General features: G+C 43.3%; 1 protein-coding gene across 6 annotated transcripts; it reads right to left on the bottom strand.

Moving 5' to 3' along the window:
* Window positions 1-4,353: 4,353 nt before the first annotated feature.
* Window positions 4,354-118,496, bottom strand: TIAM1 (TIAM Rac1 associated GEF 1). 6 transcript variants are annotated; one of them, XM_010722814.3, is made up of 27 exons: window positions 118,385-118,495; window positions 90,916-91,094; window positions 85,145-86,124; window positions 71,055-71,502; window positions 68,609-68,781; window positions 64,562-64,786; window positions 62,976-63,161; window positions 60,302-60,448; window positions 58,337-58,411; window positions 57,126-57,296; window positions 51,290-51,394; window positions 47,946-48,027; window positions 42,860-42,946; window positions 39,127-39,351; window positions 28,629-28,732; window positions 20,040-20,219; window positions 19,543-19,611; window positions 19,128-19,253; window positions 16,900-17,008; window positions 14,688-14,867; window positions 14,445-14,563; window positions 12,553-12,661; window positions 11,353-11,411; window positions 10,541-10,643; window positions 9,698-9,785; window positions 8,697-8,869; window positions 4,354-6,743 (listed from the first exon to the last, which is right to left on the bottom strand). In XM_010722814.3, the coding sequence occupies exons 3-27, from the start codon at window positions 86,111-86,113 to the stop codon at window positions 6,271-6,273; spliced, it is 4,785 nt and encodes a 1,594-aa protein (XP_010721116.1). In that variant the 5' UTR covers window positions 86,114-86,124; window positions 90,916-91,094; window positions 118,385-118,495; the 3' UTR covers window positions 4,354-6,270. The 6 variants fall into 6 exon arrangements, with proteins under 6 accessions (XP_010721116.1, XP_010721121.1, XP_010721127.1 ...); XM_010722819.3 differs by having other exon boundaries at window positions 91,037-91,094; XM_010722825.3 differs by lacking the exon at window positions 90,916-91,094 and having other exon boundaries at window positions 20,040-20,144; window positions 118,385-118,496.
* Between the last annotated feature and the right edge of the window lie 5,760 nt (window positions 118,497-124,256).

Raw genomic sequence — 124,256 nt, 5'->3', positions numbered from 1 at the left:
AATGCACCCCAGAATGCCATTGGCCTTTTTGGCCACGAGGGCACACTGCTGGCTCATGGCCAACCTGTCGTCCACCAGGACGCCCAGGTCCCTCTCTGCAGAGCTCCTCTCCAGCAGCTCATCCCCCAGCCTGTATTGGTGCATGCAATTATTCCTCCCTACATGCAAGACCCTACACTTGCTTTTGTTGAACCTCATCCGGTTTCTTACTGCCCAGCTCTCCAGCCTGTCCAGGTCTCGCTGAATGGCAGCACAGCCTTCAGGCATGTCAGCCAATCCTCCCAACTTCGTATCATCAGCAAACTTGCCGAGGGTGGCCACTATCCCCTCATCAAGGTCATTGATGAAGATGTTGAACAAGACTGGACCCAGCACAGACCCCTGGGGGGCACCACTTGTTACTGGTCTCCAGCCAGACTCTGCACCACCAACGACGAGCCTCTGCGCTCTGCCAGTCAGCCAGTTCTCAACCCACCTCACTGTCCACTCATCTATCCCACACTTCCTCAGCTTTGTTATAAGGATGTCGTGGGAGACAGTATCAAATGCCTTTCTAAAATCAAGGTAGATTACATCTACCGCTCTTCCCCCATCCACCCAGCATGTGACAGCATCATAGAAGGCCACCTAGTTGGCCAAGCACGACCTCCCCTTGGTGAACCCATGCTGACTACTCCTGATAACCTCCTTTTCTCCCAGTTGTCTGGACATGGTATCCAGCACAAGCTGTTCCATCACCTTTCCAGGGACAGAGGTGAGGCTGAGAGGCCTATAATTACCCGGATCTTCCTTCTTGCCCTTTTTGAAGACCGGAGTGACATTGGCTATCCTCCAGTCTTCAGGGACCTCCCCTGTTATCTAATAAAAAATAGTAGTTAAAGGGAGAATTTCTCATTTCAGGTATTTTGCTTCACCTGGGAGAAGACAGAATGGCAGAGAATGTGTTTTGTACCCAGAGAGAGAGTTTAGATAAAAGAAAGTCTAGTGATGTTTCTGCAGAAAGGCTCCAAGGATTAATGGCAATCAGCCACTGCTGCCATGTATTGTGTCCAGTGCACTTTGGGTGCCCCAGGAAATGCATCTACATCAGCACCAAGCAGTCCTCACTGGGTTGAGAGGACCAAGATATAGTGACTCATGGCCTCCATTGTTGGCTCTCCCTCTCCCAGTAAATCTGCATTCCTGCCACTTCTTATGGAAGGCTGTTACCAAGTTTTATCTCCTGGGAATTTGTCTACTTGTTCCATCACAATATTGTCACATTTTGATACAAAATTGAAGATACTTTTTTCCATTTATTCCTGTTCTGAAAAGAAAACAATACAAACCTTTCCAGTTTGACTGGGAGTGGTGCAGAGGGGTCTGGACCATAGGACAGTGTTGGTGGGAAGGGCCCTCGGTAGGGTCTCCAGCCCCGTGACCAGACAAGGTTCTGAAGGCTTTCTCCACAACATCCTTCCAAACTCCCAAAGGGCCCTGCCCAGGCTCTACGAACAATTTGTTCTCATTTCAGGAGCACTGAGGCATTCCCCCAAGGTTACGTGCAGCCAGTACCACCTGTAATGTCAGCGCGCAGGGGTGAACAGCTGCAGAAACCATGGTTTTATTTTGAAGGTCAAATGGAAAATACTTCATTGGTTAAATTTATTCCCTGGCTCATCATCATTCCTTCCATGTTATGAAATTGATTAGAAACAGAACTGAGAGGAGAATGCAAGCTGGATACTTCAGTATTAGAGGATTCCCAGGTGTACCTGCTGGACACACAATTCCATGCACTCCAGGCAGTCAGTGTGACTTTTCTCACCTCTTCATCACTCTGCCACAAGAAACGATTACTTACTACATCTAATTACTTCTTCACATTAATGAAAAGGAAGTACCATCCAGCTTTGCCTCCCACAAGCAGTTCACAAGCTTGCTCCATGACCTTGTGTACTCCTCCACCTGCCTTCATTTGTCAAACTTAAACTAGGAACAATTTACCCAGGCCCCAAGGCTACTATAAGATCTCATTATTGCAAAGAGCTCCTCTAGCCCATGCCCATGTATAACACAGTATTATGTATTATTAACAGCATGTAGCCATAGTAAGACAGAAACAGAGGAAGTAATTTTTCAAATGTTTTCTTTTCCCTCTTCTTCCCCTCCCAGAACAATGCAGAGCCACAGCAGGCTTCCAAAGTTCTGGGCTGGATTCGTTCAGCAACACCGGCACACGGACAGTTCTCAATCTACATGCATGACAGCTCTTCTAATTGGAAAGATTACAAAAGTCTACTGCTCAACTGAGTTTCTCAGCAACTGTTAAGAATAAAATTAAAGGGAAAGGAAAACCAGCTGCAGAGAACCAGAAGACATCCACAGTGGGAATTGGAGCTGTGGGATAGGCAGCACTCCTATCCCCATTTAATTTGGCCATATTAAAACTAACACAGTACAGAGGCAACAACCACAGAAACAAAATACTGCCTGTGCCATTCTGAAGCAGGTGCAAGAAGAGCAGGTCTGCTAGAGAGGACAACAAATAATCTGACTGGTGAAAAGAGTTAAGAAAAGCACTTCCCAAACCTCAGTGTTAAGGGATGCCTGTGCTTTTCCCATGGATGACTGCTGCTGCTCTTCTACTGCAGGCAAAACCTGGGGGCTGTGCAAGACTTCACGAAACAGCAGCAGTAAAAACTTGTTTTCTAATAAACCAGCTCCCTACTCTCCACAGCTCACCTTCTAAGGCCAGTCTGCCAGAATCTGCACACAAAAGCAAACTGCTTATGCTTGAGGAGTTCTAGTTCCACTCTCCTATGAAGAGAGATCTCATTGCAGCCTTCCAGTACTTGAGGAGAGCTTATAGAAAGGAGGGAGACTGGCTTTTTACATGGTTTGATAGTGACTGGGCAAAGGGGGATGATTTTACACTTAAAAGAGGAAAAATGTAAATCCTCAGAGGGCAGTGAGGCACTGGCAGATGTTGCCCAGCTGTTCTGTGATCCGATGATTCTATGACTCTATGATTCTACGACTCTATGATTCTACAACAATAACAAATGGTGGGAGCCTGGGTATCACCCGTGGGCCAGGGAAGCTCCTGTCAGTCTGCTGAGAACAGCAGCTCTCTATCCACAGTGGATCCTCACACCTGGATTCAAACTCGGCACCCAAAGGGTCTGGCTTTTGCCAAATAACTGGCCACACCTAAACTGAAGGGCTCTTCTAATACAAAGAGAATTTTGCTGCTCCCCTTGCCTCTCTTGTTGAAATATATACTTACGTTTCTTGTGATCATCACTGAAAAAGAAACCAATCTAGCTGATTGTGGATATAGTAAGGAAAATGGCAATTGTCACTTCTGCAAAATATGAAGTGAGTCCTACCCACATAAAGTCTGCGCAGTTCAGGCTTTCCCAAGCTATAGTGGTTGGCAGGTGAGAATACAAGAACTATTTCAAAGCATTGCACCTTCCACCTACCAAATCTTTTATGTAAGACCTCATACAAGATAAATTAACTACATAATGTTAATTCCCAAAGTGAGGCATGATACAAGGCTCTTTGTATCTGAAAGCTGAAAGCAGAATCATAAAACAACCTGAACTGGAATGGACCCACGGGGATCATCGAGTCCATCTCTTGGGTCCACACAGGAATATCCAGAAACTAAACGATGGAGAAAATACACGTATGTAAACAGAGGCAAACACCTGAACACATCTGAAAAAAGGTTATGGCAGTTGAAATGAAATTTCATACTTGTTCACATTCATTCTCAGGTGAATTTACGAAGAAGCACTAGAAGTTTTTGCTCTAAGGTTTTGTTGGAAATTGATGCAGTTTCACAGACTTGGGGGAAAGAGTTGTTAGTTGCAGACTCAAATACACTACTTTACTGTGTTGTAATTAGTCACAGTGGGCAAGTATTTGCATCCAGAATTTGGTGTTCCAGTCTGGTTTTCCATTTTCTAAAAGGCAAGGCTCCAGACTTGGATCTTCTATTGGGGAAAAAAAAGAAAAACCATCAACAAGCTTGCCCTGGCCTTTCACTCACAGGCAAACTGAAGTTCAGCACCCGTGGTCAAAGAGCAGTTCTTTACTCTACAGCCCAGATTCTATTGAAATGCAGAGATGAGGGCTCTGCTGAGAGCTGCAGCTGGAGGAACCCATTCCAAAGGGACATCTGCACAAGACCCAGAGCATTCAGCATTAGAGGTGGACACCTGACAAATAAAGAGACTCCACAGGCTTCAAAGGCAAGGAGTGGATCCCACAGCTTCAGCTTCTGTAGGACTTGCTTCCTACTTGCTTTCACTGAGAAGGGCACCAGTCTTGGAGAATATGTACACATACCACTATTTCGACTGTTTTTTTTCCAGTATTTTATTTCTGACAGGCATTTACAACGTTCCATTCATAGAACTAAAAACATAAAAATAGACCTTCTTTCAGCTTATAAAAGAAATATATAAGAACCTTTGACATAGACATGTCATGACATTATGTACAAGAACAACGGTACCTTCCCAGTACCAGCCTTCCAGTATTCCAGAACTGACTGTATTCCACTGGGTACAACATAGGACAGCTAAAACTCTGCTTTTCTAGTATGCTGGGACACAACTGATGGGTAGATGATATAAAACAATGATGTGATCATACAAAGGGTATAGAAACCTTTCTAAAGCTTTTATGAAAAGAAATGAGAAGATAGCAAAAGGTTAAGAGAGAAAACTTTCATAAGAACAAGTATAGTGCACCAGAAACCAGAAAGGGGTGGAGGAGAGGGGGATATGCTAAGTGGGACACAAAGACAGTGATGGATTTTGGGGGGAATAATTTTCGTTATGTTTTAAAATATAGTCAGAGTGGATTTTATAAAATATAATCCTAAAGTTATTATAAAATTTCAGGTTTTCAAAGTACCTACTGATGTGTCAAACACCAATAGATACCAAAAAAAAAGAAAACTTCATATAATCTTCCTTTTTTTCTTTTTTTTCCTCATAGGTGAAACTGAAATGGGAAAAGCTATATAAATTCTTAAAAAAAAAGTGCTATTTGTGTTTTGCATTTGGAAGTCTACTTAAAAACCATTTTAGTCACATTTTACCCTGTCTCAGATGCTTAAATAACAGATTTAAAATGTTGAAGAGGTTTAGAACTTGCTCATACTCTATTGCGATGGATAAGCTTTCAAAAAGGAATTAAAATACACTAGTTTCACCCACAGTAGGAGAATGGATGAGGTCAGTTTTTTTGGCCATGAATTCCCTGTCCCCTAAGCCCAAACTGTGTCAGAGAAAGCAGACCAAATGAATCCACAATGCTGCTGCCCCAGTGGCAGCAAGGTTGCACCACGGATCAGTTTGCTCCGCTATAATTCAGTAATGTCATTTTATTCTTTTTATTATCTAACTAAACTCCAGCCTCAAACATATACAATAATCCTTTTCTTGAAGAAAGTTATATCTAAATAAGAGTTTCCAGTTCATATTTTAATATAAAACCCACCATTCCTAACCCTCTGCAAAAATCTAGCCTTGTATCCTAGACATGGAGCTAAGCTAACACTGTAAAATTCTTATCCCTTTGTGCCCCTGCATCAGGTAAAATACAAAAAAATATTTCTTCAAGTGTTAAATTTGGATCTCTTAAGAGAGTTTGGCATCTTTACAACATTATGCAAAACTAGAGCTTCCAACATTGACATTAAATTAGACCAGCCACAGACCAAGAGGACTTAACACAACATAAATCCCAAACCTTTCCTCACACATTCCTAAAATACATGTATATTCTCTTACATTTAAAGAGGGAAAAGTAATAAGAATACTGCAACTGTACATGTTAAAAAGGCAGTTTCCTCATTCAGGAGATGAACCTACTGTTGACATTTTACGGCTATAAAACCCTTTGTTCGTTGTGCTATTGTATAAGCTAGTTTGCTGTACGTAGGTTAAGACATCCAGAGTAATTTGTATTCCAGTGATTATATTTTCCCCATACTTAATTTCAGCCCCTGATTATGTTAGAATAAATAAAATAGTGTGAAAGCCCTTGGTAACGTAAGACAGGACCTTAAGGTTATTCCGTTCCAAGTTTTGAGCGTTTTACAGTTGCCTAAAGTGTGGCCGCATGGCTTCAGACCAATTCAGCTGCCATAATGGTGTGTGCAAGTGTGCAATCTATGGGGACTGGTCCTCGGCGGTGCGCCGAGAGCGGGAGGGAGAGCGGGCAGGATGGGGAGACCTACGCATCTGGGCAGGGAAGGGGACCGGTTTAGAGCTCTGTGTTCAGTTTCCTGCTCGGGACAAAGTCTTCACGCCTGACCCAGATGACCTCCTCGCCGTGGCCCTCTACGTCACCGTTGATGCCGGTCAAGGCCGCCTGCTTCTTCAGCTGGGTCATCCTGGAGGCGTGCGTGTCCATGGCCGGGCGCGAGCGGTCTCCGCGGCACGTGATGGAGGCTGCCTGCAGCCGCTCCCGAAGGTCTCGGTCGGCCACGGCACCCCTCATGGCCTCACAGTACTCATCGTCATCGCTGAGGATGTCCGTTTCCTTGATGTCCTCCTGCTCCTCATACTGAGCAAGGTCAAACTGTTCCTCTACCCAGCGGTCAGTGTCCCCACCGTGCGTGGGCTGCTGGGGCTCTTTTTCGGGGCTGCTTGTGAAGACGGCATCTGAGTCAATGGTAAACCTGTTTCGGGCCAGCCGCCGCCTCCTCCTCCCAAGAGACTTGCTTGGGGCTGACACTGTGCACACACAAAGATAAAACCCCAGAGGCTTTTTACACACGGTACAATTCTCTCTAGAAAGTTAGTCTTCCAAGGGCCCTTTATTTAACACCGCTAGGCACAAACCAGGCAGACTCCCAAGAATGACCTAGTCATTCCGCATCCTCCCTGTGGGCTTCACTCAGCTCCTCGGCACAAGTCTCTCTCCAGCTGAAAAAGGGGTTTCTGCTACTCAGATCCATGGCTGGGATAATGGCCCACAATTACTGTTCCTCCTAAGTGGTAGGCAGCCAGCCAGCACAAATGCATCTGTTCAGCTCAGCTTCTTGCAAGAAGCACCCTGCCATCAGTACACAGCAAAACCCAGCTAGCCTTACACCTCAATGCGGGAAATTGCTTTGTCTCGGGTTAGAGCAACATTACAGGTTTCCAAACAGCTACCTCAGTACTGAAGGTGCTGGAATTGTTGCTTTACTTATGGCATGTTTTCTATCCAAGCTAGCCTTTTCTCCACTTTCTCCCTGCTAGGGAAGGGGGAAGAAAAAAAACAACAAAAACAACCTTTTCAGAAGTTCCTGACTCAGTATCAGCTGGTCTACTAGCTTTTGCAAAAGGCCCAATTAGCAAATTCACGTCTTCAGTATTGGAACATCATCCTAAGAGGCTTGTGAGACAAAAAAGCAGGGGATGAATCCTGCAGCTGGAGGACCTGCAGTATCCCAGTACTTTATATGCATACACTCAGTTCCGCTGCAAGCAGGTGAACTGTGAGGTTATAGTTTGTCCTTCTTCACTCAGCAACACCTTAGCGCGTGCAGAATATATTCATTAAACTCTAGCAGCCTGGGGAGCATGGGCCACATTTTAATATCCCTGAGCCTCAAAACATGCACAAAGGATAACAGCTAAGCTGTTGCAGATTTTAATTATGGTGAAAGATCTGGACTTCGAAAGATTTTCATCGCAGCAGAATTCATCATGCAAATGCACTGACAAGCCAAAATAAAATAACGTTTGGCATCTACACATCAGCCCCACAGGCTGACTGAAGGAGCACTGTTAAAACCATTGCAATTTGGCCTTCTCTCGAATCTTCTTGCTTATGATTCTAAGCGCCTGCGAAGCAGATGGCTAACATCACTTCAAGTGAGAAGCCACGCTGCTAAAAATGCTATTGGTCTGGCCTGCTCTTTACAGAAGAGGAACAGAAAGCCTGATTGTCTACACTGCTGGATCTAATGAGCAGAAAAAAAATAAAATAAAATAAAAAACAGACCAGAACAAAACATGTAGCGGTGCCATGTATTTTTCAGTTGGAAGCAAGTGTTTCATCCCTCCATCATCTAGTGTTCTGAAAATGAAAACCTGCTTTTCCCTGGGATTTTCTCACTGCTTTTGCCTGAAGTTAACTGAAAAGGAAAATCCACGGTTTAGGACAGACCATTACAATAAGAATATCAAGTGTATGCCTCTCAAAGTGCGAGAAGTAGAAGCACGTGCCTTTAGCCGTAAAGCTGAAAAGGCTAAAATGGAGGGAGTAACAAGTTTTCTCTTCAAACCACACAGATCTTTCTTGTGCATTTTATTTTAAAAGTGCTTGGGTTAGCTCAAAAATTCTGTACGTGCTTTTGTTTAAAAAAATATGCAGTGGGCTTCTACTTTCTTCAGTTGAGACCCATTTCCAGATTAAAGTGCACAGCCAATTGGTATCAACAGGAATCCCTTTTTCTCCCTTCCATGCCAGGAGGAGTGCTCTGAAGCTGAGCCTCGAGTGCAAAGCAAGGTAAATAGAGGCAATTTAAGGCTCTAGAAGAGGTGAAGCATGGAAAAACAGCAGGTTGTTTTGTTTTGTTTTTTTTTTTACATACACAAGAGAGAATGCAAACGGTAATGTGCAAGTATCAGACACGACCACAACCTACAACGGTGCTGGGGTTACTGGGATCTTGAAAGTCTGTAGCCCTACAGTACCTGCCCTGTTCATGGCTGGCCTTGCACCTTTTAGAGCACACAATCTTTTTCCACCAAAAGGAACATATTGCTGGGATGAGGGCAAACTTTCGGTTTTGAGAAGCTGCCTTCTGTGCTTATCCCGCAGAATCGAATGCACTGCCTTCAGAAAGTCCTTCCTGTGTTCTGGTGAACTGAAAAAGAGGAGAGAATACAAGAGGCAGAGTTACCTCTTGCAAACTGCCAAAAGCTCACTGTAAATGAGATAATTAATGACCAGTACTGTAATTTAAAACCACAAACTGACTGGCATACATTTATTCCCAAGAAGACTCCGTTTAAAAATAGTATTTTCACAGCAAAGCCAAATCTGTAATTATTGCAACAGATGTCAAAGAAAACAAATACGCTGTTTATTAACAAATCATGTTGCCATGCACCCCTTTTCTTCCAAAACCACCACACACTTTGCTTTGTCTGATAAACATCAAGCTGACCTGTGGTGACTAATTAAATCTCAGTTTGTAGCCTGTGATCACACACCAAGAAGTCCTGCAGATCTGTACTGCCTAGTAGTGGGACCTGGCTTGATATTGGCTCTGTTGGACCCTGGAAGGTTTACAAGTTCTCGTTTGAAGTCTAAAACACAGTAGGGCAACCACCACAATAAACACAGACAAAATTAATCTAAGGAAAGACTAATGCCCTAAGGACAGTAGTTGGAAGTTGTTGGCATGAAAGGTACCAGCTGAACAAGACACATTAGCAGCTACCTGGCATAAAGATCCAGAAGTTTAATTGGATGTAAATTTGTGACAGGAAAAGTGTAATAAGGACATTCTTTTAAAAGCATGAGGTTGATCAAATATATGCCTTTATCCTAGGTAGAGTTTCATAAAGGTTCTAACACGCTCTCCCTAATTTTCCCCCCAGGCAGTTCCCAGACTGTCTTAGATGAATGATACAGGCAAACTGGGATCCAGGGATGCAGCTGCCATTGGAAGATTTGGAAATACACTTACCTACAGCAAAGGTGAAACGTTCTTTCTGGCCTGCCTTCAGACTCAGATTTAACGTGGACAATCTCACATACAGAATTGGTCTCTGCATCTAAAGCAAAAGCAAACAGCGCTTCATAAAACAGGCTCTCATGCTTAACCTCAGTTAGAATATTTATTCTGTAACCCTGAAAAATTGTTAAAGGTTGCGTGGGACAACAAATCATGTGTTGAAAATAATATTAATTCATGGATGAAAAGCGGTAGTGGGCAAGTGGCTAATGAAACAACACATAAATTGGCCAAAATCTAGTAAGGCTTCATATGCACTCAGTACTATAAAAGTAACAGAAAAAAAATGGCTTTTCAGGTATTCCATATATTCCAGTATTGCCATATCTTAGAGGTGTAACTTCTGCAGACAGCTAAATACATGTTCCTTCCACTTTTACTTATGTACTGGGAGAATATATTAAAAAAATCTCAAAGTCTTAAATAATGACCTTCACTGCCATTTGTCATCTGCTACAACAAACATTCACTAGCTCCACTGTTTCATAGCTGCAAGATTTCCTTCAAGTCTCTAGAAGAGGAACAAAATGAACCAGAGCCAGGAGCAAGTTTGTTCAGGTTTTCTAAAACCTTGACTGCCTTCAGAAAAAAAAAACGACAAGGTGAAAATACAGAATTGGAGCTTTTGCCCCTTTGTTTCTCTCTAGGGTTGTTACTGCTGTTGTAAGTGTGGATTCCATTTTCAGGTCCCCAGAGCTGCACACACATGTACTAAGGACAAACACTGGTTAGTTACTGAATGTTCCCAAAACAAAGATTAAAAGGATTACCAAATTTTTGCAGCTGGAACATTACCTGCACTTGCCAATGCTCGAACCTGCAGTGCTTCCAAAGGTATCATGTGACGAAAGCGGAATGGATCCCAGTCTTCATAAATTGAAGCTCTATGTGATCCTCCCTGGGAGAATTTCAAAACACCATTAAGAAATTGGGATATTCAGATATCACAGTTGTCATTGCTATGCGCTGAAAATGTCCAGCTAAAGACTTGTTGCAGTTCTTTTTTTCCCTACATCATCTCAGTAACTAGCAACGTTGAAGTGCCTATCTATGAAAGTCTTGTTAAGTTCTGAGCCAAAGCAACCATTAGACCAATGAACTCATGTCAATTCCTTCAAAAATCATTTAAGACTAATCCTACACTCACACTTCCCATTGCACATACGCTCATGAACGTGCACTGATCTTGCTTTAGTCACTCCAAAGTCATTCTGTGTCCAGTCAACTTAGAAGACAAGCATTTCAAATCACACTTTTGGTTTATGCTGTATATGGGAAGCAAAGTGTTTCCTATAATATTATAAAATATATTCCCTGTTGCATTAAGCCACGTGTTCACTGTGAAACATAGCTTTAAATTCTAATTTTGACTCCAGAAGGATCTGCTGATACGTAGTGCTGGCACACCTTATTTGCCAAGAGCAGCTAGCACTTGCTCAGTGGCATTTAAAATGTGCAGAAACTAACAGCCAGGACTGAAGCAAAGGCATTGTGTTTCAGTAAGAAAGTTGACAGACAGCTCTCATATTTGATTCATATACACTGACTGAAGAGCCAAACACAAGAGAAATGTACGCAGCGGCACAGAAATGGTCCACACAACTTACAAGTTTCTTCTTCTGTTTGGAACCATCCTTGTACACAAGGACCACAGCAGTTTTGAACACTGGAGAAGAAAGTTAAAAAAAACAAAAGCCATGTAGTAAATAAGGTTGGGAAAAGGTTTCCTATATGCCCAAGCACACAGACATTTCAGCTCTTCAGACAGCCCTTAACTGAGTCAAGGAGGAATGAGCCATCCTACCAAAAAGCCCAAGCTCAACAGCTTTTAGCACACTATTACTACACGGGCACTTAATTTTGGACATTTTATTCCATCAGTTTAAAGCTACTGGGAGTACTTCAAGTTGCTGCACATTCCCAGCAGCTTTCACGAGGCTACTCAGCTTCAAGGTTTCCCAGTTTACAGCAATGCAGTCAATTTTTATATGCTCTTCAGAGCAAAGATGAAAGATTCCCCATTCATAAGCTGTTTGGTATAAAACAAAAATAAAATCAAAATCAATGGTTTTCTAACCTGCATAGCTTTCTGAAAACAGCAACATAAAAACCCACTGCTTATGAAGAAGTTCAGGAACAAATAAAATCTAACAAGTAATGCTTAGCTTGACTTAACTTTGCAAGTAACAAGCAGATGATTTGCCAATATAAGTGCTCCAGTAACACTGCAATGTATCATGCTTCAGTGCAGTGCAAAGACCTTGAAATCTATGCCAACAGCATCTTCAACTTCTCATCTGGCCACCCAAGAAACAGTACTTGGGAGAAAGACAGACTAATCTGAAGTAACTCTCTGGGAGTTCTGGCTGAGCTTTAAGTACTCTCTAAAGTTTAGATGCTCAAAACATTTTTGGCATGAGGCATGAAGAAAAAAGGCAAAGCCTCATCAAGCCTTAGCCCTATCCAACAGGATGCGAAGCAGTTACATAGCATATATCAGACTATCAAAATATATTTTTCAGATGCAAATTCCTTTCTGCATAGTTCTCAATATGTTGCCTGGAATATGGGTTTAAAAATCTCTTGCACTATTACAGCAATCACCTCCCATTTTTATTTTTTTTTACCTAGATTTAGATGAACACAGAACAGAATTTGACCATTACAGCAGAGAGACAAGTACAGCTTTAAGATCCAGCCAGTGTTACAGAAGACAATGCTCAACTACCTTCAACAAATATCTGGTAAGGAACATGAACATGATACAGTTTCTCACACATCTGAAATGAAACTACTAGGATACAAACCAAATGCTGCCAGCTCAGGTTCCTTCTTCCATTTCCCTAGTGAAGCAGGAGGATTAAGCCATATCACTGTGTTATGCAAGAGCAAATCCCCCATGGAAAGGTCTGCAACCTGCCAATCACAAACACATGCACAAAGAAACAGTGTATTTCAGTCCAAAGTTTTCTTTCTTGAACTTCAGTTCAAGAAAACTTTCCTCGACTTAATTCTAAAAAAAAACAAACAAAACACAAGTACATTTTTGGAATAAGTTATTTAACCAGATGACTGCAAGTGTGTGCAAACAGACTGACAGATGGCAGTAGATGTGTGTAAATCTTTAATTGGAGGGCATAAATAAGAAATCAGACCCAGCCTGGCTCTCAAAATTTTATAGGCGGTCAGGGCTGACAAAATGAGAAAAACAAATACTTTCCCTTGTGTTTTTGTCTGCTCCTTTGCCATCATTCCTCTCATCAGCTTTGTGATATTTTGTTTGAACATCTAGGAATACTCCCTCACATACTCACACACATGCAGTTTGGGGTAAAGTTCAAAGATAGCACCAGATGAAGTAATTGCAGCAACCACCCACCCAAATTTGCCATGGCTTGTGATTTCCCCCAAAAGTTCACGATGGAAATGGACTAATAATGGAGTTCTTAACAACTGCTGGGATATGCATACTAATGCCATTGCAGCAACCAGATCTTTTTCTTTGACTTCTCCCAAAGTGATAATTGAAGGGCAACCTCCAGTCTGGGGGCCATCTTACACCATTCCTCCATCCTTCTCTTTCTCTCAAAAGTTTGGCTTTTGCAAAAGGATATCACAGATAAAATGAGCGAAACAACCAGAGCTCTCCCTGATAACAAGAGCAACACTAAGATATGTTTGTCGTCTCCTCTCCCAAATTAACACCAAGCCACAGCTGTTCCATCAACAGAAGTCCTGACCCATTCTCCCAACTCCTCTTTGCCAGGATCACCACAGCTTTGCCAAGGGCACCTGGTCTCTTCTCTCTCCCACCACTTGCTTCTCCCCACTGCTGTTACATAAGTGGCTCACCCAAAACTTTCCCAGGGCCATTCAATCCCACACCACCTGTATCCTGTATTTGCACAGCAGCTCTTAAGCTTGATCTTCATCCCAGTGGGTGGCAAAACCCTACTACCATTACTTTGTACGGTCATGTCTCTCTTGCATTCATCCATACCGCAGCTCACACTAGCTCTTAGGCACTCAGCTTCAGCATATCTCCACCTTTTCCTCAAATCTCTCCTGACCTTGCCCATTACTTCACACTACTCTCCTTCAAGGCACTGTTGGAATGCAGGCCTACATTCTACTCAGTAAATGAGCAATCCAGGTCTCAGACTGAAACTTCAACACATCTTCCACAGCTTTCTGCATCCAAGACTGACCACATTCAACCTTCAAATGTTTCAGTAAGCACTCTGCAAGATCTGGACTGAAGTTCAGGACTCTCATATATCAAGCCCACTAACACACTTTCTGAATCAGAAATAGTAGTTTCTCACATACTGGAGCTCATTTTGATCTCTTTGAAGTGATTAAAGTCATAATTATAAATTTGCCTCAGGACATCCATCTACTCAGACTGGTGGGATGACATTGTGTTGAGAGAGAAGAGCCAAGATATGGACATTAAAAAGTTGAACTGGGATTTTGAACCAAACACAACCTTCAAAGTGAATTAATGCACTTCTTTACATTGGTTCTACTCACTGAACTGTATACAGAGAAACAGTTTTTTAATTGGACTGGGATCCTCTTTGCACAGGAACTACTTCAATGACACAGAAGGAAAGGTGAACTATTTGGTACAAATTAACATTCACGCTACAGGCACCAAAAAACAGCTTATTTATTTTCTTTAAATATTGTCTGTTACCTCTTTTTTCTCTCCTGTTTGTTCTGCTATGAGTTGGTCAAACACTGCCCCATATTCTTCGTGGATTTTTTGCATTTCATTAATATGGCTGGCAACTTTGTTCATTGTTTTTATGGCCACTATAGAAGAGAGAGAAAATGGGAAAGAGATGAAAAATATTTTTAAACCTTTGAAAGGAAGGGCGGGAGAAGGGCTCCAGACCAGAAGTTAAACAGAGAAGAGGAATGCAGGTTAGCTCCATACCATCGAGGTGATAATGTTCTTCACTGTCTACATCAGTCAGAGCAAAGAGCTCCTTCAGCAGGAGAGGGTATTTCAATATCCTCTGAATGGGTTTGATGAGGTAAGACTCCAGCGTGGAAGAGTGCTGCCGTCTGGGATTCTGAGCATCCAGAAATGCCTTGAAAGCTGTATCTGTCTTGGCTAAAAGATTAAAATGAAGCAATTGGATAAATCAAAAATCGTAACAGCTGTCCCAAGAAAGTGACTTTTTGAGCATTGAATTCATTTATCTGCAGTCACTTTGCCAGAGATCAGCTATTTATGAGTTAATATCAAGTAATACCCACTGTACCAAGACTGGGTACACTACCCGGGGTGATTTCACTATACACCTCATTTCTGGCCCTGCCATTTGAGAGCAGCATAACCCCTCTTAATCACTTTTTTCCTTTACAGACAGGCTCAAATCAGAAATCTGTAAGAAATCACAGTAATCATCTGGTCTAACAGTCAAGCCCACAATATTGGCAAGTATGGTTATTTTCTCACATCATTATACCTTAAGGTGCATAAACAGACAATAACAAATAAATCAAAAACTAATATGGAGGCAGGAAGCAGTAAATTTATATACCACATTTTGAGAGTGCAAGCAGATTGGGTACCTGACTGCTATCATCTTTTCTACCTTATTGCTACCAAATGTATAAAAATACCATTTGACTGCTCCTTCTTCTACTAGGACATAAAAACAGAGTGAAATTTTTAGACATACAAGTTATTCAGTGCAGAAATAATCCCCACAAATGCTTTTATGAGAGCTGCGATCCCCGCTGAGGTTGGGTGTTTTGTTGGTTGGTTGACTGTAGTTTGGTTTTATTTTTCCTTCCTCCCTCAGACAGTCACCTGATTTCAATAAACAACTTCAGTTTCAAATCCAAAAGCCACTTGCACCTCAGCTGAGGACACTACTTTACACTTGAAATACGCTCCCAAGCTTTTTAAGAGATTTACCTCTGGAATCAAATCTGAAGTTCTGTTTGTGTCATAATTCAAACACAACCATTTTTCATTCATAAATATAGTCAGTAATGAAAAAATGACAAAACAAAACAACCAGAACTACCTACTCTTTGCTCTTAGCATTAAGGTCAAGCAGATTGCAAAAGAAAGCATGGCTGTGACTAGCAACAAACCGTTTATTCATGCATTCCACTGAGCTGCCAACTATTCTTTACAGCATGGCAAATGAGACTTTACAAGAAGAAATGAAAAATGAAACCTGCATAACAGAAACAAACCAAACAAACAGTCCACATAAGTTTTGTATTGACAGACATCCAGGTGTTCTTTAAAAACAAGAACTTCCCTTTTAATGGCATTGCTCCTACAACTGGAGCCATCTATTTATTTAACATTTCATCCAGAAATTAATTGCATGAAGCACTGCTAACTCTAAGAGATTAACACTTTCATGGGACAAAAACATCCCTCTAAGTCAAGGAGGCCCATGATCACCTGTATGCCAGACCATAGTTCATTTATCTCTACCTCAGGAAGCCAAACTCTGGTAGGAATTTATACATGGAAACCTCTCAGGCAAATTGGATCAAAAACAAGAGGAGGAAGAGAGGGTAGAGAAAGCACAGCTAAATTAAAATATTTAGACAGCTTCCATAAAACAGTCTCACAGGCTGATCTTTTCCTAGCAGCTGTCATCATTCAACCACATTTGCTGGAGCTTTAATGGAATTGTTATGAGCATGGATTCACTGCACACGCTCTAAAAGGAACCAGAGGTCATCACCAGTTCCGGTTCCAAAGTACACAGTGATCCATTAGTACAAGCCCAGTGATGGGAGACTTTTTACTCTCTGTATGACTGAGGGGGAATTTGACGTGTTGGAGAAGTGGAGGAAAAACTGCATATGAGGTTAACTGCCTCTTGTAATGAGCTACTTGGGTATGATTACATCAGTGGTGGTCTACAAATCCACAGCACAGAGCTCTCTGGAAGTCTGTCAAGCCAGACAGGCTGACTTCCCTATCACTGTAAGAACTCACAGAGAGCAACCATACACACATGTCCCCAACTCTCCATCACAAATCTCTGAGCGGTCTGGTGTGCAGTAGCCACATTTCATCCCCCACACAGCCATCTGTGACAGCCCAGACCAGTGCATCACTGCCACATCTCTCTCTCTGGTCTGTCTGTCCAACACACAGCTCCTACCTTTCACCAGTACTTTTGGGACTTTCGTGTGGCTGGCACAGAAGGCACTGTACAGCTTGAAACGGTCGGCGTAGTAAAGGAAGGATCCACCCAAGGAAAACAGCACTTTCTAAGATTAAAAAAGAAAAGCATGTGAAGACCAGTTAGTTATTTTCCCTTCTTGAAAGTCATCTGAAGTCAAGCTAGCAAGAAAGTAGGAGGCTTTCACAGAGAATTGTGTGAAAGCATTGCTTTTCTAAAACTGCCTTAAGTATCAATTCTGGTTCCCAACTAGGAGCCTCCACCAGCAGAGAAAGGTCAGAGCAACAATACAGAGATGTCTTGCAAGGTTGATGGGAGGAGTGAGTAAGGGGTTTTCCTCCCTGACCCTACAATGGGGTGGAAGCACAGAGGAAGAAAAGGAACGCAGGAGTAGGATGGAGGGTTTTCATTTAGCTGTCAGATGACAGATACTACATTTTTAGAGTTTTTCACACCACGTAACAGAAAATAGGACCAGCCTTGGTGCCGGAATCCAGCCTGGATACAGGCTACATGGTTAACATCATTAGTTGTGTTCCCAGTCAGGCTGATCTGTAGACACCACTGACTAAAGAGGAACTAGCTTCACAGCTCCAGAGATATATTTAAATGCTTAAAATGTTCTTTGTGGCCAGACACCATAGGAGGGACTGGGTGTGTCCAAATTCACAATGGATCAGACACTAAGGAACTGCAAGCAGGACTAGTATCCCTCTGCACAAAAAAAGCAAGGCCTCTACTCTGCTGAAAATTAGTTTGTGTCATGGTTCAAATATAATACAGATCTTTATGTCACAGTCAAGCCTTTGCTCCACCACCCACCAAGGAACAACAGCATGGGGTGAAAAGAGATGAGACAACATCTAGGCAGTTTGCCTACAGTCAGCAGAAGGAAGCAAACTGCAGAACTGAAACCAAGTCCAGACATCACATTTTGCAACTGCCTTCAGACCATACCTATAGGACAGAAGCGAAAAATAAATCTGATGTACATTTTACGTAGAAAGGTAGAAATAATCTTACTCAGAACAGAATTCTCTCCATGAGAAAGACTCTTCCTAATTTCTCACCTCTACCTAAAAAGAATGATCACTACTTTTTTTTTTTTTTTAGTGGGAAAGCTGTGCATTTGCATTCTCCATTAAAGGCACATTTTCTACAAAGCAAAAGTTAGGATAGCAGCATTCATGATTGATGCTGATTTTTAATGAATACCTGACAGCAAGAAGCACAGAAACAGACACAAAGACAATTTTTTTCAGCAGTTTTTCCACGTCTGTAACTTGGTCAAAGTGCAATCCCAATGGATTTATTATTATTCATCACAACATTCTGTCCTCTACCAAGGTGAGCTGTCTAAACATGAAAAAGTTCCCCAAAGACAAAACTGTTTGAGCTGCTTGCCAGAAATCTAATACATCACGTACTACAGAAGACACAAAACTACTTCTGCATTTTCCTTTTCTTTTTTCATTTTTTAATGAAATATATATGTCTCTAGTTTACACTTCTAACTTTCATGCACAAATGTCAATACTTGGAAGCAGTTGCTGTATAGTTCTGCTATGCTCAAAAAGCCTAACTGCAGAACTCAATTTATATTCTGTACCATAGCCCCAGTGGGCTTCTGAATTGCTATATTAGACCTGTCAGAACAAAGATCTTATGTAATATTCCATTTCTAGTTTTTCTTTACAGCTTGAGTCAAGAAATCTGACAGGAGAACAAGAATAGTATCTCTAAACACATGGTGTTACATACTTCTACTGCTCTGTACAGCTAAATGTAACACGAAGCAAAATAATAGCAGGATGGTCTTCCAGCAGCCTCAGTATTAGCTAGCAACCAATCTATGCATAAGTAGATGCTGGTTTTCACAAAAAGAGTGACAGTAAGTAAAACAAATACAATAAAGAGTGTTAGAGGACAACTTCCAAGATATAGTTTATCATTTATTATAACATTAAATTGTGAGCCTACTCTGAATGTAGATAGAATCATAGAATCACAGAATGGCCTGGGTTGAAAAGGACCACGATGATCATCCAGGTCCAACCCACCAGACCAAGCTGCCCAGAGCCACATCCAGCCTGGCCTTGAATGCCTCCAGGGATGGGGCATCCACAGCCTCCTTGGGCAACCTGTTCCACTGCATCACCAGCCTCTGAGTAAAAAACTTCCTCCTAAATAATAGATAATGAGTTTACCTTAAATTGCTCAACTTTTTCAAGCTTTTCCAGGTCTGGAACCAGCCTTACTCCATCTTCAAGAGTTTTCAGGAACTCCACCTGAAATGCTACCATTTCAGTCAGATTCCCAAAGAGAACATCCAGCTAAAAAGAGGAAAAAAAGCAGCATGCTGAAAATACCACCTTTAAGATCAGTTCACAACTAAATCATGTCTTCTAGAACTTCAGCAATTTTCAGTCCAGTCATATAACCAGAGTGTCCATAAAGGTACAATATCCATTATTGTACCTTTACACTCTGCTCAGTGAGCTATTTTAAAAGAAATGGAATTCAAAATTTCTATCAGAGCTCACTGAAACAAGCAAATTTAGGGGTGTGGAGGGGTGCATTATGTAAGCCATCTAACATAAAGATAAGCACTAGTTAACATACCTCATCTGGTGTGAGGAACGTTTCTTTTTGTAGAGGCTTCAGGTATCTCTCCATTAGACAGTTTAGGTCCTAAAAATTCAGAAAAAGATTCCCATGTTGGTTCCTTGAACTCTCTGAATGTTTATTGAAGAGGCTAAGATCACAGTTTTGCTCGTGTATGGATTTTTCCTCCCCACACATAAGACGAGTCAGATTTCACTGAATCTATGACTGCGTAAGAGGAGACACACAGGTTTTCTAAGAAAATCAATACAAGATTTCACAGACCACCGTTCCTCTGCATTTCTGTCAAGTAAAGAAATTTCAAAATTACCGAATATCAATTTTGAATGCCTACTTACTTCAGAGGGTTGTTTAAATTACTATTCTAGTGACAGATTGTAGAATCCAATAGGAGATACATGCACAAAATAGGACTTGAAGTAGAGAAGTGGCTAACAAGGCTTTCCAGAAGGAGAAACATTAGCGGACTGAAACAACATATCAAAATTCCCTACTTTGACGTAGGTGCGCTCTGTTTCGAGAAGTTCGCAGATGACCTTTCGCAGTTTATCTGCATCTGTGAGTTGTCTCATGGTGGCCAGCTGGGGTCCTGTGAATTCCTGAGGATGAGCACTTGAGTCAGAAGGGTTCATTTCATGAAGACTGCGACAGAAAGCAGCGACCTGCTCTGTACTCTTTGAAAACAAGAAAGAGGAAAGGCCAGTGGTAATAACTGAGCAGGAGTTACAGGAACAAAGGAGTTGAGAACCTCTGCAGTTATGAAGCTGCAGTCACCAAAGTCCAGACGTATACACATTATTTCATATATGTATCTACCCATTCTTTCAGTGCCTAAGGGTGAAAGAAAAAGAGTTGCATAATTCAAGTTAGCTGAAGCATTGTCTGATAACCTTCCCGGTTTCAAATCAACATGAAATTTAACAGGCTTGTCTAGCATTTAAGACTGAAACAAACAAAAGGGCCTGAGAAGTGAGAACTAAAAATGATAGTGCCATCAAAACACCCAAGCCCTTTGCAAGTTCCCTAATCTAGTTTGCAATAGTCCTGTAAAAGGCTGTGTCAGTACAGCCAAAGAGACAACATGGCGACAGAAACCCTTTGAGTTGTTTTACAGGGGAGGAAAGCCACCTGGGTAATCAAAGCCTCAGGTTTCAAAGCTTTCTGGAAAGTAACTGAGTTTTTGTTCTGAGTCTGAAAACACAACTTGCAGGGTATATTTCCTCCTTATGCATTAGGTTTTTCAGAGCTGCTACATCTCACTGGTTTCTTTAATGTTTAATTATGTCTCTCTATAAAGAGAATTATCCTCCCTTCACCTCCTCTCCTTAGATCACCTGCTTGCATCTTTAATTTCACTGCAAAGTTTGGAGCAGGTACAGTCTCATGTGTCAATGACGACAGTCCCAGGCTTCTAGGATTGCCAGCACAGCAGCATGCCCTATCTCCTTCCATCCCCGAGACCTGGTGAGAGCTCGGGCGGGAAAAGAGCTTCTTTACTTGATCACACCTCTCTAACCTTCTGTGTTTAATCCTGCCACCGTATCTTAAACCAGATTTAGAGACTTCCCAGCATTACCTCTATATCCCTCCAGTCCACAGTGAAACAACTTACACCAAATTATCCTGTTCAAACAGAAAACATGCAGGGAAAGGGGAGAGTAAAAGAAAGAAAAAAAAAAAGCACACCACCATGTCACAGTTTGGAGACAGATCCCTACCCACTGGGAGATCACTCCCACTAGCCAGTACCAACAGCAGCATCAGGAGCCTGAGCTACCTGAACCACCCCACAGCTTTGTGGTGATTCGGTGCCAAAAAATCTCTGCATTTGTTAAGCTGCATCACTTGCTCACACATCACTGTTTTCCTATCTGTTCACTTGTTAGACTAGAAGGCCATGAAGCTCAAGAGGAATATTAATCATTTTAGTGGCAAGAAAGGGATATCCTTCCATAGAATAATAGATTAGAATCATTAGGGCTGGAAAAGACCTCTAAGATCACCCAGTCCAACCACCAGCCCACCCCCACCACGCCCACTGCCCACGTCCCTCAGTGCCACATCCACACGGCTCCTGAACACCTCCAGGGACGGTGACTGCACCACCTCCCTGGGCAGCCTGTGCCACTGCATCACTGCTCTTGCTGAGAAGAAATTCTTCCTAATATCCAGTCATCAAACACCTGCTTTCCCTGAAGGTGTCCTATGGCTGTAAATGCTAAATGTCCCACTGCAAGGCATCTCAGTAAAGATACTTGTTATGCAAAGGATAATTTTCGTCAGGACAAAATTGTTAGCAGTTAACTAATGGTAGCTGACTGCCTATACAAAAATGCCTCTTGGACATGGATGTTCACAGGGAAAATATTCATCTTTAGCATGAGATTTAAGCTCAGATCAGGCAGAAAGGAAAAGCATGGCTAGAAAAACTAGTGAGTCAAGTCTAACTAATTTAGCTTCTGGTAACAGAACATGTCAGTGAGTGTCAGATTTATTAGTCAATGTAATTCCATTTATTTCTCTCTATGCTTGCCAGACTCGTAAGTACAAAGCAAACCCAAACCTTTAGGTTAAGTTTGCAATACGTTTCAATACACATGCTCTTGATCTCAACAGCTTCAAATCTAAAAAGTGCAGTAGGTTAAAGCCTGGCTTCAGTGGCAGTGCGAAGAAACAACTGCCAAGTTACCTGCTCTGCTGGAAAGGGACAAAGGACTGACAGTTAACAGTGGTGAATGAAAGCCTGCAGAGACCCAAAATAGGCTGGGTTTTCCTCAGAAATTCTTGAAAAAATAATTTGAGGAAGTCACACCCAGTGGCATTTTATTTTAAGAATCAAGTGTGCAACTAAAAATAGTTACAGTATATAGAATATGGTATAAAAGCAAACTCCACAAAACCCCAAGTGTTTTCAGCAGTTTGTATGCGACAGCCTGCAGACAGCTCACCGTGCTGTGCATTCACCTGCATTAAGCCACAGGGAAAGATGGGTCACCCAGAAAAAGAGAGTGCAAATCCACTTAAGACTATGAAACACCAGAACACTAACAAGCTGCTGAGAACTGGATAACTGTCATACAGGCACAGGTTCTGACCTGGAGGGAGCGCTTACACCTATGGGCCAAAAAGGAAGTCCAGAGACTTGTAGAAGCCTTGTCTCCCTGTGTGCATGCTCTGTACAGTGTTTGCTGACTTCACCCAGAGCCTGCTCCAGCCAGCAGCAGCTCTCACTTCTGCCTTGCCACTTTCATGCCTTGCATCTTTTGCTCTTTTCCCCACAAGTATCATTCATCTTATACTCTCCAGGCAGACAGAAAGTCTCAAGCATGTTTATCTTCACAAATGCTCCCTTGCTTGTCCACTGAACAAACTGTTCCATTCCAGAACATAATCATTTCTACCTCACACTTAAAAATCAAATGCTAGACAGAAAGCAGGTGCATGTTGGACCTAGAGATGTTCAGAACACAGCTGTTTGCGCATAACTCTCAACCAGTACAAACAAAAGCACCTTTGTCCCCATTTTCCTAGAGAAAATTGAAAGAGAAGGCCTGGAACAGAAACAGATCCCTTTGTCTACCAGCTCTGTTTGCCAGCTGCTACTGAACAGTGATTTCTCCAGAATTAGTGCAACTACTTTAGGCACAGTCCTGCCAGCAGTCCCATCCAGCAACCTTGACATGAGCTGGACTTCTTGCACAACAGGGCTGCAAGGCGAGGTTTGTTTTGCCAGTGCATTAACCCCTCTTCTGCAGGGGACTCAGAAGAGGAACTAAGCTCACATCCTTCTGAGGCAGGAGGGGGAAGTCCTTAACTCACTAAGCATGTTAACAGTGCCCACAGATGGGACGTTTGGCTGCCTGCCCTACAGTTGTGGAAGTGGACTGCGATCTCCTCTTGTGCTCACCTTACAGAAAGACACAGATGCAGAGGCATCAAATAGAATGCCTTGTCAAACTGCATGCAACACCTCTGCTCTGCACCACACAGCAAACTTGAAGCAATACTGATCTCCCAAACAAAACTCAGGCAAACTGCACTCTCTCATGCACTGGCAGAACCGTTAATGACATTGCACAATAACAAAGCGCCTCTGCAGGGTATGCATAACAGCTCAGCCTCAAATCTATAACCTTACACTCAAAACAGCACGAAAATTTGTTTAGCTGCTAATTCCTTAGACTAGCAGTAGATTTGCTCACCAAATACAGCATACGGTACAGAGAGTCGCCGGATCCCACAGCGCTTTCGTTCTTGAGTTTACGGTTAACTCTCCGCAGAGCCGACATCGCCAGGAAGGCAGCGCTAGCAGCACTGTCACTCCGTGCTTCCAGCCTCAGCTGTGAGAAAAATCCCGGCTCTCCACATATTCAGCTGATCTGAAATGCTCTCCCACTGCAGAGAGATATCCTCGCTTGAGACATGCAGAAGATGGCCACACTTTAACAAGAAGGGGCAGTGACCGTATTTATCCAGGCAGAGCCTTTCCTCGTGCGTCGTTTGCCGTGGGCCTCATTCACTCACCACATCAGCTGGAATTAAAGGCTGGCCAGGAGTCGCAGCTGAAGATGTAATGCTGCTTTTCACAGAAACATGTAGAGGATAATTTCAGCAGAAAGGCTGAAATGCAGCAAAGGGGAGGTGAAGGCAGCTCTGGAATATAAATGTCTCTTGCCTGTGGCGGAGCATGAGCCAATTGGCTACGAACTGCACTGCCTAAGAATATTAAACATCTGAAGGGACAGAGGCAGAGAATTAAAGGAACTTTAAAAAGCCAGTTATGCTGCTGGCAAACCTACTCCTCAAATCCCCACTTTAATCCTTTCACATCTATTGCGGCACACTGAAGGTTTTGAGACTTAATAATTCTGGTCTCCAACAATGCTGCACAGAGAAGATGACCTATTTTCTTCAGAAAAATATCTCTAAGTAGTATGAACATGTACACACACACACAGACATTACAGCACACTCCCCAAAGCACAAGTGCTGCAGGGTAATTAGCTCCAGTTTCAAGATGCAGATGCCTAAAATTAAAAACAAGGAGAAACGGATGTCCTGCAATATTATAACTAATTACCAGTTTGGTTTTGTTTTTCAAACATCCTCATCATTTTCAGAGGACTGCTATAGGAAAAAAATACACTCAAAGACTCATCTTGTGATGCACCACAACATGTGTCCTAGCTTTTGGTGACCTGCAGCATTAAGTGCTTTTAACACATATACCCACTTTTTAGGGCACCTCTTTCAAACCTTCATTTATTCCACAATATTTAAAAGGCCAAAATATGTCACCACAGAGGCAAGTAACTGTTTAAGACTTAATTACTCTGCTCTGAAAGGTTTCTGCTCTCAAAGTATTCTGCTGACTGATAGAGAAGAATCACCTAGTTTCCACACAAAGTCTGAAAGTTCAGTTCACATGGTGGATGAAAACAAGTCTAAAGAGGTGGCAGAAAGTATGATTTCCTCTCCCTGCTACTCCTTCCCTGCTATCTCCTCCCCAGCATTGGCTCTCACACAAAATTGACAGAGGGAAAGCAAGCAGCATATCCTAGAGAAGAAGCAACCAGGAGTACAATTCAGGTCACTGTTGGCTGCATCTCTTAAAGGGATGCTCGCTGGTGTTTACAAAGATTAGAACCCAAGAGGACAGGTTGATAAAGAGAAGGCATTGCGAAATTGGATAGGGAGCAAGCTCAGAGAACAATGGCTATCCCATATCACTGCACTGCAAATGCCTCAAAATACTACAAACCAATTTCCAAGGTAAGTTATCAGAAACAGCTTTGCAGTCATCTTACTTTTGTTTATAATAATTCATTTGAGGATAACGGAAGAAGTAAATTCCATGTTATTGGGTCTGTAGGATACGAGGAAACAGGATTTTCAGAAAAGGGAGTGTCAACGGTTTACGGGCTGGTTCGGCCCGGTTCCGTGACTAGAAGGGCGGAGGGATCCGCGGATCCGCGCCCCCGGGAAAAAAAGAAAGTAAGGGACCCCGAAATAATTGAAAACAGTGGCAACAATCTGAGTAAACAAGTAATTTACTAATATGGTATCAACAGAATTTATAAGGAGAGAGATGTGAAATTGATAGTGGATCGGCCTTACACAACGCTGAGATGAGAAGCGCAGGCAGAGAAGCGCAGGCGAGAAGCGCAGGCAGAGAAGCGCAAGCGAAGCAGCGCAGGCAGAGAAGCGCAAGCGAAGCAGCGCAGGCAGAGAAGAGAGCATCAGGTGACCTTGCCAGGAGTTATATCTCCTCGCTGACCGCAAAGCCCCCTGGGGAAACGTAGCTGCTCTTCTCCGCTGGACAGGCACCCGGAACTTGAGCATCAGCAGTCAAACCCCCAGTACATTGCATGATGTTATGATGTGGAATACCGATAATGAAAAATCATGAAACCATGACAGGGAGGAATCCTTAAAGCTATGGGTACACTTTCTAAATCTACCACCACCAACAGCTTGGAGGCTTTTGCAGATTATGAAACAAATACACCTGTACAGAGCAAACACACACCCACATGCACACATGCCAGGCTGGGGGAAGGGAAAGAGACAGCTGGAAAGGAGGAGGAGGAGGAGATGAGCCACATTCAGGTACCTCCTTTGTTACTTATCCATGTATCACCTACATGGCAAAGCAAACAGTAAGGCAGGAGGGACCAAAGCACAGCTTTTGGTAGGATTTCACACCGCTTACCTTCATAAAGAGCCTACCTAGCATGTGCTACAAGAACACATGAAGGACAGCTGCAGCACTGCATTCCTCTCCTTTTCCCATGAATTATTAACTCCCATCTAGAAATGGCAAGCTGGGAAATTTCCTTCAAGGATCCAGCAGCTTTCCTCCTCAGCAGCGCTCTGCAGGCACCAGCAGACCACCGTGGAGCGCGGATGTTTGCAGGATTAAGCCTTGTCTCAGAATCGTGCTATCACAAGGCACAAAGCAACCCAAGCACTATTTTAAGATCTTCAGTTGCTAATGCTGCATCTGTGCTGAAGGATGGGGAACTTAGCATTTAGCCAGGAGGCTCCAGCGTAGCTCAACTGGATTTCCTCTACCGCCAAGGGGTGAATGGATAAGAGCACTCCTGCCCTGCTTTTGCCAAGATGGGCAGTAAATAAAGAATCACAAAGTCTCTTTGTCACTCCACCATCTGAGGGAGCCTGGAAATTGTGGTGGCAAAGGTGATACAAGGAGCGTGCCCCTCCAGGTGGCAGGAATTCAGCGTTTCACTTCCCACATACAAAAATAACCTGCATAAAACAGCACTGAGGACACCAGCTTAATCTTCTGCTCCGTAATCCTATGAGCATGGGAACGGTCAGCAGAGTACGGACAAGAAAACACCTTTGCTGTTACCCTCACTGTACCAGCCAGGTGCTGATTTTCCATGGAGGAAAACACACTGAAGATTCCTCACAGCCCACACAGATCAGCTTCTTCAAGCACACAGAAAGCAAAAGGATTAGGAAAACCCTCCCGTGGATTTAGTTTTTTTGGTTGGGTATTAGTTTTTTATTTCCTTTCACCTACAGCACCAGAAAACATATTTCTGGTTTTCAAAAGAAAACATGCACTGAAGTTAACACTTCATTTACAGAAGGATGGATTTCCCTCTCATTGGAAGCTACGGCTTGTTAGAGTCACGAGTTATTCTTCCATTATATGAATATTAAGTATTAGAGCTGCTAGCACACATTTCTCAGTTCAACTAAATCTGCTGAGCCACAGAGCTAATCATGTAATCCCTACGTCTCGCTTCAGGCAATTACAGCCTTGAAGACCCAGAAAGCAAAATGCAAAATGGAGTCCCACAGCCTGGCCCAGCTCAGAAACAGAAAGCTATACAAAACACAGCAAGAACACTTATTCCCTAAGTAGCTATGTGCTATGCTCGGCACTCTTCCACAGCTTCAGTGCTAAACAGAAGAGACTCTTCACAGAGCACGTGAAATTCCCACACACTTATAGTTAAAAATAGAGAAGTATCACCAAGCACTTTACTTGAGAAGAAATTCTTTGTACTTACAAGAAAAAGTTCTGCAGCAAAACCTGGAAGCAAAACGTTAAGAATAACCTCCTTCTCTGCCTGCAAGCTCTACATATATTTCATGCAGAGGAATGTTTTCTGTTATCTGACTTCCACTGTCTGGCTATCAAAGCCAGAACTACAGGCTGGAATGACATAAGAGAACAGGAAACCAGAGGCCAGGGTCTTTTCCTTTTCCTACAGTAAGCCAGTAGCATAGAACAGGGACCAATTTAGGACTATCTGTAATGCACTGTAGCTAAAACAAGAGCTAAGAACAATCATCTGCTTATAAGTACAGACTGAGCAAGATCTCATACTCATTAGATCAGGAGTTCTACAGAAAATTAGCTATAAAATCTCACCATCACTTACTCATGAAATATCTAAAAACAATCAGTGCCTTTAAAATAATCTCACTTGTTTCTGCCTCAAAAACCACTAATCATCACAGATAATGTTGTGTGAAGCTCACCAGCACCAGCCTAAAGCAAACTACCTACTGCTGTGAAACCCACCCCCTAATATACAGCAATTAGTAATCCATTTGCACAACCTCTTAGCTGTAATTGGAGAGTTATGCTTCAATTTAAGGTAGATTGGCCATAATTAGTTTGCATTTAAAAACTAGCACGTGCACTATGCTACTGATTTAAGGAAATACTGCTTAATTTACAATCCTCCCGTGCCTTGAAATCAAGAAAGAATAAGAAATCATAATAGACCATTTGATCTTCTGGTTCAGCTCTGGTGAAGAAGATGATAAACTAGCTCTTTTAAAAGCACATGGGAATACTGTCAGAAGATAGTAATGATCCACCCCCCCAAAAAGGGTACAAGTCTTGTTCAAGAGATAGTGAACTACTATACTGACATCAGTAATCTGTTACATTCAGTATCATCTGGAAAGACCTTAAAAGTAAGATTAACATTTTCCCAGGAAAGATGTTCTCATTGTGTATAGCTGAGAAGTCAGCACATCAGCTGTCAGCATGCTGTGCTTTCACTCTTAGGCATGTGAAAATGAAAACTTCTCACCTTGCTCATCTTATCGGCCTCATCAGATGATGCCAAGTCTTGCACTTCTGCCTCCTCTGGTGCTGTCTCAACAGAGCTGTCCGGGTCGCCACAAAGCGAGTGCCCTGATGAAATTGAGATGTGTGTCAAAAGCCAACCATAATGTCCAAAAATTTAACAAGCTGCAACAGATACAGAGCTCCCACAGACGGTCAGGCCTCATCCTGCATGCAAGTGTACGCCAATTGACATTATGCCAGAGGCACTCTCTGACTTGAAGGACTACCTTTGTTTACAACAGGGACCACATTCAACAACAGGTAAAAAAAAAAACAAATAGGTTATGGCCAGACACGCTATTTAGTTGGAAACTAAAAAGGCTGATTCAGAGATAAGGCTAAAATCCCACACTCAAATTCCTGCAATTATTATTAATTCCTTAGCTGGCAAGCAATTGTCTGCCTTCATACCTCACTGGTTTCAAATGGAAACTGCAGTATGAAAATGGGTGGACAGTGCCAAGAAGGTGGCCTTGGTCAGCCCTTCCTTGAGCAAGCCGAACCCGGTGATTTTAAGTTAAGTGCTTTAATATAACTGCTACTGAGTTTCAACACTGATTTTGTTGGAAAGAAAGCCTGTTTTAGAAGTTGTTAGAAGCCTGTTGCTTCCGAAAATTTCACTTCATTTGTGTCAGTGCTTGGAAACAACTAAGCACAGTATGCCTTCACACTCCTCTGGAGACTGTTTCTACTCTGTGATACAACTGATTCGCAACATTTTGTAAATAAATGATGAATTACCTGTAAGTGACAAAGGAATGAGTCAAACCAATCCAAGCCAAAGCATGTAAGTCCCATTTTTTTTCAGGAACTCACTTTGTGACTTAAACAGCTGCAAGAAGCAGCATTATTATACTATAACCAGCCTTCATGGGGAAAAAGACATCACAAATTAGAACAAGCACTGATAGTCTCTGCTAGGAAACTCCTATATGCCTCTGCTGAGCTTCAAGTCAGCATACAGAGACTTTCCAGAAGCTGAGTCCAGATGCTAATTCTTTTTAACCTTCCTTTCTCAAAGCTCATAGGGAAGAGTTTCTTCAGTGGTGCCACTCCTGGGGTCAGACTGGGAAGGTTGTTTTCTGGGTACATCTCCCTGCCTGCATCCTGCCATGCAAATAAGATAGTGAACGTTCCACCAGGGATTATACTCTTTATTCCGTTACGCTTATTCTTCAGATAATGCAGAAAAACCTAATCAAAATTCAATGGATGTAACAACACAGAAAATCCACTCTAAATCAAGACTAACAGTCTACATTAGCACCTTTCTTGGGGAAAATGCTGTTGTTAGCATGTAGCATTTAAACATATGGGGGGAAAACTGATGCTTTTCTATTACGGAACAGATTTTTGTGCAAGCTAGTGCTTTTTTTGGTTTGCCAGTCCTACAAATAGAAATATCCCTGAATCCACTGGTCCCGCAGCCACCCTCTTTTATTCAACCCCAGGTTGAAACACAGGTTTTTTACATGGATTAAAAGTAATTTAGCACATCAGATGTAGCATCATTTCTATGTTAGTTCCATGCTGACTCTCACGTTCCTTGCTATTTTCAATTAGATATTTCAATTTAGGTAAGTCACATAAATTTGTCTATAAGGAGTGTTTGGCTAGATAGCAACTCTGTAAGGAAAAAGGCCACAGTGATGATAACACACATCTGTCACACTGATACGCTGCCATTAAATACAGTGTGATTTGGCCTAAAAGGCCAGAATAGTGTGGATGGCCTTCTCATTCAGCTAACACTGCTGCTGCTGAAAAGATCAAAAAAAAAGAAACTGATTAACCATGTCTGGTACATTTGTTTATATTTGTACTGGTCTAAAATATGTCTCGCAGCACAGAAACAACAGTCTCCAAGAAACATGTTTCCTTATTGAATAAGAAAAAAAACCTGCAACCCTTTTTCCACCGTGTAAAAGCCATTGCTCTTCTTTCACAAAGTTTTTACATTTGCACATAATGCTAGCTCAAGAATGCATCCTAGATAAGCCTCTCTGCATCAAGGCTGAGATCCAGGTCTGAGTTCTTCAGTACTCAACTTTCAGCTTCTATTCTTGCAAGGTTCCAACCACCATTAAAAAAAACAAGTGCATATTTGTACAAGATTTCCACTTAAATGGGTCAGGAAATAACATGGAAAATCTGTATACAATTCAGAAAGTATCTGTATACTGAGATGGATCTAAACTGGACATCAAATAAAATGAAAAAATATAAAATATTGTTCATAGCTGAGCTTTCCAAAGATATGCCTTATCTTTCAAAAAGATGTGCTTGTGGAAGATGTTTGGCGAAATAAAATCTACTTGGGAAAGTGCTCTGTCTGTAAGAAGCTACATTTTCTGAGACTTGCTCACAATTGCAGGAACTTAGACTATCAACTTTTTGGTGTCTCTATTAATGTGTAAAAAAATCTTACAACCTTTACATTATCCATTAAAAATAAGAGTAAAATGTGCTACATGTCATAATTTGGTTTGAGCAGTCTGTGTTCACTGCTATTTATTTTCCATTATTGCATGAAATATATCCTACCCCCACACCAAGGCAAATAATGTTTGCTTGGGGGTTTAGAGTTTGGCTTTCAAGCTATCAGTTTTTCTTTTCCTGTGTATTAGAACAACACTTAATCTGTTTCCTGCAATGTAAACAGTCTTTCACTTATATCTTAATGAGCAGTCACACAGTGGATGTGCTTAGGATATTTCTAATGTCTTAAGCTGCCACAGTCAGTGTCAACCTTAGTAGGAATCTGCTGGTTGTTAAACACAGGCAATCAGTTCAATACTGCTGCAGATTCCTGGAACAGCCTTCTAATTAATACCTTCCACTTATTGTCCTAATTCTGTTAGGTTCATTACATCATTCTATTTTTGCTTTGTAAACCTTTATTTAGTTCTGCAAAGAGCTCAGAGGACAATGTCATCACTTCCTTCTGTAACACCTGAATGCTGCCCAACAACAACAGTTTGTTAGGGACAAAAACATGTGGACTTCACTTGACATTAATGAATTAGAAAGAGAAATCCAAGAAGCAGCTGGAAAAGGGGTCAAATCCATGTGCCACAAGCACAGATGGAGGTCACAAGAGCACCCAGGTTGCCTTGGCAGTGTAATATCCGTGACATAATGACTCATGCCTGTTAAATAACTTCCACTTATGACTTAAATTAACAAAATAAAAGGAAGTCTTATATCACCAGAGCAGAGGTGCTGGACTTAAATGTTTGAAGAATCACGTAAGGCTTAAGTACAACAGCCTATGGCTGTTGTTTCCCATTTGCGGGGCTGCTGTCATCTGAGATTTTAATGAGAATTCTTCAATATCTGTTACTGCTATTAAAACCTAGTTCTTGGAGCCAGACAATTAATGATTTTTTTTTAATGCAATGGAAATAAATATTCCTAGCCAAGCTTTGACAGCAGTGGAGCAAATCTCAGAAGTGTCATCCTTCTGACTTTCTGAGTCGTAGAAAGCAGCACAGAAATAAATAAAAAAACCAACAACCTCCATGTTCATAATTTTCATATCTGGATGTTCTATTTCTGCTGGCAATACTGAATTTAGTCCCCCAGCTGCCCCACCCCTGACACAGCTCCATGCCGTTCCCTCGGGCCCTGTCGCTGTCACACAGAGCAGAGCTCAGCGCTGCCTCTCCGCTCCCTGTGAGGAGCTGCAGTCGCCATCAGGCCTCCCCTCAGCTCCTCTGCTCTGCGCTGGAGACTCCAAAGGGTCTCAGCTGTTCCTTGCAGTGGACACAAGTGACACTGCACATCCTATGCCTAAAGCACTGGGAAGGCAACTGGGAAACAGCAGACACTGGGTGGTTGCCCAGGAAGGCAGATCTGGCTCTAGCTCAGTCCTAAACCACGCCCCTAGTTCAGACTGCACCACAAAGGGAACTCATTGCAGTGTTCAGGCTGGGATAAAACTGAGGTGCTGCGATGCACAAAGCACAGGGTACTGCTTTGAGCAAAGGGGAACTTGGAAGTCAAAAGGGAAGTCACTTAGTGAGCAAGGGTATGGCTTCATAAGCAATTCTTCCAGCTTTGCTGTGCCCTGTTTGTTCTTCCCCTCGCACCCAAGTTATGCAGACACGGCTGTCAGACAATGAGATGAATGGAAAAAAACAATTTTTCGTTTAGGAGGGCTGCTCCAAAAGTACTGCCTCCTTCTATCATGTTGGCCCACAACATCAAAGGCGGATGATGGTGGTGATATGGCAGTAGAGGGTGAACCTTTCAGCCAATATCCCATTACATGTTGTTGTTGTGTGACTGATAGCAGCAGAGGGGCAGTCTGACACAATGGCATCTGACATGGAAGTACATATGAAGCACAAGTGCGGAACTGAATTCCTCCATGTGGAAAAAATGGCACCCACGACATACATGGCTCATGTTTGACTTCTGCCTTGAAAGGATTATGACTAACTTACACAGTTCAACAGCAACTTCCTTAAAAAGAAACAGGATTTTCCAGAAGAGAATTTGTAATTACATGGAAGAACTCTAAAACAAACTCTAAAACAAACTGGTAGGGATCTGTCTCTCAGATCTGGGTTTTAATTGAGATAAAATGTCACTCACAAACCCACAATTCAACAGGTAAATATGGGTATTTTCTTATTTAAAATAATCATGTTTAGCTTGGAAGTACTGAAACATAAGAGAAGGAAACATTTTCTACATCAGGATGGTCTGTCCAGGGAAGTTACATAGAGTTGATAACCTCCCCAAACATCTGTAAAACTGCATTGCAGTTATCTCAGTCATAGTGACCAAAGAACTCACAGGAGCAAATAGAAAAACCTTCCTTTTCTGGAGAGCTGCAGAGCAAGCCCCACAAATCTCCATTCCTCTTGCCAGAACTCTATTGCTTCCCATTCCATTTCAACTAGATTGCTCAAGCATCAAAAAATCTATGCTGAATGTTATTCAGTTCAATCGTTCTTCTTAGGGAAAACTCAGATTCAACAAAATCTTCCCTGCTTCAGTTGCTTTTTACCCTCCCCAGTTCAGCTGCCTGCTGAAACACTTGCATTACGCTTTAGTTGCCTGTTTCAAATAAACAGGAACATTCACAGAAATGAGACATATGCTCAGAGACCCTGGAAACCAGAGACGTTGCAATTACAAAATACACCCAGTCTATGGTTCAAAGAGCCAGCAGAGGGAGTGACAACACAGCAAGAATACTAAAATTACAAATCTGCCAGTGATGAAGGAGGTTTGCTTACTGCAGCTAACATGGGAAGACCTCAAAATCCAAAAACTAACATGCTAACCATGCTAACAGCCACAACAGTTATCTTAACAGCAGTTCAGGTAGACTTCTGAAGAGCCAGGAAGGAACGACTCCTCTAAACACAGTTCTGACTGGGACAAATTCCATAGGCTTTTGCTTCTAAGGTTTGAAAAAGCTGATCTTCTGACAACTGTTTTGAACGTCTCTGCTTGATTATATGCAAGTACTTCACTCACTGCTGAAGTAAAAGCCTGTAGAATTGTTAAATTCTGAATGCTAACAGTGGTTGTTGAACATTTTACAAAAAATACAGAAGATACAAAATTAGTTGCTTTCTCAAGAAAATAACCCATAAGAAATTAACGTTACTGTTCGTCTCAGCTTGTTCTGAAATCAAAATTACTTAGCCTAAGGGGAACTGTGGCAATACAAAGATGCAATGAAAAACAATAGTAATTCTGACAGCATAATGCAAGTTTGTCTCATTTTTATGCCATTTTCTTCTGAGAATTAACTTTAGCCTCAAGTTCTCCTGCCTACTAAATGACACAATAACAGACTACTTAAAAATGTCTATCTAGAAGACTGATATACTCATTCAAAACAGAGACATATTTATCTTTTTTTTAAAATCAGTTACATCTTGCACAATGATTTAGTTCTCAGTCACCCCTGCAGTGTTATCTCTCACACTAAAGCTCTCCAGTGTTATAGAATCATAAAAGCATACAACAGCTTGGGTTGGAAAAGGCCTCCTACTGCTTTAGTTCCCTTCAAGTACTGAAAGGTCACAATGAGGTCTCCCCGGAGCCTTCTCTTCTCCACACTGAACAAGTTCAGCTCCCTGAGCCATTCTTCACAGGAGAGGTGCTCCAGCCCTCTGATCATCTTTGTGTCCTCCTCTACAAACATAATACAGGAGTATACAAAGCCTAAAGCTCAGAAAGTCCACTCCACATTAAAAAAACATAGTTAATGGTGGGGAGAACACAAATATAAATAACACGTCCCACTCCCCTCCCAAATTTGAAAGCCCCTCTAATAACAAAATATCTCCTTTATGCTTCACTGATTTGGAGATGTGACCCTGCATTTCCAGCTCCCAAACTCTCAATGTCTGGATTGAGTAGAGACAAACCACTTCTCATGAGAATGGGAGAGAGCTCTCACCAATCACTTCAGGCAATAAGGAAAACATGTCGTGGGGCTCCAGGCAGAATCAGAACTACTGCTCCTTCACTGGACCTATGCAGGTTGCATTAGGAGAAAAGATTGACAGCCAGGAAAAATATTAATAGATGAATGGAAGAAAACCTGTGGCTCTGCAAGCCTGACACAATGTGAATTCCTAGGGGAAAGTATACATCATATTCAAGATGGTATTTTTACAGCAATTAGAGGTGTAAAATCCAAGGTCGTTCAAAAAATAGCCCGTTAAGACAACACAATGAAGTAACAGCTGCCAAAGAGTTGATTTGCAGGCTCAGTCCCAACCTCTGTACATACAAGGCAGTTTTAGGTAATAAAGCATCCATAAGTCACACTGCATTTGACAAACACACTGGCAGGCACTTCATCAAGGTCAAGGTTGAAACACATGCAGGCTTTGCTCCTGAAAGGCACTAGCAAAGTTTCCTTAAAAAAACAATAAAATTGTAACACAGTATTTTCTATTGAAAACATACAATGCCTCAAACAAAAGCTCTGCCCTTTGCTGACTTCACAGGATATGAGGAATTGCAGCAGAGAAGACAAAAATGACAGGACATCAGCAAGATCAGCCAACTAGACTGTGAGTTTCTGTGAAATGGATGGGGTCTACAGGTGATTTATACCTGCTAGCATGCTGGCCCAGTAATGCTTCACTCCCCTGCTGAAATGGAGGTTATACTAGTTCAGGACTGAAGGAAAAATCTGCATGCTATAAATAAGCCTTAGAATAATGGAGCTGATTTGCCTAGCCAGCCAAACTGCCAGCAATCAACAAGGATATAAACAAACAGGCCAGTGGGTATTTCATACTTGAACGCTTTTTGCAAGAAGCTGCAGAGCAGAGACCTAAAATTTAAGGTGCAGCTACAATCCCCCAAATCAAATCAAAGCATCTATCTCTTTTTTAAAATTTCAAATGAATCCAGTTTTAGGTTAAAAAATAACAAACAAAAAAAACTAAAAAAGCACTGAGCCAGAAGAATAAAGGCTTCAGTAAAACACGGTGTTCTATTAAAACCTAAGTAGGGAGAAATTGATGGAGAAGATCAAAACACCTGCCTCCAAATCACAAAGCTGGATGCAGATCATTGCTTTCATTCCCACCCCAGGGTAAGTCATTCCAAATTAAAGCATTGGTGTTGTTTATCTTTAAACACTGTCTTAATGTCATTCTTCAGAGGCATATTTCATATTGCAATTAGAGCGCTTTCAGAAGCTGCTTTAAACACCTGCACATCTGCTGATGAACTATTTTGCTGCTTCTTTTGGTTAAACAAGCATTCCTCCTGCTCTGAGGATGAATGAAGGCGACTGCCACCTTAACATATGCTGTGTTTTGAAGGTAAGCAAATGTCAGGAGAGCTCTAGCTTCTTTGGTGCCTGTCACGTGAAAGAAAAACTAAAGGAACTGGCTGCAGCACACCAAAAGTTATCATAAAATCATAGAACATCCCGAGTTGGAAGGGATCCATAAGGATCATTGAGTCTAACTCCAGGCTCCACAAAGCACCACCCAAAAATCAGGCCATATGTCTGAGAGCACTGTCCATATGCTTCTTTCACCAACAGCTCAGTGCCATGACCACTGCCCTAAGAAACCTGTTCTAGTGCCCGACAGCTGTACCAAGAGACACCCGAATGGAGAAGGAAGCCCTGAAGCTATGTCTCAGCCTCGCAGAGATACTGAAGACAAAAGCATTTGGTGTACCAAGGAGTTTAAACACTCACTGCAGGACATGGGAAAGAAGACAACCTTCCAAACCACTAAGATAAAGACAAAAACCTGACTTGGGGAAAATTTAGAAAAGAGCACGGGGAGTATACTCAAACTGAGTGCAGCACAAAGGAAGTGGTATCTACAAAGCAGCAGAGGCAGGTGGTCTGGTTTTGCTGAAACGTGTTCATCAGCCATGTCCTATGTCTTCATTCCATATGGTGCCCACAGCTTTGTTACTGGGCAATATGAAAATGGCAGTTGGCAAATCACACACTGTTTGTCTCTCAGCAAGAAAAAGGACCCCTCTGTGACCTAAATATTCAAAGAAATGACGCAGAGCACTGAGAGTGGCAGGGAAGCTGCTTAATGAGATCAGCTACTGACACCCTGTGTTACTAAGTATTACTCCTCTGGCTTAGAAATCACCATGCTGCATAAATATGAAAGAGCCAGCTTCCAGTTCTTTGCACCCAAGGCAGAACTCCAAGGGGTAAGTGCAGTCAGCATAGGCAAAGGCAGAAGGATGGGCCACAAAGATGTGGTGTTATGTAGGAAATGGGGACATCTGGTGGCCAGCTCATAACATTTACAGCATGAGCTTAAGAGTTGATTTTTGAACACAGAACCCTAACTTGAAAAAGTTCAATGAAAGGAAGACAGTCCTTCTGAAATTGTTTAATTTTCACTGCCTCGGGGGATTTATCCCACATCTTACACGAGGCTGATTTTATCCCTATTTTTAGAGGTATTCACAAAAAGCTGATGTTAAGCCTTCTTCTTGTTTGTGTTATTCTACTTGCTATGAATATCACCCTCTAAAAAGTCACAATTGAAGTCTATTTTTCACCATCCTCACTATGTGTTCCTGTTATCAGAACAAGAACATTTTTGCTAGATCGCTTCCAGTAAATAGTTTCAGAACAGAGCAGCACCCAGAAATGATGAGTGGCAGGCTCTACCCACCTGATACTTCACAGGCAGAGCTGAGTCAGCTTGGTCCTGGGTCCAAGCAAACAAGCTCTCTCTGTGGCTTGTTAATTCCTGCTCAGTATCACGCTTATGCACTCACACAGCTTCTAGGTCAGCTTGGGTGTGCACCCGGACCCCCAAAGAAATCCCTGTACTGGATGACTACAACTATCAGAGAGACACCTGCTGGGAGAAGGCTGAAGGCTGACCTGAGTCCCAATAAAATGCAGCAACAGCCCCTCCTGCTCCAAATGCCCTAAACAAAACCATTTCACAGATGTCAGAACAATTATTTTGACATTTATGAAACCTGTACTCTGGGGCAAATACTAAATACTTTGACATATTCATAAACCATTTACTTTTGACTGGAAGCCAAAATTTGCCTCAGCTTTGAATAAACTGGGTTATCCAAAAACTACTTGGTTTTGGCCATTTCACACATTTTTCCTGATTTTTAAATTATTCCAAACAAACAAACAAACAAACAAAAAAACCCTTAAAGCACACAGGTATATATGATATCCTCTTATCTTTTGAAATAGGGGGGACATTTAGAAATGAGGAGACACAGTGTAAGAGCTTTCCTGCAATTCTCAGCACTGCTGTCTCAGACACACAGTGGCTATTAACTGCCCAAGGTGTGGGCCTGCTCTCCCACAGCCACTTCTCTCTTTGTCCTCATCTAGTTTAGGAAGCCAAGCTACTAGCGAACAGTTTACATTCTCTAGAGGTTAACTGTCTGCCATTCAGTTCTCTGAGCATCACAGTGATGTGCAGATGTGCCCCTACCCATCCCAGAGTGCTGTGGGACCAGGTAGGCACATTTGGTTCTAATGCCAAGCTCTACCTTGAGGGGTTTTGAACTGTCCCTGTTAATTATTCATGTATTTCATCAAATACATGGGGCTCATGGCTGATCCCAGAGAGGATAAATGCTTATTCCCTCTTCCTTCCCTGCTATGCATATACCTGAGGGCAAATCCAGAGGTAAAGATACCTCCTGTGCAGGCCCAGAAGTAAGTGAGCAGTCAGGTAGGTACGTGACATGCTGGATGCACAGGTAGATGATGGGACACGCATGCAGGGATTACTTATTTCACAGTCTAACTGTGTACACAGTCATCCTTCACTGCTGACGCAGATTATACCTTACAGCTTCCAGATCTCATTTATTATCTACCCAGTGCACTCAGACTGTAATTCTTTTCATCACAGAAGTTACAGACAGCGATCAATGGGACTGCAACAGCATACTGGAAACACCAATCCTCTTCCTGGTAACTCCTACATTGAATCCAATACCTTGGTTGCTTCCAGAAAACACCAGTGTGCTGTCACTCAAGTCAGACGGGTTTTCCAAGCGACGTGGTGGTGGCTGCATTAATTTTTGCCCTTCCTCTATCTCAGGATAGGTACGGACAGTAAGACACAGTGAAGGCTGAATGAGGACGTCTTTCAGCAAAGCTGAGTCCAGATCTTCGGCAGCTTTCTTGTTAATTTCCACAATTTCATCACCAGCTTTCAGGCCTGAAACATAAAAAGGAACAGGTAAGACTTGCACAGTGACACGACTCACAGACATCAAGGAGCTCAGCTCAGTATTTATAAAGTGCCAGACAGTGCTATGTCTAGACATTAAATAAACGTGTATGATTGCAAATCATATTGAAATTGGATGGACTTTACACAGATCTGTTGTTAGGCTGGTATTCCAGTATCCATAAGCATGTAATACCCACGAAGTTCCTCACAAGGTATCAAAAGGAACATATCCTGTCTTTCTTCACATTACTCTGCAAGGGGGACAGCTGCTGTGCATCAAGCCATTGTACTAAACATATTCCTCATACATAGGTGCATGCTTAAGGACAGAGGCAGACCTTGAGGCTCTGCACACAGGACAGAGGAAGGACTGGGCCAGGTGAAGCAATGTGAGTTAGGTCTGTCCCTCTGCTCAGGGGAGCAGGGGTTCTCAACGAGCAGCCCAGCTAATCTCCCAGAACTGCTACACCAGCTGTACTGCTGGACAGAGTTGAGTTTTGCTTTTAATTTTCTGTACAAGCGCATGCTTTCATACAAAGTGATCGCCTACTGATGCACCTAAGAGGAAAGATAACATTTTGCATTTTGCACTCAACCTGTGTGGGACTCCAGACAGCATCCTCTCTGTCCCTATCTGAATAACATCTCAACATACAGATCTTCTACAAAGGCAAATTTTAACATTTGGTAAGTCAGCCACGTTCTTTTCAATCTGATTTCAAGAGGTATTTATAGCCCCAGCACCCAAGGGAAAAGGGGATCTGCAGAGGAAGCAGCTGACTCCCACTGGCCTCAGGGTGATGGAGAAATGTGACAGACAGCTTGCAGCCCTCTCAAGTGCAGCAGGAGACCTGACCTTCCCCTTGGCCTGCCGAAAAGTGACAACAGTGGACTGGGCCAGGGTTTAAACCCAAACAAATTCCAGAGTCAGTCAGCCTTTAGGTCAGTCTTCAGGACTGCACTCATCACTGAGGTTGATGGCAGCAGTCCTCTGCAGGCATTTGCCCCGGAGAAGATGGAAGAGTGTACTCTGCAATGGCCATAAAAGGGACCATTGAGGCATCCCGGTCACCATTCTTGCACTTACAGGGTGGAAAGCTGGAATTTAGTGGGTCAAAAGAGCTGCTCCTTGCAGGTGACCTATGCTATCTGATCTGTCCTTGCAGGTTCCATGTCCATCCTTAAGCCACAATGAGAGGTCCAACTCAATGAGCCTGAGTTGTAAGTTGTAACCATCCTCCTGGAAAGATTACCTATCCTCATCTGAGAAAGAAACATGGTGGAAGGGGGGAGGCTAAAGGGCTTCAGCCTTCTGTAGGAAAATTGCGATCCCTCTTAAATGCATGTAATTGTGCCCAGAAACTGTAGCACAGAGCACAGTTTCAGAAAGAATAAGGTGAAATAGATAAAATAGCTCCAAAGTAAATGGACTGTAAAATCGTATTTGAAATGAGCACAAAACAAAGCAAGTCAAGCATTTTGCATTATTTCATTTACTCTACTTAGTGATGCTATCTTATAATAGTAGTGCATTAATATGTCTGTAACCATAAACATCACATCTCGGGCTTCGTTTACTCCTTGTAAGTCATGCTTTGAATCATTTGGGATGAAGGAAGACGTATAGCTCCATACTATCAAGTATCTCAAATTCCAAAAATGGCCAAGCTCATGCTCATGCTCATACCAACAGGAAAAATAATCATAAAAAGAATTAGGAGAAAATAAAATTTAAGAGTTTTCCATTCGGAATAAAAATTGAAAAGGAAATATTGTAACTCTTCTTGTTAAATTTATTATAGGAAGTGCAGTCAAATGCAAGCATAAATGTAAATAATGGGAGGAAGAAAGAGCTTTCCTCTCTGCTAACTATGCGTATCTTCTCATAATATCCTGCCAAATACTGTCAATACAGAAGTGGCTTTTTATATCTATTACGAAAAGCAATGTATCACTGACAGCATGTTTTAGCACTTCAGCCCCACAGGAGGCAGTGTGCATCCATGTATTCATTTAAATTGCCATTCAAACATTTCCTGAAGGCAAAACAAGAAAGCCCTGTTGCTGTAGCCCCAGCCTCCTCCTCATTTTCTCTTTGTTCTCCACAGGAAGCCCACAGAGGTTTACTTCCCTAGTGCAGGCTGGCAGAGAGCTGATCTCAAGCTCTTGTTCAGGGCTGCTGGCAGAATCTCCATCCCATCCAACAGGGAATTACCACCCGCTGTGTGGGGCTGAGGTGGAATGAAGAGGGACAATACAGAGAAAAACGGCCTTCTCAAGCTTTACTGACACGCAGAAGCCTCCAGAACCCCCAGGTGGTTTTCTTCAGGTGAAGTTAGAAGCTACAACTGAACAAAACTCCAGGCTCCCTGCAGCCAAAACCACTCCCCTCAGTCTCTCTCAGCTTCAGTCCTTCCCCTCTGCCACTTTTGCCACTTGCTTCACTGCAATGCAAGCCAAATACACTTGCTAGTGGGTCAGAAAACCAGTCAAACAGTCAAATGCGTCTGCCTCAGCAGTTTTCTAGCAAGACAGTGAGCTGAAGCAGTCAGCTCCAGCTTGGGAGAGAACAACTCCCATTGCTTTCAGCAACTGCAAGCAGTTGAGTAAGCTCTGAACTACCACAAAACTCTGAAGGTGTTTTCGAGGACTCAGAGTACTAACGGGCTATGATGAGGTGAGAATCTTCCTACTCTTCTTGTTCCTTGTATCACTCTTTAAAATTTGCCGGTCTCCCCAACAAGCCCCTCTTGTGACTGTAGGAGCAGCACTGCCAGCACACTGGAGAGAGCAACAAACAGGAAAAAGCAGCAAGGGCATGGTGTTGTCAGGGTTAATTTCAGCTTGGGTAAGATATGGTGGAACCATGGTGGTGAGGCACTGGCATAGGCTGTCCAGAAAGGTGGTGGATGCCCTGTCCCTGGAGACACTCAAGGTCTGGCTGGACAGGGCTGTGAACACCTGATGGAGCTGTAGGCGTTCCTGTTCATTGCAGGAGGACTGGATCAGATGGTCTTTAAAGGTTCCTTCCAATTCAGGCAATTCTATGGTTCCTGCTCTGTGCTGGGATGAGCCTGACAACATAGTTCTGTCTGCAAGTTTGTTGCTTTTATGCTTTCTGAAAAGGCTGGGCACAAAAATACGGGCAACAGTTCCAGCCACAGAGGATAACAGGATAGTTTCTACCGTATCTGTTCATTTTGCCGTGACTGATTTGAGAGGGCTCCTGGTCTTCTTTCCAGCTGCAAAGAACCCTCTTACATATACAGTAACTCAAAATTAAAAGAGGTTGACTATACAGCACAGCTGATCCCAAAGAACAACCAAGCACCTGGTACCTCAAGTTCTTGACAAAAGAGCATGATCTCTTCTGGACTGGGATCCTGAGTTTGGTGTGTTTATAGAATTCCCATCCCAACAATCTCATGGTCTACACCAGGACAAAAAATAACAAGACAAACAACAGTAAATGTAAATTAAAAATGTCTTTTACCTTTCTTGAAAGCTAGGCCTGTCTCTTTGACACCATTCACATACAGACGACGAATCCCTTCTTCTTCCACAGAGGACAAAGAGAAACCTAAGGAGATACCCAGTCACATGGTTAGAAAGCACCAAGCAACTCCAGTGTTTCCTCACAACAACGTGCACTAAAGGGAAGGCAGTGCTATGCCTTTTCTTGACGAAGTAGTTACAAACTTTTCCTTTCTTCCTTTCTTTAAACCTTTACAAATGCTGAAAAGTGAAAAAGCATCTTTAAGAAAAAACTCAATTTCTAAGTTTCTACATAAATCATTTACAGTTTTATTTAAGTATACCACAGCTGCAAAATGTTGGAACACACTTCAAATTCCCTTCTCAAAGGTCATTTCAAGAAGTTTGCTGCTTGCAGACAAAAGCTGTACAGTGCTGTGTTTTGCGAACCAAACCAACAAAAGCCAGGAAGCTGACAGTATGGCTGACACACCATCATTAACTCATACAGTCTACAACAATGTCTCTACAGTCAACTTCTGCTTTTTGAAGTTTGTAGAAATGTTGCCTTTCCCTCTCCTCCATTCTTTTCTCAGTTTCTCCTGGCACGATCTGTGTAACTTGCCAAGTTTCAGCACACTTTTTATAGCTGCCCCAGAGACCTACTGAACAATCTTATAATGGAAGTACTGACAAAGTCTTGATTTTAACAGTGCAAATGTACTGTTACATTTGGTCTTGGTGATTTTCTTGCCATTTGTGTTTGACTTGTGTAAGATAATAATGTGTAAAGTAAATACAATGTGTTTAGTTAAACAGGTCTTGCTTATTTACTGTTGAGTTATCTAAAGCTGAACATTTGCCTTTCTGAAACTTCATTGCTCCCTAAATGGGTATAGGCAACCATTTGCTCTATCTTCTTCCAACTAGAAAAACATTTGCAAATCTCTAGGGGGGGAGGTGCTTGTTTGACATGGAGCCACCAGCCAAGAGGAAGCAGATGTGCTGGGAGCCCATTCTGATTTGAGGACTCCCTTCAAGCTGATGGTTATGGACACAAAGTCATTTCTTCTATATATCATTTAAAAAGAAAAGGAGGGGGAAGAATGTGTCAGCCTGGAAGCTAGCAGCATATGGCCCTCTGTGGCTTACTGAGTTCCTCAGCCTGAATAAAACAAACTTTGTGAAGCTCACTCAATGCGGTTGCTTTGGCAGAGAAAAACTCTTAACTAAACAAAAGAGCAGATGTAAAAAAAAATAGTAGCATTTGATTGTCATCACTGCAAAGCCTACCTGGAAAACCTAAACCACAGGCATGGTGGTGCATACTCAAGACTGCTGTTTGAGTCAGCACAAATGATCAGCTATTAAAACAATCACCATTTTGCAACTGAAATGCTGTTTTGCTATACAGCCTCCACTCCAACTACCATACAGTTAAAGCAAAGCTGAAATGCATCTCACATTCTTCTTGTAGCTAACTGGGAGATGATGTCCAGCCTGTTTCAAGCTCCCCTCTTTTCCATGAGAAAGCAACTTCCCCGTCCAAACTGTCAGGGCTGTGAGCTTATATAGTTGCATTTTAATTCAGCCAAGGCAATAATTACTGGCAGAATGTACGTAAGGAGCCATTACACATGCTTTCATCAGCTTTAAGAGATAAGAGATAGGCAGCCAGCAGCCTCAGAATGACCATCTCACAAGTCTACTTAACCCCTCCGCAGACAGGGTGTGTGAGCATACTCCAGGTATGGATAAACAGAACTCTGTTGCCACAGTAGCAGCAAATCCAGTGTCTGGATTTGGTAAACAATTTGGAGGAGCACTCCTGTCCCTCTGCAGTGCTGCTGCCAGTGCTTTCGCAGCCAGGCAGAAAAGCAGAGCAGGGAACACACACATATATGCTTGTGTATGTATGTATGTCTAGTTTGTATACATGTATGTTTGTCTAGTTTGTATACAGACATGGTACAAATGTGCAGCTTTTGTCTGGATCGACTTTCCAGGTGCTTCACACAAACACGTGTACTAGCACTGCAGGAGGCAGGAGTGGGTGGAAGTGACAGTGATTGCATAAGCTGCCATCACTGCCAAAAAGATTACTATCAAACTGTGCATGGACCCTGAAACACAGGTGTTAAGAGATGAGCGGTGACCCTGACAGAGCCTTTTCTTCACTGAAAAGTTTTGATGACAGGAGAACAAAAGTGAGCATTAAAGAGCGCACATAGTCACACCAAAACAACACAACATCAGAACAAACCTGCTTCCACAAAAAAAAACATCCCCTGGGACGGACAGTTGCCTAAAAAAGGATTAGTATAGGGATGCTCCTCATGCACACATGCGCTGGAAGCAGAGGGTTTTTAGTGGGAATGCTCTCTGATTTCTGTACCAGCCTTGTATGAAGAGGCTGGTACTGGTGTAAGAGGCAAGTATGGATATGCCAAGACAGCACAGCAATAGCAACCAGTTGGCAGATGTCATGAAGGCAATGGCCAGATACTTCAGAAATGTCTCTTACTACAAACACATAAGCAATCAGAAACACTCCAAAGTGCCCCCCAGATGAGTCTTCCCTGAAATGCTGTGCTCTGTCCTCTTGGTGTCACTTCAACTCAAGTTTGCTCAGACACGAGAGCAAAGCTGCTCCAAGAGCCTGCTAATGCCTGTAGAAGCAGCTCTGCCACCTTGCTGGCACCAGGATCTCTCACCTGGCTGTAAACAGCTTGTAAAGCCAGCATACAGCTGTTCACTTATTATTTTACTTTGCTAGGCTAGTGAGCTGGATTGGCCAGTCTAATTGAACCCTTCGTGAAAGCATTTCATCTCCCCACCTTTGATGCTGTCTGTTAAGTGGAGATAACAGCTCTAAATCCACATTGTCAGGATTAAGTAACAGCTGCTTGTGAAGTATCTTGAAAATTCAAGGTGATTTACAAACATTACTGTTGATATAGCTGGAATACTAGGAACAGCAACAGTTAATGTCACTATTTTCATAATCTCATTTATTTTCTTCTCATTTTCATGAAGACTTTTCCAGTTCTTCTGGACACTTGTTCTAAAAATGTGCAAGAAGTATGACAAGGGTTGAACAAAGCTGCACAGAAAAAAAAAGCAATCAGGAGAATGAGAAATCCCTCAGCACCATAGATGTTCAGCTGTGGTGCTGGCTCCTGACCCTGTTCTCAGCACATGATGAACAGGGGCTGAGCTTCTTGCGTTGCCCGGCTGCTTAAGAGCCAGCATGAGATGTAAACCTTCTCATAGAAGGACCTAGGCAGAGATGATTGGAGACATTACAGCCATGTTATTGATTTAGACTTCTTTCAAAACAAAAGCAATACAAAGAAATCTTAAGCAATCCTGTTAAAAAGAATCCATGCTGCAACTATAAAGCTCTGATCTTTGTATTGCCATACCTCATGAAAGTGCTTTTAATTTACTTTCTGTTTTGTAGAAGTGTGTATAGGCAACATTAATTCCACACAGAGACTAAAAGGACTAAAAACTCTCATGTACTTAAAAATACAGCACTGGAAAGGATTGCAGAATGAATCACACCCTACCCCAGCACCAAGACAGGACCAACACAGCTATTTCATCCTCCTTTGCTCCCCTGCAAGCAAGTATTTCAGTACACACTTGTCACTGAGTGACCATACAGTACTGTTTCTGAGACACATGCAGACTATAGAAATCCTGCAACCATCTAAAGTCAATGCAAGTTTGCCATTTTCTTTCAGTGAGTGCAAAGTCAGCTTTTTTTGGGGTGCACTGAGCACTTGCTCTTTGAAGGGTCAGAGCTGCTGACCAGATACATCCCGTGTCTCATGCAGCTGATTCCCTTTCGCAGGACATGACAGTGTGTTTCATTGTCTTTCCCATCTATCACAGAAAACAGAAAGGGAAAAGGGAAAAGAGAAACGGGAAATGCCACAATTCCCCTTGTTCTTGCAGTGCTTTCAGCCACAGTGTAATTATTTAACCTAGGGCCATTGCTGTGCTAGTTCATATTTCTTTCTCAAGCCGTCAGCATTCAAACCACAGTCAGCACCATTGCTTTGTAGCAGAGCTCAATATTCAGAAGGCCAGCAGCTGCATAATAAGCAGTTCAGGGATTTGGAATTATTCTAGTCATTAAAACACAATATTTAGATAAACAGTAAAAAGATGCAGATTGACTTCCCGCAGGGTAGGTTGCTCGAATAATGTTTAAAAACACTACCAAACTGTAATTGCTAGACCAAAGGGCAAACTTGCCAGGCTGGAGGTCTGCAACTTCAAATACTGAAGAGATAATATGACTGCCTCCACATAAAGATTGGGAATTTTGCTGAAATTACACAAGGAGGACTTCCTCCGCTTCCATCCAGATCTATACGACAGGTTGGATTCCAGCTCCAGGAGTTCATAGACGCTCCTGGAGAACCCGGTGTGCACCGGGGCCAGGCTCTCCCAGCCTGGGAGCACCGGGGCAAGATGAGAACCCACCTTGTAGAACTACAGCAGCCAGGGAAAGGGGCCAAGGAGCCTCTCCTACGCCAGCTGCCCAGCCACAGAGTTGGAGGGGCCTCCCACCCTCAGCGATGCTCCTGGCTCTGTCCCTTCATAGCCAGGGGCACTGGGAGAGGGAGGGCTGAGGAGGGGGAGAGCCCACTGTCAGTCTGTTGGCAGCCCTTTCTCAAACCCCAGCTCCATGGCAGAGTCCCTGTGAACACCGCAATGCAGGCATTCTTGTAAATGTGACAATCAGCAAAGGATGCTGCTTCCCGCCAGCGCTCAGTCCCACAACTTCCGTATGTGGTGCTTTGAGAAACTACAAAAACAAGAAAACATTCGTTCCAAATGCCACCATAGCTCTCATCAAAGAGCTCCATATCCTACAGCTTGAGCACCAGCAAAGAAACGTATTCACTGTGTCACACGTAAAACAACGCTGCGTTAGGGCAGGGGAGTGAGCTTTCTGTAGATGGCACAGGAATCAGATGTGCTCTCCTTATTTTGCTCAACAGGCCTCTCAGGTGTGTCAGTCAATGGCAAGCACACACACCTAGAACTGATTCGGTAGGAAGATTAAAACAAAAGGAAACAAAACTTACCATAAATATCAGAGGACGTATCAGACTTCTCTATCTGAATATGCTGCGTAATTTTCTGACAGATTTCTATTTCTTTGTAGAGCTGAGCAGAAAAAAGATACACAGAAATAAGTTACTGTGGGAGAACACATTAACTGTAATCATATTGAACAGTGTTCTTCTCAGGAGGAGGGAGAAACAGACCATGGTCATTACTTATCAGGCAGTTTTTCCCCACGTGTACAAAACATTAGTTGTGTTGCTATGCTTGACTGTTAGAAACTAAAGAGGAATAAGTAGTACTTTGCTACTTGCCAACATAAAAGTAATAATACATTTATTTCACTCCATCAACACAATTTTGAGTGCACGAGAAAAAGAACTTCCATTCCTCCTTCTGTATTTAATGGGAAGTTATCCTTTAATGTTAAGCATGTATATTATTTACATTAAGACACTGCAAGAATTCAATTATTTTATAGCACTAAAATTCTAAGTAGGAATTTTCCTTCTTAAAAACATTTCTCAATTGTTAGAAGATGATTGGATTTTAAATGCAGTTCCTTTCTCACCTTTCACACGTTAATGTTTATTTCTATCCAAGCCTTTGAAATCATCATTAACATCCTTCCTGGGAGAGCAGCACCAATTCACACCTCTGGGCAGCATCCAAGCACACTCTGTGGGAATCACTCTGCCTTTCAGGAGCTGAGCAGCCCCCCAGCTGCAGCCCTGTACTCTGCTTACACTGCCAGCAACAGGAATTACCCTTAAATCTTTTGCTTCGTGCTACTTACTCTTGTATCCCAGCCCTGCCGCTCAGCTCCTAACAAATGAGGTGGTACTGGGGCCTGTCACAACAACCCAGGTAGGGAAATTCCATTTTTCCAGATAGTCTCTGAACTCGTATCTCTGGGAGGCAGCCCTAGCTTTCCCGAAGCCATACTGACAGCCGTGGTCTCAGCATAAGTTTGAAGCTGTTTTTTCCATAGCACATGCTACAACTTCAGTAACAAGCCATCCTTCCACCTTTGGAAAAACAACCTTTGGAAAAAATCGTAGCCACAGAAGAAAGAGAGCTCACAGGCAAATATTAATTCTGTCAATGTGGTTAAGACTGTAAAAAACCAACCACAATAATTAAGTGACATTTTGAAATTAAGTGACATGAGTGTTTGGACTGAAGCATTTAATCCATTCCCTTAAAAAAGTAAAGTAAGTCATTAGGAAAGGTTTCTCTCCTGCTTCTACCAACACTTACTCATCTGTTTAATGCAAATATTAGGCATAATGGAACAGATGAATACCCATTTAAGTGGTTGTGTACAGCAAGATAAATGTAAAATTCAATGAGGATGCCATGCTAGCAGTACTTTTAAAATGCAGTTTTCAAAGATAGAAACATATTATTCAACACTTGAAAATGAGTCAAATGACATTCACAAAATCTCAACCAGATTTTAGTAAACATTTTAAAAAGAGGGGAAGGCAAAAAACAAGTGAAAATTGCATTGTTTTCAGAACAAAAACTGGTTGAACTCTGCAGCCATCCCAAGGAGAATTTAGCATTCAAGGGCAGCGCTGCCCCCTCCATCCACTTCAATCTCTTTGCTGCCCCTGGTGCTTCTCATGGCAGTCTGGGGATATTCATCATTACCTTCATTTCCTCAAGCCCTTCACCTGCTTGCATTTTTTCCTCTAACACTTTGGTCCTGTCACAGCATCCTTTCCCAATGCCACCAGCCTCACCCCATCCTACCATCATCCACCCCATCCATTTCAGAGGGGCCTCCAGTCTCCTTTTCCCATCTGAAAGTGCCATCAATATCCTACCCAGAGTAAGAAGTCTGGCACGTCAAGCTCCAGCCCAAACATTCCAACACTTCATTTACAATAGAAGGTGCTTAAACTGCCTGGTGTAGCACCTAATGCTAAATAGCTGTCCCCTAGCCCTTAGTAACTCTTATAACACACAATAAACGAAGCACATGAATTTTTGAAAGGCTGTGTTGGAAAACAAAGCATCATCATGAATGTTTTGGAAAGGAATGGAATATGGCTGTTTAATCTCAGCTTCTTACTTAAATCGTTTGTTATATTCTTCAAGAAAAAGGATTATCATCCTAAGAAATTACCTTTCCCACAGTAATGTATTTTGAAAGCATTTTAGTAGAGGGGAGATAGCTCTGGCAAGATGACATCAGCACTCGCCTGTTATAAACACTATTTGGGCGACCACAGAAATAGAGCCATTACTTTTATCACTGCAAGAAAATCATCTAATTTAACACCTGAATAAAAGTAACTCATATTTTCTCATGAAACCAGCACACAGGCACACGCACAAGTGCACAGACCTTTACCAATACTACATTAGGTACGATCCTATCTATACTGTAATCTTTCAGCACACACATAGTGCTACTGACCGTAGAGTTTAATTTCAGTTTTCCTCAGAATAAACAATAACTGATAGCTCTGTCAACCCTATATCCCCTTAACATAAAAAAGTCAAAGCCAAATCTGTCTCCTCTGAGTCTTAATCCTTCACAGCTACGTTTCACTTCCCACTTTTAGTACTTTCTCAGTTGTTTTTTTTAACTGTGATAATGGCAAACTGCAGAAGTTCTTTAGTAAATGAACAAAAGCATTCATAACCAGCAAAGTTTTACTTTTTATAAATAAAACAGCCACCAATAAAAAGGACTTTGAAAAGCTTTACAGCATGCATGCGTAAAATCACAGAGCCAAAGCATGACACTAATTCTGTTTGGTCTGGTTTTTTAATCTCTGATTTCAGAATTCCTTTGAAGTCTGCTTTTGAGATTCATGATACGAAGACTTCCAAATGAAGCAATTAGGAATGTATATTCTCACACAGCTTTTTAACCTCAACATTTACCATCCCATACAAAAATATGAAAACCACCAAAGACCAAAGCAGCAAAAACAACTTGCACCCTCACTCTCTCTCTTAAAAAAATCAAAGTGATCTGAACAAGAAGCACTGAGGTTTTAACAGGACGTCTTTAAAACAAACAAGGAAAATACAAACAAGAGGAACAGGCAGCCTTGAGAGAAATTAAGGTTAAATGTACATTGTCGTGACCTTCACCCCATTACTAGTGGCTGTTCTTTCTCTCTTCCACACAGACCTGTAAGTGCACAAAAGTAAGCAGAACACAACTCTTTCCTCAAGATGAAATGTTTGGAGGGATTACCTTACTGCAGGCCAATTGCAATGGCCTGCACAGCTACATAATTGCAAGTTAAAAAGCATAACTGAATATTGGAAATACCAAATGAACACTAATTAACAGTGTCCTACACAGTGTCATCTAATTTTGTTTAGGAGGTAGCATTACCAGTTCGTAGATATCCTCCTCTTGCTTTGGTACATAAAACTGCATCTGGTTTTCAATCAGGAATTTAAGACGTAGGTAGTGAGCAGAGTGATCCAGCTGGTGTGTCTGCAAGAAATGGAGAAGAGGCTTTGTAAGACAAGAGCAATGGCTCACATTATCTCTAATCAGAAAATCGCATGACATTCACAGAGAGAAAAAAATGCCCCAGCATCATCTGTCATAAGAGACCCATGTTCTCCTAATTTCAACAAGAATCTGAAGCTTCCCCTCTTCCCCAGAAGTAAGAGTTTAAGGGCAGTGCTACTACTCTGACCAGCCTCTTCAATTCTGTTTATTTTGCAGTTCTGCTCCATCCCAGGCTATTGCAGAAATAAGCAAAAACTATTAAAGCAAGGATATGGAGCATACCCATGTATACAAAGTGCATTTAAAATTGCAGGAAGGAAAACAAATGTTCTGCTAACAAAAAAATGTGACAGAAAAGTCTTTTCTGTGGATTTTTTTGGTTGGTTGGTTGGTTTGTTTTTTAGCATCTTCATAATTTAGCAAATATGCATGGTGTACAAATATATATATACACGAATCCTCTACATTCAAAACAACACAGGATAGGTTGGCTTAAAAAGGGTGAAAGAAGCTGAGAGTTCTATACTGGACTACATCCTAGTGGAAACAGGTCACACCATTTTAATGAGTTAGTCATAATTAGCTGAGGATATAGCATTTGGTCTGGGAGATGTTAATGACCTTTTTTCAGCACGATTAATAAGTTCAATTTAAGCAGAGGTTAATGCAGTGTGTAATCAAAACACATTTGGAATGATGATAAACACAAAGAACGTCATTCAGAAGTTACTTTCAAAGTTCATAAACTGTTGACTAAAGCTAGTGAAAAACCCAGAAGTGATTCAGAAATACAGGAGGCAAATTCACCTCACTCACTTTAGATGTCCCACAATTATAAACTTTTATAAGTCTGCCTTTTCATCTTTTATCAGCAAATTACCAAAATTTCCCAGGTTGCACAAAAAACAGTGGCTCATCTGAAAATTTATGGAACAATGTCATTATTTCCTACTGGTTATGTGTCAGACTACTGTTTTTTAAAGGCTCACTTATCCACCTCAAGCCAAGATGATGAAATACTGAGATTCAACTGACTGATGACACAGTACAGATTATGAGTAATGTACACCAAGTGACCTGTGGAGAAGATTGTGCCTTGATTTAGCAAACACTTCCACAGGTATTCAGAGAATGGGGAATGTTTTTGAAGGTCTGGATTAATCAATGAAACAAAATTGCAACCAATACAAAAATAAAAGACAGATCTATTGCTGTATTGCTGCATTCAGATATGTCCAATTCAAAAAACACACTGTCCTTACATGAAATATCTGAAATGGAGTAAACTCTGTTGCAAATACCTGCTTAATTAAATAAGCAACTTGAAATCAATCAAAAGACAAAATAAAAGAACTGAATATAGGAGAGCCTCACACTCTCTCTCTTTTTTCTTTTTTGATACACATTTTACAACCTTTGCTCACTCTTTACTAACCATTTTTCTTAGTATTTTTTCCTAGTTTTCCTCCTATATGCACATCCATACAAACACCTCAGAAACTCAAGGGAAGCAGAATTGGTTGTAGCTGTCCAGAAATGACACATAGGAGTGCCAGATTAGTTTCTGGCCAGATTAGTGTGCTACCCCTAGACACAAACTGAAGAGCACCATGCACACAAATTAAACAAAAACAGAGAGGAGAGATAAAAATGCAGATAGCACAAATGAAAAGTGGAGCAAAAAGCTTATGATAAGGCTCTCTGAAAGCCTGTGAAATGCTTGAGCCATTTAAAGTGCTTAATGGGGAAAAAATGCTACATGGAAAAACCATAGTAGCAGAAAAATTAACCATAATCATAGAATCATTAAGGTTGGAAAAATCCACTAAAATCACCTTGTCCAACCATCTAACAGGCAACATGAGAGTCTGCTTTTGCCACTAAACTGCATCTTCTGTGGTCTCCTGTGCTTACGATCTCATATGTTTTCTCCATTTCATAGAGCTTCAGGTACGGCCAAGTGAGAGCCACCCAGCAAATGCTAGGTTGGTCAGATTAAGGCTGTATAATTACATGTGATTTAATAAAGCCCAGGGTTTGGCAAGAGCCCCCTACGCAGTGCTGTGTATTTTTGCTACTTCCACCTCCAACCACCTGCTCATTGCAGCAGACATCCAAAGAGACACTCCTTGGTGTCTGATGGGCTCGTCAGAAGGCTGGCAGGAATTACAATCTGCTGCAGAGGGATGAACCCAGCCCAGGGCCTGGAGGCACTTTGGAGCAGAAAGGCCACAGGCTGCACTCACATATTCCTGCCTCACACTGCTCCTCAAGCCCTCACCTGATACAATCTAAAAAGAGGAGCCTTTGCTGCAAGTGGGTGGCTTGATCTTCTATTCCCAGCAGTCCATAAAAGGGCTGCTGCTGGCTTTGATACAGGCGCAGGAAGAGTTGATGGTGCCTCTGGACTCATACCCATTGGTCTCCGAAGGGAGATTTGCTTGCAAGAAGATTATACAGGCCATTTGAGAGAGCAGGAGGAAGATGACAAATGCCACGCTGAGGCTCTGAGCCATTCCAGAGAAAGGCAGTGCCCAAAGAGGCCACTGGATAAAACATAAGGCATTCACTTCATCCAAGAAGCACCATCAGCTGTGGTGGATCCCATTCATCCACTGCAGTGCAATCCCCCCCGGCGTCAGGAAATGCAAGTCATCACCATTAAGGCTGTGGTGGTGCAGCACATGAGCCATAACATTTAGCTAATTAAAATACGTATACTGCAGCAATGCCTTGTATGCATGACAATTTTACATTAGTTAAACTCTTTGAGATTGAGGCACAATTGTCTAATGAAGAGAAAGGAAAGATTGTCTTGAAGTGGAAACAGGCAGTCTGCCCTAAAAGCCATGCTCTTAACCCACTTTTTTTCTGTTGCTGGCCTAGCTGTGCATCCATATGTGGGGAGGTGGGAGCAGAAATAGTGCAGCTTTAGTATGACTAATATCCGTTCAAGACCACCCAAAACACCTTTAGCAGAGCAAATAAGCATCTTGGTTTGTTTATTTCTCTCCTAATAACTCTGGCTATATCTGGACTAAATTAAGCAGCTAACTCAATTTAAAGCCCAACCTGACAGGTTAACTGATGTGCTCTTGAAGAAGAACTTACAGTCTAGGGTGGGAACCAATTCAAAAAGCTCTGAGTGGTGCAGCGGGGCAGCACCCAACCTGAACTATTCATCCGTTTTGGCACCCTTGTACTGAAAGGGTGGACAGCACTTCCAGGGACCACTCAGCCTGACAGGAGACACGTTCTTCCCCTCCACGTCTTTTGCCTTAGCGAAGGACCAGGACATCCAAGAAAGGGTGTATTTTCTCAGCTTGGTGTGAGAGACTGAATTAGGACTGAAGTTACAGAATCATGGAAACATGCTGGTGAGGCCACCGTATTACTCCAGCTTCACAGTTGTGTGGCCCAAGTCTTTTTGGCTGGAAAACACCAGCTCAAAATCAAAGCAAGCCCACAGAGCATCAGACTTAAGTCAATTCTCAGAGAATTGGAGCATAGATCCAAAGACCTAAGGAAAATCTGCTTCTTGTCCCTTTCAAAAACATAAATGGTGAGAAAATAAAAGGCTTTTTGCATCTCACTTCTTATGTACTTCAGTCAAAAGACTAAATGCCATGTAGTCTATGCTCAGTTTTGGTGTTATTCTCTCCATACTGCTTCTGCCTACATCCATATGTACTACGTGCATTTCTACTCAATTTTAAGACATATCATTACGCAAATTTTAGTAATACGTATATATACACGTTCACACCAATAGCTATTATCCATACGAAACAATTTAATGCATATACACTGACTTTTCCTGCCTTCCAAACGATGCTATTAGTTAAATCTTAGGAGAAATCTTTGAGAAACCACTTTAAAATGTGCTTTAGACTCAACTCCCACCAATCTTGAATCATAAAAGTGTCAGCAGCATCCAAAACCTAACTCACTGTATAATAACAAGCAGCAATGTTAGTATAAGAACACATTTTCTACAATGACTTGAGTGCACTTAATGTTCTCTGATAGAATAATCAAGCTCAGTTTAATAGCACAGATAGAGTTATCCGCATCTACAAACATGAAGAGGCTTATATGAAATGTAGATCTTGAAATGTTTACTATACCAGAACTTGACTGGTTCTCAGATGGCAGATGGCAAACTGATGTGAAATGATGTGGATCAGATATTAAAAGGGAAAAAATGAGCTGAATGCAAGAGACAGAAGAAAGAGATTGATTATTAAACATGATAGAAAAGAAGACATCCATCAGTGTTTTCCAGGCTGAAAACTCTGACAGAAAGGAAAGAAACAGATAATAAATAGTTCTTCAAAAAAACACTCCCCCACCTCCCCATTTCCTTATACAACACCACCCACCAGAATAAAAAACACAGTGAGAAACCACATCCTCAGCAGGACAACACTGAAACCAATGGAGCTACACCAGTTTACTCCAGCTAAGAATGTGGTCCACTGAGTTAATCACTCTTACCGAAAAGAAAATAAAAGTCCTAAAAATAAATCATTACTAATAATGTGTCATCCAGCTTTCCTATCATGTCTCTCCCCAGAAATGTCATTTTTTCCCAAATACAATGAGGAGCTTTCACAAGCTGTAGCCACCTTTAACGGTGCACCTGGCAGAGGGATGAGCACACTGTATCATTATTCCAAACAAACGCCTTTCTCTCACCATTCTTCTCTTTGGAAGCACATGTAACATGTTCTGAAAGTCCCCAAAGTTAAGCTCCTGATAGCAATAAATGTTTTCTTTTCTTTTGCTGCTGTTTTTATACAAAAGAGGACTCATTTTTCAAAGCAGCACGTGACACGAGTTGGGTCTAGATTGCAGTCAGCTGGTTAGTGGAAAACATACATTATGCGGATGCCAGATCTGAAAGCTTGTATTTAATTTGTCAAAGCTTTAAACTTCTCTGCTGAGATGCAACTGTTTTTAATGCCCAAATGGCTCTGATATTTCATCTGGCAAAGAAATCCAGGTGGTTTTTCTGCAGATGAAAGCTTTCCTCTCCCTTCCCTCCCACCACCTACGTGAGGCAAGTTTGTCTCTGCAATGCAGGCAGCAAACACTGGTTCCTACTCCTGGCACTGCTGTTCTCTCTCCCACGCCAGTCAGAAGGGAGTAAGAGGCAGGGGGAAGGAAGGAGGAATAACACCTGGAAACAGGGCAACCTGACATGTGAGAATGGGTGGGATCTTGGTGGGATCTTCCATTTGGCAGTGGAGGGAACAGGTGATGGGAAAGCTTGGAGACTGGATGCAGAGAAAGGAAGCAGGCTGGGGAACAAGGGCAAGAGAGAGAGAAGGATCCCGCACACAGCTTGGCCTCCAGTGGAGGGATAGCAGTTAGGTGGGCAGGTGAGAGGCATCAGAGGGTGTGAAGGCATTTCAGAGACTCACGCATAGGAGCCAGAGTGTAAAAGGCAAAAATCAACCCACCTTCTCATGACATGTTTAATTCCAATTGTACAAACTTTTCTTACAGTTTCATTAGCATGATTTTCCTTCACAATTCAGTGTAATTCACATTTTTCATTTAATGTACAGCTGATCACTCAAACACAGTGCAGCCTGAGCACTGGCATAGGAGAAAACCACTGCGAGGTTCATCTGAAAAGGCTGAAACGAAAGGGCTCAGAGTTACAGACATTTGCCCTGCTCCAGGGCACACTGGCAGCCTTTACCTTGCAAATCATCTCCAGCACATCTCGAGTGGTGTCCCCGGGGCGGATGACTGTCAGAGCGGGCTGGTTGTTCGGCAGGCAGAACCAAGACGGCGTAAAGTACTCATGAACCCAAATATCACAGTCAGGATTGTGCTGATGGACGCTGCTCAGTGCCACTTCTTTTTCCCTCTAAGCAGACAAAATCCATTATGACTAAAGGAGCCAAATAAGATCTTCTTCACCGTGTAAGAAACATTACATGCTGTACAAAAAAGCCCTCTTGTAGTAAAGACATTTTATTCATAAACATAGACTGAGGGCTTGCCTGGACTGGAAAACTTTGCAGTTTTACCTGAGCAATGTAAAGTGTGCCTCTCCAAGCCACCCACACAGCTAAACTGGTGCAATATGTGTATCCTGGGATTTCACCCTATGGCTATTGAGAATGCTAGGAATGCAACAAAAAAAAATGAGAGTGATAAAAAGAGTTCTAAAATTAAAACTTGAATGCACTTCATCTCCCAATCCAAAAATAAACCAATCCAAGGCCAATAAAACTGAAGTGTTACATCCAGAAATGCCAAAGTAGCAAATCTTATCACTTATTTTGAATTTCCTGTCTATTGTACATCCAAGTTAGACTATAAGCTATAAATCTCCATGAAGTGATGGGGCTGCAAAATTCCCATTTGCTTCAAGTGGGCTCACGCAGCTAAATACATATTCACTACATGAAGAATGTGCCCCTTAGCACTGTCTTAATGCTGCTTTATAGCTGTTTTTTTCTGGAGAAAAAGAAAGCAACTGTAATTGTTTCTGCAAATGCAAAAGCTTGCAGAAGCACGTGAAAACAAAACAGAGAAACACTGTGCTTCATAGCTGCAGTAGCCCTAAATTATGAAAACCCCATATGGCCAATACCACAATGAGCCATTTCCCAGACCCAGCAATGACTGCTCCTCCTGCGGGCAGGCACCTCCCTAGTGTGCAGTGCTGATACCCTTCTGGGTCTGGCACCTCCTCTGAGCTCAGGATGCCATGCACTGCAAACAGTTTTGATGACAAGCAATCAGTTCAGACTGATTGCGGAGCAGCCACCAGCCCTACAGCATGCAGAGGCTGCTCTCTGCTCCTATCCCAGGGGCTTTGTGTCTCCTTGTGTCCCAAAGCCAATGCTGCATTTAAGCTGTGAATGGGAAGGAGGCAGCTGAAGAGCTGGTGTTTTTTACCTTGCCATCCGGGACTGTATCGTCAAAGATTCCTTCAAGAGATTTCTTTACCGAATCGACTCCTTCACCAAACACCTGAGGAACAGAGCAACTGTGTTTTAAAACACAAGTGTACATCTGCTCCCTGTGCAGGACAAACTAGGGCCTGACAAGATTGATCTGCTGCAAAGGTTGGCAATGAACAATACTCAACATACAAATCAAACTGAGAAATAAAAACGTTCATCTCAAAAACACAAAAAATGAAAATATCAGCTGGTTAGAAAGGATGGGGAGCATCGGACAAGCTGGTGACTGGGCACCACACTGAAAGATCAGATGTCAGCTCTGTTTAGTGCTTTGTCACTAGCTTACACTGCAGAGCTAGACACCTTTTACCTCCTTTCGTGCTCAGTTGGATGGCTGCATCACACTGTACCAGACAGGCATCAGACAAAACACACCTGCAAAAAATAGTCTGCCCTGTGCATAGCTCTTAGCTGGTAGCTGAGTGTGAAGGGGAAAAACAAGGTTGTTACTGCAATTGAAACTTATCTTAAAACTGGAAATCTAAAGTTTTATAGCTCTGCATCACCATAGGTTTATGATCGAGTTGCTGGGTTTGACTGTTAAGTATACTGCACCTAAAATGAAGCAGAACCAATCACTCCACTTCAAGAATTTAGAGCTCACTGCTTCAACTTTGCAAATAGCTGCATGCTGCTACATATCAGCTGGGGAAATACATTCAAACATTACATTTCGAGTTTCCCACGCTTTCTCAAAAGTTCATTTTTTGACACTCCCCAGCGCGACTGTTCTTTAACTTGGAACAAAATCCCTCTCCGTGCCTGGGAGTAATGGAGGAGTTATGGAGGTGAGGATGAGGATGGGGAGGAAGCATGAAGAATGCATTTATCCCCACCAAAAGAAAAAGAAGGATGAGCTCAGGAAAAACACAGCACTGAGGAGTCAGCACAGGCAGGATCGTAGCTAAGGACAAGAGACTGTGCTTGATGTGGGGAAAATAAGTACAAAGCAACATGGATGCCTCAGCACCAGCGTGAAGAATTGAGAATGTACTCACAGAGCATCTGGTGCTTCTCAGCAAAACCCAGAGCTCTTGCTCAGGCACTACATCCTAGGTGAACATCTAATGTCTTACTAAAAACAAAGCTAAACAATTTTCCAGCATTAATCCCCTGCTCAACAAACACCCACTGCTGCATTGAAAGAAGGAAGAAGTAATCACGGCGCATGGAACAAAATGTGTCCGAAGCCTTTCCCCCACCTCAGAAAGTGAAAGAAGAGAAAGAGGAGAAAAGCCTTCATTTCCTGCAATTAGATGAGGTATGGCTCTCAAAAATTGAAAGCTGTAATTAGAGATGTTTGGAAAGAATACCAGGGAAGTACCTTCCTACCACACCAAAGCACATTTTCTAGAAACATCTGAGAAGTGAAAGGTTTTTGCTTTTGCTTTTTAAAAATTCAAAGCAAAACAGTGACTGACTCTCCTACATACAAATCTTCTTGTTACTTCAGAAAGTTTTCCCCAGACTTCGCTACATTTAAAATATTTTATAAACCCATACTTTTAATTTAAGAAAACAAAGTCTCCATATTTTTTTCTTTTTTTTTTTTGTTATAAAAACTGTTTTTCTTTTACATTGTTGCCTCACTGTTGAGTTTTGGGGAACTATCTCTAGCAAAAGCAGCAAAAATGCAGCAGTAGTAATGCAACCTAATCAGCAAAGAAGGGTATGAACTCCAAATTGCACTTCAGGATGCTGAGGTACACTTATCTGTAATTAGTCACTGATTTTTGAAGAGGATATGGAATGTGACGGCTACACAGCGTGAAAAATTAAGCAGACAAGTTTTAGGTTGGATGTGTAAGTGCTTGGTGTGACTTTTTGCACGAGCTACATTCTGCATGATAACAAGTCAGCTTGAAACCGATTGTGTCACGAACTCCCACACGCTTACCTGATTAATGCTTGGCCTCCCTTGTTTTTTCTTCGAGGTAGTATCCAGCCCCCAGAGAGAAGAAAACCTGCTTCTCCGTTTACTGGCAGATCTGGACATGGCTTGAGTCCTTCTCCTCACACCGGACTCCCCTGTGCGAGCCGCCACCTGTCAGTGCCACATGGTTTCACAATCAAAGGTTGCAGCATCCCACCGCACCACCGCTTACATAATCTAACAGTGAAATATCCTTACAAAAGAGGCAAAGGCTATAATAACAATGCGTGCTCACAACAGGGACAATCTTGCTGCTGCCAGGCTACCTCCTTCTCACTGCAATTTAACTCATTTCTTCCAACATCAAGAATTAAAAATTATTACGGACGGCATCACATGTTTTTTGGCATTCAAGTTGAGGTGTTTTAAAGCAGCTTTCTCAACCCAGAGCAAAACCTCAACGTCAGTGAAAGTGTTTTGGGTTCGTTCTTTTTTTTTTTCTTTTCATTTTATTTTCTAAGGAGATTTCAAAGCTGGACACACAAAGCCTTCAGAGGGCGGTGAGGCGCTGGCACAGCTGCCCAGAGAAGCTGTGGTGCCCCATCCCTTGAGGTGCCCAAGGCCAGGTTGGATGGGGCCCTGGGCAGCAGAACTGGTGGGGGGCAGCACTGCCCATGGCCGGGGGTTGGAGCCTGATGAATCTGTAAGGTCCCCTCCAACCCAAACCATTCTGAGATACAATGATTCTATGAAAGCCTGAGATTTCAAAAACTTAACTTTTTTTTAACAAAAAGTTTGGTCTTTTTCTTTGCTCCTTCCTGTGAAAGCACTCTGGGCATCCTTAAAGATACACAACATCTGAAGGCATGAGCAATGCACAAGAAAAAAAGTGAGTTGAAGTGATCCTTCAAATTAAAACAGTGTTAACTGCTTAGATACTTGAAAAACGGACCGAAGCAACTCCTTCAGAAGAGAAAGCTATTTGCTTTCACTGAGACCAAATATTTGGGGAGCATTATCCAAATAAGGAAGCTCTGGTAGAAATTACTGCAAGCTTAGTCAGAGGTGCTGTGCTTAGGCCAAAGTTTAAGCAGATTTCCCATCCAGAGGTGGAATCAGGACAGTGAGCTCCTCTCTTGTGAAAAAGGGAGTGGTAGAAGATGGCAGGTACAAACGGTAGCAAAAGGCAAAGCTAGACAGACAGACAGACCTACCCTGCAGACTTGGCCAGGCGCTTCCTGGAATGCCTTTGTACTCTATTCCCACACCCAAAACTCACAAAATGTGACAACCCTAGCTGGAACAGACAAACCTCTGAGTGATCCCTCAAGCTAAGGAGCTGAGAAACTGGTTGTTTGGGTGCATCAGATACAAAAAACCTATATAAAGATGGGAATAACAGAAAGCTGGCTTGTGTACCCAGGGAACCGTCACTATATGAGTAATGGTGATTCTTGTTCAGGAACATTGAGAAATCAAGGAAAAGGAGAACTTGAAATAACAGCTTCTTCCACAGCTTGGCCTTGTGAGACATTTCTTAGCTGTACATGGGACAGTGTGCAGAAAGGCTTAGCCCATCCTCTGCCTAACACAGTGAGGAACATCAAGTGAGCCAGGGCTGTGCTGCTATCACCACGCAGCACACAGCTGGAGCCCGAGAGTCACTGCACCATATCCATGAGGGCACAGAGGGACATGAGAGTCTGCTTAAAGTAAAAGCAAGCACGTGTCTTCTCCAGCACAACATATTCAAAACATTTTTTTTTCACTTGGCTCTCAAGAGACGCCAGCATGAAGAAGCAGATTGTTTTTCAGGCTAACAGGGCTTTGCTAGATGCAAAAAAATAAGCACAAATGTAAATTACAGCCCACCACTTTAAAAAAAATACATAAATCCACTAGCAATTAACAAGATGATGACGCTAATCTTTTCATGTATAAAAGAATAAAACGCCCCTGACTGAATTACAGCTCTGGATTCAATTGAAGGGTACAGCTGACATCTACAAGACAACAGTGGAGTTCAGCTATTTCTCTGAAGCTCCAGGAGCCCAAGACAAAACTACAGGATTATGATTGAAATTCATTAAAAACCCCACCATGTTACACATGCATGTCCCTGTATTTTTAAAAGCTGTGTTGTTACATTATTTACATTTAAACAACCATTTTAAATATGTCACACCATAAAGAGCAGAGAAGAACATTTCCCCTTCCATGTGGAGCATGAGATGTTGATCACTAGAGACAGGATATTAGACTAATTGGTCAGTAGCTTCATCCATATGGTAGAAAGTAAGCCATGCCCAAGACAATCTAAGCCAACACGTGCTGAGAGCCTCAGAAAGACTCTCATTGACCTCACAGGGTTTTTGGATCAAGCCCATGAACACAGACATCAGAGATGAGCCTGCTCTTTGTGACAGGAAGTCCTGTTTCTAGAAAGCATTTTCAGTGTGCAAAGCTGGAAAATTAAACATGGTTCTTCCGCTTTTGTAACATCATGGCTCGCAAGCATCTGCTTGTTAGCTTACATCCAGGACACACACATCTTTCAGGAAACAGAATAGCCTGCATGCTAAAGTAAGGGCTCACCCCACAGATACAGACTGCTCATTCTCTACATGATTTTTGTAATGGGCACGTGAGGAGATTTTCAGGTTGGCAAAGATGACCCCTGGTTTCTGTCCAAACTTACCAGTGCGTGGAACGAAGAGACTGAAAAGATTCCAAGGCGGCCCATTGCAACTTTAGTTGGACGGCTGGCAAAAGCAAGCAGTCTTTTAGGGTTTGGGAGCTCCCCTCCTTGGAGACTAGCCAAGTAACAGCGGTACCGAAATAGATCCATCTGGAACTGTTCAAGATTTTGTTCCCAAACAAAAATCTGTACACAGAAAAGATAGAGTGAAATGAAGAAGTTTGAAAAATGTCCACTGTTCCCAGCAAAATATATTTTTCACCAGTGCTGATCTTGTTTTCAAAGAAAAGAAACCTCGATTCACTCTTCCCTACGCTCTTCTTCCCAAAAAGGATAAAAAAACCCACAGTTTTTAAGAACTTTTCATTAGATGTAAAACATTTTCTCAGTGTTCAAGGCAGAAGCTTTCTCCTGGGACAACTGCCCCTTTGATACAATGCTAATTAATAGCATTAACATTCCATTTTTAATTTTCTTTGTATTCCAGGATTCCTTACTGAATATTCCCTTAAGAGGCTTCTTTCACGCATCAAGGGCATCTAAGAAACAAGAAGACCAAAAACCACCCACAAAAGTTTCACAAACAGAGTACCCCAAAACAGCTGCAGCAGCACTGCTGTAAGCACAAATGGAGTTCGCTACATTTGAAAAAATGTAGTACACTGGGAATAATTAATCTTACCAGTGGAAGAGCACTGTAATCAGCCTATGTGGGGAATTAAATAATTCAAATTGCTGATAGGAAACGGTTTCAAAGTGTTTAGAAAAACTCCTTTACGTCAAAGGAGAGACTGCTTTGCCCTCTTACTGTCACTGACAGCCTTTGAGTGGAGCCCTTTCAACAGCAGCGAGCATCTCCTCTCTCAGCTCTTTCCACAAGTTTCTAAAGGTACAAAATCCCTTCAGTTTAGCACATTATGGCCCCAGCCACTCCCTACAGTTTGCATCACAGGCACATTTGGCAACCGTGGTAAAAGAGCTACAAACTAATGAAGCAGGCACCATATGTTAGTTTCCTAAAATAAGGAGCCGCTGCAACAGTAGGAGAGACATCTGCTCTAGGCTCTCTGCTTTTCAAATGCAACTGTATTGTCCACTTGAAGTCAGAAAGACTTGTGGTGGAGGCTTCAGCCACGAGATCAGGGCAGATCCTTGTAACTAGAAGAAACCAGGGATGGCTTCTTCATCCCATCTACTGGTTCAAGAATCAGCCTCTTCTGTTGCTGAAGACAACGGTGGCAGCCGGATTTTTGGTCTACAATCAGCTCTCACTACAACATCCTATTGCCTCTTGCCCACAGTATTCTGGTAGCTTCTTTGCTCCCCTAAAGCTGTCACTAATGCAGGCTGCAAAATCCTTTGCATGAAGATTGAGAGAACCTGTGCTGTAGCTTAGAGCATGTTGGGTGGATAAATTGTGCAACTTGGGCTGCTGGCAGTACTCTGCCAACATACATCCTATCTACTCAGGGGAGCTCTGCCAGCACACACATGCAGCAGAGTGGGGACAGAGAGAGGTACCACTGAGGTGAAGAAGGCCTTAAACATTTCTCAGGGGCCCATTTCACATAAGCAGGCAAGATTACTTGATCCAGTATGGTCTTCTTCTTCTTGGAGTCTGTTACTGAGGACAGCTGCATTTCACCCATTTTCTTCATCTTCTCATCCATATCGATCTTCTGCTCCAGCTTTTTTATCTCTGTTTTCAGGAGTTTGACAGTGTCCTCTTTGTGATGCTGCCTTGCAACTGCAGTTGCACAAGCTGAATGGATTGCAGTGATCCAGTTCTCGAGTTCTGTCTGGCTAGAGGTCTGAAGAGAGGGAAAGAGGAAAAAAGAAGTCAAGATCCTCTTTAAAATTGATTGGAGATTAACGAACACAATTCCAAGGAGTTTCGTTTCCCTTTGATCGTGTGAATCAAAGCCTTAAATCCACTTATGAGAGAAGTAATAAAAAAAATCATACTTAATCAGGCCATTTTTAGCACAGCATTAGGCATTCAGCACCTAAAATTACACATATATCTATGCTTTGCAGCTGTACAGTGTTTCCCAGTAAGTTTTTAGGAATTCAATACAATGTTTCCAGAATATGTAGCTCATCATTTAATAACATTTTCTAAACTCTCAGTTTCCCAAGGCAAATAATGCAGCAGCCTCTGTGCTCTCTGCAGAATGGAAAGCTTTTTTGGCACGCAATAGTTAATAATAAATGACATAAAACCTGTCCATGATATCCATTACTAGCTATATTATCATGCAGATGAAACTTTCTGCTTCTGAAGATCCCAAAGCTCTCTGAAGATTACTCTATTACTATTTAAGGCAAGATCATCGTAAGTTTTATGGCCCCGGCACTGTCACTTCCCAAGCTTGTGTAAGACAGTTTGGGAAAAAGGGGAAGCATTAGGCTGGGGCATGGGACATCAGTATGTTTTCCTGGAGGAGGGCATTTCTGATTAGAGGCTTTTGTCACGGAAAAAAAAAATACTTCAAAGCATTCCTTTTCAAGACTTTCAAAATAAAACATAAATCTTCTCGGTCTTCTTACAAAACCTCACTCCCTTTTACAGTACATTGTAAAACAAAATTTACAGCCAAGTCAGGGTTGCAGCGGACTTGCTCTGAGTGCCAGTCTATAGCAGTAATCACACTGGTATTTGGCTCATGGTTGAAAAGGTAGCAAAGTGCCAAACCACCTTGTTCTCATTAAATTTTCTGATGATACCTGCTTTATAAATAGACAGCACAGTATGACTTCTCCAGTTGCCAGCAAAGATGAAGAAGGTCATCCTACTGCTGTACTTGCAGTCACAAGTAACAGCTAAGGCTGCAGCTTCCTGAAGCCACGGAAAGATTCCCATACAAGCACAACTCTGGAAAGCTTTCAGGTGCACACCAGACTTCAGGTTAGTGCTCCTAAAACTTCTGTGGGACTGAAACAGGTGAAGCACACATGTCCCAGAATACCTTCATTAATTCAGTTTAGGAGTACTAAGAAAAGACAGGATCTACACACCAAAAAAGATTGCTCTTTTACTACTTTTTTCATGTCTTCAGTAGGCACTGTACAAAGCAGATTGCTAAAATTGGGCAGGTTCCCTGCCCAGGTAGTACTTCTAACAGGCCCTCATTCATAGATGCAGGCTTACAATGTCTTACTGCTACTGCAGAAGGCATTTTGAGAACTCCTCACACTTGAGGAGGTGAAAAATTGCAGAACAGGATTCACTTTGCCTTCATCAGGTGGTGAAACCTACCGCTTCCAACAGGAGAGGGGACCACTGGACTTGCAACAAGATGTTATGTTTTGTTGATTCCTATAAAATTATAGTAGCAAGAGGTCATCTTTTTATTTTATTCAATTGTAAAATATCTGTATACTTTTAGATTCAGGTTTCATCTGGGCTTCTGGGGAAGAGTTAACTAGAAAAGGAATGTGGAAAGGATTTTAAGAGTTCAAGATCCTTCTGGTAAAGAAGTAGGCATGGGGAGTCACTCTGCTTCTCAGCGGAAAGGACCACATAAACAAGCTGCAAACATCTGATACATAAGTATGAGGTGTCACAAGTTGCACTGAGCTCCTGGAAAATACATGTGACATCTACAAGTAATGGATTTGTGTAGGCATGGTAAGAACTGACTGAGCAAGAAATTATGGTGTAGGAGGTACGTGATGTCTCTAGGTGCAATGCAGTGGGAAGGCTTGTTACAAGATGTCCAATATCTGTACGCATCACAAAGTAACCCTATTTTTTTCTCCCTAAGTATACAGTCTCCGTAGGACTGAAAATAGTCTTACTTAGGTCTGTGGTGTCTTCTCAACAAAATCGCTACTACAGCAGTGTATTATGTGGGGATACGTATGTATGACATTAGTAGTTAAGTAACACTTAACTTGAACAGCCATATGCATACTTGGGCTGCTCCAAACACAGCAGAGGAGGCCCTACAGCACAGTCACTAGCACTTTGTTTCTACCACTATGGCTGATCTACCCAAATCCATCCCTTCTTTCTCTTCTGCTTCTGCTTCATTAGAGTTGCATGAGTTCTCTGACAGGAGACATGTCACATAAAAATTTCTGCCGCCACAAGGCAATAGAAATTATTCCTTTTCATTTGAAAAGGCTCACTTTTGCTGTTTACTACGAAGTTACAAGAAAATCTACCCATGACATAATGACACAGGGTTTTTAATGAATAGCACCCTATGAAATGTGCTGCATGTGACCTTTTCACTATTTTACATCTACTGGCATTAATTTTATGAGAATTAAGGTTTTCCCTTAGAAAACTGGAAGGAAAATAATTTGTATTAGTGGACCAGGAGGAGGTGGTGCTTCATGGTCTTTTAAATACATGCTGAGACCACAAGCACCATGCTTTCCTCCCAGATGAAGCTCTCCAGGTGGCAAAATACATTTACCCTCTCCAAGAAAAGCATCAAATCGAAGAGGGACAGTGCAGTATTCCATCATGAGGGGAAGAAAAAAAATCAAACTGAGGTAGCAGAGAAGAAAAAATCTGCTGTTTTAAGTATGTAATCAGATAGTCTCTTCAAGATGTAAGCCAGCACCACCTTTGAGTCAGCAAAGTTGTTTTATTTTGTACTAGTTTGAGAATCTAGTCATTTGTTTAGGACAGCAAAAAGGACCTACAGTATAATTATAAAGATGTGCTTGTGGGGGGAAGGTGATGACAGATCAATTTCTGGTTTAAGAAAGCAAGAAATTCTGAATACACTGTCACTGAAAAGAGAAATGAAACATATAAATAAGCAATTCCTTCAGTTAAGAGAACTGAACCCAAAGAGGAGAAAATGGCACCACCTCAATGTAGGTTGGTATTTAGAAATAAGGAGATCACACCTTGACTAGTGACAAATTGTGATAAAAAATTGGAATGCCTCCCCAAAAAATCACTCAAGGAAGCAGTAGTTATCAAAAAGATTAAATATGTTTTAGTGAAATACATCAACTAATGCTTGATCTTCAATATAAGTTCTGGATATATTATTCAGATGTTTCTATTTTCTGATTTAGAAAATATAAATAATAATTCTAGATAATAATTTAGTGTACTGTCAAACAGCAGCACAATTTTGATTGATGCCTGAATTCTGCACAGCCATCAGAAATGAAAAACTTATCATGGGTTCCAAGGACTTGGTCATGTAAACCAGTCTAGCTACTCCACAAGGTCCTATTGACATACACCTCTTTCAAGACACAGAGAAGTGTCACAGTTAAGGCATCACTGTGATCCCTATTTAGTAATTGTCCTCGTCTGTAGGTACACTATAACTGCATTACAAAGCAATGCAAAATTTGTAGTTTTAACAGGGATGTCAAAATTTTTCTTAATTATACTTTGCACCAACCATCTAGACAAAAAGGATCCTGCCAGGCAATAAAAACAACAGATCTGACAGAGATTCACATGTGGTGTTGGGGCTCTTGAGTGGCCTTTATAAAACATATTGTGTCCTTCCTCTTGCACTGCTAGAGGAAAATCTCAAACCTATTGGAGTCAGCAGGATTTTTCTATTGATTTGAACCAGAGCTAAGATTTCCTCCTTTGTCAGTAGAACAAAAAAGAGAACAAACCTGTAAAACCTTCAGCCCAAACCAACCTGAAAGAGGAAAGCGTCCCCAAGGGAATTGCTGAGACAGAAAACAAAGTCCTTCTTGGGGTGTTCAGGCACCGCTTGCACTATGCTGTTTTCCACCCAGACGGCGTGCTTTGGGATGCTGTTGTGGTCAATGCCAGATCGGCCATCAGTCTCATAAAAAAACAACGTGCATCCTAAAAGAGAGCATCAGATATTAGCAAACAACACATTTAAATGCGACAGCCACCCTGCACCTATTCAGAGCTAAAACTTGGGACTGTAAATCATCCATCAAGCTGTCACAGGGGTGGGAGAGGATTTGTCGGGGCTTGTTCAGGTTTTCAGCCCTGTGGCAGACAGTGCTAGCAGCAGCACAACCAGCTCTCCACACCTCCAGCCGTGCAGTACACCCAGTTGTATCCCAGCAGAGCCATTTTGTTCACCCTGTGACTGCTTGAACAGCTGCAGATTTGAGCAGGGAAGGTCACAGGCAGTAAAACGCAGCCCTGGATGAGTCCTGTCATTATAAATCCCTGTGGGGGAGTACTCCACAGCCACCCAGTCCCGCCAAGGAAGCCCAAAGGAAGATGCAGGCCTGGGAGCACAGCCCCTTCAGCAGTAGCAGCCAGCTGCAAGCTGGCCCTGCCAGCCCTGCTGAGCAACCAAGAGCCCGGGGCACATCTCGGCCTCAGCCTCCTGCAGCTGCTGGCTACTGCAGTCCCTCCAAGGCAAAGTCGGGCTGCTTAATTACTGCATGCAGATGAATAACTGGAAGGAAAAACGGACTGGAATGAACTGTGCTCACTGAAAGACCGAAGTACACACACACACACACAGAAAAAAACCCTTATTCCACTGTAACATTTCAACTGTGACTCACGGTGATATGGACAAAAACAAAAAAAGCATTTCAGCTGATGACGGCAAAGAACCTGCTGGTTTTACAAAATAATCATTACAGTTCTCTGGGGGAAAAAAAAAAGGAAAGGTATAGCAAATCTGCAACTGTAGGGTCTTTTTCTCTCCCTCCCACCTCCCGATATAATCTCCAATTGTTAAAACTGAAACTGGCGCATTGTTTCTCTTCACTGGAAACAGCCCTTGGTGCAAAGTGATGCCCTGTTACCCAGCCACTCAGAAAACTATTTGCAGACAAACAATTGCAGCTGTTAACTTCAAAGCCCTGTTTAAATACTAACATTATTAAGGCACAGCAATCTAAGGAGCAAACACTCCACTTGAGTCAAAGCACTTTAAAATAACATCTCCTCTCTGCTCATCCTTCCCCTTTCTCCTCCCAGATGGCCCTTTGTGTGCCTGCTCTTCACAGCAAGATCTTCCTGCCGTGGGGCCGCTCCTAACAGATCAGGGCTTTCCCCTGCCCTCTCACCCTAGGCCTCTCCTCTTTTGTTTTCCCAGCCTCTTCAACTATTGCAAGGAAGAGCTGGGCCATGCCTTTCTCCTTGGTTTTAAAATAGCACTGCAAGTGCTCTTTGGGAAGGACAGGACTTTAATCGAAGCTTTCTGGATAGCCCCATCCATAGCAGGAGATGCGGTCTGCTGCTCTGCCTCCTCCAAAGAGCAGACCATGTCGGTCACAGCTGAGGGGAAAAAGCCCGGTCCTGATACTGCAGGCTTTGCTTCCCACTTTGTTGCATAAAGATCAACGAGAAGCGATTTTGGGAGGCCAGCTCCTAAGTTTTGCTGCTTCCTTAATGTTTAAAGTGCTCAGACACCAAATAGGATGGAACACCACTGCAAAAATTCACAGAATGAAGGCTGTGAGGCTTGGGAAGCCGAGGAGGCCAGCAAGGAGGCTGGGTGCTGAGGGCTGGGTCACCACTATGCCACAGAGAAGTGACAGTCTCCTAAGTCACAAGCCAGCCTTGCCAACCAAACCACAGCTTCCTGACCACACTAGCAATGTGTTGTAACTCACTAGGCGTTACTACCCTTGGAGCAAATAGAAGCCTCAGAGAACAAGGTACAATTGGTGCAAAGCAAAACAGGAATGTATAGCACAGCAGCCCATGCATGAACACACATCAGCAGTCACCATCTGCATTAGAAACCTGCATTATCAGGTGCATGCTGGCTGCTCACAGGTATTTGGTCCATCAGCAAGCCCTAGACATGCCTCTTAAAGGCAAACACCCAGGCATTAGAAGAAGCCATCCCAGATGATGGCACCAGGACCCCCAGGTATGAACCCTGCTTCAGTGCAGCACAGTCACATATCTGTGACTACTCGCATGCCCTAACACAAGCATGACAATAGCTATCAAATAAAACCCTCCGCTGAAAAATCAGGACCATTTCCTCGTTCTTGCTACTAATTACCCAGCTAATTACCATGGCAGCTTTTTTAAAGAGCCTGGTCTAGTGGTATATTCAACTGCTGTAACACCCATCCCAAGGGTCAATGCGGACTTCTATTTGAATGAACGCTTCCACATTTGCTCTGTACCTTTCAGGGAAACCCAGTAGTGCTTCCACTTCCTGCGTGTGGCCGACTCCACTTTCTTATTCTTTTTGTGCACCAAAAAGTTTTTCACTGCCAGAGCACCAGCTTTCCGTACCGTACCCTGGGCAGCAGTCAAGAGGATGTCTGACTGCCCCGGGGAGCTGAGCGTGCCGCTGCTCTGCTCGTCACTGAGGGCAGAGCCGGCCTCCTCCATGTTCTCACTGTTGGTGGTGCTCATCTCCAGCTCCCGGCGGAAGTTCTCATACACCCCCTGGCGAAGCCCGTCGCCCGTTGAACTGCTCCCGCTGTCGCTGCCGATGAAAGCCCGACTGGCTGTTGGTGAGTAGCTCGAGTTGGTGGCATTGGAGCGTCTGGAAAGGAGGTCAGTGTCGGTGGCTGCTCCCTCAATCCCACTGTCAGTGAACTCGCTCCCTTCACCCACGTTGACATCCTGGTTGAAAAAGAGAGACAGCATGAGGTGAAGACCACGCTAAGTGTTACCGGCCGAGTATGGCCTTCAGGAGACCCAAAGAGAAGCAGAAATTAACAAGACAGACTGCGCTTCTTCACATTCCTAGTTTGTCTGGCACTGGAAGATCCCCGTATCTTTCTTCTGAAGACAAAAACCTCGAAGAAAAGTTACAGCAGGCAGAACTTTCAGCAAAGTTTAAGAAAGACTAAACATACAAACACAATTTCAGGTGGTGTCTTTTCGGCCGTAGCGTTTTGGAATACAACACACAGCATCATTTGTTTACATTAGGCTAAGTTAACAGCACTGAAGGTTTTGCAAAAGGAGAACATATGGTAGCAAAAACTGCGCTGTCGAGAAAAGCAGCAATCGACCTACGCATTTTGAAAAGAAAACATTGGTATTGTACCTTCACACCTACGAATGAAGATATATTTTAGACATCCCAAGACTGTCATTGGGAAATTATATAACTGCGAAAGTACATTTTCCTTCTGCTAAGAAGTTAATGCATCTGAAATTATTCCTGTATGGTGTTATTTCTACATCCCAAACCCTGATAATGGGCCAGAATGTTATTGTGATAGATCCTGGAAAGAGAAGACCCTCAAGAGAAGACAGTTCCTGGTTCCCAAGAACTTGCAGGTGAAAGATCAGAAGAGGTAAGAATATGACTAGCTTGAGCAAGAAAGGAAACAACATAACTGAAGTTGGGTTTTGAAAGGCGGTGCACTGGTGGTTCAGCCTGTCTAGTGAAGCATGGCAATTGCCCAAAGGAGCACTGTCAGGGACTTCATAGCAGTTTTGCATCCAAGGGACAAGCAGTCCAAACTAAGAACAGTGACCTAACTACTACCATCTCAGCACGCAGAGGTGCTTTGGTGGCAGCTTTTGAAGGACAAATAAAGGCCAAGCCCTTTAAGTGGAGACAAACCCTATGTTTGATACTTAGGAGAAGAGGGAGAAGGGGAAGAAGATGCAAAGTGAGAAATACAGCTAAAACAATGGGAATTTCAGCCTCTGCTGTTCCTACACAAGAGACTAGTGCTTAACTTACATGATTAAAAAATAAAAATAAAGGAGACTCTGCAAAGAGATGGCAGATTGCATTATTAAACTTGAGAGAGAGAGAGAGCAAACTTCTAGGTGTTGACTTCAGCAGAAGTCTTCTAAGTGTCCAAGTGTCTTCTAAGTAACTGTGCAGAAACCAAGAAACCCTCCACCAAGCTCTGCCTGAACTTTTTCTCCTGTGGAGCAAGAGCTGGATGAGGAAAATTCAGTGGGAGGGGAGGGGTGTTTCTGAATTTGACTAACTTGTAAGGCATTAATTTGTAACGGATGGGCTCATTCTTTATAAACACTATTTCTCCAGGGAGACCTGGAGTCCAGCTGGAAGAATAACCACTTCCTTCCCCACTCAATGAGCACAGTTACCTTAGTCAGTCTGGTAATTTAATGCAACACGTAGTGACAGACAAGCTGTTCTGGACAGGCCAATATTCCTCTACTCCCACTGCATGTGAATGATTTGAGCAGGGCTTCCCGTAAATGCAGTCATCTGGCTGTCCGGAGCAGTTTTCACAACCAGACTTTTTCTCCTGCTGTTCCAATCCACTTGTTTTTTTGGAATCCACTTATCCTCCCATTTATTTCAGCGCTGCAAATGAGGGATATCTACAGAAGGAAATGGGTGCTGCTCAGAAACCACTGTTTACAAAACACTGCTGCAAATGAAGCTTTGCGCTCCATCACAAAAAGTTGGATGGTGCAACTTATGATGACAGTACTCCATATGAGACCTCACACTCAGGGAGCCAGGACTGGCGTGGGTGCTCTGCACCCATATATCTGAGGCACTGCCCCTCTGTCAACACAGCTAACAGTGTAACAACAGGGTGCCAAAGAACTGAACCAGACCCCTTGTACTTACTGCAATAGTCAGTCAAACTAAACGACTGCGTTTTGCATTTCCTTTCTGGGGCTCTCTTCCTCTGTAAATTTTTTTGAAGGGAGAAAGTGTGTCACTGGTATAGCATAAACAAATTTGCATTTTGCAGGGAACATTATGCAACTGTGGCATTGAAAATTATTTGAGGTTTTTCAGATTTTTATTTTAGTAAATGACCTAGGAGATATGCAGTCAGTCCTGTATTATTTTATCCACATGTATAAAATGTACAGTTTATTTCAAAATTTCACCTACTGTAACCTTATAAAATATATCTCACTAGCATTGCTTGGTTTAAAAAAACAGCAAGTTACTTAAATGATCAACCTGAAGGAGCTGAGATTTGTCATGCAGCTGACCAAGGCAACACCAAGGAGTTGGTGCTCCTTAGCAGATCCAGATAATTTTTTCAAAAGCAGAAGCATACCCAGAGGTGCTTCAGCAGAGTGCTGCAATGCAGGCTCTCAAAATTCCTCGTGCCCAGCATGACGCAGTCTTCCTGTGTACCCTTGATGAGACACAGTGTCATTCGCCTCAGTTTCCCAATCCATAAATAGGAACTGTACTCAGTAACTGACATAAAGGGATAACAGCCTATTATTAATTAAATTAACGAAACGGTGAGGATGGAAAAGCCAGATTGAATGTTGCATAGGATGCTCATGAGTTTAAGTTCTAGCCAACACTGCAAAAGTCTTTATACGTTACCACAGTGCAAGTGACATGCTGGATGGGTCAAAAGGCATTTTTAGTCTTATGCTTCAGCCTTGCCCCTAACCTTCCTGTGCTTGCTGCACTCCCCTTCCCTCTCTGAAACACCCCGTATCAAACATTTCTAACCAACAGATTCAGGAGGTTTGGGGGGAGGAGGATCTGGGTACACAAAGGTCAGAATGGTTCAGAACTTACAGCCCGCTAATATTGTTCATGCTCATGAATTATGAAACGTAGCATTCACTGAGATTAGTGCTTTAGGAAGTCTGCTGTATGAGATGATTGGTCTACGGGTCTACGGGTTAGTAGGGTTAAGAGCATTCATTACACAGGTCTTTGACTTCTGAGTTCCTGCTGTAATGTCAGCTAGTTCTCATCAGAGGGTATGAAAAGCTCTCAAGAGTCAGATTGCATCTGGTGTGGCCATCTCACAGCGCTATAATCTGCACACTGAAGGGCATTCAATTAAGAGTTCAGCAGAAAGCACAGAGGTTTAGTATTGTGCTGCTGCAGAAATGTGCTGAGGATGAATGGGTAATATTCCCAAGACCAGCAGCAAACCGTAGCAGGGTTTGATCAGCACACCACTGGGGGCACAGAATTACTGCCATAAACTTTGAAATGAGAATGCCTACAACAGAGCATCCCAGCTCCCACTGTCAGCAGCACGGCTCCCGCCTATGAAACTGATGGGGACACAGGCCCCAGCTTTGGGGTTCAGCCTTTGAAGTACCTGCTGACATGGCCACCGCAGGCCAGTGCCCAGATGTGAAGTGAGCGTTGTGTAACCTTGATGAGACCTATTTAAAAATTACTCATGTTTCCTGCTCAGTTTCTCCAAGATCCCCGCAGGCGATGGCCACGTCTCCTCTGACGATGACTTACTACTGCTCCATGTCCACAACGGGATCAGCCACAGAGGCTTGCTAATGAAACAGATGTTTCACTCCCTGACAGCAGATCCAGGTAAAGCTTCTCAAGGCTGACAGTTAACTACAGACACAGCTCAGCCCTCATTACTCACCTCCCTGGCTCCTGCCCAGGTTTTCTGCTGCTCTCCATCAGGATGCAGACCGGCATGTGCCAGGCACATCACAGGAGCTGGGAGACAGCTGAAGATGGTAGAATACACATTCCTGAAGCCTGGAGTTTGGCACTTTATGCCCAGAATAAAAGCAACTACCACTAAATTACTCTGGACTTCTCATTATTATTATGGAGGGGCTCCATTTTATTTCCTTACTTAAAAAAACAGAAGTTTTATTCCACTTTGTCTAAGATTCAGGACACTGAACCCAATATTTCACACCTCGCCAGAGAGCTTGTGTTTTGTATTTTCAGCCTAGCAAACAGCTGTTTCCACACAGAGGAATATTTTTGCCCACAGAGACTATCACAGGAACCAAACGCAAGGCTGAAACTAAAATCTGTGCAGCCCCACTTAGCCTTCCCCCTGCTGTTTACCTAGCTCTGGGCCTGGGAGGACAAGAGGGCAAAGCAGGGGGGAGGTGGAAATCATTAAATTGGTCACACAAAGTACAAAATATGCAGCAAAGAAAGTGTATTTCCTCTGAGACAGAGAGATCAGAGAAGTCATGGGAATGGCAATTCCTGCAATTTTGCAAACAGAATAGGTCTCAGTCCAAGATGACAACCTGAATAAACAGAGGCTTTGTCCCTTTGATATAAGACTGCACTGTGGAAGGCAGGAAGAAAGAAGCAGAATGACCCCTGGCTGAAGGAGAGAACTAAGCAGGATCTGTGCTGCCCAATGCAAGTGCCTAAATGGAGAGTCAGTGACCATAGCTTCCACTAGCATCCTGGATCCCTGCGGTGGCTGAAGATGATGGAGCAGAGGTACCATTTCTTACTCTGATGGAGCTATCACACTGGTTGTGAATGTTCTAAGACTATGAAAAGAAGTTCAACAGAGAGTAATCAAGGGAAGGGGGGGAAGGTGGAATGTTCCATGTCAGAGCGATGCACCACAGAATTAAAAACCAGAGACAGACTGAATGCTGTCATTGTTAATAACAACAATGAAATGAGGCCCAGCAAGAAGGCCACGTGCCAGAACAGCTAAAACAGCCTTAATAGCATTCAAGTGTAATGAAGTGGAATTATCACAGTCCAAATCAAATGCAGAGATCGGGTAAAGCATTAGTGAAAATATGAGCAACCTACTTCTGAATACTCATGCAATGAGCACCTCTACACGTCCACTATGGTCACATTTGTTAAAAAATTACTGATAGACTTAGAAGACACATAATAAAACTTCTGCTTTAGGGAAAGAAAGAAAAAAAAAGTCTGCCTTCAGCTAGCAAGGATCAGACAAGAAGTTTTGGGGCAGGTTCCAAGAGCCTTTGTCCTCTTTTTGAACCCATTTGGTACTGGCCTCTGCTAGCAAGGGACCACTGGGTGGGTGTAGCTTTATCCAGCTTTCTGGTTCATGACTGGACACATGCAGAGTGCTTACAGCAAGTAGGCACTCACCAAACTCCCCAGCAGTAGCACTGTTACATACACTATCAAAATGGTCTGCTGAATCACTTTCTCTTGCTTAACTGGCAGCTGCAGTTCATGGATACTTTAGGCACATTGGACTCAATAGGAAACATTCGACTCCTCTAATACAGAGTTCCTTTTGTGGATAATACTTTCTTCTTAATTAACCATTAGGTTGAAAGTACTGGTTGGTAAAAAAGTGACTGCCTGTTTTGTTTTCTTGGAAGGGGCTCCCTCCAGGAGGACACAAATACTCAGTTCCCTGTCCTGTTGAGCAACAGAGCAGTAAGATGTTGACATTCAGCAACATCCTGAAACTGCACACAACCTGTCTGGTTGCTAGTTATGCAAGTACCACAGAATACGTTTAAAATAGAACGGGTAAGCAACCTGATTGTTTGCATGCTTTTATGTGTCTGGTGTCTCTTTGAAGCTCCCACTTGCAAAAAGGTTGTTGCCTTTCTTTTCAGTGTTAAATCCACCATCATTTGTTGGTTAAAGAGTTCTGTTAAGGTAAAGTGTGCTCAAAACCAAAATGAACTTATTTCTTCAGAGTTACTTGAACACCCACTAATAAATACATTAGAAGACTTACTCATCTTGAAAAGAGTCAGAAAGAAAAGATAAATAATATATTTCAATCGAAAGCTGAGTAGGAAAAATGGGTTTAAAGTTGCAACTGAGAAACATAGAAACAACTCCAAAGCTCATTCTGTCTGGAGGAATACAATTCAGAACTCTGTTACTAACACGCTGCATCATGTCCACACACTATAGTCAGATAGATTACAATAACACCTTGGAGAAAACCAGCTAGCACAGTAACAAAGCCTCTCAACCAGATGCTGAGACTTGATACTGAAGAAGGTTTTGATGGTATCCACAGGCCTGAATACAACAGGACAATACTATAGGAGAACTAGCCAGGAGGTACTAGATTGCCAGCAGGCTTTGGAGAAATAAACTGAGGGCCTCAAATCACCATGGGCAAATGGCAGTTTTCCAATGGATTGGTTGGGTCTTGTCTACACTTCAAGGAGGGATCTGAAGTCCGATGAGGCACTGTTACAAGCCAATTGTAATCCGTATGTGGATATCAGACTGAGATGTAGAGTTTGTTACTTCTAGGAATTCAAAAAACATCTGATACATAGAAAAAGATATATTTTCTACATCTGTGTATTCACCTCTGTGCAGTCACATAGTTCTTCAGGTATCTGAAAGGGTTAAAATTAAAAATAGTAATAATATTAAACATTATATATGTTATTAAAGCAGCTTGGAGTAGTTCTATAAGCATGCAGGTTTTGAACATGGTTCTCTGAAATTAAATTTACTGAAAATTTCAGAAAAAAAAAAAAAGTACTCTGAATGATCATATATGACCATCACCTCTGTTTTATACATGGTTCCTCCTCTCCACACTAGGCTATGATGTTAGCCCAGTGCCTCCAACACAGAGGTTGAGAACGTTCTTGGTTCGTAGACCCCATAGATATTTTCCAGTCAATATGTGGGCCCTTCTAAAAAGATCATCACTGTAGCCCGCTGTGCTTTCCCCCTATGAGCCTAAGTTTTCTTAGCTGACTTAGATGCCTTAAAGGCAGTCTGTAGACATACAGGAACAGTCATGAAAGTACAGCTGTGAGTGTCAGCTGCGAGATAGCAAATTTTGAAAATGAATGTTCCTCATGAAGCTGCGATGGCATCCTGCAGAGCTCTTTAGAGAGTCAGGAAAACACTGTGGCACAAGTCTGTAACCTGTTCAATTTGGACAGTGAGTTGAGTTTCACATCCCTAAAAGCTAAAGTATTGGGAAAGGGGAACAGGGAGGATGTTTCCATTTTATTTTTTAATAACATGAGAGAAATCCAAGCTTGTGAGATAATGCACAGTTAAGGGACAACAGACCCCTTAGCAGGAAGCAGCACAAAGCACTACCATGGGATATGAACAAAACAACTTTTGCCTGGCTTTAGCACTGACTATTATAAAGCACGTAATACCATGAATAAGAATCAACCCATAATACAGCAAAGCCTCTCACAGTGTGGTCCCGGCACGCAGAACCTTTCAATACAGCTTCTGACACCTGCAGAGGTTTGGGGTGGAAGCCCACTTTCCATCACCCGGCAGTTGGAGGAAGTCTCACAGCTCTTGAACACCACATTGTTTAATCTCTCTGTTCCCAAACGATACGCTGGACCCCCCAAAACTTACCTTGCTTTCATCCCAGTGGACCACCCATGTGAAGAAAGTTTCTAGAGGGATTGAGCTAACCATAAACTAATGCAAGCAGCCTAACTGTGCTGGAGTTAAATAAATGGCAACATGCCTAGCCAAAATCCTCGAAGTAAAATACAGGGTTAGGTTACTTTTTATTCACTTGGTGCCAGAAAGAGGCAATTCTTCCAGTAAAATGCAGCAGAGGGAGTAGAAGAGGGAAAGAGAGAAAGCTGCTAGAATAGCAGCTTGAAATCGAAACGTATCGTCTAGAGGTGTCCACCTGAGCAACCACGTAACTTGAGAGAGCAGCGAAATGTCTGCCACCTGGGATGATGACTAGTGATAGGATCACGTGTTGAAGCACTCTGAAAGGAAATGCTGCAAAGAAGCACAGCACTGGAAAGTAAGTACATCCAAGTAAGTACAGTCCAACAAACAGGCAGCTGGGGCAACCTGACTGTGATTTTTAAGTGGAAAAGTACTTGAAACTAAAAACGTGCAGTATATATAGTTTAACAGAGAATACAGTTACAGCCAGTTGTGCAAGCTCTTCAAATCTTTAAATGACAAAGTCCTGCTGTTTAAAAAAATGACTGAATGCTGCTAGATCAGATACCAAGACTGCTAATTTGCTTTCCATTGGCTTCAGACCAAGAGTCAAGAAAGAAAAACAAACTAAAATCTTTGAAAGAGTATCAAAATATTTGCCAACAGAGACCAAAACACTCATTTTCACATGTTCCTTTCCTTAACAATACTGGGGCAGGGTTGCATGCTCTGAAGGGAGTGCCTGCTGTTTGCTTTAAAATATCCTGAGCAAGCAATACCTGTGCTAATGTCATCCATCTGGCAGTGGCAGGTCAGGTCTGAAGCCCCCTGTTCAAGCTTTCCTCCAGGCTCAAGCTGAAGCTGCTTCCAGTTCACCAGGCTACAGAAAGCCCATTTGATTGAGCCAAATGGGTCTGGTCATCTGGGGGCACTGAGACCTACAGCACTGACTGTTGCATGCTCTGCACGGGGAATCAGCAGGACCAGCAATGTGGATTCACAGGTTGCCTACGCTGGCATAAACTTAGGCTTCTGCCAAAAGCAGTGGTTACCCTTTTCCTCCTAGCCCTAATCCCTCCACTTTCTTTAAGTCAGTGCCCTATGGCTAGCTGAGAAAAGAGATACTGTTTTCTAATGGGCTGGTTTGTCAGAGTTGCTGGCAAAGCCGTGCACTATGGTGGGAGTCAGCCCACTGTGTTACCCAAGCTCAACCTTCCAATTCAAGGACCTCTGCCATTCTGAGATTCGGGTTGTGGTTCAGGCTCTACCTCAGACCTCTGGAACAATGTCAGCCTAGAAGGCACCACAGGACTGCACAAACAAGGACTGGAATCACTAAGATGCACGTTCCAAGAGAAAAACATTAACATTTTACTTTTAGGCATTTATTAAACTATGTGTCATTAATTACAATTTAATGACACATGACTTCACCGCAGCCTGTCTGTCTGTCTTTGACTCCGTGTGGAGACAAATGACTAATACAAAATTATTTGGGTCAATTTGATTAAGAATCACATTTACGTTGCAAACAGCGATGTTTTCCAAAGTTTGGGCTGAAATGTCCAGAAATACTTTAACAAGAGCAGAGCTTCAACTGCTGGAGATATTCCATTCGGAAAAGTGATGATCAAGGAGGGCCACAACAGGAGGCTGTAAGGTCAGAAATGTTATGTAGAGAGTGAACAGGATGCAGGGAAAGCCAAAAACACAAAATGATTTCAAAAAAGAGAACTCATGGGGGACAGGTCAATCTGACAGTCTTGGATGCATTCCTTGCTCAGGAAGCCTCACATTGCTAGTTTTCTGGGATCAGGGAGAATGCCTTCAAGGAAAGTTCACTCTGTACTCTCCCAATTTCCTTCTTTCTTTTCCTTAGCACTGAGGATCTGGGGAACAAGATACTGGGCTGGAGGGAGCTTGACCCAGTGTGGTCCTCCTACATTTTGAGGCTATATATTCTCTACCGCAAAACCATTTGTGAAGAAGTTTCACACAACTTAAACAGAAAAATATCAGCTCTCTGGAGTTTAGCCATCCTGCAGAATGTAATGAAATACTATAACCTGTCATAAAACTCCCCGAGATGGTAAAAAAATAATATCAGCTGGAAAGATACTCTGAATTATTTTTAGACTGGTTTCTGTGTATATCCTGATCTACTTTCCACTAAAACTTCAGTTTTATCCCCTGCATATTCTGCAAAACTTTATACATGGGATTTTTTTTTTTTTTAAGACTTGAAATCCCAAATTCCTTCAGGTTACCTAAAGAGGCCTAAAAATAGCAATAAATACAAAAATCTTTACAAGGGGGGATTTAATGCGCCAAGGACGTAGTCTGGCACTGGCACTGAAGCACTGCCAGCTTCCAAGTGAGAGAGAAAGTTTGTTCCCCAGCCCCCTGTTCAGTTCACAACAAATGCTGGACTGAAGATGCTGTAAAAAACATTCGCTTTCCCTGCAGAGGGAACATCTTGCTGGTCCTTCTCAAAAGTTATGTGATAAACCTGGACTGCACCATTGTAATGTTAACTGAGCTTTCTGTAAGAAATCATAAGCTGCACTATAAAGCTCAGAGGAACGAGCCTCCAGAGAGGATAGAGGCCAATGTTTTAACGCATAAGTGGTCCAGCAAGAAGTGCTTTGGCATTTCTGTTTGGATCATGGCACACACAGGAGACATACCATGCAGCTTGTAAAATACTTTAACATAAGAAACAATACACCCATGGCTTCTACTCCTAGTGTTTTAACTGCTAAACAAGTACCAGTGCTGAAAGCCCAAGGAAGTCTCAGGTTTTGGTCCAGAGGGGAACACAAGATGGAAGTGGCACTAAGCCATATCTCAGGGCTCCCCTTCCATAATTCCACCCTGAGACTCTAATTAGGGTCCTTAACAGCAGGGGAATATGAGGTTACAGTTCCCTGCAAACACCCTCCCAAAGGAGGAGGGAATCTCCAGCATGCGTTTAGCTGTGAGCAGGACACAACAGAGCCATTTCACAGAAATCTGAATCCCAATAAGTCAGCTCTAGGATCCTGGGGATCTCACAACCCACAGCCAGAACAAGCTGTATCCAACAGGAGGTTGTATCTCTTCAAGCAAAAATGGGTGAAAATGTCAGCCAATTAAGCTTTTTCCACCTACATCAAATCAGCTCCAAAAGCCAAACCAGGATCCCAACAGAGCTCTACGGGAAGTCTCATTTCAGTAGATCTAAACCCTTAATGTTAAAATGTTAGAAAAAACAGAACTGCTGCGTGGGAGCACCAAAGCCACCCTGTGAATATTAATCGCTAGCATATATTGAATGTAATTGTCTCTCCAATATTAAAAGGCTTTCCCTCTCAATTAGTGGAAAGTGACTCCCACAGTTCAATTTAAGGTTTAAATTTGGAAGGAAGAGATTTTCTTTTTCTTTTTCTCTACCTTTAATGTAAGACATGTTCTTCCAGAAAGCCAATGGATAAGGCATTACACCAAAATTTGTAGAGCTGTGATTCCAGCACGTCCATACTATGATACAACCGTGCTTGTTTTCCAGCAGCTCTGGTCAGTACACCACAAAAACTGAAAGCTAATGATAAGGGGGTCATTAAGGATGTGAATCCCACTGAAAAAGCATTGAAAACCTGGGAAAGGCAGAAGGAAACACAATCCCCAAAGTTGTTTGCTCGAGCACCAGCAGGCACAGACCAGTGCAGTGCCAAGGAGCACGATAACAGCAAAGCAGTAAGGCCAACAGATCTACATCTCAGCTTCCACCTGTATGCTGGGGTAACCATCATGCTCTTCTTCACCCTAGTGGTGTCATGTGAATGAAGTGCTGAGATGTTTTCAGACTGGGGACACAGTGTAAGGACAGGTTGGTAGCTTCCCTCTTCTCACCCTATCCAAAACCACCTAATGAGCTTTACCAAGGAACCCATCCTTTTATTTTATGTGCAAATTTGGACTTCCTTTTCACTCAAACACATCAAACACATAAATGACAGACACTATCCCATACTTGCTAAAGGTAGGTTACGTCTAACATGACTTCACTACTGACAAGTATCTTATACTTACTGTATGCTGCTAGGATTAAAGGCTTGGAAGGAATATTGACTTCTCCAAAGCATTAATTTTCTTGATTTTATTTGTGGTAATGATCAGTGCCAAGCCTCCTCATAGCCACTGTCTGTCTCCAGGCTCAAGAGATGCACCTAGTGAAACCATCCCACAAAGCCATTTCCTTGGATACAGCTGAACATGGTTCGCAAATTCATGACTTTCACTTAAGTTCCTCAGAGGAATTTTCTTAATAGCAGGATAGACGCCCAGAAGAAAAATAAGTGCTTCACTTATCACCAGTGACACTGCTCCCCTTTTCTTAAATACACTTGAAAGAGGGCTGCAGGCAGCATTGCACCTAACAATCTTTCATGAAAGCTGTTACGTTCAGGGCTTCCAAATAACATCTTGCTTTTGTTGTTGTTCTCCTCTTCCTTTTTATCTTGTACTGCCTGCACCAAAGGGCTTATGAGCTCTCCTGTAAAAATACTTCCAAAAATAAAGAGCTGATTTGGAAGTACAAAGCTGCTGTTGTGGGACGCTGCAGCATCTGTTTTAGCGTGTCATCTTTATATTTAGAAGCAGCATATCCCCACAGATCAAGCACAGCCGGTAAGTCACTCAGCAACCCCTTCCCATCAGCTCTCACAAGTCAGTGCCAGCCGACGTCCTCCCTCCAGCTGCAGGGGGGGCTCCTCTTGCCTTCCCACAGCCCTGTGCACAGAGGCAGCCCCGCACCTACGCGGCGGCACGCTGCCACCTTACTCACGCTGATGAGCCTTGTCTCTTTCTCTCTACCATTAGTGTCCCGCTGAAAGCTCAGCCCAGTGGCAAGACAACTGCTGGCCTCCAACCTTGATGCTTTTTTGCAACGTGCTGCTTTTTCTTTTTCTGGGTCACGCGGTGTGGTGCGTATGCCGCACGGCATCTGTACGAGAACATGCAATAAAATCAGAGGAGCCACTGAAGCGTGCAATCTAGCACACAGCTCTGACCTGTGCAGTCAGACTGCTTTGTCTGTGCCCCTCAGCCATTTTTCTAAGCAGATGCCCACAGCTAGAAAATAGTTGACATTGAAAAATGCCAGAGAGCCTCTTCCATGAAGCAGCTGGAGCTCTGCTCTGAGAAGGCTCGGCAAGTAAACTAAATGAAGTTAAAACAAGCACAGCATTCCTACAAAGTGTTTGCCACATGTGAGCTGTACAGGTGGATTTGAAAACCCTTCCTCCACCCCCCTCTAAGAGCAGTCTGCCCCTTACAGAATTGCTGTTTGCAGCACCAGGCAGCACTGTGTAACTCAACCAGGCAGAACACAGCAAAGCAGGACAAAACACAACACAGACCCAACAGGAGCCATCAGAGCAAAGGTCACACGAATACTGTCTGGAGGGCAGGAGTGGCAGCAGATAGAGAAGCTCGTCTTGGCTCCTTGCTGCCTGTAATGGATGATGACTGTGACGTCCTCCCAGGCTAGAATCAGCATCTTCTCCACACACCCTCCATCATTCTTCAGTCTGCAGCGGGTGAGCAAAGCAGCTCGCAGCACTGGCAGTCTCCTCTAGAGACCACTGTTTCTGGGTGATGCTTTGCACAGATGTGAACACTATTAATTAAAAGAGTGAAATTTCAGCCTGGCAAGCATTTATAATGAAGTGGAGGGGAAATGCTCGCAGATTTCTCCTTTGCTTTCAACCATGAGGAGTACATGTGTGTATGCATGCAGGAGGGGGAGAGGGGGCAGAGAGGGCAGAGAGGGGAGAAGCAACGTGTGTGAGCTCCCGGGCAGTGATCGGTTTTGGCAGCTACCCTGAAAGAAAAAGGCACCGTCAGCTCTGTAAAATACATAAGAAGATCTTCACTGGCAATCTTCTCCAGAGATTGCATGGAGTGGAAAAGGCCCAAATAGAGCTGCAGAGAAGGAACACTGCACTGATGTGTTGAAGCCACCTCCTGAAACTGTTTGGTTCAGCTCTCGCCTGGACACAGTCCCCTGTTGCTGCTTCCTGGAACAGAGGTGTTGAACAAAACAGAGCCTGGAGGAACCTGGAATACCTTTATCTACAGAAACAGTCTGGCAAATACCACATGCTTCCCCTTGTATAGAGAAAAAGATGGCCTTACCTGAGTAGTTTTCGCCCTCCTGCCCTGCATGCTGTTACTATGGCTCATCTGTGGGTTGGTGGCTCCTTCTGAAAGGCAATGGGACTTCCTGCAGGGCAGCGTGTTGTAGTTACTGTAGGAAGGCGCATCCTCGGCAGCACCAGATGCCATCTTATGGCTGCCAATGTCTGGGATGCCAGACACTAAATTCCGGCAGTACCCTCCGAAAGCGTTGCGTGGGCCCCCATTTATTGTAGCACTTGGGGCTTTGGGGGAGTACAAGTCACTCATGGAGTTAGCACGCTGGCAGCCAACCAACTGCTGGGGGCTGCACTCAGCCTCTGTTCCCCGGGCCGTCTCAACATCCTTCTCTTCGGCCAAGCCCAGGATTTCCTCATTGCTTGTCAAATGCTCCTGGCTGAGGTCTGAAAGCGAAAACTCCAGGCTGTCCTCCCTCCAGATATCGGCCGATTTGGAGCGCTTCTTCTTGAAGCTGGCTGTCTCCACGAACCTTGTCCCGTTTGGCGCGTACCGGCGCAGCCTCCCGTCGCCTTCAGCCAGGAATGGTGGTTCCTCTCCATAGAGCCGGCTCTCCTCAGAGTCGGGCATGCTCTGGACAGACGCTGCGGTGAGCACAGTACTGCTGTCCATGCTGGGCGTAACGGAGGAGTCGGTGTGGTAGGAGACGGGCCGCAAGCCCATGTCCACACGGTCCACCCAGATTGGGCTCCCAAAGTCCTCGAGGTTGGCCTCCTGGGTAAAGGGCTCCAGACCGTTCTCTGCCAGAGACTGGGGGATACTGGGGGTGCTGCTGGAGCGGGTGCTCACCTCTGAGTTCCTGTGGATAATTTTGCCAGAAGAAGCGTGTCGGGTCCGGCGAGAAGCTTTATTGGTGAGGCGAAGTGAACGTGATGTGTGCTTGCGGCCCAGGCTGGCGTGCTTGTCTCCATAGAAGGCATGCTCTACGTTTTGGCTTTCCGCGTTTCCCATGGCTTCACAGTCTGCAAGGGGAAAAATTAGGAACCATTAAAGTCAGCAAGGCTTGCTGTAGCAGCGGTTACAGTAATTCAGCAGTTCAACAATTAATTAAGGGAGCTGGCAATTGTACCAGCACTTTACAGTTACAAATCAGATAAATCAGTACAAAGAAAGAAGGCAAATCATTGCTACGCCAGGGTGAATGATGAGCGTAGAAGAGGGAAGGATTGAACCTTGAGTAGTGGTCTGGACTGGAGCCAGTTTATCAGAAAGTACGCTATTAATCTCAGCCACGCACATGCTTACTTGACTACTGATATTAACTAATCCTTCACAATTCTAGCCAACACTATAAACTCAAAAAATCAACAAGCAGATAGGCATGGTTGTTTATCTGCATGCAACGAGACACCAAAAAGTAGAAGGACAAACATCTTTATTTGAGATTTCACTTTTTTTTTGCTGGGAACCACAAGTTGAAGCACCAAATAGCAAAGTACAAATTCAACTATTTGTTAGCAAGCTAATGATAGGTTTGATTTCTGGAACAAAAAACAGAGCAACATTAATCAGGTACAAAGATCCCCACACAAGAAAGCTGTATTATGAAAAATACATTATCATGAGTGACTCAGACTATACAAAAATAACCTTTCCTTCCTACTCACTCTGAAGCTGATAGCTAGATCTAAGCACTTTGATCTAGCAAAGAGAAAATCGAGCTGAAAGATAGGGACTGGGTTTCTGTCCCCTTCTCCAGATCCAGCCTCCTGCATTATTAAGTTGTGGATGCCCCTCCCTGAAACGGGTTTCCCATCTAGCAGATGGGAGTCATGATCTGGATTCAGCCTTGGAATACACTTTGAGATCTGTGATCTCACTCAACAAATGTCAGAAATATTTTTTTAGTAGTATTGGCTCCTTCTGACCAAAGAGCAAGACGAAGAGCAAGAAAAGTAAATGCTAAAGTACATGGCCATTCAAAATTAAATAGGAGGGATCCTGAATTACACATAAGACAATTATATTTAGATAAATAGTCCATTAATCTTTAACAGAAATTCCAAGACAAAGCTTCCTCATTTTAAGGTTCCTCTATTAGTCTGAGTTGAAAAAAAGAACTCTGTCTTGACAGTAAAATATTCTGGAGGTTTTAATTTCTCCGGGCAATTTCTTCTCCTTTAACAGGACGTGCCAATGAGTATTGAGCCAAGTGTTCACAGGCTGAATGTGCCCATGCGTGTTCCCTCGCTATCTAAATACACAATATCACTATTGCATGAAACTGAATTAACCCTACATAAAATACACCAAAAGCAATGAATTGTCTGCGTTAAACGTGGGCACAGCAGTTCTGCTGTAGGCTGCTCTGGATATGTAGGGTGGAACTCAGCTTATATGGTAACATTTCTGAAAACAGAGGACAACGCTACTTAATATTTCTGCCCAGCTAGGAAAGTCGCATCTGAGGCTAAAAGTCTGCTCAGTGCTAGAGCAAAGGCGCCTCCAGAAATATCTGGACATTTCAGTATCTAAAGTAAATATACTCACGTGCCAAGGAAACCATACCAGGAAATACCCTGCGTCTACTGAATGTAATGGCTGAACTCCCATTGACTGTCATGAGACTCGGTTATCATGCGTCGTTTAGAAAAATAAATGTGCTGAACAGAGAGTAGGTTTTAATCTAAAAAAAAGTGACAGCATTATAAATCCCCGGGCAGGGTTTATTATTCCTTAGAAGCTACAGACCTTTGATACGGACTGGTCAGAAAAAAGAACATCAGCTGGTTACTTTTGAAGCACTTTAGAGCACAAAACCTGCATTTTGTTTTCCACACTGATGCCTAAAGCCAGACCTCAACACTCCCCCTCTTGCAAAAGAAACTCTCTTGGGGTAATACTTTTAGCTGCTTTGATTCCGAAATTCTTACTAAGCATACTTTCATTTGAAAGGATTTTACTGGCTGCAAAGCACATCAGAGCATGCAGTCATTTTTCCCCCATCTCCAGCAATGAAACCATCACTTCAGTATCTACTTAAGGAGAAAAAGCAGTTCTAAAAGTTCTCTTGAAACCATGAAAAATTAAACGAGAGGCTCTTTACCTTTCAATATGGAGCTGCAGAAGGGCAGGGGTGTCCTAGCGCACTGCACAGCCAAGCACACTTGCTGATGAAAACACTGTGCCACCACCTCGATATAGAATCCATGCACACCAGGCAGAATGACACCAAACCAAAAAGAAGCAGCAGCCCAGGCTGCATCTCCAGCCAGGAAAGGCTCCCCTGGAAGGAGGAAAATCTTTCCTCCACAGACGCAGACGGCTACAGGAATGTTTGCTGAGCAGTTTCACACAATGAGAAGTATCTGCTAGATACCTGCGAGAAGTGCCAGACTTCAAAGTAAATAGCTGTCCCTTTTTAATTCTAGGTATTGGTGCTTTAGGTGAGGATGCCTTTGCAAATCCTGAAGGCAGCTACTATCCAGGTGATTAGCCCAGAGCTTGCTCCTACACCCAGGGAGGACTTCTGAAGCCTTACACCAATCCCTCCATCTTCCCCAGCTATACGCTGCAAGTTGGCATGCATGCAAGTCCCATTTGCATTTCCGCTAGTTGCCCCCAAACCAGTTCAGGTGCTTACAGGATCTTGCAGTCAAGTTCACCAAAATGGGAAAAATTAAACTGAGAAGAAAAGCAAAAGACTATTTTTAAAGCTTAATTTTGCTGGGGTAATGAGCTGAACCCATGTGCCCCAGCACAAGGAAGCCCACCTGCAGACACAGTAAGGACAGGCAGCATGGCTGTAGAGCCATGGAGGAGCCAGAGGAGGGGGGAAAAGGTGGCAGGGGCAGCCGTGGTGCAGATGCAGTGTCCTCAGCTAGCAGGAGTGAGGCAGCAGACACCCTGGGGCAGAAACGCCTCCAACTGCTCCAGCCACAACTGCCAGATGCTGCCTGTCTACGGCTTAACTGAATTTAGCACACTCAATGAAAAAAATCTGTATCAAATTAAGAAAATGAGTCATATTAATGGGACTTGCACGTAAACGCTGATAGGACAAAGGCTCCCCTTGTTAGCTCGCCTGCCTGAATCCAAAGGTGACCATTAAAGACCTATTGAGGTACCCACAGGATACTACATAAATCAAGTGTGACACGTCTTGATGCTTTAAACAGGTTTGTCAAGCATGGCCAAGGATTGCGACGTGTCAAAAATCTGTTCTGAATTATTCTCCAAAGCCAGCAGAGATTAGTGCACACAGACCATTATCGCAAGCAGAACCAGTTGGAAATTTTTCAGCAGAAAATGTCGATTCATCAAAACCCACATTTTTTGTGGGAATAGACCGGTTTTGATGAAAGACTTTTCCATTCCAAGAGGAAGACATGTGAAAACCCAAGCAGGGAGACAGGCACGTCTCCTAGAGGAGATACCAGCTCAGTGACTCAGTCACTTGCCAAAGAAGCAGAAGATCAAGATCTGTATCTGCAACCCAAGTGAAGCAAACATTGGGCTGTGACTTTGTTACTCCACATCCCCGAGGGGCAGCCTGACCATCAAACTGTGGCTGCTCTGGGAAAGGGCTCCCTCTCCTATAAGATCTGTTCCGATCTGGTTCAGAATAGGGAAAACATCAATCATAGAAGTCCAGTAAGGATCAGGAAGGTCTGTCTATTGCACAACAATAGATAGTAAGGATTTTTTTTAATTATTTTTATCATGGAAAACAAAGACTCAGTATGTGACTGTGATATCAACATTAGGATATCACCAGGGAGAACAAAAATTCTGCAGCAAATCTTTGGAAAAAACAATGCTCCTTCTATCAACTACCCTAGACAGACTGGTTGAACTCTAGCTGACCTGCTGAGTCTTTGCTGGCTGAGTCATATAAAATGGTTACAGATAAAGAAGATCATATTCCAAATGACCACTGATGATGGTCCCATCTACGAACACCATTTCATTTGAAAACTGTAATTTTTGTTTCTCTTCCCTTCTCCCCAGTATTAAGTATTCCTTAAAAATATTATAAAGCCAAAACATTTGTTTAAAGTAAACCTATGTTACTAACTCTCCAAATTCCAAAAAGTTGGGCCTTTAGATTCCAGGAGAAGATCTGACATATTATTAACTTTCAACCAAATTTGAAGCACCTCGCAAGACAACAGATTGCCAATTTAAATTTAGATTTCTAGTAGGAGGCCCTGGTGACAAATCTGTATTTTTCTCCTGGAGCGAAGCTTGAAGGTTGTGAGAACCAGAACAATGATCAAATCCACAGTGAGCAATGATTCTACAGAAATAAACTTCTGCGCAAATCTTCCAGCCAACAACAAAGAATTTTACCGAACTCACAAGAACCACATAGAAAAATGTACAAGGCTAATAACCAAGTGCAAACATACATATTTTATTGTAATCAACGTGCGCTTTTTCAAAAGGGCAAGAAGGAGACTGAAATTCCACAGTATGCCTTTGAGTTTCCCAGAAACTCCAACAGTATATTTAATTGTTTTCAAATAAGAGCCTTTTAACGAGCCATTTCTTTTTTGTAAGCCGTTCTTGCTTATGCTAAAGCATGGGATGGACTCCAAAAAGGCCCTGCAGGCGATTCAAATCAGAGGAGGAGAGAGGAGAGAAGGAGGAAGGGATGTCATCAATAGCTGCTTGATAGCAATTCAAATGCCTTTGTATTGCTAAATGGGTGTAACCATAAACCGCATGCAGCTTATCCAATTTTTCCCCTCCCACGAACCATTATACAAACACAGCAAACTCCTGTAGAAAATGTATGGACACACATGTACCTTCCAAGGCAATACTGGTATCCAGCGCAACCTTCCCCAAGAGAACTGTGGCATTTAGAGGTATAGAATTGCAAATGATACCAAAATGAACAGTTACTGGGATTGCAGAAGCTGTCAGCACCTGCCACTCAGCGCCTCCATTACTCCCTCGTCAGAGTCTATGACTATATGCCAAAAACCTGGGGAGAAAGAGGGGAGAAAAAAAAAAATCAGACAAAGGGTTAGCAGGAACGGCCATACAGGAGGACATATTCTGCCAAGCCCTATTATTGTCACTTACCTAGGAAACATTGTTCAATACAGCATGCAAATGCCGTGTTTCAATTTGAATTATACAATCTGATGAGAGTAGAATAAACAAAAAGCCCAATCAGATCCTTGAGCCCAATATACAGAGCTCCCCATCCTGACACTTTTTGCAGTAGAATTCCCTGATGAAATGAAGGTGCCCTGCAAAGGAGCAGTGAGGGCAGAGAACACACCTGTGCCTGCTGCCTGGATAGGGCTCCAAACATGGCCTCTCACAAAGGCACCCTCTGAGGGACACAGGCTCAATCTCTGGAGGCAAACAACCCAAGAAGGGCCTGAAACCGAGAGACCACAGACAAAATGCCTCTGTGCCGACAGCCTGATTTATGAAAAGGGTAGTAATCCCAGCAGTGATTTCATTAACATTTTTCAAGGACAAATCAGAGGTGTACGGCAGAACGTTTACATGCGTTTTTGTGCACGGAGAAAAGTTCTTGGGGTTAATTGCACCCACAAAAGCGTGGATACAAGAGACAGCCTGTGCCTACCTAGGCCTCAAAACAGTCATTAGAACAGTCCTGAAGTCACACAGGTGCTCGTGCACAAGCCCAAGCAATTTCTTAGCCTGGTACCACTGGGAGACACGCAGGGCCTGGTCCTATGAGGCACCACAAGCCCACCAGAGGAGCCAGGGCTCTGCCCACACCAGCTCCAGTCACACAGCTGCTCCTCCATGGCCCTGCAACAGTGTCAACAAAATGCCGCAAGCCCAGCTGTACAAGTTACAAATACCTCCAAAAGACTCAAGAAAAACAAAACAAAAAGCTTTGGATGAGATTACCGATGCCTATCAGGTTCTTAGAGCTATCTGGTAGGGAAACTGTGATCCCCATTTGGCTGGGTTCTCAAAAGAAATGAGCGTCATCGGCTCCTTTCCAAATTAAAAACATTCGCGTTTTCTTTTTCCTCCTTCGTGTTCCCCTCTCTGTTCCTCACCTCCCCCTCTCCCCCCAAGCTATTGGTTGAGTTCTGTCTGAAAAGCGGTTCATGAATTGCTCAGGAGCTGACAGAAATTAATAAAATGAAGCTCATTTATATTGAAATGGACTCATTATCATGCCAGCTGCCAATAGTTTATAAGACAGGAATCTTGCTGACAAACAAGGTCCTGCAGGCAAGAGGCTTTCCACCTGCATCCACCGCATGACAGATAATCCTATGAAGTACATTCCTCACCTCCAAAGAAATAGGATTTGTGATAATCTTTTTTTCAGATCTGTCTGCTGTGGCCACAGAAAACGTGTCCAAAAGAGGAAAAATACAGATGTGGCTGAGCATTTATCAGGTTTTCCATCATGAAGTGGTTTTTGAGGAGTCTGTAATTCAGTCAGAAAGATCTGTTCCAGCCTGAAGCCAACTCCACTCACTTCTGCAAAAAACTAGTCACAATGTGCCCTGTTCCACACATCGCTTTGCTCCTCCAGTGTAAATTATCCTCTGCTTTTACTCACGCTCTGGATCAAAATTTAAATGAATTGACTCATTTGTTAAAAAGGTGAAAAGATCCAAAGTGGAGACCCACAACTGGTAGCTGAGTGATCCAAATTCTCACTAAGCTCTACTGCGTCTGAAGGGCTGGCAACATCCTTTGCAAGAACGATGATTGTTCATGCACACATGATTCCTTCAGAAGATAATGTTTCCTTTCTGAAAATTATTGTTCCTATTAACTTCTTCAACTTGGAGAGACTTTCTCAAATGAAAGCAAGCTGAATCTTTCAAGGAAAACATTGGGTTTTCATACTTCCCTTTGCCTGTCATTAACATGCACTGCAATGGTCTTCATCTCCACACTCTGTACTTCACCCCAACAGCCCCAGCTCTCCTGCTCAGTAGCTCTGTGGGTCCTGCGGTGTGAAAGCCTTCAATGAGGTCTCCTCTCACACAAGGCAACAGCCAAAGGGAAGTCCTTGAGGCAAAAAGGGATGTATGTGTTCCATCATCAGGAGAAAAGACAGAAGCAAAGAGAAGCAAAATGGTTTGTTACAGCTTGCTTCCCAAATCCCTTGCAGGATTTGCTTTAGGTGTTCCTGGACACTTGCTACGCGAGCAGAGCCTGATCAAGGGGCAGCTAACTGCACGCTCAGATCACCAGTATCTCACAGCAACCACTCTCATGGCTGACAGACAGCTGCAAGCATGCACGCTTGGAACAGCCCACCTCATTAAAAAAGAACCATCAAAGGAAGATTTTGATTCTATGCTCAAGACCAAATATTCAGTCTTAGAGCCGGCTCATGCAAACGTGCATGCACAAACAGATATATATATACATCTATGATGCATGTGTGCATGCATGTATGCTAATGCCTACATATATCAGTGCAACTCCTCTTGTTCTTTGGAGGCTTGGAAGTAGCACAGCTGTATTTATTTCATAGCCACAAAACAGTGCCTTGAAAAATCAGGCCAAGGAGTTCCCACAGGGCTCAGAACACAGCAGCTTAAGTCAGTTCAAACTGAGGGAGCTTGCAGCAAGCCATGATGAATGGATTAAATGAGAGCAGAGTAAGGAAGAAGAATATATTAAAGGAGCACCTAGTTATTCATCACATCTGCTACCTGTGATTCTACGTACAGCAAAGTGAGTTTCGACTTTCATATGATGAGTTTACAATGCCAGAAGACTAAGGAAAAAACATGAGCACACTTGCATTCTTTCTGTTTGCAGACACTCAACATGAGCTTTAATGAATGAAAAATATGAAAGCTACAGCTTTCTAAAAGCCTCCTTTTCAAAGCAGAACCTTTCCTGCAAGGAAAAATTAGCATACAAGTATATCTCCTTGTCCAGCAAACACGAAAAGCTGGCTAGAAGAACGATAGCTCTCCTTCAATTCTATTTTTACTTTTCTATTTTATGCTGGGTGGTTTTGTCAGATTCAAAATGCAACTGCATTTTGTGAGACCAGTTAGTCATTACACAAATCTTCATCCAGCTTTGTGAAGCCCTCACACATTCTACTGTAAAACACCAGGATGGATATACATCGACAGGAAACAGCAGTCATTTCATACAGAAAATTTTTAATGTTAATCAGTACCTTTGGGCTGTATTCTCCACCCACTGTCCTATCCTATTCCAAACCACTGTAGCTTCAGTGTTCGATCCTGCCTACTGAAACGGTGAATCACTTTACTTGTAACCGGAGGCCATATTTTGTTAGCCTTTATTACCACTTGTTAATATGAATTGCTGCCAAAATCAATGGTAGCATCTACCCTGAGAAGAAGGTAAACGCTCTAGTGTGCTCCAGGGTCCTGCTGCCCTGACAGTTCTCTCCTCATCCTGTATTTCTGAGCTGCCCTTGGCAAACAAAACACAGACCCACAGGAGATGGATGGACAGATAATGGATGGATGGATGGATGGATGGACGGACTGGATGACTGGTTGGACAGGTGGATGGAAAGGAGGGAGGCAGTAAGAAAGGTGGAAAGGAAGGCAGGAAGGCAGGAAGAGAGGGAGGGAGGGAGGGACAGAGGGACGGAGGAACGGAGGGAGAAAGGAAGGGATGAAGGAAGAGAGGCTTCTCTAACCCAGATCTTTGAGATGGCTTCCTGTGATGAGGGTACATACCTGAGATCAGAAATTCTCCAAGTTTCCCTGCTCTCAGCACAGTCTCTGAAACAAAGTATGATGTCACTGAGCTCAGAACCCAACTCTAGTGGATTGCAGAAGCTGGTTGACTTCTTTTAAAGTAGTTAAAAGTCAAATATACTCCTCTCCTGTGTTTTCTTTATATAAAATGACATATAAGCTTTTTGTTTGTGAGGAAAATGAATTTCAAACCAACTACTTCTTATGCTACGTGTCAAAAAGAACTCCTGAATCCGTAGTCAGATGATGATGACCATGCAGACGACGCTGGGAGGGATGTCCACACATCTGCTAGAACTGGCCAGCAGTGCTGGAATTGCACTTCATAACTCTTCATAACTGCCTCACTAACATGTACCCTTTGCATCTGTCTTAGTTAGGAGAACAATGCTGTGTGATTGCTCCAGATGAAGAGGAGGGGAAAGAAAAATAAACCCACATTCTCTTTGTACAGAGTTCATAATGAAAAGATGTGGGAAGCCTTGTTCCTCAAGCTATAGCACCACACACCTATGAGAATTTCTAAGGAAGGGATGAAAAAAGAGAGAGGAAGGTCTGTTAGGAGATGCACAATCTCTGTATAAGCGACAATCATCCCCAAATCACAGCTAAAGAAGACAAAATCAGAGGCATGGCACTAACAAAGTACCATGATAATGCACTAACAGAGCAGGCAGCCAGCCCAAGGGGAAGCTCCCTATTCAGGGTTTCTATATTTATACTAGGGGATGCAAATAACTGACCCAGTTGCAGGTTTGTTTGTTTTCTAATCACTTTTACAAGTATCTTATGTGTTTTCAGTCTTTCTCCTTCCCTTTTCTTTCATTTTTAATGGTGGGAAAATCCCTCTTTCTTCCTTATGGGAAATCTGCAAGGATTTACACGTTGAAAGAAAAAGGCAAAGCAGGGAAAAAGGATTCTAATTTCAGATCATCAGACATAAGCAAATCTATGGGAAGCCAACAGGGCAACTCCCTGGAGCCGTGGGGCAGGCTAACAGCAGCTTGCGTGCAGGGTGCTGGGGAGTGGGGGGGGTGGAGAGGGTTTACAGCCTGCCCTGGGGCAGTACGAGTGGCACAAAGCCACACAGTGCTGCAGGGCAAGCAGGAATCTGCCTAGCCTTCATGGATGGAGAGAATGAGAACAGGAGTTGGAGCTGGAACGACTGTGCATGCATTTATCCGCTACTTAAAAAAGGAAAAGAATGCCCAAAATGCAATTGAAATAAAAATAAAATGTGGCTTGTTTATTTACCTTAAGGTTATACATTACTGTTATTATACTTTGACTGAAATGCACTTTTTGTTCATGCCAATGGAACAGAGAACTGCTGATGCACAATGCGGACAGGGAGTGCCAAATTCATTTAAAAAAAAAACATATTTAGAAGCAACAAGACAATGTTCAGAGCAGGAGACAAGCCACCAAGTGAGTGTATCAGTGTACATATTCACATTGGACAGATACTGCAAAACCACCCAGAGTGACAATCTCAAGTAATAAGAATCAAAATCCTTGGCTTGAGTGAGTGGGGAGCCATAGCAGGCAGGATGTGAAGGATAAAAACATTGTGGAAAAAAAATTAAGGCCAATAATTGGAGGAGGGGTTGGAAATTGGAGAGGAAGCATTTAGCATATATCCTCATTTAAACACATAGGTAAGTAATCTGATTTTCAAGCAATGCCAAGGACCTCACACAGATCATTAAGATGGTGCCTGAGATACGAACACAAGTATCTAATTTTAGATACCCCAACTTAAGTACCAGGGAGGGATTCCAGAGGTCTAAGGAAAAACACACAGCAAATTAAACTCAGGCGAGTTCATGATGAGAACAGCTCTCACATTTTCGCCAGATTTGCGGACAATGAAGCACCTCACCAAAGTACAGCAGCATGGTAAGGTAAGCAGTAGAATTAGCAGAAAAGTAACAATAACTTCTGCAAAGGGGCCACTTGGAGTACAACAGGGAAAGGTATTAAAGAAGATGTCTTTTTAAGTTGTTGGAATCAAAGAATAGAATCACGGAATCATTAAGGCTGGAAAAGACCACTAAGATCATTCAGTCCAACCACCAGCCCACCCCCACCAGGCCCAATGCCTACGTCCCTCAGTGCCACATCCACACGGCTCTTGAACACCTCAGTGCCACATCCACGCGGCTCTTGAACACCTCCAAGGACGGTGACTGCACCACCTCCCCGGGCAGCCTGTGCCACTGCCTCATCACTGTTTCTGAGAAGAAATTATTCCTAATACCCAACCTGAACCTCCCTGGCACAATTTGAGGCCATTCCCTCTAGTCCTATCGCTGATACTTGGGAGAAGAGGCTGATTCCCACCTCATCACGATCTCCTTTCAGATGGTAATACAGAGCTATGAGGTCTCCCCTGAGTCTCTTCTTCTCTAGACTGAACAACCCCAGTTCCCTCAGCCACTCCCCATCAGACTTGTGCTTCAGATCCCTCACAGCTTTGTTGCCCTCCTCTAGACACGCTGTAGGGCCTCAATAACTTTCTTGTAGCAAGGGGCCCTAAACTGAACACACAGCAAGGCAGCGTGCCTTGTGGAAGTCCTGGTACTAGTGAGCTCCTACTTTTAGTTTGGTGTTTAGCAAGACTCAGCTGCCATTGAAAGTATTTGTTGTTGCCAGCACTCTTATGACTACACAGCTTCTGGTTTTGTCTAATGAGATGATATCAAGCACTCTAGAGCAGGTTTCACAGCCTGGCATTACCATAGGACAAACCCTCACCGTTTCACCAGCATGCATACAGAAACATTCATGCAAAACTCAGCTGGTCTGCACCAGCTTGCCGCTGTCAGAGTTAAATTAAGCATGCAGATTTTATCTGGTACATCCTGACAGAACCTGATCACTCAAACGCTGTCACTGAAATGCACTCGCACTGCAGTACGCTTATCTGGGCCTACCGGTTTTAGTTACAACTGGTATATCACACATCTCCTGACAGCCCAGCTCTACCCCACTGAAGGAACACCCAGCACTGAAGTCCTCACATTGGGAGCTACCTCCTCAGTTCAGAGGGGGCAAAACCTACAGGGAGCCATGACCTGTTGGGAGCCATCTCATATCTAAGAGCCCAACGGGTGTGGGGACAGGGCTGATGGTGAGAATTTCTGAGAAGGAAAGGCCGAACTATGAAGCAGGGTAAGGCAGCTTCATGATGGAAAGTGAAACCAGCCAGCTCTGAACCTGGCTTCAAAAGAAAGTGAACGCTCTGACTTAATTTTCACTAAGGGCATGGAGGAGTGAAATGTGTGAATACCACATCTGAGGTATCTGGGGAGCTAAATTCAAAGGGTTTAAAATGTGCCAGTCAGCAGGAGTTTTTAATCTGCATCCCAAAACTATGAGAGAAGTGGTACAAGAAACCACAGGTTTAAGTACAATAAATTTTATATTAAAACCTGCAGATCAGGATCCTGCCTGGGACTGGGGAACAAGTGATCCAAGAAATGATACAGCCATCTGCCAAGCCTCAACCGCGTGCGAGGCTGGGGAACACATCTGAGAGGAGGAGGAACAGCACAGCAAGAAGTGGGAAATGAGTAAAATGCCACATGGATTGTGGCGCACTCATTCGATCTCTTTCTCCAACAGGATGAGCCACTTTATAGTGGTGAAGTGAGAAGTAGATATCTTTCTGGGAAAGTACTAGCTAAGATGAAGGTGACAAAGACTAGCATAGGAATTATGATATGAGTAAGAAACTTAGAGTTGTTATACTGAAAGGAGAATTATCTGACTCAAGGGACAAGGTTTTTTAATGCTTTCAGTGATGACATTCAAAGAAAAGAACGCACTTCTGACTTGTGCTGCCGACACAGAGAAAGAAAGACACAATATAAAAGATATTGTCTCATATTGATCATAAGATCACATTACTGATGTGATATTATAGTGATAAAAAGCAAATGTAGTCAAAAGATGCCCATCCCAGGCTTTTCCAGTAGAAACAACAGTGAATGCTGCCATAGAAGCCATTCACCTCATCCAGAATAACACTTGCAGTCTTCATCATTCATGGCAAAGGTCAATAAACGGAAGAATACCTTCAACAAAAGCAAAGCAGATACAATGAAGCCCAGATCTCCTTTTTGAGGGTTAAAACAACAGGATTGTTTCATACAGCAAAACAAAAAAGCTGTGTAAGGACAGGATCTGTGTTCACAAGCAGAAAAGGGTAACTTGAACAGTCAATTCAAATAAATGTATTCATGACAGTTTTTCAAGTTCCCCTCTGGTTTTGCAAACTATGGCTCATGCAGGAACAATGTTGCAGCTGGTATGCATCAGCTACCTGCGACAAGTAGAAAGCCAGCAGTGAAGGATGGCCAAATACAGGTTTTGTACATTGAGCTCCTCTGAGAGCTTTTGTTTTCTTCTTCCTTTGAAAACAATTCAAAAAACATCACCAAAGAAAGAGCAAGAAAAGGTGTTCCAAATCCTGTGTGGGAATTTTCCAGCATCAGGCTCCCACTTTCTCTCAGTGCCTCACTAAATACCCTATGAAAAGCGTAAGCAACTGTTCACAAGACAAACAGATGACAACTGTCCCAGCAGTATTCTAAAATGTAATGCCCTAAGACAGCCTTGTATGAAGGTGCCTCCCATGGTAGAAAATCAAGATTTCAGGCTCCCCAAGCAGAGGACTCCCATCTGGATCTTCCCTGTCATGGAGGAGTGACATCCTCTTGGGTACAGGACAGAAAACTGCACATGAATGCGTACACACACGTGTGTTTGCAGGTGCAGGAGTGAAGGGGTAAGGGCAGGGATGTCACTCTTTCTCTATTTTAATGGTCTATTTAGAAAAGTAAGTTTTCAGTTGAAAAGACTTAGTGAGTTTTAGTGTTTGTAGAAATTGCTCAGCATCCCGGATGAGGCTTGACTCCATGTGTGTGACGCAACACTGTCTGAATGCAGCCCTCCGCAAGTTATAACTGCTTCCAGAGTTTCTCAGCTGTCCCAGATTCATAAACCGCATTTCAGTGAATAAACCTTTCAGCAAAAAAGAAAAATGGATCTCCTACCCCGAGGTGAAACATTACTGGAAAGTCACCAGGTGTTGCTATTAGAGAGAGTGCTACAGAGCTCACCTGACTGAAGCCCAACCAGAGCATTGGTGGAAAACTGCTTACTGTCAGCTCTGCTTCCGTGCGTTCTTTCAAGAGAAGGTCGCTAATACATTCTGCCTTAGTCCTTATTAGAAGAGTATTTTTCTTACTTGTAGATGTTACTACAGGGTATAGTCACATAAATGAAACACTATATGGTGCTAAAATACAAGGTACATAAGTGGGATTTACTTATTATTTTTAAGGAATTCTAAAGTACATATTAGAAATGCAAATGTTTAATGAAACAATAGCTGAGCCTCTTCAAAAATGCCAGCCTGGAGAAATATCAGCCACACCATCAAACGAAGACACCATAAATCTACACGACACCTTATAATTTCAGTAGCAGTAGGTGTCATTCCCTCATTTCAGTGCTTCATATTGGTATGAGGCCCAAAATAGCCCTAAAAGAAAACACCTAGCTTCCCCTTTAAATTTACAGAGTGGTAGATGATTTTAGTAGCTGAGAAAGCTACTGATATTTTCTGTGGCATCATTCCCAGCCCATATGAAAATAAAAGTTGTGGTAAAAATGCACACATCATGTATTTGTGAGCATACTGATCATATTCACCAACGTCCAAGCTAGAAGTGAATTATTCAGCCCACCTGAGCTCACAACTGCTCCTGAATTCCCATAAGTGGCACCTGCCCGATAAAGGAAGAGGTCTCCAAACTGCAGAAGTGACCACTCTTCTCCCCCACTTTCCCAGCACTGTTTTTGTGGGTATGCACACAGGACCCATAAGCATGCTGGAGCCTCTGTAATGCAAAAAGCAGCAGCACATAGAAAGATCCCACTGTGTTCCTGGACAAAGAGAGTTTTAGTGAGACAGGTGTTAAAAATAGTATCATGGAGCCCAAACATCAGGCCTCCTGTAAAGCCAAGTTTCCTCCCTCCAGTGCCAAAGCCGCCAGGGAAAGTGACTTCCATGCATTCTGCTCCTCAGCCAGTCACAGCCTCACCATATTGCCACGCTGATCCAACAGACCTATAGCAGGAGGATGAACTTATTTTAATAGCATATGGATATCCCTCAAAGACAAAGGCTATGGCCATTTTAGAGGGAATTTTTAAGGGAAGCCCCCTGTGTTATTTTTGACAGGCCAAAAGAAAGAAGCAAAGGACACCTTTATCATCGAGTTCAACAAAGACTCCTTCACGTTGCAGTGCTGCATCAGCCTTTGCCTCTCCTTTTGGAAAGCAGCACTCTCTGTACTAGTTAAGAGGTCTTTAGTGATGAAATTTCCACATCAAGAGTAGAAAGCCTGACCTGCAAATACTTTGGAGGCCTCTGAAGTTCTGCCACCAGGGACAGTCTTCCCATCTTTAATAATTAACTTGCCCACTGATGGGCTGCACATCCCTTACAGCAAACAACTGTGAAATCAAAATATTTCCAATGCAACTCCTTCCTCCACTTGCTTACTTGCCCTTTTCCACCACTTTCAGACCCAATGTATCTAAATGAAAAGAAGAAAATAAAAGCCAACGTTTTGCACTTCATCATTTCCAGTTTTCAACCATGGAGCCATGGAGCATCCCAAGCTGAAAGGGACCCACAAGGATGACCAAGTCCAACTCTGGGCTCCACACAGCACCTCCCGAAATCCAAACCCTACCTCTAAGAGCACTGTCCAAATGCTCCTTGAATTTTGGAACTCGGGGCTGTGCCCACAGCCCTGTGCAGCCCATTCCATGCCCACCTCCCTCTGGTGCAGGCCCTGTCCCTAACGCCCAGCTGCCCCTCTCCTGACGCAGCTCCATGCCGTTCCCTCGGGCCCTGTCGCTGTCACACAGAGCAGAGCTCAGTGCTGCCCCTCCGCTTCCTGTGAGGAGCTGCAGCCGCCATCAGGCCTCCCCTCAGCTCCTCCGCTCTGGGCTGGACACACTGAGGGGCCTCAGCCGTTCCTCATACAAAGCATATAAAATCTTCATCAAAAAGCTATCTTCTTTATATTAAAGGAGGAAAGACAGCTCTGTGCCGTGCAGGAATCCAAGCTACAAATCTATTTGCCAGCGCAGAAATGTCAGTCACAAATTCGCTAGAGCATGACCTCTGACTATGCCTGCAGAGGCCACTGCAATACAGTTATATGAGCAGCACTGTGACACAGCTTATAGTAACACTTTTTTCTCCCCAAAGAAAAACAAGCTTAGCATAAGCTATTCCAGCCAAGTGCAGTTTTGCTGCCGTAAGCGCCATCCGCATGATGAAGGCTCTGCGCTGCTGTAACAATGCCGCGCAGTGCACCACGGCAGCAATGTGCTGTTAACACCTCTCTGGCCTCGCTGCACCGTGCTCTCGCACCTGTACTTATCAATGTGATGGCTTTTTTCATTCCTAAATCAACCTGGATGCTTTCAGCTTTCTGAAGAGGAAAAGCAGCACTTAGATGTTGCAATGCTGAGCTCTCCTTCCCGAGATGCTACACGTGATTATTTCCAGCCTACAAAGGTGCCAGCTTCTGGCTGCGCCAAGGGTGGGCAGGAACCTCAGGTCTGTCAGGGGAAGAAGTGTCTCCCTCCACATTGCTGACACCAGCTTTTTTCTTCAAAAGGAAGCAGTTGAGCTCATGCATATCAGCCTCATGCGGAGCAAGTCACCACATGAGCAACCCGGTCCGTCTGCCTGCAGACATGAGCAGCTCTGCTGAGTACCTCTGCACCCAACAGCTCAGAGAAATCAGCGCTAAATAATTCAGCAGTCCTCCAAGGAAGCAGGGAGGCTTAAGGAGCCATGTGCCAAGATGTCAGCCCAGCCTCTTTGGTTTCTCAACTGCAGCTGTTAATTCTTCTCTGCCTCACACCAAAAAGGAAAGGTAAAAAGACCAAATATTCCCACAGTGGCTATGTTCAGGCAGGGTATCCAAAATGCAGTCAAGCTCACTTGTTCCTCGTCAAGAGGGGCCCTGGGCAACCCAATATAGTGCCTGATCTGAAAGGTAGCAACTCTGCCCATGGCAGGGGTTGGAACTGAATGCTCTTTGAAGTTCCCTGCAAACCAAGCCCTTCTGTGATTCTGTGAAGAAATGATCACTGCTTTAAACGTCCAAGAGCCAAAAGAGGACAGCACAGCGTGGAGGAAAAACACCTTTCCTCCAGCCTGTCTCATATGCCGTAGCAACCACCGTGCTGTCCTGCTGGTGACATCTGCAAGGCTGCAATTAACTACTAATATTTCTGTAATATTACATAGCATGGCAAACAGCAAACTCATTAACTGTGACATTTTTGTGAGATTTCTCTTGATTCATCTGTTCTTGTATTTATGAAAGATACAGAAAGCTGATGTGTTTCCTTTGTTTGTTCCAAACAGATCCACTATGTTTCAGGGCTCATTTCATGTTTAATTAGGAGATTAATAATTATGGACATACGCAGAGAATCCCTTTAAAAGATAATAATATTTGAGGAGCCTCCTCATGTTAAAAATAAGAGTCATACTACTCCAAGAACCATCCGAAATCCCACTGCATCAATTAATTTATGGGATATCATTTCCTCTGACCACTTATCAGCATAGCAGATCACAAGGGAGACCTAATTTAAACCAGCCCTGCTTGCAACGCTCTGGAAATGAAACAAATAAACTACGGCCGCGACAGATGCAACAGCACTTTGAGGCCAATTTCTACCATCACCACTCACACCGAACTCTGCACTATGCAGCAAAGCCCTATTGATTGTGCTAGGTAGAGGGAAAGAAGGAGGCAGGGGCTCTCAGTGCAGACCCATCCCATGGGATGGATGTGGTTGAGGGGAAAGCCCTCACGATCGCCAATTGGGACCCATGGCAGCCCAGTGGCACACTGCAGCCGCCAGGACAGTGACAAAGCCAGACATCCAGAACAAAGCCCCACAGACGTTCTGCAGTGCACCTTCATCAAACCTCCAACACTAGTATATGCAGCACCCTAGTGGGAAAGGGTTACGAACAAAAGAAACCAGGTATTAAGTTTGGTGTGTCTTATCTACACCCAGCTGTGGGAAAGGAGGAAGGCACTCGATTATCACTTTTCATACAGGTTTTAACACGCCTCAATGTATTCCCTGCCTCTTAAAAAAAAAAACATGAAAAAGAATGCATAATCACTTTTGCAGGGCACCTTTCCGCTCTGGCTTGTAGAGTCTGCCCTGCATGTACTTTTCCCATCGCGATGTAACTTGCAAAACATTTTACACAATGGCCACCGTGAACTTTTAAAGCCAAACAGCCTCCCGCAGCCCCACCAACAAACTAGAGAAGCTCCCATACTCACTAGGAAAAACGCCCTGGTGAAATTTGGATGTGTAACTGAATGAAAAAAAAGTATGCAATGTTTTTTTTACAGGGGGGGAAACAAGAAGCTCCAGACAGCAGTGGTCGTGGCTTCTCCACTGGAAGCAACACGTCCTGCTCAGGGCCTCTGTTCCTATGGTCTGGTGAGAGGGACAGGCTGCTTGCTTGGGGCTTTTCTCTCATCAGTGCCTGGGGAGCCTAAAGAATGCATGTGTGTGCACACAGCCTGGAAGGCTAACAGTGTTCTGGGCTGCACCAAAGAGGGGTGGACAGCAGGAAGAGAAAGGGAGGGGATTGTCCGCTTCTGCTCTGCTCTCGTGAGGCCCCATCTGGAGTACTGCATCCAGGCCTGGAGTCCCCAGCACTAGAAGGATGCTGAGCTGTTGAATTAAGTCCAAAGGGAGTTGGGCTTCTCTAGCTTGGAGAAGGGAAGGCTGAAGGGAGACTTCATTGCAGCTTTTCAGTACTTAAAGGGAGTTTACAAGCAGGAAAGGGACTGATTTCCTACACTGTCAAACACTGAGAGAACAAGGGGGAATGGCTTTAAATTAAAAGAGAGGAAATTTAGGTTAGATGTCAGGGGGAAGCTCTTTCCTCAGAGGGCGGTGAGGTGCTGGCACACTGCCCAGAGAAGCTGTGGTACCCCATCCCTGGAGACACTCACAGCCAGGTTGGATGGGGCCCTGGGCAGCCTGAGCTGGTGGGGGGCAGCCCTTCCCATGGCAGGAGCTGGGGCTGGGTGGTCTTTGAGCTCCCTTCCAACCCAAACCATTCTGTGATTTTACGAATGCAACGTATCACAAGCATTTCTTAGCAGCTGCTGCACAGCCCACCGTAGGAAACACCAGGTGGATGATGGCCCAGTCAGCACCGGGTGCCAGAGCTGACAGGTATAGACCTCCCCAAGAGGAACCTGACTGTGGCACACAGGCAGCGCTGCCAACTGCTGAAAAATACAAGAATATCTCTCAGAGCCATTCATAAAACCTGGTGCTTATCGCAAGACACGGCTTTGTGCTGAAGCATTAAAAAAAAGCAGAACATTAGGAAAAGCAGCTAATGAGATTGGGAATATCAGAATGGGAGGAGAAATGAAATGTGTTGTAATTAACCTCAGTAATGAGCAAGAATGCTGGAAAAAACTCTAGGAAGGCTCTGTAAGAGGATTTATATGCATGCACAGTAGCCCAGCACTGTTCTGTCTTTGCAACGCTACATTTAAACACAAGATTTTATGGCACGATCCAATTTTTTTAATTTATGTTTGGTAATTCTGTTTTGATCTTCCTCCTTAAGCCTGACTCCTGACCACGTTTTGAAAAGGAAATGAGTCTCTGCTTGTCTCAACAAGTAAGCAACACCTGCTCTGTCACTTTTGGTTTTGCTGTACTGTTTGGGTTTTGTGAGCGCTTTTTTAAAGCCCAGCCTAACAGGCTTAGGGAAAAAAAAAACCATGACCAGCTTGGGGAACAATAGAGCAAAAGACTTTATTCATTGATTCCTCTGTTTTCAGCAAACATATCCTGATGTATCTCTGTCAATACAAGATGAAAAATGCAGAAAATGCAAACATAGGCGGGATGGTGCTTCAAAAGAAAAAGGTACGGCCCTGCTTTGGATTCCAGCTTCTTCCTACAAAGCCTGTATTCTGGGATATTTCTGTATCGTCAAGAGACCTTCTTACTGGAACCTTTAGCAAGAAGGGAAAACACAGCAGTGTTCTGCTTGCCAATTCTAATTTGTTTATGCGAGTTTTCCAGAATTCATGTTCTTTTCCCCACAGAAATCTAATGCCCACTTGCAAGGAAGATATTTAAATGCCATAAAATAAGACCTGAAAAAAAGCTCAGCACTGGCATAATGCAATTGGCTCTAACCTGACTCAAGGGATGTTTTTATATTAATACTTAGAGGATGAATTTAAGCATTGTCCCACAAAGCAACATCGGGATCTTTATTTCAGCTACCACCCTGACAAGTAACTTTATTAAACAGAAACAAGATTAAAAAATTATGCAGAATTCCAGACAGAGTTAACCCATAACTTACTTGAGCAGCTTGAGGCACAGATCAATGCAAAGAAAGGACTGCTAGCAATGTGTAGGCAATGAAGCCATCCCTGTGCTGTTTTTTAGTGAACATTCAGATGAAGATTAATGGAGACAAGAGGACAGCTCTCTTAGTTACCTGTCAGACAGTAACTTCATCCTAAATTAAATTATGAATTGTTGATCCCATAAGCACACTACTTACATGTTTTCTTGCACATGCACCATTTAAGACAATATCCATCAAAATGAAACAGAAAATAATTTTTTTGTGGCCTCTAAGTGTGTGATTTTGCCCAATTAATTCATTAATGGAGCTTGAGGGAAATATTCAGGAGAAGAATGTGATGTGCTGTGAACAGATAAGTAAGATGTTTCAGTTGTACATCTTTCCTAATTCAGCCTGTTTAAAAAAACAAGCATTAAATAACAATACTGAACAACCGTAAGTGCGGTTCTTGGTACTAAGCTGCAATAAAAAAGCAAAACGTTGTTAATTTTCTTGGTTCCTTCGCTGTGCCAAGTGTAACGTGTTGATAAATTTCTACAGAGAGGATGTAAGTCACAAAGCACATCCTTGTGCGACAGTGTGAAACAACAACGCCAGCCTTGCTCATGCCGTGGGGTGATAACTCCAGCCCACGTGCTCAGACACCTCAGCAGCTTGTCCTAGGGGTGCTGAGCTGGGGGCTGTGTAGCAGCAGACGGGAACCTGCAGGAGGGCTCTGAGAAGGCACATCCATGGCTTCTCTGCAGCTTGCTGCCTGCCAGCTTCTTCTCAAGGTTCCACACCTTCGCTGCAACACTTCTAGGGACGCACTAACAGAGATCCTGATAGCCTCTGCACAAAACTACAGACTGTTAACACTGGAAAAGGGGTTGAACAATGATAGGACAAGAAAGAATGGCTTTTAACTAAAAGAGAGCAGTTTGAGGTTAGATGTTAGGTGTTAGAAGGAAGCTCTTGCCTCAAAAGGCGCTGAGGCACTGGCACAGCTGCCCAGAGAAGTTGTGGTGCCCCATCCCTGGAGGCACTCAAGGCCAGGTTGGATGGGGCCCTGGGCAGCCTGAGCTGGTGGAGGGCAGCACTGCCCACAGTAAGGGTTAGAATTTGATGATCTTTAAGGTTCCTTCCAACCCAAACCTTTCTATGAGTCTATGAATATGCATATAGAGTAAAATAGATGAGGATAAATCACATTCAGTGTCATGACAACTAACCATAAATTTTAATTTAGACAACACTATACCGAACATGACACACTGAACTAGTCTGATCATGAAGCTGTGATTGATGTCACATGAACTAACTTGATGCTTCAGCATCAGACTTAAATGCATTAATATTTTGTTTGTTAGACTAACCTACAGAAGAACCTCAACATCCTACCAGTATCTTCAAATCCCTATAGATGGAGAAAAGCTGATGCAATAATCATCCCATTTTTTCAAAGAAGGTTGCAGTGCTTTTCATGAAATAAGCCAGGAAGTGATTTTACATGCCAAGCCATGTAAAAAGTCTAATTCTGAGCAGAATTAGAACTAGGATACTAATAATTCAATTTTTAATGAGGAAAAATGACATAAATAATTAAAAAGTAATAATTGTTATAGAAACCCAGCTGAAACATTTGCTGGTTTTAAATTAAAATGGTTTCACTCTGGACTAACGAATGGTTTTATTTAGAATATTTTCAGTGCTCTCTTACTAAAAAAATCACTTAAATTTAATGCATGTTTAATTGAAAGAATAACCTACAGGACTTGGAAGAAAAATCTGACAGAATTTTATGGATTACTCTGCACTTCTGGTTCCATCAGAAGTTAATACAAACACACATTTGAGTTGGAAAAGATCCTTAAAGGCCATCTACTCCACCCTCCCTGCAGTGAACAGAGACACCCACAGCTCCATCAGGTGCTTAGAGCCCCGTCCAGCCTGACTTTGAGTGTTTCCAGAGACAGCATCCACCGCCTCTCTGGGCAACCTGTGCCAGTGTCTCACCACCCTTATCATAACATCTAGAGGAACCTTGTTCAAATGAAGTTCAAAACATGACTTCTCCTAAAGCAAATATGTGGAAATGCAGTATTTCATCCTTTCTCCTCACTCTCACATTGTGCTGTTTTGTGACTTGGTCTCAATCATTTTACCTGTAGCAAGGGATTGTAAATACAAAGGGCAGGCTGGTCAGGGTGCGGTGGCTGAAAGGATCACCATGGGCACACCCAAGCGCACTGTTCTGATTTTAATTTGGGCTTACAGGCTGAGCAGCTCAGAGACCAAGTATTTCATCACTACCACCACTGCAGGGGCAGTAACTTCCAGTAAAGGACCAGCATAGACAGCTGCGGGCAGTCGGTGATTCAGTGCTTGGCTTAATTTGCTGCTGTAGAAGACAACACCCTCAGCTACCTTTTCTTCTGCACTTGCAGGGCCAAGAGTCCCATCTACATGCCACACATGGCCACTGCTGGACCCCATGCCCCAGAGGGCCTCTGGTGCACACCCCACATTTTTCCAGCCAGTAGGAGAGGAGTGGAGAGACCTAAGCTCTGGTCACTATGCCACCCTTTTGACAACAAAACAAAGAAAGTTCAATCTACTGATTCTTATCATAAGCAGGGTAACTCACCTGGGGAGCCCACGGGCCTCCAGGTGCCTCTGGAGGGACTCAGATATCTGAGCATCCCCCAGGATCACATCTTGATGAGCTTGCTGAGCCAAATGTGCATACACATCTTTGATGACAGCCCAAAGAAAAAGGGCAGCTGCACCGGTCTGCATCAAGCTGGAAGCATAACTGATCACTCAGTCAAAAGAAAAACAAACAACATTCAATTTCTGTATAAAATCATGATAACCCAGCTCAGGCATGCAATTTGTATGCCTCATACTCTAAGGGATCAAGTTCTTCACATACATTTCTGTTTAATCCTTTTAGCATTATTACAGCGTCATAGTGAAAATAAAATAATGGCTTTCAAGTGTAGCTGTTGAGATAATCGCATCCATCCAGAAACTATCACAAAACCTTGAGTCTTCAAATTTACAGCTATCAGCTAATGCTAACAGGTAGCACTTCAGATCACGCTCTGTGCTGCTGAATAGATCCAACCACACAATACAAGGCCGTCTGTCCCATCAGGCATGCCTATTTTCTGTCATTAGCCTGATGGAATAACCTGCAGCACTTATATCAGGCATGTTCATGCTCCTGTTGTTTTCTTACATTTTGCTCTACTGCTTATTTTCTCTTATTCAAAAAAGATTTTAGGAGAACCGTCAGAGGAGCCATGTGGGGTGTTTTGCAAAGAGGGGCATGTGGCTCAAAGCTGCTGCATCCTTCTTCCTAAACTTTTAAATTCCAGAGGATTCTGTTTCATTGCAAGCTAAGAATCTCAGACTGCAGCATCCACACTGACAGGTTTATTAGTTTATTTAGTTGTGAAGCTTAAGCGAAGGCTGCATCTCACAGCTAAGGGACGAGACTAAAGCTCTACTCTCCAATTTAATTCCATGGATTCACAGGCAAGAATCTTAAATCTCCCTGCATCTCAAATCTCGTTTTGCAGATGGAGCAAGTGCTTTCCTATGCGTCTGAAATTAAGTGAGAATAAATCTATTTATACAGGTGAGGTATTTGAGCAGATGAAGTGCTGATGACAAATACCTAGTTAGATAGGAGAGGCTGTGCTCAGCACTGCACAATTTCATCAGGGCATCAGAAAAACACAACATCATTTTACCTCACATAAAAAGCCTCTCCAAAATTAATTGAGAGGAATCACATGCACCTCCTTAAGAGACAACTAATATTAGCCTGATACACAGACTTGTAGGACCCACTCAATTACTTTGAGGTAATGCTGCAATAAATTGTAGGTCAGGCACGATGGAATATGAATCCCTGGCCTCCAGCATTCATCTATTTGGTTTAAAAAAAGGAGGTCGGAAGAAGATAATCCGCTTATTGCTCTGTCGGTTTTACTAGGAGAGACTCTAAACATGAAATTCGGTCCAGCTTTAGTCATAACAAATTAATTTCATTTGTCAATAATCCCAAATCTCTGCCTCACTCAGTTGCGGGAGAGCCTGAAACACCCCGGGGGGGACCTGCAGGGTGGCTCCAGTCCTGGACACTGGTGGACTCAGTGCCCTTCTAGTGGGGAGCTGAGAGCACGGGCAAGTGAAGCCTTTGGAGAGGCTGCGCAACTTGATTTATTTCTGAGACCTCCTGAGAACCTTGCTAAGAAACTCATGTCGACACATTTTGGTACCTCTTGGCGCGACGAGGATAATGAAAAGCAAGCACTGTCAAGAAGGCATGAAGATGCCATCTCTGCCTTCTGTACCAAATTCTGGGCAACATTAAGACATGACTAATGCCTTTCTGCAGATTGCAGCGAAGCAAGAAATTTTACTGTCATGTACTGAATGAATCAGTAGCTCTGAGAGGAATAAAATGTTCTAAAAGCTTTTATCCTCACATACTTAAACACTCCATTTTTCAGAGAATTCAATGAAAGTTTAACTTTTAATACGTGCTGAAAATGTTGTAATCCCAGATTCCTTCTCATCAGTATAACAGTGCCAAAACCTATTTTCCCTTGGATTTGTTTTACTTCTCTCTCTGAATAATTTTGGACTTCGGCATGCCACAAAGAAGCCAGAGGAAACAACAGGTGGGCAGAGGTTTTGAAAATCTGACGCTGCTCCCTTAAGTGACTCATCACGGGGTTCAATTAGCAAAAGTGCATTAAACATTAAAGGGATTCCTGCACAGAAATAGCTCTCTGCAGCTGGCCGGTCTCGGTGCGTTTAAAGTTGGAGATCTTCACTCTGATGAGCAGGTTCAAAACTGCTCTTAAAAAACTGGCTATCTACTGCTTGCCTGCCATCTTGTCTAAATTACAGGCAAGCTAAGGGTGGCCAGCCCCAGCTGGATGAGGGGTATCCAGCAATCTCAGGCAGCACTGGCTAAGACAGTGTTTCAGAAACAGGATCATCAGCCAGTAGACCTAGACCAAGCGCAGCAGGAACAAGCAAAGTTGGAGCAGGTTGCAGTGGCAAGCAACAGGCAGCCCCACAAAGCGGGCTAGCCCACAGCGCCATACAAGGGTACAAGTCCTTAAGAGGATGGAAGGCAGGCCTACATCTTGGAAATGAGGTCACCAGAACCCAAAACTGACTTCAAAGGGAAGATCTCAGGCTTCTTGTTGCTCTTTCAGAACACACCTCTAGGCTAAAACAATTGAGGGTAAAATGCACTGCAAATATTCAAAGCATATCCAGTAAATAACATTAAAATGTTGTAAATCTTCCTAAGAGCACAGGACTCTATATCCCAAATAGCACAATGGTGAAAAGCAAACCCCAAATCCGAAGCTACCGGCAGCCCCTGCTAACAGACCCAGAAGGAAAGCCATTCTCCAAGGAATGAGGTGACACCCTTGGAGAGCCACTTCAAAGCTCTTTTCTATTCTGTCAACCAAATACTACAATGTACTAGGGCTTTTAGGATTGCCCATCTCTGTAACTCTACAAATTTTAGTATATAGGATATTTTTTCTCTTAATAGATTTATTCGCAAGTTTGTCTGCCTGACCACTCACTATATGAGAACTGTGGTGTATCTGGGCTCCTTTTGTTAGTCCTCAAAGACTTCCACCTTTTTTTCCTTCACATTCATGCACAGCACCAAATAAGCATTTGTTACAGCACTTCACTGCTTACTTTCACAAGACACATTTCTCCAACATTCTGCGTTGCTGAATTATGCAAAAATAGCATACTCCACTGACATACTTCCTATACATTTCACAGATTGCTGTGTCTGTGTTTTACACACAGGAGATGTGTTCTCTTGAAATGTCTCTGTTCCAAGATACCATCTACCCAAATCATCTCCTGAGATTTACCACAGACCTTGCCATACTGATGCTGTGATTGCATCTCAAAGCTCCAATGTAGACTAAAATCTGACTTCCCACCTGCTTTACTATCACACCATGATATGTGATGTTTGATGCAGGAGTTCACACAGAGCTGAAGCTGCTTTCCTTATTGTAGATTTGGCCTGTCCATCATCTTGTGTCCATCAACTGTTTGGTGCTGGCAGAGGGGAAGCTGCACTGTGTCTGGAGCAGCGAAGCAGACCCAGCTCCCACTTCCCATGGTACCCAGTGCTTTGGGGGAACTGTACCATTCAAAAGGCTTTCGGAAGGCATCAAGTGGCTTAGCCTCTTGTCTTCCAGAAGGATTAACCAATCTAAAAACATAGAATCATAAAACTGCTAAGGTTGGAAAAGACCACTAGAAGCATTTAGTCCACCTTGTCAGCCCACTCCCACCATGCCCACTAACCACGTCCCTCAGAGCCACAGCCACATGGCTCTTGAACATCTCCAGGGATAACTTCACCACCTTCCTGGGCAGCCTGTTCCAATGCATTACCACTCTTTCTGAGAAGAAATTGTTCCTAATACCCAACCTGAACCTCCCCTGGCACAAGTTGAGGCCATTACCTCTTGTCCTACAGAACTTGACAAGACTCTAGCCCACCAATACGTTCAGTTCAGAGGCAAATCCTTGTTTCCAGCTCTCTCTCCCCTCCATCCTCTAAATCCTTGTCCTTCCTACAATCTCCTCACAGTCAGCCCCTCCCTGCCCCTCCTCTTGCCTGCTGCCCTTCAATTCCAACATGGGGCCATCACCGCAGCTTCCAGTTACCTGATGGGCTACCAACAACATGCCACTGGCATCAAGCCTGCCAAACACCCCATTAATGTCACTGAGGTTTCACACAACTACCATTGCCCTGGAAAAGGAGATCCCAGTGCGGTCGGCCATAAGATTCTCTGAAACATGAAGGCAAAAACAGAAGCTAACCTTGCTACATGCTGCAGTCTTCTACGTTCCTCAGGGACCCCAAGTGGCCTCCACAGTTTTTGTGGAGCTCTGGATATTTATACAGATTTACCAAGTCTGGGTGGCCCAAAGCAACCGACTACATCTACCTCTTGCTCAAAAAAAAATTCTTATTCCTCTTAATTTCTCTTAACAAAATAAATTCCAAACTTTAAGGTATGCTTAGGTAACCATGTCAAGTATAAAGATCTGTTCTAAACAGTAAACAAAAGCTGAAATGTCATGCATTCAATTCCTGTGCCTCCAGAAATGACAGCTTGATGGAACATATCAAATACTGTGACTTCCCAAATTTAAAAAAAAATAAATCAGGCTGGTAAATTATAGTAATTTTTCACTCCATGACAAAATACAAAAAATATACTCTCTCCAAACAAAAACAAAAAAAGATTACCAAGAAACCATCCAGATGTTACTGAAGCATTAAGATTAATTTGCTTTGAAAAGAGGAAAGCAGAAAGAAAACAACTTCTTTTATCAGAAGTTTAGTCCTCCAACTTCTAACTACACGCAGTTCCGTATTCTGCCTTGAATCTCACACCAAGATCCCATGCACTGCTAGTGCTTCACACCTCTCACAGCAGTCTCTTGCTAACTCCTCTTTGGGATGCCATGAAAGTCAAGAAAAATGCAACTTGCCTCTCACTTAAAGGAAAAAAAAGGTGAGAAAGAGCACTGTCGCTTTGCACAGGGAAATTGGATCCTTTGTCACAGTTTAAAAAAAATAACAAATTAGTTACTTTGAAACAAAGCAACCTTTGGCACTTTATTACTCACCGATTCCACTGACATTCATCCGACACCCAGCAAATGTTTGCAGAAACCACTTTGATTCACGGCATAAATCTGCAGCTCTCACAAACAGCCCCCCACCCAGGACCCCAACCTGGAGCAAGTCACACTCCCATGGCAGAGGCAGTGGCTTCAAGTGTCTCAGCTTTTGGCACACACAGAGGGGCCCTCCACAGCCCAGGAACAGGAGACAAAGCTCACGTGCAGCCACTTCTTGGGGTCTGCTTGGCTGGCAAGCATGGGATTGAGAACACCTCCAGTATTCCTGACCCATCTCAGAAGCAATGCCCACCAAACAGTAGTCATTATATGGATACATTTTTTCTCCTTTAGATTGATTGGTTGTGTTCACTAATATCAAGCTGGAAAGATTATGCCACATGGTTAATGCCACTGGACACACTGACTTTGGGGATTTTTACAATATCTAGCACACCCCACGCAAATTATTAAAATTACTTTAGTTGACTTCAGCTAGGTAATACATCAGTTGATGTGCAAGAAATGCATCTATCAACCAATGCTGGCCAAGATGTGTGCCCAGGACCTGATCCCAACTCCTGCTCTAGTGCCAGGCACAGCTCTAACTTGTACATCCCACAGCCATCCCATCTCCTTGTGCAAAAAGGAGCCTTTGCCTCCACTTAAATGTCTCAGGGCCTGGAGCACAGTCTCAATATACCTTCCCCATAATGGTGAATACAAGTGAGTAACAAAGCCATTTTCAACTGGGAAGAAGATGGCAGAAGGTTTATTTATTTCTCCTCTGACATGACCACCAGAGATCCTCAGTGACAGGAGTACAGAGCATCACTCATCCATCTGTTTCATAAAAACAATGCTATCCAAGTGCTCTTTCAATGTTCACCATTCAATACAAAATCCCTTCAACAAGCCAGACATTTTCTTGCACTAGTCATATGAGACTAAGCTTGCCAGCTCCAAACTGACTGGAAGGAAAAAAAGCAAAAAAAGGTCTCTGTCTCTTCAGAGTGCTTTTGCCTCTTCCATCTCTTTAATGGAAAACCCAACTGCTACCAGAACCATCCCTGCCACCAGCACCCTCACCTTTCAGGAGGAGTCTATCTATATTGGCTACCAGCATATGAATCTCCCCGTGTTCCCAGGCAATTTGTATGCCTGATCTTCTGACAGATCCAAACCACTCCTGAAATGCCCCCGTCTGCAAGCACTCAGCAAGCACTACAGCACCACTGATGCATGCGCAGTGATTTGTGGTCAGGCCCAAGCCAGTTACTCCAGCTTACTTACAGAGCTGCTGCTCATTAGCTGTAACTCAGTTACACCCATGGCAATATGAGGCAGTGCAATTTATCTTACATCTCTCTCGCTGAAGTCGCACCACGGCACACTCACTGTAATCCTAACTGCACGCACACAGTTACTGCAGCTTGGCCGAAGCCTGGCAATTTGTTAAACTCCATTAACGACACTGAGTTTGAGCTCTTAATTACTTCATAATCAAGACCAGCTCCAGACAACAGTAGAAAATGCAACAGAAGACACTACTAGTCTTCCGTGAGCCAGCCTTCAGCTACCACCCCACACCTCACTGTGGGATCACTTGCGTGCTGGCTTTCCAAGAATATTTTCAGCTACCTGAGAACATGGTATTCCACGTCTTGCTGAAAGCCTAATTGGGAGCTTGAAAAAGCAATTACATTAGAAGTGTGTTGCAGTGAATCAACCCAACGCCCGTTTGCCTACAAGTCTCTCACTGCTGGCCAAGGGGGCTGCATTTCCAGAGCCTCTGCACACACACAAAATGCTTGCTTTCCCCAGGAAGGAAGGGGGGTTGAGTATTATCACAGATGCTCTCTGCTCCTCCAGTCTTTTGACACCATCCCACGGAGAAAGCAAACTGGCAGCAGAGAGACAGCCTGCTGAGTTAGGAAAAAAAGGATGCTGGTGTTTGTTTACAATTCAATTAAGACTTGAAATGTTGTGACCCATAAGGAGAAAACTACATTTTGGTTCCAGAAACCCTTCAATCTGATGTGACTTATGTCTTGTAAGGCACAATAAAAACATAAATATTTACTTGATAACTTCCTCTTTTCCCCTCCTTCTGCACTGTCTGCAGCACAGCTGGGCTAATCCCATTTCCAGCACTCTGAATCCTGACCTTCTTAAACAACCCCACACCAGGATGTTAAAACACTCTAATCTATAAATAATGCATTCTCCTCATCCAGCAATGGATTACTGTTCCATAGAACTCACTGGAACACACCAGATAGTCTCCAGTTTAACAAAATACTGAGAAATACAAATCAGCAGAGAGCCGCCCTCTTTCTTGCTAAATTCTTTCAAATATTTGACACCAAGATTTCTTTTGTATTTGATTTTGCTCTCTTAAAAAATTGTTATGGAGCAGTTATTCTCTTCCGGTCGCCACCAAAGACCTTTTATTTCTTTGCAATGGCAGAGACCAGCACTAGCTAGTTAGTCAATGTCAAAGCTAAGGGCAGTGCCAAAGAATTCTGCTGCCATAGAGTCATCCAGTCCAACCATCAGCCCACCCCCACCACGCTCACTGCCCACGTCCCTCAGTGCCACATCCACACGGTTCTTGAACACCTCCAGGGACGGTGATTCCACCACCTCCCTGGGCAGCCTGTGCCACTGCCTCACTGCTCTTGCTGAGAAGAAAGACTTCCTAATAGCCAACCTAATCTGTATCCAACCTGATCCTCTCCTAGTGTCCAATGTAATGTGTAGCTTCATTGAAAGTCAGCTGTGTCTGCTCAGAAGACCAATATCTAGCTGGCTTGCTCCCACCTCTGTATTCCCCCAGGCTGCCATCGTGCAGAAGCAATGCTTGCCCTATGCTGAAGCCAGCAGAAACCCCATCACTGATTTCCTGGAGCAAAAGCATAAAGCTAAAGCAAATGCTTGAATGATGCAAATCTGTGGCTTGGCAGATTTAATCCCAACATACATTCTGGAAAAACAAAGTGGTTCTGCTTCAAAACAAGTTGGAACCCTCTCGCACACAGACGGGCATCCTTTCAAGAGCGAGTTCCTTGAGGAGGTGCAAGCAGGCACGCCACGCTTCTGCTCTTGGTCCCTTAGCGCCATTTGCCATGATTAACACAGTGATTTGCCACACATTTCTTGTAGTGCACAGATCACTTCTGCCTCTGAAAGGATTGGGGAAAAACAAGCAGCCCACTGACACCCACAGACCTGCTCCTTTGGCTCCAGAACACCAACAGCAAGCGAACATTTCAGTCACCCCTGGAATATCAAAACACTGTCAGAGGAATTAATAGCTGCCTTGACAATGGGTTTCTGGCATATTAAATGAAACAATTAAAGCTCTAACATTTAAAACAGCTACAGCGTGACTTTGTTCTGCCAAAAACAGACACGGTACACTTTGCCTCCGCACAGGAAAATTCCTCAGAGCCAATAAGCTGTGAATCAGACCCAAACCCCACTCCTTCCATCAGGAAGCACCCTGTATCCCAGTGGCATCCCAGTAGGTCAGGGTCGCAGTGCAGTGCCACACAGACAGCCCCAGGGCCGGGCCGATTCTGAATGCTGTCTTAGTCACTGTAACTGCATGGCCAGGGTGCCCACATTTCCCGTCACCAACACAAGAATTAAGCAATTTAGATTTAAAGATAGCGACTGGTGTATGGAACATCTTGGTAAGCAGAGCAGTAATCAGAAAAAGCAAGCAACTTGATGCAGGACAGCCTCATGCAGCCTGCTTCTGCAGCACTGTCAGGATGTGGCCAGCTGCGAGACCCTTCAGACCCCCCTTCTCACCTGATTTAAGGGTGCTGCAGCATCGCCCTTCAGAATGTTTCAGCTTTCAGTGCCTCACAGAAACACCTAACAGAGCTCAATTCAAGTTGAAACCTTTTGCAGAGCTCATTTTAAACAATTAAAGAGCATGGCAACCTGTAATTACCAAAAATACAGCCAGACAGCTGGAGAAGGGAAGCATCTTGAACAAGTAACAAGATACTACATTTTCTCTCTGAGGGAATTTAGCTACTAAATACCTGGCTCCCTTTCAATCACTCTGAGTTCTCCCTGCCTGCAACAATAGCGTGGTGTGTCCGTACCTGCAACAAGCACAAGCCCCCTAAAAGCAAACAGTGCCTGATGATCCCATTAAACATGACTTAGAAAAAGAAACACCTCTGTCCACGGTGAGAAAAGACGCAAGCTGAGAGAGGAAAACCTCACAGAGGTTCCCAGACACGCTGCATTTCAGACAGCACAACAACGCAACAGCCCACAGACACATTTCACAGCCTGAGCTTAACTGCTGTCCCCAACCCGGCCCCCAGAAGAAGTTTGTGCTGCTGTAAATCAGCTTACCGTTCATCATCAGTAGCACAAACATCTTTGCTTGCCGTGTTTCACAAGCGCTGGCTGCCAATAACAGAAAGGAGGAAGCGTCAGCGTTTCATTCTCCTTCTGCTTCAGAGTGGGTGTAACTCACGAAGTTTCATGCGAAGATGAGATGGGCCCATTGGGTGTGTTTGAAGGCTTGGGCTCTCACCATCCCTCCCTCCCTCCCTCTCCCTGTAATCCTCCTCACAGCGCTCCCCAGGCGCTGGCTGGTGGGAACTGCTGCCACTCAGCCGCTGGCTCCCGAAATCCCAGCTCCTGAGGACTCCCCTCCGGGGTGGCTTTAACTCACCGGCATGACGAAGAGCAAGGGCAGCCCATAATTACAACACCCAGCCCGCCGACAGTGGCAACTCATGCCTGTGACCACAGCACAGTGGTCCCCTCTGTGGCTTCGCTGAACTGCGCCCTGCCCAAGGTTTGCACACATTTTCAGGGGGCAACTCAAAATAAAAACTTCTGACTTATTCTGCACTTCTTGTTGTTGTCCTCGACTGTCTTATGTACTGCAAGATCTCTCCTCAGGTGTTCCTCTGGGAATACATGCATGACTAACTGTTCCACGTTTCATTGTCCACTGGTGCAAAGAAACTGAAGAGATCTGAAAACTCCGCATGGATCAGGTATTTCTGAGTTCACTGCTTTCACATAGCTGTTTCTAAATTCAGTTTGAATCAGTACAGTCCCCAAAATCAGGATTTTCTAATGGCTGCTACCAAAAAGAAACATAAATATAAATCCTAAGCAGTTGTGTTTATCCATCAGTTTCCCCTATTTTGACTCTGTGCTCAATTATAAGGAAGAAGAAAAACAGTTATCAAACTATTCTTGGAATGATGCAGACAACACAGTCAATATTTTATACAAACAGAAACCACTAAATTAAACAACAAATTTACAGCTCAGTGTGATGCTTCAAAAATACAGAGCACTAACTGTATTCTAGAAGTTCTGACCTCTGCAATCTCCGACAAACTGGGCAAAGGACAAAATTATTACAAAAAGAAGAAGAAACTACAAAAGATAGGCACAAGACCGCAGCTCTTCCATGGTTTTGTTCAACTGCAACAAACACAGACCTATGGGGCTCCCCATGCTCAGGTGCTATGGATGCTGGAGGATGGGATGGGAGGAGAAGAAACTTTCCCGGAACAGCCAAGCTGAGGCAGCTGGACAAGTGATGTGATTCTGCACAACCATTCTTATACACCCCTTTATCGGAAATAGGCATGCATGCAAGCTGAGTTTACTTGCGGAACAGTCAGTTTTAGTCCACTTCAAACAGCAGGCTTTGTTTAACTTCACATCTAAGTCAGATCTTTCCATGTATCTGCCCACGCTCAGAAACCACCGGGTCCCCCTGTGGCTGCAGGCACTCCTGCGGAGCAGGGCAGTTCTCCGTCGCAACAGCAAAAGGGCTGAGGGAGGGATGGGACTGAACGCATGCTTGGAAAAGAAAGTAATGGAAAGACCAATCCCCAGCCTTACTGCTAATTTGAGCACAGAATGAGTAAAGCCAAACATCTGTGGGCCAGCCAGAAGAAAGAAACCGCAGGCAGACCAGGGGAGCAGGCTGACTCCTCCTGAAGTGCTTAGGAAGGGCAACAGCAAATCCCAAGCAGGCTAGCGAGCAGGTTTGGCAAGTTGGGAGTGATTCAGATGACAGCTGCTCCCACCTGCTCCAGGTTCAGCAGGGCACAGCAAACACTCACCGTCTTCAACGCATTTGAACAGCCCGAAAGGCAAAACCATGTTGGGAGCTCCCATGTCATCTGCACTTAGTCACCAGCACCAAAATGGCTTCTCTGTTACGTGGAAACTGGTGTGTACATATACACACACATGCATACACACAAGCTCCCTAAGATACAAAGCAATTACTCTCAAGTCCCAAAGAAGAAGCATATATGCTTACGATGTGAGATTGAAAGTGATTGTCTGAAGTGTTTTTCAGCTTAGAAAGACCAAAGAGGCACACCCTTTTGCTACAAGCCTTAAATGGATTTGCATTTTGTTACAGCGCTTTGTGACACCTTCTCCTGCCGGCTCCTGATTATCTAGACCAAGTCCACAACCAGCCCAGGATCCCCCCAAAACACTGGCTAGATGTGTCTGCCTTCCCCTCTAGGAGATACCTTCAGGCAAACAAGGCAACAGTCAGCCTGGCCACCGATGAATTTTAAACTGCTGCAGGAGGACCAAAAGCAGTAATTTCACCTCCCCATCTTGACCCGGTGCAAAAAGGATGACCCTTCTCCAGAACCAGGCTGAGGAACATGGCCCGCAAAGGCCCCAGAGATTTCCAGAGCAAAGTAACAGGCGCAGGTAGGATGGGGAACAGCCAGCTGGCAACACCCCACCTCAGCCTGTTGGTTCAGGCCCGCCAGTCCCAGAACAGGCATTTCCAGGCCCAGCCATGCTGTCAACCCCACTAAGCCATTTCAATACATGCCTTTTGATGTGGGCTTTCTCCCAGATGCACATGCTAGCTTGTATAAACCGTGGTGCTCCCCTGCAATTAGCAAAGACCTACCAAAACCTGTTTGGAGGCAACCTAGCATATTTTGGGCCAGAAACAGGCTGCCAACCAGAGGGGCCATCACCTCCAGTAGAGTGAGAGAGAAGTAGCCATCAGCTCACCAGCTAAGCCCTGCAGGCCTCTGGCTAGAAGATGACATGCAGTTGTCATGAGAGATGGCTACACTTCTCCTTTTCTTAGCCAAAAGAATATAGTATAGATGGGAAAAGCCCTTTTCTTTCCATCATCACAAAAAATAAAATCCTGACAATCCTACAAGGAGTCTCCAGGCCCTCCTTGAGTCCCCTTCTGCTGAGGAGAAAGACATCCCCAGTGTACCAAGGCCCACATCAGCTGGGGACATCACTGCAGGACAGCACCTCCTCAGCTGTGGAAGGAGAGACACGTTCCAGCAGATGTGAGTCCGAACCCTGAGTAAAGGTATCTTCATCAGACCTAATTAACATCCTTGGCTTCTCACACCCGGGCACACCTGCTAATTAGCACATATGAGTTAATATCATTTTAACAATGGATTATCACTTTGGGCAGAGAAATGGTTGGGAGTTGCTTCAGTACAGTGACTCACAGAGCACAGCAGTAAGTTAAGATATGAGGAACAACAGGGCTATGCAGACCATATCTCTGTAACTATGGGTTACCTTACAAAGCCGAGGCGCTTCAAAAATTCATGATTGCATCAGCTGTATTTTCCACTGGTGCAAACAGATGGCCTTGGAGAAGCGTCCTGTCTACAGAAAGGCCCTGTCTCCATCCTGCAGGCAACTGGAGCCTTGAAGACCTTTTTTCAAGACCTTGATGGCAATGGTGGAGTTTCTAAAGAGGGAAACCAGAGAGGACAACATACCTGCTTTTGTCAACCCTCTGGTCAAGAACATTCAGGACACAACCCAGGGCCAAGAAGGCAATTATCATCTGCCAAAAATGACAACAGGCTGCACACTGAGATGGCTAGCTCCAGTTTTGACGGCGCTGCAAACATCCCACAGCCACAGACCAAGCTGGTGGTGCAAGTGAGGCACCCTGACACACTTGGCTGTGATGTTACATTCCTTTTTCACAAAACACTGTAAACTACAGCTCTATAAACACAGCCTGGGTTTCGAAGGTCAAGTTGTTTCATGTATATCCTTGTGGATAATGGACACTTGTGGCGAAACCATGCACTGGGGGCTCCACTCCAGTAACACTCCTGTCCTGAAAGTAACAACCACACTGGTACCCATACAGCCTCATGCACCCAGAAGGAGCTATGACCAAGACTACTACTAAAACAAAAGGTTGTCACTGTCTAGTGAGGACACGGTTTTGTTTGAGCCACCTTTTATTCAACAATGAATTGATAGAAAGTCAACACAGGCTTCATTAATTGTTTTTTAAAGTCTCAGCTTTTGAACTGGATCTCTGTGATGCAGAATCTCACAAGAGGGCACTGATGGAAAACCATGCATTAACATCAGAATCATTTTTACCTCCTCAAACTGATACTTAACGCTGCCTGTCTTTACTTCATCCAATAAACCTACAAACCAACCCTTGCCGATTAAAGAATTTTAACACTATGAAAATTTATACTAGATTGAATGCATCCATACTCCCCTTTATCAGAAGGAGTTTCTCAGCCTCATGTTTCTATTTGGGATTAGGAACAGAATAGTGAAAGACAAGTATTGTTCAGCCACAAATAGTTCCCTTTCAGCTTCTACAAAAGTAAGCTAATGAACTACAGGTTTTTTTTTCCTTTGGAGAGGTCAGCATATATATCAACTCATGGGAAAATTGATCCCAGTTGTTACATGGCAAGGGTAGCTGAAAGGTTTCTAATGAGCTACAGGGAGGGGTTGGTGGCAATCAGCCAGCACACTTGCCTGTGAAACCACCATCAATAGGCATGCACTGCTACCTCTGCAGCAACGAAAAGTTAGAACTGAAGATTTGTATCTCTTTGTGCCACTTGTTGCTTACAGTTCTCACAATGACTCTGCAGTGTGCTCAGGGAAATCACTCGCCAACAGTAAGCACAAGTCACCCCACATGCAGAGGTAGGAGCAGTCTTTACCAGAGTCATCCAGATTCATACAAGTAAAGCACAAACCCCCATGTATAGAATCGTATCGCTGAGTAGTTTGGGTTGGAAGGGACCTTAAAGAACATTGAGTTCCAACCCACTGCCATGGGCAGGGCTGCCCCCCACCAGCTCAGGCTGCCCAGGGCCCCATCCAACCTGGCCTTGAGCACCGCCAGGGATGGGGCACCACAGCTTCTCTGGGCAGCTGTGCCAGTGCCTCACCTCCCTCTGAGGAAAGGATTTCCTCCTAACATCTTACCTAAATCTCCCCTCTTGTAGTTTAAAGCCATACCCCAACATATCAGTCTCAGACTGTAAAAAGTCATTCCCCCTCCTGCTTATAAGTTCCCATCAAGCATACAGGATTCCTATCTATCAAAGAGGCCTGCTTCTAGTCATCTAGCCTCAAGAAAATCTAAGTTGTGAGGCTGTCCTGGATTCACAGAGAAGTGCATGCACACATGTACCCAAGGCTGCTGCAAGCTTCTGCAGCCCCCCAGCCCAGGGAGGGCCCACAGAGTGCATGAGACCCCCTGGGGACGCAGCAGGGCTCGCTCAGGGCTGGCTGCAGCCTGCTCGGTCCACAGCTGTCATTGCGGCTTAACAATATTGCAAGAGCTTAATGCAATGGGATCGCTTCCTTTTTCAATGACCAGGATCATGGAGGCACATTTTATTCAAAAAGTATAATCCTAACACCTCCTCTCATTTCTTTGAATTTCTTTGAAAGAAACTACACAGTAGCTGCTGTCATCTTCTTGGTACACTCTGACATGCTTCCACCAGATCACTGCCAATGGTTTCATTTTTATTGGAAAAAATCACTTCAAAATGAGTGACAAGCTGTACTGGTGATGATGCTCCCAGGTGATGGATATCATAGGTTTACATTAGTTGTCAACATTATTCAACACTAAACATAGGACTCACAAGCTTTTCAATTCACCACACTGAAGTATTAAGCAGGACATATACAGGACATTCACGTCTTCAAAGGGGCCATAAGCTGTCCAAAGCCAGGTAAAGCCTGTGACATACAGCAAAGGTCTCTGAGCTTTATTTATTTTCAGAAGAAAAAATCAGTGCACTGTCATATGAAATTTCATTGCAGCCCTGGCGAAAGTAAAGATGTTACTCATGTTACACACAATGTGAAATAAAGCAACACAATATGGGATGCAAACACAAACAAGAGAAGACAGAAAGACAAACCTAGAGGAGAAGAATGGAAA

This window comes from Meleagris gallopavo, chromosome 1 (genome assembly GCF_000146605.3).
Source record: "Meleagris gallopavo isolate NT-WF06-2002-E0010 breed Aviagen turkey brand Nicholas breeding stock chromosome 1, Turkey_5.1, whole genome shotgun sequence".
In the NCBI taxonomy this organism is placed as follows: domain Eukaryota; kingdom Metazoa; phylum Chordata; class Aves; order Galliformes; family Phasianidae; genus Meleagris; species Meleagris gallopavo.
The sequence above is the reverse complement of the archived record's forward strand: the minus strand, read 5'-3'. Positions and strand labels throughout refer to the sequence as shown.

Bases quoted from the DNA above. Each gene is read 5' to 3' on its own strand.
- TIAM1 (XM_003202907.4), bottom strand. From the start codon at position 118,409: ATGTTTGTGCTACTGATGATGAACG. The intron at 68,782-71,054 runs GTACAGAGCAAA...GCTCTCTTTTAG, and splicing joins CTACTGGGTTTCCCTGAAAG to GATGCACGTTGTTTTTTTAT. The intron at 60,449-62,975 runs GTAAGTTTGGAC...TGGCACTGACAG, and splicing joins TCTCTTCGTTCCACGCACTG to GTGGCGGCTCGCACAGGGGA.